The 144,179-nt window shown below is 38.2% G+C and overlaps 4 protein-coding genes across 4 annotated transcripts; 2 read left to right on the forward strand and 2 right to left on the reverse strand.

The window, feature by feature from the left end:
* Positions 1 to 6,963: 6,963 nt before the first annotated feature.
* Positions 6,964 to 22,486, reverse strand: OPN3 (opsin 3). Its single transcript, XM_054280354.1, has 4 exons — positions 22,135 to 22,486; positions 10,943 to 11,262; positions 9,740 to 9,991; positions 6,964 to 7,233 (listed from the first exon to the last, which is right to left on the reverse strand). Exons 1-4 carry the CDS (start codon positions 22,484 to 22,486, stop codon positions 6,964 to 6,966), a joined length of 1,194 nt encoding a protein of 397 aa, XP_054136329.1.
* A 7,720-nt stretch (positions 22,487 to 30,206) lies between these two features.
* On the forward strand, positions 30,207 to 89,354 carry WDR64 (WD repeat domain 64). The gene is made up of 28 exons (XM_054280296.1): positions 30,207 to 30,357; positions 31,038 to 31,168; positions 33,982 to 34,081; positions 34,644 to 34,747; positions 37,298 to 37,327; positions 39,574 to 39,681; positions 41,254 to 41,468; positions 41,992 to 42,126; positions 44,816 to 44,895; positions 51,046 to 51,185; positions 64,262 to 64,388; positions 66,406 to 66,554; positions 67,579 to 67,702; positions 69,004 to 69,173; positions 70,955 to 71,131; positions 72,662 to 72,792; positions 74,543 to 74,620; positions 76,272 to 76,362; positions 77,851 to 77,965; positions 79,251 to 79,381; positions 80,754 to 80,859; positions 82,488 to 82,549; positions 82,958 to 83,067; positions 83,863 to 84,048; positions 87,575 to 87,668; positions 88,260 to 88,334; positions 88,513 to 88,546; positions 89,263 to 89,354. Exons 1-28 carry the CDS (start codon positions 30,207 to 30,209, stop codon positions 89,352 to 89,354), a joined length of 3,246 nt encoding a protein of 1,081 aa, XP_054136271.1.
* Positions 89,355 to 98,136: 8,782 nt separating this feature from the next.
* Positions 98,137 to 115,281, forward strand: EXO1 (exonuclease 1). Its single transcript, XM_054280236.1, has 13 exons — positions 98,137 to 98,297; positions 100,610 to 100,729; positions 101,600 to 101,723; positions 102,475 to 102,612; positions 102,831 to 103,043; positions 104,399 to 104,586; positions 105,414 to 105,510; positions 106,095 to 106,311; positions 107,205 to 107,460; positions 109,004 to 109,469; positions 109,968 to 110,069; positions 113,112 to 113,305; positions 115,140 to 115,281. The coding sequence occupies exons 1-13, from the start codon at positions 98,137 to 98,139 to the stop codon at positions 115,279 to 115,281; spliced, it is 2,418 nt and encodes an 805-aa protein (XP_054136211.1).
* Positions 115,282 to 133,308: 18,027 nt separating this feature from the next.
* On the reverse strand, positions 133,309 to 135,216 carry MAP1LC3C (microtubule associated protein 1 light chain 3 gamma). The gene is made up of 4 exons (XM_054280193.1): positions 135,159 to 135,216; positions 135,016 to 135,071; positions 134,792 to 134,898; positions 133,309 to 133,833 (listed from the first exon to the last, which is right to left on the reverse strand). The coding sequence occupies exons 1-4, from the start codon at positions 135,214 to 135,216 to the stop codon at positions 133,623 to 133,625; spliced, it is 432 nt and encodes a 143-aa protein (XP_054136168.1). The 3' UTR covers positions 133,309 to 133,622.
* Positions 135,217 to 144,179: the final 8,963 nt, after the last annotated feature.

Below are 144,179 nucleotides of genomic sequence, written 5' to 3' on the forward strand. Positions count from 1 at the left end.
AGGTGGTGCTGCCTTTGTTTAAATGTTATTCAATACAAAAAGCCTGTGCCTACAAAACCTATTCTTACTATTTTTTATTCGTATTTATGTTTGTGTGACATTTCTTTTGTCATTAAACACTGCAAAAACCCAGCCTTTAATAGGGACAGCCCAAGTATGTGTCGTTATCTTCTGTTATATTTCATATTTCTAAAGTCCCATACTGTCGCAATCACATTTCCAAAGTCTCGTACCTTCTCAGTGATACTTCTTGGGGGCAGTTCTTCACAGCTCTGACTTCTTCTTCTGCTTGTTGCTGCTTCTTAGTCAGGGCTCCTTCCAGGTTCTCCCTGACTGGCCAAGCCCAGCCCCTGTTATCCCAGTTATCTTCACCAGCTACAGCTGCAGCCCATCAAGAACAACCAGGGCATATCAGGGCAAGGCCTATATACAGATATTCGAATACAATTACAGATATGTTACTAGGACTCCTACTATATTTCCCCCTTTTAGTTTACTTACGAGAACTGGTTTACATATTCTACTTATAATTATACAATACATATATTTTCCCCTTTTTTACAGAAACATATTTAGATGGACACAATACACTACATATATTCTACCACAGCTCTTGGCTGCACTCATAATTATACAATACATATATTTACCATGACTCGAAAGGCCATTTACAGCACACACAGCTCCTTGCTCAAAGGCCATATTCTCTCACACAGCTCCTTGAGATTCAACAGCCATGCTTCCCCACAGCTCTAGGCTGTCTTATCTTCTACAACTCTCAGGCGCCTAATCTCTTCCACAGTTCTTGGCTGTCCTATCTTCTATCATGTGGGGGTCACCAATTGTTGTTATCTTCTGTTATATTTCATATTTCTAAAGTCCCATACTGTCGCAATCACATTTCCAAAGTCTCGTACCTTCTCAGTGATACTTCTTGGGGGCAGTTCTTCACAGTTCTGACTTCTTCTCCTGCTTGTTGCTGCTTCTTAGTCAGGGTTCCTTCCAGGTTCTCCATGACTGGCCAAGCCCAGCACCTTTTATCCCAGTTATCTTCACTAGCTACAGCTGCAGCCCATCAAGAACAACCAGGGCATATCAGGGCAAGGCCTATATACAGATATTCGAATACAATTACTGATATTTTATAGTAGGAGTCCTAGTAAGTATGAGCTGATATATGACTGCCTCCAGAGATAGCTGCATCCCTGAGCTACTGACACCAGTGCAAATTTTCAACATGCATCTGTCAGAAAAAAAAAATCCAGACACAATAAAATCTTCAAGAAATGCACTGGCATATATTTTATCTGAAGTTATTTTGCCCATGATGTGTTTTTATAGCCATGTGTCCAAAAGAAATTTTGCCATATTGCCCTAAGAGTAAAATAAATCTGGGCTGTTCATTCCCATTTATATGATTAGCCATTGGCATTCAATAAAATTTAGTTGTTTAACCTTTCTGAAAATGAGGGAGCATTTTCTTATCATACCTGTCTGTGTGAACACAGTCTAAATATGCTGTATTTATTCCAAACTATATTCTATCACATACTTTCTAAGCTTTTCCCAAATCTGGCTTGCATTTTGGACAAAAAAAACAATTGTGAAAGTTATGAAAAAAGAAAACAAAACAAACATTCCTACTTCTTTTTTTTCTTTTTTTGGAGTATCTTTCGATATTTTTGGCAGGTTAGGGATAGTAGAATTAGGGTAGCTTCACTTTCAACAAGCATGCTGTTTTAACACTTTGTGATAGCCTTTTCATCAGAGAGAAAACAGTTCTGAGATTAGCAGAAAAAATAGAAGAATCAACAAAAATCTAAACATAATCTGTCTTCACTGTGTTATAAAGTAGTAAATTTTTTTTTCTTATTTTGTGTTCATAAAACCTTTATCTGTTGAGCTTTGAAAAAATGCTTTTTGAAAATGAGCAAGACTAAAGTGAATTTTTAATATGAAACACCCTTTTAGTAAAATGGTTCAAAACAGTAGAAATGTGAATTATCTTGTCATGGGACATTCTCTGGGAATTAGTTTTTGTCAAGTGATAACATTTGTGTAGTTCCTACAGTTCATAAAGTTTAGTGCATTGGGCTGTCTCTGTACATAACTATCACAAAAGAATTATTAAGCAAAAGGAAATGAAAGTAACTTCTACTACAAAGGCTGCCTTCTAGTTTAAATGTTCTCCTTTGATATAATTTTGGTTTTTCAGTTGCTTTGCCCACTGGTGTATCATAGTAAATGATGCAATTATGTTCTGAAGCTCAGAAGCTCATCGGGGCCAGACTCTTTACCCAAATAAATGGTTCTGCTGAACAGCTCATCCATTAAAGAGAGGCCACGAAGCCTTTTGTTTGCTGTAGATTTTAGCAGTATCGTTGTACAATCTTGTTGGCATAAAGGCAATCATTTGAGAGGGTATTCTTGGCCAGTCCAAATGATACTGTAATTTAAATGTAGCCTACTTTTTATACTAGGTTACAAATTCTGTAAATGCTTGCAAGTGCAGCCCAGATCACAAAGAGGTGTAGGTAAAACTCAAATTCCTGCCGTAAAAATAAGAGTCTTGTTTGGCTTGATAACACAATGGCTCCCTCTGCAGGGTGACACATCTCATCTGGATATAAAATGGTCTTTTATGTAACTGATCTATATCTCAGGCTGTTTCCAATTCAAATTCTCAGGATTGGTGAATCCCCTGTGTTCAGATACAACTGTGTGTTATGTGCAGAAAAAATGTATGATATATTAGATTGAAAGTAAGTGCTATCTCACTTGAACATCATTCTCTCAAAAATTTTTCTATGTATCAGTTCTGTTCCCTTTCACACCGCTAAATCCATGATGACCTCACAAACCTTCTTACAATAAGGCAGAGGTCTCAAAAATGTTATGCTTCCCTCTTAACCTATCAGAGTCCACACATCTGAGGCCTTCTTTTATAAAAGAAAAAAATATTGATGAAGGAATATAAAAACTAGTTAAAAATATACAGAGAAAAAATAAGAATAGGAAGGGACAACATTCAGAAAACCAGCAACGCTTAGTTACACTGAAAATTTTATTTCTAATAAAAATAAATATCTAGAAAAATAAAGGAAGGCATGGTTATCAAACTTTATGATACTTCAAAACTTCAACATGATTTCTCTTTCTGTTCATTGTCTTTCAGAGCTTCTTCCTTTCAAGAAAGGGAATGAAATCTTGAAGTCGGAGGACAGAGATGAACAAACACTCCAAAAAGGAGATATGGTCAATCAAAAATGAAATTGAAAAATCCCAAAAATTTGAAATGGAGTGACTACAACCAATTGTACTAAGATGAAATGTAGTACCGGGAAAAGGACCAAAACTTGCCCAAATTATTCCCTTTGAAATCCCTAAAATCGGGAAAGGGAAACAAAGAGGCAGAAGAGAAACAGAAGAATTGAAATTGCAAAACAAACCAAAAAAAAAAAGACATGACACAAGGTGAAAATAAGGAAAGTCAATGGGATGACATGAAGTGCAGGAATTTGGCCTCATTGTAATCTCAAGATATCTTTCCCTTTCCTGCTTCATGCCAAGTCTGGTGCTAATAACATGCCTTCTCATTTGTATCAAATATTAATTTTAATTTTGAGAGCAAGAAAAAGGGTTATGTTTGAGCTGGATAAATGGAATGCAGAGCCAGGTCAGAGCAGCAGGCAAGGCGGCCTTGGGCATCAGGCAAGTGGAACTCAGAGGCTGCAGTGCTTGCCTGTGGCAGAAGAGAACGGAGATCAGCTGTGCACTTCTCCCTCCTGCTTTTCTTCCCACTTTTACTGCCACAGAAGGAGGGACAGGGGCACGCACAAGTGCCAGGCAAACCCCAAGGGGGCACCTACTGCCAATCCTAAGTAGCAGCAGGAACAGGCATTCCCATCCTCTGGGACAGTTCCAGCCTCATCCTCATCCTTTTTTCCTTCATGAGAAACAACAACACTCCCTAACTGTGGTGACATAGACTGACAAAATACCTGACTGCAGATATTGTCAAACTGAGATGTTTGCATGTACATCAAATAAAATCTTCCACCAACATAGCCAGATTTTACTCATCTCTTACCTCTGGATATTAGACAAGCAAATTCTGTTCTTGAGCTGAAGGTTGCTTATATAAGCCAAGGATAAATGTATTCCTAAAAGCTGCTCTTTCTGGGTGGTTTAGCACAGTACAGTGGTTGCATATCCATTTCACTTAGCTGATGCAGTATTCTAGCAGGAAACAGCAGCAGGAGACCAATGTTATGCAGGGAACAAGCAAAAGGGGTATGCTTGTGAATACTGATCTCCTGACTGATGTAATCACTGTGATTAAAAAAAAAAATCTTAATAGTATAAGGCCCAACTCTTCTGCATGAAGTCAGATACATTCAGAACAAATCTAGTTTCTTCTTGGAGCTGAAAAAGGAGGAAGGTCACATGGTTGTGGAGCAGATCTGTTGCCATCCAACAGTTTCTTGCCTCCATGGGATCCAGCACAGCAACAGAAGCCCCAGGTAGGTCAGTGGGCACCACTTCAGGATTCATGGCAGTCTCAAAGCACAGGGTGAGAGGGGATCCCTTCCCCAGCATGAAGGAGATGCTGAAAGGCCTCCCAGCTGTCCTGACACACCAGGTGCTGGAAGGCAACAAGTAAACTGAGGCTTCTGCATTTGCAGATTAAAAATGGTATTTTAGCTAAATCATTATATGTATTTTTCTATTAATGCACAAAGTCAATGAAACACCTGTAAGAGAAATTATTTGGTTCTGAGGTTATCGTGGTACTCAACACACCTGTAATTTCCCTTTGCATGACAGGATCATGAATGCTCTTACCAACTAGTTTATTTAAAATCTTCATTAATTATATACCCTGCTTATCCCTTCTTATCCTTTCGTCCTTCCCATTTTCTCCTTCTCCTATATCCAAGTCTCCAGTTCTGTTACTCAATAAACAACCAATTGTTCAAATGCTAATTTTAATCATCCTTTGCCTGTAATGGGAAAGGTCCAGCATCAGTCTTTCTATCCACATTATAATAAATTTTTCTGTTGTGACAACAGCAGAATACACCAAAGATGGATTTTTAATTTTTTAAAAAGATGATGAAACTGTGAATAGCCTGATGCTACTCAAAGACTGATGGTTACAACACTTAAATTCTGTAGCAGGGTGTGATTTTTGAAGCAGTGCTGCAGTAAGTACAGGAAATAGTTATTTTTAAAAGATGAGCACATAGGACTGCAGCACACTAATTTCACAGAGCCACACTTACAAAGCCAGTGACAGGCTACAAGAAAAAGTTACCCCCAACAGTTCAAGAAAAGTAGTTTTAGGTTGTTAATTCAGCCTACAGCTCCAGGGACTCTGACACTCAAAAAGGCATTGCAAGGGCATCACGGTAGGGTGCCCGCATTGCCAGCTCCACACTTTCTAATCTCTTAATAAAAATTCTTCATTTCATGAAAGGAAATGAAATCTCACAGTTTCAAGGAGTCTCATTTCACAGTTTCAGTCATTCCATTCCATTCCATTCCATTGTTTTCACTTCATTTCAGAATTTCTTTTTTTTCACACTAACCTTTTAGCAATCTTGGGGCTGTAGCTGAGATGCCCATCCCCATTTATGGCCCTAATCTGCAAGGTGCAAAGGCAGAAATGTTGTGCCCCCACTATAATTATCTTGTTAAGCATTTTCCAGCCCCAGTGTCCCTGGAACTCTAGGTGTAACGGCATCTTGTCACTGGGCTGAGATTCTGATCACCATGGGAAGTCCAGACTAGAAAGTTGTAGGAGCAGCAAAGTTGGTGCCCTGTCAGGATTGCCTTGGCATGCCTTTTCAAGCCCCAGTTTTCCTGGAGCTGTACGCTCTGCAGCTCTCTGAACCCTAACCCAAAGCCTAATGGCAGCTTGTCACTGCTGCTGTGATCCCCATCACCGTGGCTGGCACAGATTCCAAAAGTGTAGAGTGATCAATCTCAGTACCCTGCTGTGATGAAATTTCTTCATTTCACAAAAGGAAATGAAATCTCACCATTTCAGTGAGTATCACTTCATGAAGTTTTGGTTCATTTCACTGTACTTCATTCCATTCCATTCCATAAATTTAAAATGAAAATTCTTAGGAGAAGTTATTTCAATTTCATTTCACTTCCTTATATTACCTTTCTTTGTCTTCTCCCTTAACTTCATTTGTTTACTTCTTGTTTCACTTCTTTTCATGAAAGGAAATGAAATCTCACTATTTCAAAGAAAATAATTTCATGAAGTTTCAGCTCATTTCACTGCACTTCAAACAGAGTACCTAAGATAAGAAATTTACCAAAACTTCTAGTGTTCCATTTTCATAAATTGTTACATGATTGTCAGTGTGGTAAATGTGTTGCACATCAACTAATAAAAAATCACACACTGTTATTGTTAATTACTCAAATTTTACTTCCATAAATATGAACACTGGGTAATTTTTCTTTACAAACTCTCTACTTGATCTTTAGAAAGGCCAACTGAAACACTGAAATACTATAGTTTTCTTAGGTCATAGTACTTCCCTTCAAGCTGTATCCAACAAGCTACAATACCAGATCATGTCCCAGTTGGTGGGGAAAAAATATTTCACTGAGAACAAAATTATATAAATAAGATCCATTTAATTATTCACTGAAGGCTCAATATTCAGAAAACATTAAAATACCAAAAGTTATGAATGGCAATCATAAAATATGCTTTAAGAAAATTCAGAGTAATGACATCCATCAACAATTTTAGCAGAGATTTCCGTACTGTGACCAAAAGTGAACTACTTGGAGAGCTTCAGACACTGAATCCCTTCAGTATTTCACAGCTTAAGAATGTGGTTTCCTTTGACAGCCCACAGACACTGCCCCTGAAACCAGCCTCCAGCCTCAACAGTCTAGTGGCTGAAATCCACCTCATTCCCATGTCTCTTCAGCTCATCCCTGCAATGGCTTTACTTGGATGACATTTACTTTTGTCTCATTGTGTTTACTGCTGTCATCTATTTGCTCGGTGTCATCACTGGTGATTATAAAAATGACAGAGGAAGAGCTGAAAGTCACTTTCTTCTTTGGCCTGTCCCCTGCCTTCTGAGACATAACTATGGGTCGTATTGGTTTGTCACTCCCTGTGGCTGGTGTCTCTTTCATTGTCCTCTGGAATCTCATCAGGCGGAAGCACAGGAGTTGCAAAAGGCAGCGTCGAAACTGCAAGAGAGAATAAACAGAATTATCTTCACCTCCCTAAGCATTCACTATCTACAAGGAAGTGAAGGACACAGCACAGTAAAAGACTCAAGATAAGAGACTTCTGCATATCTTCTGAGTTAGTTTCAGTAACAAAATATGCTGCCTTTGTAGTGGGTACTTTTTTTCTCTACATCTGAATAGGATCACTGAGCCAACAGAGGGCACTGAAATGCAACTGAATATTTTACCAGCTACAAGCAAAAGACAAGAGGACTAGGCTCCAAAGTGTGCTATAGGTTTGGTTTCCATATTCAAAAATCACACATTAAATCCAGCAGGGAAAGAATATTCTCACAAACACTTCACAGGAATATACAGTGGGAAGGAACAAGGGGAGGAAGGGGATACAAAGGGACATTTTCTTCCTTTGAAGTAACTCCAGGGTCTGGAATTTTAACTAAAGTATTTAATGTCACAGATGTAAAATGAAATTTCAATGGTTAGTAGCAAAGAAGTCAAATGTTCCCATTGAATATGGCTGGAACAGAAGTCTTTCAGATAACCAGCAGCTACATATGACACAGGAAGTCTGTTCTACTGTGTGACGAAATAATGTGAGGTATTCAGTGGAAGCTTTCACCAGCACACAGAATGGAAATTTGAGTAGTAGCACCGTATTAATTCTCTAATTATGGTCTCTCCTTCAACAAAACAAAGATCCAGGTATGAGAGTTAAAGATGCATTCATTCAGGAGCTCCATATCTGCACACATTTAAAGCATGATGCTTTGGGGAAGAACCCTGGTTCTACAAGCAACCAGAGGGCAGCTTCCCCTTTGTTTAATAACCTGTAACAAGAATTGCCTGGAAAGTATGAAGAAGACTTCAATCAATGAACCAAAATACCAAAAAAAACCCCAAAACAAAAGCAACAAAAATCCCAAACACAACAAACATCTGGGAGCAGGTGGGAAATAATATACATTTTCTCTGAAAAGGAGGTAGGACATCTCTTTTTAACAGCCTTCCATTTAGCTGTGTTAAGGATTACTCAGTATTATCCTGCATGGCCAGTGCCTCTGTTTTCCCAGATATCATGCAAGAAGCAATCTGACATGCCAAGTTAGAACAAGGTTTTGCTGTGGACAATTAATCCTACTCTGACACAGAGAAGCCAATAGGTCTGTCCTGTTGGGAAAGGAACGTAGCTAATCACAAGCTCTCATAGAAGGATCATCTCAGAGAAAGAATGGTCATGTGGAAGCCTTGACAACTTCAGAGGTCATGGTCTACCTCAGAGCAGCAGAGAAGTTGGAAAGTACAAGCATGTTAGAACAAGTTCAGATAAAGGAAGGTTATGATAGAGAACTTGTTTCATTATTCCTTCTGAGGGTAAAATAAAAAAAAAAAAACATTAAGCAAAAATACTATCATTTTTGTCCTAATCTGGAATTAGAGGCAAGAAAAAAAAAACTTCACAATGCATCTCCAATAAACACATTCAAATAATTGACACATATCCTGCCTGTGTCTTTACTGGCCTTGTACCTGGTACAAGTTCAATTTGCTGCTGGGTATCAGAACCCACAAAATGTTTTTCAGAAGAGATACTCAGCCTGACAACTAGGTACAAAGTCAGTGCCAGTGTATTTAAAAAGTCACTCTATTGAAAAAGCCTTTCTGAACGTGACTGTTGTTAGCTTCCCATATCCAGGATAACTCTGGTATTGTGCAGCCGTGTAACTGTGCATCAGCCTGCTGTGAAATGAGCTGTGGGGGAAGAACAAGGCCACATTGGAGGCCTCCTGCTTTTACTCAGGAAAGCATTTAAGCTGCCCCTTGCCCTGGGTCCTGACCTGAGCTGCTCTCAGCCTTTGCCTGGCTGCCCCTGTGGCCGACCAGACCCACTAGCTTGGCCTCCTTGTCCCTACAGGCTGCTGGCTGGCCCACGCTGCTGCCCAGCAACTGCAAGCCAGTGTCGGAAATCACAGAAAATTCCACCCCTATACTGGGTTTAAAGGGAAGGGAAACTCAGCAAAACCCCTCCAGCAATCACTCATGGTTTTTTACCCTTTGTCAAGGGATTCTATTAAACTCCAGATACCTTTATACAATTTTGATTTCAGAAGTTTACAATGTGCATGGTACACTCCCCGTATCAGTCCTTGTGTTGCTATAACACAGGAGTCAGAGGCAAGTTTTTTTATTCCTAAAAAATAAACACTGATTATTATAAACTTCCTCTGATGGAATTCTATTGTGGTAAGGGAGTGATTCAGATGAGGTCTTCTACCAGCAATCCATTTCACAGGTAAATTCTCAAAACTAGACATTCTGGCACTCTTTCCTGTCCCTTTTGTGATTTAAATGTTTGAATTAGCAAAGCAAATTAAATTTATGATCTGGTGGTATTTAAGCACCATCAGGGATTTTATTTCTTCTAGATTGCTACCATTCATCCTAGCTGTTGAAATTTTTAAAAAAAAATTCAGAATAAAGTATATCAGACCTTTAATGTACCTACCTTTCTACTCATGAAGATATAGATAACCGGATTATAAGCAGTGCTTGACTTGGCAAAGAAAGATGGGATGATAGCTACTGTTGGAGTTACAAGGTTGCTGTAGCCATATGTTATCAAGAGGGAGACCACTGCATAGGGCATCCAACAAATAAGGAACGTGGAGATCATCAGGAAACACATTTTAGCCACCTTCTTTTCATATCTTAGAAGTTTGATCACTTGAACTGTCTGGAAATCTTCTACACAGCGAAGCTGTAGAGAGAAAAAACATAGTAAAACAAAACAGCCTTATGTTTTACTTGAACCTGAATAGTTCTACATTTATTTATAAGAAACTGACTCACTCCCGTAGTTTAAGGCACAGACACCATACACCTTATCTTTTAAACCACAATTCTTCTGGAAGCTTACATCATGTTTCTCAGATTTTATTGCCTACATTAAGTGTAAAAATACAAGCTGAGAAAAAATAGAATAGCTAATTTACTAGAAAACAAATGCAGAGATGGAACAAAGCATGCTGCAGTTATAAGTACTTTAGAAAAATCACTTGCCCTCTGCTATTGCATAAGCAAATTCAGTTTACATTGGTGGTCCTTTGTCTGACTACTTAGATAGTCCTGTAAATTCGTGGAAAAAATCTCTAGAGAAAAATAATCATAAACAGATTTCTCTGTACTGCTTTGCCACATAGTATGTTACCCTACAATCATGAAATCTCTAAAGCAGAATACTAGGCAGCAGGTTCCCATGTTACCTGAGTCATGAAATACAGAAAAGATGGGACATGAACATACTTCACAAATTATGCATTCTGCCAGTACTGTTGACCATAAACTTGAGTGGGTCCAGACTAACCACCCACAGAATATGAATCATTAACACTTTCTCATACCAAGGATTTGGACTGAATTTTCAGGTGAGGATCTGATGTGATTAGTAAGCATTAGCCCTTCCCTACTTCCTCCCAGTAAAACCACACAACAAACAGACCTCAGTAGCTCTAGACTGGTTCTCTCCCAATCCTACAACCTATCTAGTGGTACCTGACATAGATGAACATCAAATTTTCAAAAGTTTAAAAGGGAAGTGAGAGTGCAAATTTGGCTTGGATCCAACATCATGACTGTAGGGTAACCTTCATATACAGCTTGAACATTTTTCACTGACCATATTACATTAAGGGAAGTCTTACTAACTTACCATTCTTACTGCATGCAGAATATGGCCATAGCAATAGGCCATGATCCCAACAGGTGCTACTAGACAGCCAAGGAAAAAAAGGAGCACAAAGGAGGTATCATTGGGGTCTTTTGACTTCCAGTCCACTGAGCAACCTAAGCCATGAATTTCCAGTGTGTATCTGTTCCAGCCCAAAAGAGGGGCTCCAGTCCAGGCCAGTGAGTACAGCCAGATGTACGTGATAGCCCGCCACGACCAGGAGAAGTCAATCACCTTCGCATGCACCACCCGAATGTAGCGCTCGTAGGCAAGAGCAGTGAGAGTCATAATGGAAACAATTCCTGTAAAAAAAATAAAGAAAATCAAGTAAATTATTCACAAATACTGCAAACAGGACTGCACTCTTCTTGATAAATGTTTCCTTTGCTAGTAGGTTGACTCAAAATTACCTAGCTCACATTATGAATCTAACACCAATAAGACTTTTTGTGCATTACTCACTAACCATTAAGCCAAACAGAATCACCAACTTCAAAACACTCACAGTAGGATGCTGACATCTGATCCAGGATGTACAATGGCTAAGAAGTGGGACAAGGGAAAAAGAGACTAAGCCAATGTAGCCATGATATTTTCTGAAAAATCCTTTCCTCAACATTTTTTCAGGAACAAAATGTAAACAATGGTTATCTGCTGCTGTGGAATGCAACAGGTGGATCTATGATTGGTCTCATGTGGTTGTTTCTAATTAATGGCCAATCACAGTCCAGCTGTCTGGACTGTCTCAGTCAGTCACAAGCCTTTGTTATCATTCTTTTTATATTCTTAGCTAGCCTTCTCTTCTTTTAGTATAGTTTTATTATAATATATATCATAAAAAAATAAATCAAGCCTTCTGAAACATGGAGTCAATAGTCTCATCTCTTCCCTCATCCTAAGACCCCTGTTAACACCATCACAAGCCAATACCTCTTCCTAAACATTACTTCATTCAGTGAAGTATCATGGTCCAAGGTTTGGGGTTTTTCCTGCTGGCAGTATATGTTCCTTTGGGGTTTGTGGTTTCCTTTGGCTGTTTAGGGCTTTTAAAAGAATAAGCTATCATATAAAACTGAGATAATCAGCAATTAAAAAAAATCTCTTAGAAACTTAGTGAACTGAGAGTTGAGACTGAAATTAAAAAAAGCCTTCAGCAACTAAAAGCAGAGATGTGCACCTTTAATGTGAATAAAATTACTAGAATAATTCCAATCTATTTCAAGATATCCTGGAAGTCTTTGTATTCCAAGAAGAACCAGGAAGGCAAAGCATTGCATTGCTAAAGGTGTCCCATCTGAAAGACATTCAGTTCTTTTGAGAGTCATTTCCTATCTTGCTGCTTTCATAAAAATGAATCCTTGTTTATTTGTGCACTGTCTTCCTTTTCTGTCCACCTCAAACCCAGTACATAATTATTAACATGTTATGACAGAAATCACACATCTTCAGCTCCCAGTACTACCCCATCCAGACACTTTTAAAATTTCATGAAGCTAAGGTATTTCTGTCTTGATTAGAATATAAGGATTTCTGTTTCAATGGTCTGTAACACTTGATGATCAAAAACCAAAATTGCCCATCAGACAACTGCCAAACACCTGAAATCTGTTATGATTCAGTCACCAAGTTCATAAACACAGGCTCCTAAACAACAAAAGAGTGTATTTCACAGCATTCTGTGAGATTATACAGATATCTGTGTCTAAATCTGTACAGATTTCATCTAATACAAAGCACAACTATTTTTTCATGAATATGCACAGCAGTTCATTTCTCCAAGTACATTCATATGTTCCATAAGCTCTAAGAAGGTTAATTGTGCAGATTTCACTACCAAAGAGAGAACAACCATTTTATACTCAGTGGGAATCTGATCTCACTTTGAAAAAGAATAAACATTTATTGAAGATAAATTAACAACAGCACAGAAGGACCAGCAACATGGATTTTAGGTAAACAACTGAGAATAACAAAATCTAGAGAAACACATAGCCTCTCCATATTCAACAGCAAAAGCAGTTTATTATTAATCAAGTATCTCACAGTAGAATATCCTTTAGGATTCTAAAAAAATTATTTTATGCTGTAGTTATTAAAAGATTCCCTTTTTATAACAGGTGAGTTAGAAAGTTTTCTTGATTAAGGGAATTTCCCAGTCTAAAAGAAAATGTGCCACACTGTTTCATATATCTCTTTAAAATGAAAAAATTTTTAATGTTTTTTTCTAGTTATCTTTAAACCTTCATCATGAAAAGACGTAGACATTGTTGGCAATGAAGTAACCTTTCCCATTTAGTTTTGTAGGGTTTTTTTCCTTGTATAAATCATTGCTGTAGAATTTCACTTTCATAGCTTGAAATTGGACTAGCAAATGTGGGCAAAAAGGTTTCCAAAGACCTGAGGTTGGGTTTGTTGGTGGGTTTTTTGGGTTTTTTTAAAATGAAGTTGAAAAGTCCATCATGCCTTTTTTGCGACCTAACATGCTGAAAATACATTGAGCAATGTCTACCTAAGCAAAATATTAGTAGGTATTAGAAAATAACTACAGGATTTTATAGGTACTTACACTGGCTAAGGTAAGTGCTTCATTCAATCAAATGCAGTCTATTTCTTGAACACAAGTTAAGGCAACAAGTTCCCCTTCCATTTCTCTTACCCAAAGATTAGGAATTTAAAAAGTTTACCTGACAGTTATGATAGTCATCTACAGACATGTTTATGGAGGAAAATCACATCACTCAGCTAAAGGTTCTGTTAGCTTATATAGTGCACTGCAGCTTTGTCTGAGCAGTGGAGAGAAAGAGCAGCTCCTCAGGATGATGAGTCAGAACACCTAAATTAACCTTTTGCTCCTTACCACCTTCCTTCACTGAATGGTATTCAATGACTAATGTCCCTGTGTGGTCTTAATACTTCCCCATCCCTTTTATGAGTGCTGAATTCTAGCCATGACAAAGTAATCAAAAGCTCACATGCTTGGCTGAAAGTACAGGTGTTCACAAGCAATAATTTCCTAAGTCCTTGACATTCTCAAGGAAGTCATTGAATGCTCAGTATCTCTAAAAATCAGTATGTGCACATTTGAACAATGTTCTATCAAGCCTCTTTCACTATAAAACCACTGCTCTTCAAAGACATACTCGAATTTTCCTCCCTGAACTGTAAATGGGACCTTGGACAGCCTGTTGGACAGTATGCACCAAAATACAAATCCCTGCTCTGTTGGTATTCAAGGAGCGTCTGGCAGCACGCAGACACTGAGGCAGGAAATGCAGGTCACAAGATATATATGCAGCACAAGATATATATGATTTATGCATGCTTATAGCTGCATTTTTTATGTTTCATTCAGTTTCTGTAGTCTAGTGCAGAGGAAAGCACTGAATGTTACTTCCCTCCCTGCCCCCACTCCTCTACAGGAGCTTTTCTGGAAATTATTCCATTTCATCCTGAGTTGCATATTTTAATATGATGAAATGTGTGCTGATTAAAAAAGCAAATCTGTTACAGAAAGCCATTATGGTTATTGTTTGGCTATTAGCCCCCTCTTAGCAAAAATACACATTTCAAACCAATTCTACCATTTCCACCTTTTATCTGAAACAAATTTTGTTTTGCATCTTGAAGTACTGGAGATCTACATATTTTGATGTGAGGCTAAGACCCAAGATTCAGAAAGACTCTACTGCCCAGTGTTTACAGAGACTGCATGTCTGATATACAGATTTTCATCTCAGACAATACCCCTATCTGATTATAAACATAAACATTCTTTAGGAATTGCTGCTAGTTTGAGCTCTGATTTAAGCCTGGGCAATTACCCTAGCACAAATGGGGTCATTCCCATTGAAGGGGCAGATAAATGTAGCAAAACTGAAGTGTCTTCTTGTTTAAGCCACTATTTTGCAATTTCTGTGTTGCAACTCCTCTTCTTCACCAGCAGCCAGCCATACACAATCAGGGAGCTACTGACTGTTATTTGGATAACAAGCTACTTCTTGTTATGTGGATGCTTATGAAGAAAATTCTCCTTTTTGCCATTTTGCATTTTTTCCCCACTGAAATACTGCATTTAGTGTAGATTTTATTATGTAACATATGTGCTAATCATCTCTTCCATATTCTGGGCTTTTTCAGGAGTCAGTTCGGGATACATCATTAAATACTTCAATCTGCATAGTGTAGGTCATCACAGAGAAGACTGTAAAACACAGCTGAGCTGCATTGTGTTATACCATACAATGTGTACATTCTGACTTTATAGTCCTTAATTAGAAGAAAAATATTGCAGTGCCTTCAGAACTGAAGTGTTAATTTCAACGAGTTTGAACAGTCACAACAGCTTCTGCCCTCTCCATGCAAGATACACCTTATTTTCATATTGAGCCCCTGCCCCGAGCATGGCCTATAATTTGGTCAGAGGTGATATCAAATATTCCTGAAGTCTGAGCATCTCTACAGAGCAACTGCAGCATAATGTAGCATATAAAATCTATTTCTGAGACAGACTATGCCTTCTGTCAAAGGGTGTGGAAGAGGTTTTACAGCAACTTCTGTGAGCCAGACAGAAGTTTGATAAGAGGATCCATGTTTACCCCTGAAAGAATTTTCTACCAAGGTTGTTGACATAGAAACCAAGAAAGAAAGAAGGATAAAAAAGAGAAACCTGCAACAGCTTATTCCAATAAGCACTTTCTTTCTCCTTCATGACCAATGAGTAAAGTGTAAACTTATGAGTTTTGTAAGACTGTATAAAAGCATGCATGCTATAATAAAAGCAGTTTGAAGCCTTCTGAAAATGGAATGTGCTGCTTTGTATTGTCTTCATTTCAACTACAACAAAAAGGCATATTATTTTCTATATCAATTAATCCTCTCCCTACATTCAAATGCTGAATGACTATTTTGCATACCTAATCACAGAAGAAAGCCATCCTTCTGCAACCCCTCCTCACCTCTTTTCACATCTGAAAAGCCAGACAGCAGAAATTGAGCAGAAGAAATTTCCTGTCCATGGCAAGAAAAGGTGTTATTGCACTCTCTAGTTTTGTACTACAAAATATATAACCAATCTATCTGAATTCAGCAATTAGGCATTGCAATAAGATTTAGGCACCAGCTATTTATCACTTTTAATTTTACAAATAATTTTAACATCTGCATTCAAATCTAGGGAGGTGAAAAATCCCTTCTCTTAGACATAACATACTTCAAGTATATTTTATATGTAGCTGTCCTATAAAATTATGGTGAAATAAATCACCTCTTCCAGATTCAATATTCCAAGTGATTAACTTACTCAGGGGAAAAAAAAAAGCTAAAGCTGAAAGCATGCTGATTGAGCCTCCAGCTATTTGTAACACAAGATCCTAAAACTATCTGCTGAGTAACAATTGAAAATGCTTTTAGTGAGATTAAATCAGTGCATATAACATACATGGGTAATGCAAGAGGGTGGCACAGGACATCACTGTCACTGTGCAGGGAAGAGCCTTAGATGAACAGGCTGTAACTGAAGCCAGGTCCACAGGACACTCTCAAGCAAATAATCCCTACTTCAGTATTTGGTGGGTGTGGTGGTATCACCTTGCCTTCAAACAAACAAATAAACCTCAGCTGTACACACATTAGCTTTTCACAGGAGAGCAGAGTCTGTAAAATTCTTACAGTTTTTCCCATCCTCTAGTTCACATTACTGGAATTGAGTATTCACCCAGATATCAACATTGATTTGGTAGCTCATTGAGATCTAGCTGCTGCATACCAATGGTAATTTGTCCAGGAGGGACATAATACTTTAAGTTAATTTTACATTAAAAGCTGGCAGTGTTTATTTTACCCTTACAAAACCAGCTTGCAGTTAGGAAAGACAGAGGTCTCTAATCACATTTCAGTAACAGTAGCCTTTCAAAGGAAGTTTAATGATACAAAGCCTACCCTAGAGTACAGCCTGACTATGGAATCTTCTGTCAAAAGACGGCCTCAGATAGAGTTTTGGTGCCTGTTCCTCAAGACCATTCCTATTATCAACCAGTTTTTCCACTCCTTTCTTCCACTGCACAACTTAAAAGGTGTTAAAACACCAGTACTGGCCAATGGTTTAGCTGCCATTACTTTTAGCTGCGATTTATGCTTGAGGAGTTATGTGTGTATGCTCCATGTGATAAGAGTAGCTTACCTCAAACCCCTCAGGGCCTATTTCAGTGTACAGGAGATATTAAAATAGACACTCACTGCCTGAGGGTGAGCAGCACACAAATTTCTCTTGTGCACATTAAGTTCTGACAGCCACTGTCATTCAAAAAAAACCCTTAAATATCTGTGAGAATCCAGCAGATACACACAAAGACCATGACATCCTGACCCTGTATTTCACAACTACCCTCTTATCTGAAGAAAGAAATTATCTATGTCTGCTAACCAAGACTTTTGGGTATGTTTAGCTGGCAGGCATCTTCTCTAGAAACCATAATCAAAAAGCTATGCCTTCAGTGATAGCACACCTCCCAGACATGAGTTGTGTTGCTAAATCAGATAAAGAGATTACACAGATCTCTACTACTTATGCCTTGGGTGACTATAGACAGGGAAAGAGTTAGAAGCATTTTACATTAAGAGAGAGTGGCAGGTGCAGTAGGGCCAGCATAGAGCTGACTGCACACCTCCATAGAAAGGTGACCCCCATGGTATAAATACAGCACTCAACTGATGTGCAACTATCATATCACACCAGGATGCACCATCTGTACCAAAATAAACACTGCAACTCACTAGAACAAAATTAAATGGGGATTAGTGTCTAAAACAGACAACTGCGTCAGGAAAGCTTACCCTAAGACTTTTCAGGTAATCATTTATGTCATTTTCCCTACACTAATATAAGAGGTGCTAGGAATGGCTTTCAAGTAGATAAAAAAAAGCCCTTCTTGGGGCCTCTGCTATGAAAACATGTACCTAAACTGTATCTTGACTTCAGACTCCAATGAGTAAAAGAAAATAGGGACTGTTATTTGCGTGATGAGGACAGATGCTCAGTAGTCTAAACAATCAGTTTTGCACTGTAGCAAGCAGGTCTCTGCAGCTTCTAAAGGCTCAATGAAAATCTTTCAAGTCACAGAAAACATAGGCAGTAGCACAAACATCAGGCTCTGAGCTGTGCAATGCAACTCAAGAGCAGACGTTACTACATGGGCTTGTCTCAAGAGAAAGTTATGATAATACAGAGAAGTAGACTATTGTAAGGAACATAAAAAACATTGTATGGTTTTTGTGTTCCATACAATAGTCTACTTCTGCACCATTTAACCTTTCTAAACCATTTAACCATTTCTTTAAAAGCCATTTATTCCTAGACAGATAATCTGTAGTTATGCTGCCATCTTCTTAACTTAAAAGTTTCAGACTGTGAGCGTCTGCTTACAGTGTCTAAGTTCCAGATCTCATCTCCAACTGGCTGACAAAATGAGAAGCACTCTTACAAAGAAAATGCTCAATTCTTCAATGCAAAATTACTGGAAGTGTAGAGAGTGCCCTCATACGTGTCAGGGGGTAAAGAAGTTGTCATCATTCTGTAATGAAGGCTTCTGAAAATATAGATGCTACCAGTTTATTTTAAGCACAAATGCCACCTATGTATTTAATCATGAAATCCTTAAGAGGAACACAGAAATACCTTGATCTCAGCTTTCAAAACAGTATGAGGAAAACCATTGTAACAACACCTGAAAATTTAACATAAAACTGCTGAATCATGATTTTCAACAGGATTCCTGATTAACTACAGTAATTAGGAAGAATCTGATTTTTAAAATTTGTTGAGAATTAGCTCTGAATTTAAAGTGAAAACCCATTAAAAAAATAAAATCAGATTTAATAATTTGCCCCAAATTTGTTTACTATCAGTGAAACCTCTCATATATAAGTCAACACATGCAGAGAACAACTTACAACATGTATTGGGTCTTAGGGGCTGTTCTTCTGATTAAAAAAGATGCATAAGGAGGGAAAGTAAGACTGAACAGCCTTCAGGCCTGAAGGGCTGGCACAGAAAGCTCACATAGCAATGTCCAAGTTCATGCCCAAGAATGAAATCACAAAGCTGTAAATAAAGAGGTTTTAGTCATCTCACCTAAATTTGAGCCAGACTGGGTCCAACCCCAGGACACAGCCACACCACTAAAGTAGCCTCACATAATTTGTTATGGTTTCATAGACTCCATATCCACGGTATCAGAGCTACCCCCACTTTATTCCAGGAACATCTTTATTATGTCATTGTGGCTTCGTGAGCAATTAACCCTGCACAGCTGTAAGTACTCTTCTTAGTTAATGAGAATTTCACTTTTGAAAGCTGTCAATTTTGTATGTCTTCTAATCAACAAATGTACTTCACATTCCCAAAAGTTCCTGAGGAGAGTGTTACACTTTCAGAAGCACTTGTAAGTAGTACACAAGTAAGACTTTACATTACTTTCCCTACCACCATCACCTCAAGATAACAGGTGACTTGGGCTGTTACATACAAGAGAAGTACATTTACAAATGCAATACCTGGTTGCTCTGAACGAAATCTTTAATCAGTGTCTTCACCACTACCAGGGGAAAAAAATAAAAAAAAAAAAAAAACAAAACCCAAAAACTCTACCCAAATAAAAACCAGGAAAAAAACACCAAGAAAAATCCCCCCTCCCTCCCAAAAAAAGTCCAACCAAAATATCTAACCCCAAACAACAACAACAAAACATTACCAAACAGGAACAAACAAACAACCTTCAAATTACTATTTTTTTCCATAAACACATTACAAAATGAAAATAGAAGCCATGCTAGCAAGAATCCTGATGGCTAACAGAGTAGGAAGCTACCTACAGGGGTAGGTATCATTTATAATTTTTTTTTCCTCATTGACATGCCCCTGTTTTCCTATGCAGGTGGGGAACCACTTATCTTCAAAAGCAGGAAGGAACAATTCTATAATTCTATTTCTAGATGAGAATATGAAAACAATACTGTGGAGGTTAAAATTAGACATCACTTTATCAGGTTATGATTTAGAATATTCAATTATGATAGCCAAGTTAAATATTTTCTATTGCTTTACATGGCAGCTGAAAAAAGTAAAATAAAGCATCATTCCTGAACATTTAGTTGTGAATTTACTATCCACTTGCATATGATCAACTGCACACAAACACACACTTTTCTAATATTAATAGTAATAAAAAATTCTTCCCAATGAAGCACATTTTGGAGGAGGAACATAGCATGAGTAACCACAGGAAGATGTAATTTTACAAACCATAGATTCTAACTTGACTGCTCTCTAGACAAGGCCCATGAATTTGCCTACATTTCTTTTGAAAAAAAAAATTCTTAAAGAGAGGGATGCAGGAAATCATCAATACTAAATATATTTATAGCAACAAATTATGTAGCATACCTCAAAATAAACAGAAATTGAAAGTCACATGTGATCAAGCAATTTCCTTGCCCATTTATATACCGCATTGTTTCTATTTCTACTATTTCAGAAGATTGTATGAGATTATTATAGTCTGTTTTTTTACCCTTACTACATATCTCATTTTTGAACCTTTATGGAAAATTCCTCCATCAAAAATAATAAGTATAATATAGAAGAGATATAGAACAGAATTGTACTTTACATCCCCCGTGTAAGGTTAACATTCAGTAGTCTGGCAGCATCTGTTTGGCAGACAAGTACTTGAGTTCCTCAAGAATTTGAACAGGCTGAGCGACGGAGACAACCTCATGCCAGCGAGGTGCTCTAGTACTTTTCCTGATCCCAACAGCTACACAAGCATCTGAGATCTGTGCACTGCACAAATTATTAACTATATCCTGCACCCACCATAACTTTCAAGACAAAATTTTTTGCTGCACTATGCAGGAGTCAAATCAAGCATGAGAAATCATGCACCTTCACACAGTAGCCCACAAAATGCTGACCATAGAGCCATGTGAAACAAAGATCGTGTATGCAGGAAAGCTACAAAGCTCATTGAAGACTTTAATGTATCACCTCAGAGTCAATTTCAGTGTATAGTGCACTGTGATCCACCTCTAACTTATAGATCTCTACCAGAAGATTTATCTAACATGATGAACTTCAGATTTCATTACAGGTTAGCCAAACATTTACTTTCACCCGTAGAAACACGAGTCTCTTCTTTTGCAGCATCCTTTACTCGTAAAGAAAAAGCAACATTCCTTTTGAGAGGCTGCATGTACATAGCTGAACTGCAACCTGTTCTTCTGTAGGCTTATGCAAAGGGTATGTACTCATTTCAGGAAGGAAAGCACTAAAGAGCTTATAGGTTTTGAAAATGGAAATAGTGTAAAAACTCCTCCTGCAATGGTAACATTTCACAGAAATCAGTGGTTTCCCAAAGCCCAACTGTGACACCATTATGACTGAAAGAAGGTACCCGAATTTCACATATGGATAAGGAAATTCAAGGCACTGCCACACACCTCATAGCCTTATAAACAGACAAGTCGCAGCACTGAGAAGGCTGCTGGGGAGCAGCTTTCCACCTGTTCCATGGAGACAGAGCTCTGCTGACCCTACATCCAGAGTCATACGTGCTCCTTATCCACAGACTGCAGCACTTCCTCCAAAACACGGCGCTTTATGCTCATGAATTCTGCGCGTCACTCGGACAACTAGAGACCTCTCCTAACAGCGCTGCTGCCCTTTTCCCTACACGTCCCATTACACCTTACACAGACAAAGGCGGGAGGTCGGAAAACTGATTCTGGAATAATTTCTTTTTTTGCTTCGGGTCGTTTTCTCCAGCAGTGTCGCTCTTTTTTATCAAAAAGCGCCGGCTCTCCTCGCCCCCACCCAGTCCCTCGCCAGGGCGGCGACTGAACCCCCTGCGCCGGACTGCCCCGCGGGAGCGGCCGGGATGCCGCGGCTGGGGCAGGGGGGATGGAGCGGCTGCGGCCGGCAGGGAGCGGTTGGGGCGGTTGGGAAGCGCGGACGGGGCGGTTGGGGCGGTTGGGAAGGGCAGGGATGGGGCTGTTAGGAAGCGGCAGGGATGGGGCGGTTGGGAAGCGGAGACAGGGCGCGGTACCGCCGGTACAAGCGGCCGAGGAAGGACCCAGCAGGACAGTGAGGGACAGGCGGCGCCCGCGGCCGCAGCACCCACCGAAGAGGCTGCTGCTGAAGCCGTCCCAGACGCAGCCGGCGGCGTCCCACACCCAGCGGCTCCTCAGGCAGGACATAAAGGTAAGGCTCACGCCGAAGACGGACACCAGCAGGTCGCTGAGGCTGATGTTGACGAGGAAGAGGTTGGTGGGCGTGCGGAGCCGCTTGAACTTGTAGTACAGCACCAGCACCAGCAAGTTGTTGCACAAGCCCAGCATGCCGATGGTGGCGACCAGCAGCGCCAGCAGCTCGTAGGTAGCGGCGCTGAAGAGGGGCCGCTCGCCCGGCACCTCCGGCTCGGGGGCCGCGGGCTCCGGGCGGCTGGAGGTGCCCGTGCCGTTCGCCGCGGGCATGGCTCCCGGCCGGAGCGGGGCTAAGGCTACCGGCTCGCTCCCAGCCCCATCGCACGCCGATGCTCCGGGCAGGAGGAGGAGGAGTCCCCGCGGCCTTCCCGCCCACGGAGGGCGCGCCCTCGAGTGGCTGCGCCCTCGCCTGCCCCGGGGCGTGCCCGGCCCGGGCATGGCTCCTTCTGAGCAAACCGGTCTTGTTTCCCTGTTGCCGCGGTGAGCGGCCCGGTTGTGGCCGGGATGTGGCTGTTGTTTCCTCTTTCTTAAAAATCCTCTGTGCGCTTTGGCTGGGCCACGGCTGCCGCCAGCAGCGCTTCCCTCACGGGGACCGCGTTCGGACAGACTGCTGCGCCGCCAGCTCCGGGAAGAGGTACAACCGATATCTAGGCTTCTTCCCCAGATGTCCTGCCAATGAAAACTCCTATTGTGGCAGTAGTGTCTGATCAGGAGATTCCCCGCAGTGCTCACAGCTTATCTCTAGGAGTTGGAGCCCACAAAGCGACCCGGCACCACCATGGCCCGTGCAAACCTGTGATGGGAGCGAGCACTGTGTCAGCCATGGGCAAGTAAGACACCCCAGTTTGCACCATGAAGGCGCCTGTTTTATACCTGTGTCTCCAGTGTGTGTTGTACAGGAATACAGTGGCTGCCTGTGTGCAGCTCTAGCTGCTGTTAGGCACGGTGTTCCCTGAGCCCCAGCTGCGTTAGGGTGTCTCCAAACCCAACCCACCCCGGCGTGTTTCACAGGGAATTTTGCTCACCATGGTTCTACACCCAAAACACCTTGCCAGACCAAGCATTGGCTTTCCTCACGGGAAGACCTCTAGTGTGTTTGCTTTAATATGTGTTGATATGTGACAGCCTTCTTAAGGCCAAAGAAAACTTTCAGTTTAGGTCTATTCTTACTCTAGTTTAAAAAAAAATCAGCTATGAAAGCAGCAGAATTTTAATGTTTTAGTGGATACATGTCTTGTCAAAAAATAGGTTTTTTCCTTCTCTTATACACAGTGGTATTAAATGGTCTAGATTAAGCATGAACTGAGACTGAAAACATGGATAGTTGAGGTAGGTTTGATGTCTTTCAAAACAAACCTATATACAAATTATGGGCTTCTCATGGCAGTAAATTTTATATGACAAATTACTGCTGTAATACAAGGCAGTAGGAATAAAGTCATAGGTCAGAAAAATTAAACACTTAGGTGTTACTTAGGTTAAAGTGCCTATTCTTATTGAAGTTAACTTTATTTATAATCCATGTTGTTAAATCTCGCATATACTGATGTAATCAGTAATTGAAAGTTACTTTATAAAGGTAGTTCAGTCTGTTTCTTCATCACCGGTCAACAGGGCTTTTCTCACTGCAAAAGAAGGAGCAGCTTCCTTTCTCAAAATCAATTATATGTTTTTACCATAAAAGCTGTATTTACAGAACACACGACCTTCCAAAATTTCTACCATAGTAACAGACCACGATACTTGAGCATCAGTTTTAGGGAAGACATAATTTTGTCTTTCCTCCTCCACAAAAGAAATTAACCTGTACGTGACAGACCATGTGCAAAATTATTATATCAGTGCACAGTTAAGGGTTTGTCACTGCATTCTAAAAGTCTAACAATGACATGACTGTATCAAATTAATGCTACACCTCATTGAGAACAAGACATCTCTATCTTCTGCCTCTTAAGGAAACTCTTAAATTGTGTATCTTTTTATCCCTGCAAAATGAAAGGAGAGAAAAGGTGGTAAGAAGAATGGGAAGAACTTCATGTAGAGATTAGTACATTCCAGATAACATAGTGTCCATTGACAGATTTCATTATACACTTAGGGTTTCTAAGAGGTATTTCACTAGAGCACCTGTCAGAAATACTCCCTCTAGATATCTGAATTTATGGAAGGCAAGAGAACCCATAACTTGCATTTTATAAAGCTCATATCTCAGAATGTCTGGTTTGGGCTTTTTTGTAGCAAAGCTAAATAGATCCATAGATGTGCAATCTCTCCAATGCTTTGTTTGCAAAGGTCACTGTATGAATACTGTCAGATTGCTAACGTTATTCAAGTGATCTTGGATATTTCATGAGCAGAGTTCCATTTGTTTTCCATGCAGTGTCACTACTCGTATGAGGCACAACAAAAAGAAATGTTGTTTTATTGTATCATCAGGTCAAAGGCAAAGCTGGAAACGGAACCTTGACTCCAATTCTAGTGTCGATTCTGTTTTACCTAGCCCACTCTAGAACCAATGCAGCTATGGTTTTAATAATCTACTTAATTCTTTAGTAAATCCTCTTCTGCTGCAAAAAAGGGTTTTACCTTTATCTTTACCATTGCATGAAAGGATAGACCAGAACCCTAAAAGTGTATATGTGTGTGACTTACTGGAAGTGCATCAAAGTGCTAAACATGTGTAGCTGAGCTCATGGGATACGTACAACAAGAAGCAGGAATAGAGCATCCCCAGTCCTGTACTACAAAAACAGTCTCTGAAACTCCCAAGGACTTCCTAGATCTCTTCTGGAACAATCCTTTAACATGCTATCTCTTATGCACAATTCACATGGGGTAGGGGAATGCATTGGCCGTAAATTTTCAGGTGGCCAACACATGCTTACATATGCACAAGACAAACTTTAAAACCCAGCCTTGGAACTAATAATTCACAAGTAGAAAGTTTGCAGATGTTTGGTACTGTCTGCAGAAGTTTATAGTATTTAGTAATTTGGAATGCTTCAGCACACAAGAGCATTGAGTGTCACATGTTAGAGCTGAAGGTTCTGAAGCACAATAAATAAACTTTCAAAGTCTCTGCTACTCTCTACGCTTGGGGAGAAATACAAACCGTGAATGTGACTCCCAGTTGTAACTGCACCATTAAAAATGTCCTGCCTTTTGCAGGGAGAACATTTTGGAGTGGAAAAAGAGTGCTTTAAGGCATTCAAGAGACCTGTTTCATTTTATGTTCACTGACTTATGTGTTGCTTTCACTCATTTTCTCTGTTCTCTGTCTTTTGCTAGTGTGCCTTTGAAGTCACATACTCTTTCCTATCTTTCCTGACAAGGAGAGAGTGAGCAGGAAAGTCAGGCTTTTGTCTGTATTAAATACATTTGTTCTAGGAGTCAGATAATACTGAGGTTTTCATGCCTGTTTTGAATTTTGTAAGCTTATTATTTCTAAGGTCATGGTATAGAGCCAGAATGCAGGCTGCTCAAAACCAAACCAAACCTAACCAAACCAAACCAAACCAAACCAAACCAAACCAAACCTTCCCAAAAACTCTGGCTAGCTAGCTTCAGATTTTTTTTGTTTTGCTTTGTTTTTTACAGTATTCTCCTGGCATATTTTTTTTCTCACATGTTGTTTTTGCTATTCTTTAGCCTTAGAGACAGATGAAAGCTGAGTGATTATTTACTGTACCTATATATAGCTGCAGGGTATGTCCACAGGGCAAGTGTAAGTGTGGACAGAAGAAATCTTTCATCTGTTGTCAACCTCTTGGCATTAAAATGAGGCTTTTAATATAGATCTACACTTGTTGATAATGCAGTTTTTTCAGTAAAAAAACCCCAAAATGCACAACCCTAATGGCAAAGGTTTAAAGCTAGGGCTTCATCTTGCAGAACTTGTAATCCTGCATGTATAATCTAGTCCATATTGGGATGTGAACTTTAAATCATAAAGCAGGTAAAGTGCTAATGTTGCAAGATTGTGAGAATAGTCTGGGCTGAGAGGAGTGCTTGGCTCAGACACAGCTCACAGAAGCCAGCACAGGTGTTTTCAGTGGGGGAAGGGATCCAAGCAGGCTGTCCTGGGAGGTGGTGGCGAGCAGTCAGAGCATCTGTGCTGCAGCTGGAAGTTGGCTGCAGCCTGTTCTGTGATGTGTGAGCTCTGGTATACCTGACATGTGTACAAAGAGCTGTACTAGCTGCAGCTGTGAGTCATCTCACCTAAATGATCAATTTGAAAGTTAAGTGTATAAGACCAGCAAGATGAATCACCCTCTGGAATTTTTTATTGACTGGCACATAAGATGACTTGAATAATTAACTTTTAGATGCCTAAGTTAGATGAGATGAACTTCATCTTGTCTAGAGAAACCTTTGTGGGACTGTGCTGTGTTTAGGAGGCAGATGCATATTGATGCCTCTGTGGCACTTGTTTCTTGCCGACTAGATTAAAAGAGGTCGTGACACATGCTTGTGCCTGCTGACATCATGATGTCCTTGGTTGTACAGACACAGCTCATAGGGCAGGCTGAACTCTAAACTAGCACAGTATAACCATTGTAAGACCAGCAACACCAGTGTTTGCAACAATAACACTTTTAAATTTATTTGTGATATAAACTTTTTTTCTAAGGAAAAACTACCTTGCATAGTAGTCCATTCTTATGCTGCAGCTTCTTGTTAGTGTGAGAAACATAAAGTGACAAACATAAAGTGTTTACAGCCTCACTGCCTTGTTGTCATTTTCCAGAGCCCAACATACAAATCAATATATAGTTCATAGGAAATACAGTTTTTAAAACTATCACTTGGTCATTTCAGCCACTGTTAGTGACAGAGAGGAATAGATGCACTTTATAGCAAGGAGCACTTGTGGGGTGTTAATATTGAAAGAAAAGTGAAAAATTGAGCCAGTAGAAAAAAAGAATAAGCTAATGTAAATGTCAACATAATAGCGCCCCTAAACACTGTTCCACAGAAGAAATTTAATTTTGACAGTGCTAACATTTATTACTTGCCCAGCCCCATACTGGTCAGAGAGTTCAGTCAGTCTGAACTGAAGCATCTCTATTCTGATTCAACTTAAACACAGCCAGATTTAACAGGATGTTTATAAAGAAGAGATAGCAAAGGATGGGTAAGTTATCCAAGAAATCATCTTCAGGGACTGATTTTTTTTTTCCCTTTTAAATGACTAGACTTGACAAAAATCAGAATCAGAAACAGTCTTTTATGTGCCGGACCCTCTTTAGAGACAACTATGGCCCATTTAGATCTGCTGTGTGATCGACTTCAGGCTGTTCTGAGCCATCATTTTACTTGGGGAGAATTTGCTTTTACATGAGACCACCAGGAAGAGTGACTGGCAGCCTGGTACAGGCAGGAAAAAAGATCTATCACCTTTGCTGTTTGTCTTCTTTAGTAGGTTTGGGTTATTTGTTATGAGACACTGAATTACATGGTCAGAATTTTAAAACTTGCATGGCATTTCATAGATTTCTGGTAGTTATTGAGATAAAGATTGAAAATTACTGATTTTTCAAATGAGGTGCCAGTCCTACAATGAACTTGCTGCAGCTGTTCTTTGCACACACACAGACATATTATTATCTTTGTATCTGAGAATTTCCAATAACTGAGACTAATACGATTATGTGGTAAGATGAGTTAAGAGAGTCAGCTCCTGAATACACATCAATTATATCATATTCCATATCCAGTGCTTTCGACACTATCAGTAAGAGAGACGGGGAAGGAAATGCTTTTCATTCAGTTAATGCTATGGTAGGGCTACTAATGCAAGGACTTCCTGACTCATCAATTAAATATTGAATTTGCCTTTTAGACTTTGCTTATCTTCTAATGCAATTCCTATCTTCTCTACTTTGTTTTTTCAGTCCACTCAGTCATCACATCTTATTTTTAAATTCTACTGTACTTTTTTTATTTTATTTTAAACATTGAAGACAACAGAATCAACTGGTACTGAAAGCAATGATTCCTCATTTGGGGTTTCTTCGTGTTTTCATTATGCTACATAACATGAAGTTTCCACATGGGTTTTTGCGAGATAACAAAACATAGATTTCTGTTCTTGTTTCTCTTTTCTGAGGGTGGATGCTAAATATACTTTATGAACCTTAAAGCACTGATATTGACTGAGAAATGAGACTATAACCTGATGTCATACAAGCTTAGATGAGAGAGGCTGGAAAAATTAATCAACACAAAGCACTGCATAACAAGAATTCAGCTGGAGGCAGTATGTCAAATACACAACTCTAACCAAGATATAGTATCTGACCATCCACTGAGTGCCTTGACACACAAAGGAAATATTTTCCTGGAGAATTACTGTTGGAACAGCAAAAATGTATGCTCAGGCTGTCCTTCCCTTTTCCAGGCATCATTGCTTCTTTTCTCTGCCAAGCTCTTTTCCTTATTCTAATCAATAGAAATGCTCATTGCAGTAGAGCAGAAGTACCCAGAAACTTTTGGGTTCTTCCCCTTGAAATGATAGAATTCCAGGCTGTTGGATTGCTTGTGTTAGGTAGCATATCATGAGACGCCACTTTCCCTGAAGAACTAGCTATTTCATGCAGAGATATTTCCATTATTTTTTGTAACTATTTAATACCAATTAGTTGCTTTCCCTGTATGTCTCAAAAATGTCATTTAGCTGATGTGCTGAGTTTGGGTGAAGACTACCGCCTTTATTTGTTTTGGTTTTTTGAAGGAATGACTGGAATATTCTTGAAACGTGCCTGATATCAATCCTCTAGATTGCCATGAGGATATATAAAATATAATTTCTCCTTTTCAACTACAGAGTCTCCACAGAGCTAGAACTCCACGCTCAGGAATCCAAGAAGGCCTTAGTCAGTAAACCTGGCATCAGCCTTGAGTGAAGTAAAAGCAAAGTGGATCTGGAGATCAGTAGCTAAAGAACAATACAAAGAAATTGATCAGTGTGGTCTACAGAAAAGTGAGTTTAACAGATAGTCCAAAATTCACCATTTGCCTATTCTGGTATAGCTCAGCAACATGGCATCAATATCCTGTAAAGATATTGAAAGTATGAAAAATGTGCATAAGAATCACAATTATATTGAAACCTAAAGGAATGGAGAAGTATTCCAGGTAAAAAGACTCCTAGTACGAGAATGTACCAACTAACTTAGTAAAGATATTACAAGAACTGCTGAAAGGAAGCATAAGCCACACAAATAGGCTTAAATTTTAACAGTTTGTGCAATTATACTTTGAAACAAACATGTTGGATTCTCCATATTTTTGTGTCTGAAGATCAACACTTGACACCTTACTAAAGTCGTACTTTAGAACAAAGTTTTGTACTCAGTGTAGTGATAAATGGCTGATATTTATTGATCTGTAAAATAAAGGAGGTGAAAGGAGAGCTAAAGGTCAGATTTATTTATGCAATTAATACATGCTCAATGCTCTCCACCTCTTCAGCTCTCTCCCCAAATAAACATTTGGAAAAATGTTACTAAAAGCCTGAGGGGAAATGCCTCTCTGGAGACACTAAAAAAACACCTGGATGTGTTCCTGTGTCACCTGCTCTAAGTGACCCTGCCTTGGCAGTGAGGTTGGTCTGTATGATTTCCAGAGGTCCCTTCCAACCCTAACTGTTCTGTGAAGAAAAGCATGAATTCTTTCTTTCACCAGTTACATGCGATAAAATGAAATAATCACACATGCCAGGTTACTTAGTGATCCTGGTTCATAACCTGGAGGCGCTCAGCGTGTAGGATTCTGTGATGTGATGGGATGTTGTGACATCCATAGTTCACTACACTGTTTGCCAGCTCGAGATGCTAAGCTGGGGTCTCCTCTTTTTTATTATGTAATGCTTGGTACGCCTGTCATGCAGCTGCATCTCACATGAACTCATGTGGGAGTTAAAGGAGCAAAGCAAGGCTTGGACATGGCTGTAAGAAGATCTCTCTCTCTTGTCTTCTGTTCATAAAGGATGTCTGGAAAGAAAGGTCGTGATAAGGAGGGTTGCTTTGCCCTTGAATCGATTGATTTCAAGAATGCTTTGGAGCAGTTCCAGAATCTAGTTGAAAAAATGATCATCCAGAAGACCAAGGAGAGTTCAGGCTTGTATACTAAAGATGATGGTAAGAGATACTACTTCGGATGGTAAAGTGTAATTTTCACATGGAAAGAACATATCATAGAGAAATGATAATTTCCTTCAAATTAGTGTTCTAACTCTAACTGTTTGATTTTTACAGGAAATAGAGAGATTGTGCTGTGAAAGTTCTTTTCTCCTTCTGTTAGGATTTCTGGACAAATTATAAGGCTATGGTGATCACTCAGTAAATATAATTAGTGGAGTTGCCACATATAGAAGTTAGCACGATGCTAACTTGTTTCTGTAAAAACACAAACTTGATAAATTATGTAATTACAGTTGCTAATTGTAAATAGTGAGGGTAAAATTTTGCTTTTCTCAATGCAAGTGGTTATTGCTGCTTAAAAGGATAAACTTTATCCCACACACTGTTCAGGTGCAAAAAAACAAGTCACAATTATGGTAAGTAAGGAAGAAAAAAGAATTTTTTATCTATTATTTAATTGTTTCCTGTCATGGATTGCAAATTAGGTAGTTTTGAAAAGAGCAAATATTAGGACTGATTTTTTTTCTCTTCAAATGCTTTAGTGAATGCAATGTGAGAAGCTGGAACTTCTGTGCTATTGGTATTGAAGGAGAAATAAAACCAGAGGTGGGGTGGATAAGAAAGTAATCTGTAGCTTGCCAGTTTTAAACCATGTGGACATTGTTCCTCCCATACAGATGAGATAAATTATGAAAAGTTCTATAAAACCACACGAACACTTTTTGGTTCAGCAGTCAAGGATCAGGATATTCAGGCCTTTTTCAGGAAGATTATAAGCAACCCTGATGAAAGGCCAGAATGGCTTGAGGTAAGGATTTCTAAAGTTTTCTTAAATATGAAAAACTAATTAGAATTTTAAATGATGGCAGTATTTGACTATTGATTGTGTCTTGTTCACAAGACTGTTGTTCATGAGCTCCCAGGCAGAATGAGGCACTCTCTTGTGACTTATCCTAGCTGCCTGAAGCCTGGCTGTGTTCAGTCTTCAGAACTACTTCAGTGTTGTGCATTGACCTCAGGCTTCTTGGCAAAATGCAAAATCTCTTATTATGACAGTGTGTCATTTGTGCTCTGAGGATAAGTCTGTCTTTAGCTAAACCTTCAGAAATGCTTCCTCTTTTTCTCCTTTCCTCTCTTTTCTCTTACCTCTGCTTCCTTGCCCTTCTCTTCCCCTGTTCACAGCATAAATCTGGCCCTTACTTTGAATATGAAGCATTAAAGATAGGGCAGCACGTCAGTAGAGTTTTTGAACTAGAGAATTATGCATATATTATTTAGTCCTGTAGATGAATGAGATGTTTGTGATCAATTTTTCAATTTTTCAGTCTCTAATATTGGTAAATAGCAAACCTTTGTAAGCAGCATGTAAGAATGAGGTAACTGTGAAAGAGTAGATCCGATTTACCCTCTTTGCATCTATCTGCACATATATTAAGGATTTCCTCTGCCTGAGTTGCAAATGCACTCTGTGTGCACTCCCTTCCTGGATTTTTAATCTATCCATTTGTAAGTTATTTCTGAATCCACCTGAGAAGATTATCTCCATAGCACCCAGTTTTTCACATTTTGTTAAAAAGTACTTTGTCGGAATTTTTTAAACATGGTGCTCTTTTTTATTTGCACATGTTTTGAGAAATGAACACTTGCTCTAGAAATGTGTCTTTTATTAAGGTATTTACCATGGATAGTGTTTCAGGTAACTGTTCTTTAAAACTACTGATTTTTAGATTGTTAGAACCAATCCTTATCAAGAGTACCCATCATCATATATTACTACAAGACTTTTTTGGTTGTTTCTTACCCGAAGACAGAATTGTGTAGAAGGGACATAACTCCCAGCACACACTTTCCTACAATAGCATGGGAGGCATGGTATATGTGGCAAAACCTTGCTGGACCTAAAGTGCAGCAGGGTATTAGCAAGTGACATGAACTATGAATTCATCAGCATATTTATATTTTATGTTACTCTGGAACATTGTGCTAATATTGGAACCTTGAAGATACCCAACCATCTGTTTCTTACATGTTATCAACCATTGCTATCAAGTGATTTCCTAATATCATCCTAAAAATGGTGTGTTCAGCCATTTCTATTTAACAAGGTTCTGTATGCGAGCATTTCTGGTTACTACCTTTCTTAACCATTGTTTTTACAGTGTCACATTAGTCACGGATTTTGCTCATGTCAGCCATTAAAGATTTCCTTCAAGGAGGGCTTGGGGCAAATCTGGAAAATAGCTGACAGTCTGGAGGACTGATTGTCCTTTGTTTAGGGTAGCAGAAGAGTAGCAAATTATGTTCAGACTCCTTAGTTTATAAGAGAAATAAGGAAAGCTCTGTATGTTTGCTGGAGTGTGGATCATTTACTCCAAAACCTTACTGAGTTTTTAATGCAGTCAGACTAGTTACCAAATTACATAATTACATAAATAATTTGGCTACATAATTACACAAGTAAGCACAGTATGGGGTGTAGTAAAAGAGGTGAAGCCTCTTTAGTTTCCTTTTGAAATCTGTGCATGATTTCCTTGGGATAAAATTCCCAAGGATTTTATGGGCATTTCTCAAATTCTACCAAGTGTGAGCTGACTGATGACAGTCTTTTAATATGGCTTGCCTATAAACTTTCTTGAAAAACTAGCTAATAATTGTGTGTATGGAAAGGAGGTAGCTGTGAAGTGAAAGATAGAGAGTAATGCTATGTGGGAATATTTTTTTGAAAGATGTACATCTGAATCTCTCAAAGAATCAAAATAGGAGTTCTATTGTATAAAATGGAAAATACTGAACTAGAATAAAATGCAACATTTTGTCTCCCATCCAAAGGGACATTGCTTTTAGAATTCAGGAATCAAAGTATATATAATGTCCATAATTTGAGAAAGGAGTTTAAAAAATCTGTACAGCTAAGTGGGACTAATTTATTAAAGAAATTACTAAACTGCTTTTGGGTACAGAGCATGAGATTTTTAGGGAATTTCAACTGAAAATTTCACACCCTGGAGCAGAAATAATGTGCATACATGATGATCCTGTGCAGAGATCTTCATCATGTTCAAATGGAACCTTGTCAGACTTAGGGAGATGTCCAAAAGAGGATTTTTTAAAAATTGGCTTTATATTACATTTCTTTTCAAGCACATGGGAATCTACATATCTTCATGGAAAAGCTCTTCTGTGTTGGCTAAACCACTATGCTGCATTGAATGTCTTTGTTTATAAATATGAAGTTGTCTGTTTTGTCTGCCTTTTGCTAGTTTTGGTTTGGGGTTTTTTTTCCCTAGTTGAGGTAGGTAGACCTGGAAAATGGAAATTGAATATGGTTATTTGCAAAGCAGAAATGTACTAACAACTTTAAAAAATAGATGGGCTGTATTCCTAGAAGCCCTGTGTAAGCTGACTTCTTTACAAATGTTGAAGAAAGATTGTGCCTGAGTATCAGATCTCAGCAGTCTGAAATCATATTAACAGCTAATGGTTAAAGGAAGTAATACTAAGGTAGTTACTCAAAGAATATTCAATTATGAAGTGTGAGATAACTATTTGACTTTATACATGTATCTTCAAGAAGTAGTTTTACAATAAATTACTTGTTTAGTTCTATTTTGTTTTGTTTAGATTTTTGGCTGTTTTAGCGGAGAAAGCGTTGGCAAGCCTTCCCCATCGAAAGAAAGCATGGTTTTGCTTGTATCTGAGAAACAGCAGATTTCTCATCCAGGTGACATACTTAATCTTACATCAAAAACTATATTTTTTCTAATGCAGTGTGCTGCTCACTTTCTTGGAAGTAGGGTAATAAGACCACATGTCTGTCTGGGCCCATTCATGCTTCTTCCTCTTCTTCTTCTTTTCCTTCTTCTTCTTCTGTGTTCCAGAATTCATGCATTTTTACTAAACATTGAACACTCCACTGCTGCATTTCCCAGTTCTCCATATTCCTAAATTATTTTGACATTATGATTTTTCTGAACCAGACTGTTTATTTATGCAGTTACACATTGTCTTTCTGTATTTTTTGAAAATATGGAGGAAGATGTGGCACATACAGAATTATTACATTCATGATATTTAAAATGCAACATGATTAATTAAACCAAGTATGGCATAATTTATTATATCTTGCACCATTGCCTTGCATGTGGCGTCAAAATGCGTTTCAGGAAGAGAAATTGCCCTTACTAATATAGTTCTATTTGTTTATGTTTTCCTTAATAATATTGTTCTATTTGTTTATGTGTTCAGTTTCCATAAGATGAAGAGTAATGTTTTGTCATTGACAGTTGTCAAGAGAAAAGATGTGCTCAAGGGTATATTGAAGGTGCCCCTTCTGCATCTCACAGTAACAGCCTCTCAGAAAGGATTGATAACTGTGTTCAGCGAAAAGGTAATTCTAAATCAAACTCTTTTATTATTCCATTAGCAGTACGTAGGAGAACTGAGTGGACTGTGATCTAGCATTCAAACTTTCCCATAAAAAAACCTACATGTCTTTCTTATCAAAGTTAAATTTTTCTATATTTTAAAGTACAGCAGGAAATATACATTGTTCTTTTCAATTATAAACCTACTAAACAGTGTGCACAAGTTAATAGAAGGTAGAGATGTCTAATAATAGACATTCTTCACAGAAATTAATTTAATAGAAAATAATCTGCATTTCTGTTTAGAAAAGGTTTCCCTAAATAAAAAAATATGCTAGTGGAATTAACTTTTAGATACAGCGTGGAAATTGGAGAATTAACTGTTTTCTACAGCTACTGAAAATATCTAGAATGGACAGAGACAGCTGTTTGCAAGTAAGATTTATTCAATACAGCAACATCTAGAAGCTTGAAAGTCATGAGTTTCACAACAATCTGAATGACACTGGCTCACCCTTAGTTCCCTCATCAGTAAAGTGTAAGGATATCTGTACCATTATAAGTAGAAATTTAGGTTTAAGATGCTGTTAAACTAAAGTTTGTACATTAATTTCCCAGATGATTATATTACTATTTAGTTGTATGCACCTGTAGAGGCTATGAGATAGAATGTGTCATACAGAAACCCAGATTATCGCACATCTATGCTCATTAGTGCTTTACATTTGTACAATTTTAATACAACCAGTTTCCTAAAATTTATTTCAGGCAATGCAGCAAAACTTTAAAGCAGCATGAATGCTTTCTAGGGGTTTTAGCTAATTGGTGCATAATGCTTATGACAGGAGCATTTAAACCAAGAAAGGACTCCTGTGGATGATTCAATAGCAAAGCAGTACTGCAGTTTTGGTAAATGCTGAAATAATTTATTTGAAAGTCTGTCCTCCAGAACATTATCCCTCTTATGTACCTATGAAAAACAATTTCCCAAAGTGTAAGATTAAAAACATCTCTCCTCCCTACCCCCTACCTGCCCCTGCTATTTTCAAGTTGAATTGCTGCCTCCTCATAGGCTGGCCTGATGTTATCTGACATCAGTGATTGCAGTGTAAATTATTTTACACCCAGCCACTTAACACAGTGAATTAGGGACCTCAACTCCCACTTAGAAATCTGTGTTCTGAAAATGACTAAGCCATTATGAAAGCCCCGTGGTGTGCCAGGAGAGGATCAGATTGGATGTTAGGAGTAGTTTCTGTTATACAAAGAGTTGTCAACCATTGGAACTGCCTAGGGGAATGGTTGAGTCGCTGGCCCTGGAGGTATTCAAAAGATGTATGGAAGTGGCTGTTGGGGGCATGATCTAGTGGTAGACTTGGCAATGTTAGTTTTACAGTTGGACTTAATAATCTTAAAGATCTTTTCCAGCCTTAATTATTCTATGATTCCATCTGTTTGAGGGCTAAGCAAGGCTTTCTGCAAGGAATGTGGGCCTAATATGACTCAACACCTGTATACAGCTGTATACAGCTTTATACCATCAACTGCTTCCAGGTTACTCCAGAAAATGAGATACTTACGTTGCTCAGGTTCTCAGACAGATACTGCCTTGACCAGTACATGAGACCTGTAGGAGTAGGCAGCCTTAAGGACATATTTACTTACTGTAGATAAAGCCAAGCCTGATGCAGTACATGGATATGCATCTCTTGGTTAACAATATTCTTAAACACTGTTGAAAGGCTGTCCATGATGACACCTAGAATCTCACTTCCATGGGAAGAAATACTTTGATCCTAGCTTCTTGGTTTATGAAATGCAGAATTGCTGGGATGGATACAAGGTGTTATTGAATAATTACTGATCAGGGTCAGGGGCAAGAGGAGGGGAAAAAATCATCTGTGGGTGTTTCAGGAGGGAAAAGGTTGAAACTGCTTTTGAAAACTTAGTAGTTTTGTTAAAGAACCTAGAAGATAACCGTGTCTCTGCTGGACAGTGGTGACACTTTAAACACTTCAGGTTTTCAGCCACGTGTTACGCTGTCTTCCAGTAGTTACCTTTGGTGGAAGGTGCTGTACCAATGTGGTTATTCCTGTTTGCAGCCTGAAGTGCTGCCTCTGCCAGGCATTTTGCTGGCACTAGTTGATGTGGCCTTGGGCCAGCGTTAGCTTGGGTTCCTATATGATAAACCCATATCAGCTCACAGGAGCTGATGCTGTTTTAGCTGTCAAAAACCATTAAAAGCACAATTCCATCAGAAGACCAGCTGATCTGTACTCTGTATGTTGTAAAAATGAGGAGTTTTTACTTATTTTCCTCACTTCAACATCTCAATGTAGAACCCAAACCAAACCAGAAACTATGAAACAATTGTGAGAGAAAGAGAAGTTTAAATTCCTCACAATATGAAGAGCAACAGACAGCAGGCAAGTTAAGGATATTTCTCAGATCTTAACTACCTGCTTTTTCAGTTAGCAATTATTGATCTGCCTGTGAAGAGAAGAGATGACTGTTTAGATTTTTAATTTGACAACTACCTTGTTATTGTGATCATATCTTTCTTGATTTTTCAGATGAAGGTTCTGACAAGCATCAATATTGAAGTAAGTTCTTTTTTGTCTCCTTCCTATTAAATAATTTTAAGTAAAAATATCAGCATGTACTAAATTGAAATAAGTAGAAACTGAGCATTATTCTAATGCCAATTCTAACTTTGAGACTTCTGCATAATTTTTCATAGAATACTGTAGGTCAAATAGTTTCAGTTTATTCCTTTCAGTTATTGAAACAATTGAGTAAATTGATTTCTTTCCTCTGATAAATGAAACCTCAGATAAATGCTTCTTTTTTTGCCAAATATCCTTTACCCATTTCCTTGCCAGAACTTTTTTTTCTAAAATCCAAAACTTCAATTGTCACTGTAAAATTTAAATAAGTACAATTTTAAGTTTGTTAATGAAAAACAGTTCTACATTTTGCTAGGTAGATGATTGGCTGCACAGTGTAAACATTAAAACCTTGTGTGTACCCTGGGAGCATCACTGCAGATTTTAGGTAATGAGCTCCTTTCAGATGATCTGTAGGTAAGAGACATCAGTCTAGCAAAGTGATGTGACCCCTTGTCCTATAAGTCAGTGTGGGTGTCTTGTGCCAGGAGGCAGTGCATTTTGTTAGTTCTCTCTTACATATTGTGGAAGCTCTAAAATGCAATAGAAGTACTCCACAACAGAGGCCCTACTACTCCAACTCAGAAAACAGCTCTGGGCCTCAGCTATGTTTAATTTATTGTACTGGCTAATCTGACTTGTGGAATCAGTGCAGACAGGTAACTGTGAGAAATATTCTTGAGAGCAATTGACTTTTGGAAACTTCTACTAGAATGAGAGCTTCTCCTACAGAAGTGCTACAGGAGTGCGTTTTAGTCATTCCTACTTTGCTTGTAGGAGCCACTTTCCCCAATTCAAATATGCAAAGGTAGGATTTCCCCCAGAGATGCCAAGGGAAAGAAGATGGAAGAAGCTGGAGTGCTGGCCTGATGCTGCAGTGGGCTGCAGTTTTTGAACACTAAGCTCTTGTCTTAAAATGATTCCTCAATGAATGTGAAGGGGTTTTTGCTGCAAAAGTAGGACAATATTTGGCAGCTGTGGCAGTGTTAGGACCATTGAAGGACATCTTTGCCATAAAATGTGTGAAAGAAAGGAGGAAAGATAAGAGCCCTTGAGTGACAGGATGGGTAAGAAAATAATGAAAAGGTTTTTCTGGTACAGCAGCCTAGTTTGTCTGTCAAGTATAGCAGCACTAACAAGAGAAATTCTTACAACCTTTCCTCTGAAGCTGAAACCTGTTACTTTGACTGCATCATCACCTGTTACTTTGACTGCATCATCACCACAAATTAGTGACAAATTAGTGACTACAAATGTAAAATCTTCTTTTTCAAGCCATTTAGTCATTGTTATCTGACACTATTATAAGGACCTCAAAAAGCCACAGTTACCAAACTCTTCATAAGAATTACCAAACAATCCACAGGGCCTCTGCAGGACTGACATTTTCCACATGTTTACTGTAGTAAAGGGCACAAAAAATCCTTGTAAATGTATTACCACCTGCCCACAGATCATTAGGAAGGAGAAAAGCTTTCTCCTGCAACAGAGCGTCAATATCCTCTGTCAGGATTTTGGACCCTTTACACTAAGAGCAAAATCAATATTGTGTACAACAATGGAAATAAAAGTAGAAGCATCAGGACTCTGATCTATAGTTTGCAAGAGAAATTGTTTTACATTAATACCTGTATAATAGGAGGTATACTTGAACAATTGCTTAATATGGGCATTGTATATATTTGTAAATAGTTGACCTACCTATTGGGAGAATTAAAATTATTTACTAAAGTTACTCATTTTCATAAACATTCATTTCAATTTTGTTTTTATAACTGAAATTTTGGACTGCCTTTAAATTTCTTTTGTTTCAAACCAAACTGTATCCAGGTAAAAGCTTAATCTGCTTTACTATGATGTTTTAGCTTAAGCTTTCGCTGCTCAGAGTGCTTTGTCAGAGTTCAGTTCAACTAACACTATATGTTTATTGTATCCTCTCCTGTTCAACATTTGTGCCTCTCAGGTGAGTCATTGATAACAGAGATTGAGCCTGGTGCCTCTGTAACTTCATGTATGAGTTATTCCTGGAGTTAGAACTCTCAATGGAACTAGACCTAGCATGTGCTAATGCAGAGTACATGTGATTTATGTGGAAATGGTTTAAAATATGTACTTACATGATAGAAAAGTTGGTAAATTTACAGAGAAAATCCTTTTCTAGCTACTCTTTTTATTTTCATCAGGATACTGCTTGGATCACTGGATGTGATTTCCTGCCTAATCTGAAATATATCGTGGCTGCAACTGAAAGCACAGTCATTCTCTGGGACTATAAATCAAAAGAGAGCGAGGTATTATGTTGGATCAGACAAATGCCAAAATGAAACCTGGAAGTTGATCAGTCTTTGCTTCCAATATACATTCACATCCCTTTGGTCTTACAGGATGAAGACTTTTCACTTTTGTTGTTGTAGGAACTCAGTGAAACAGTGGAATTCACACTAAAGGAGGGATACTCTCTACATGCCAAATGGGATTGTTAAAGTATATTAAAAGCTTGGAAGTAAAAGAAAAATTTTACTCTATGGTGCAAACAAACCCCCAAAGAATTTCTTTTCCATGTGTATCTAGTGCATATATGTGCACGTAAAATGTGTGCGTGGGCATATATATATCTCAGAATCTATTAGAAATCAAGGAAGAGGTTTTACAAGGAATATAACAAAGATTCTTTTGAGGTAACTTCCTGATTTAAGGAATATATTTCTTCATATCCTGTGTTTTGTTCAGGACTTTCCAAGATAAAAAACATTTTGATGTTAATAATGTATGTCCAAATTGTTAAAGTTTTCTTTACTGTCTTATGCATTTTTGCTGACATATATCTTAGCTTTTTCTTCCTGTTCCTGGAACTTCTCTTGGAAATTCTAAGTTAGCTGAGATGATGAGGAGAAGCAAAGCAATTATTTTTTAATATGATTTTTTAGGATTTTTTTCCCCATTATTAAAAGTTTTTGCTTCCCAAGCTCAGATAGGTCAATTTAAGTCTTTTTGTCAATCCAATTGGACTTCTTGGAGGAGGGCTCAAATATTTATTCTTCACCTATTATTCTCCAAGTTCCCTCATTACCTGCAGTGAGGGCTGCAGGGATCCTGTTGATGAATTGGTGCAGCTCTCTTTCAAGACCACAGAAATAATATATGGGCAGTCCTATCTCTGTTGCATCTCCAATGTTTCTGTGCTACGCAGACAGCATTGATGCAGTTCATTCCTATGGCATGTGAACAGTTCCAGTTTAGGTTGGCAAGGATGATTTAACCAAATAACAGATGGAGTTGGGCAATAGAAGCAATAAACAATGTAATGCAGGTGACCCTGAATCCCATTCCTGGGCCTTCTAGCAAAATACCACAGTGTCTTGCAACTGTATTCATTCCCACTATCTCTGTGCTTCAAAAATTGAATCACCTACCCATATTAGTACACTTTACACTCCCAGTCTGCATTATTAATTAGGACTCTGGTATAGATTCTTCCTGTGTATTACTGCTGTATTTTATGGTTTGAATTATTCTTTAATTTGGTTATTTCCAATTTTCTTGTAGAGATCATCTTAGTTTTGAAATAAACCATCCCACGCTATATGCAGAGATCCTTCCTAGAATTTGTAATTATTACTTTTTCACTGAAATACAAAAAGCTACCTCTGAAACAAAATCTTGCTTAAACCTCTAGGATTTGCTTTTAACTCCTCTTCGTGATGGTCTTCCATGAGTTTCTGATACCAGGAAGTAGCACAGGGGCAGCCTAAAGAAAAAACAGTGTCAAGCTTTGAATGCTGATGTAGGTAGATGAGCATGATAGATTCAATTTAAGGGCCCTCATGCAATGTCTAATAAACTCTCTATACCACATTCCACAGGGCAATGGCTTTGTCATCAAACCAATGAAAAACTGCCTGCTCTGTGTTTCTACGGTGACTATGGCAGATAACCTGGCTAGGGATACTATCTTACTGGGAGATGATAAGGGTTATGTTTATCTGCTTACTATCACCACTGATGACTTCATAATGAAACAAACTAAAGGTGGAAAAGTATCACAATTTAAAGTCATGGACGCTGAATCTTTTGACATGTAAGTTGCTTATGATAAAATATTGTTAGTCTTGCATTATGTTTTGTTTTTAATTTGGATTTTGTTTGCCCTAAGTGAAGGGTTAGCTTCTGTTTCTAAATTAAGCCCATGTAAGTAAAGAAAATAATTTTTCAAACTGCAGGAAGTATGATTTGCTTGTTGTTGCATGAAAGAAGTGCCATCATTTTCAGTAGAAGATTTTATAAGAGATCTTACAGCTGAGAGGATGCAGAATACAATTCAAGGGGAGAATTCACAATTGCTGTTATCCTGTTTGGCAAAGGAACAGCTTTATTGTGCCCGATGAGATGGAAGCGTGATTGTGACTAGAAAAGAGCATGGTTCAACCCCGACCTTCTCCCTGCTTGCTTTTGAGTTGGAAGAGTGGTTCTGTGTCTGCCCTGGATATTAGCTGTTAGCACTGGTTGTGTGTATAATCTCACTGGCAAAACCCCTGTCCACCTACAGACACATCACAGTAGTTGCTGCTGCAGCCTAATGACTTCTCCATTTATATCCCTAGGCCTAGACGCAAGCTGCATGATGACTGGGTTGGGAAGGTTAAGTATTTTCCTGCCCTAAAACGTTTTGGATCCTGCTCCACAGATGGTATTAATTCATTTGTTTTAGATGACATAAAGCGACTAGAGGACCACTTGTAAGTATCTGACATCCTCTAGAAAACCATAGATCTTCTCCTTTATAACTGCTGGAGATCAGTGCCTCATGAGATGTCATCTTGTTATATTGAATCTGCCTTTTCTATTAGCATTGCTAAAAAAAACAAAAAACAGTTGTTTAAATGCTTGGATATTTTTTGTGCTAGCTTTTGATGTAGGAGAGGACTGTCCATATATGTTCAATACTCAGAACCCTTAAAATATGTTGACAGTGTTGTCTCCTCCAATTTCTCCTCAGCAAGCAAACTTTAGTCAGAAAAATGATTGGTTTCTTGCATGTATATCATGTATCCATTCATTTAAAATTTATACCCAGTCAAAAATAAACCCTACTAAATTTCATTTACAGTTTTATTTTCACAAGTTTGAGTTATACAAGATTAAACCAAGAACACAATTTATTCTAAGGGCTGTGAAGTGGTTCTGCTGTGCAGCACAAAGAGGTTATGGTCTCCTTATTTGGGCCAAGTCCTAATTCATATGGCTCATCAGTGCTATTAGCTGATTTAACTGATTCCAAGCCTAATTAGTCTGTGAGTTTAGAGAATTTCATAGAACAACTAAATAATACAAATTCAGTTTGTTGTAAGAAGGACCTATAAATAATATATAAATAGAACTTTTCATTCAAATGTTTCAAAAGATTGTAAATATTAGATCAGCTTCTCAATTCCTCTGTGAGGTACATCCAGAGAGATTAATAGATTTTTTAAGGCTAGTAGCCACAGTTATTATAATCTGGTTTATTTCTTGTATAACACATGCCATAAATATTCTTGTTTTTATTCTTGAATGAATACAGTAACTTTGAGTTTTATGAGTATTGCAAGTCTGTTGAGGATGGGGAAAATTAACTATGAAACACTTTTGGATTGTCCAAGGTCACATACTGTGTCAATTGAAAAGCTGAGAAATCCTGTTTGCTTTTGTTGGGAGCTTTGGAAAAATAGAATTAGTTAGAGAGAAAGAAAACTAAGTCTGCAGAGTGAAAAGTCTAGTCAAAAGAGTAGATGCTACCTACCATCATGAACTTCAAAACAGAACATAAACTGCAACTATATTGGTAGTTCTTTTTCATTTCACGCTGGCTATAGTTGCATCTCAAAATGCAATAGATACATATCTGTAAGCAGTTTCTCACAGTAGATAGTTGAAATTATATTTAGACAACTGAAAAATTACACAGCTGTTAAAATGAAATTAATAGTCCTAAAAATATCTATAGATCAAATCACTTGGAAATGTCCATTTAATAACTAACTAGTTTAGAAATGTGATTTACTGGTTCTAACAAAAGAAATTTCCCCAATTAACTTTGTAGCAAGGAATTCTTTTATACTCCCAAGAAGGATGCAATGCATCTTCTCTCTTATAGGACTTAAGTTTCTTGACAATAACGGCTGATGAACAGCTACAATATCTTCTTGTAACGTATCTAAAAAAGAGAGGTATGGATATATCACAAGGTGCTTCTATTGCAAGGCCATGGCTTGAGCAGGACTTCACAGTGCCAGAATCCCTTATTCCTAATGATCTTGGAATAGTATCAAGACTGTCCATTAAAAAGCTTTATAGAAGTATAAAAGGTGAAAAATCCTTAGGAAATCTGTTAGTCATACATTTAAATAAATTAATTGTTATTTTGTCCTGTCAAGAGAATTAAGACTTCTCTGTTAGAGTTCTGGAAAGAAATATTTTTTCCCTCTAAATAATAGGAAGCAAACAGCCTTTTATTTACACCTGCCTAGTAATAACAAGCTCTTTCATTAATTCCTCAAAGTTTCCAGAGTCTTTTTGTCAGATTTACTGCCATCCCCATTTATGGTTTTCAATATCGATGACTGCTTTAGTCCAGAGTAGATGAACTAATACTTGTCTGAATTTCAAAGGAAAAAGTTAAAAGTATTCTCATTTGGTTCTGTACAGCCTATTTACAGTGGCAGTCATTGTTTCCTGGGAATGGCAGGTGTTAACCCTGCTATAGCTACATTCAAAATCAATAAAATATTCACTCATTAGTAGCAATGGATGAAGCTTGGAGAGACAAGCAGAAGTTGCTCAAAGGATGAGTTTAGAATCAGTCAAGTTCAGTCTGTGTTGGCTGTTTGAATTCCCATGATTTAGCAGTGAATGTAGCAGAATAACTGTTGAGCTTCAGATACTTGTGATCTCTTCATGTTGACGTGCAACACAAAATAGATCATGTAAGGACTATTCATTGTACAGTACATTGTAGAGAAGCAACAGAAAAGTAACTGCACTTACTTAATGTAACATTGACATCACAATAGACCTCCATGTCTGAAACAAGCAAAGACAATTTCTTTGGTAGTTTTCCTCAGTGATAAACTGCTTTAAGCACACAAGCTTGTGTGCAGCCTCCTTTGGCAACAGCTGTCATTTTAGGAGTCTCTTTGGAGTTTGCCTGTTAAAAGATTGAGGTGTGCAGATCAAATATTTATTTCTTTAATGGACAGTGCACTCTGTTCCTGTTTTGTTGATGCCACTATCACTCCAAGTCTCTAATGTAAATCAATTTGCTTTTAACATGAGATTGCATACATTACACAAACAGCTATTTTGTATAAAACAGAAAAATAAGGCAGAATGACTATAGACTATATTTTCCAATTATTTCTTACATGATTGTTTTATTAATGATTGCAGACCTGTAAAGGAATTTTCTGTCCCGAAAGGAGTAAATGCCTTCACATACTGTGGAAAGGCAAAAGTTATTGTCACTGGAGGTAAGTATTGGGTCTCTTCCAAGAGATTGTTCTTGGGGAAAAATTGTGAATTTTTTTATTCGCATTAAATAACATCAAATAAAGCTGAGTTAGCATCTTCAGAATTTCAGCAATGGCTTCTGCCTACAATTAGAGGAAACAGAGGCCTTGCTTTTGATTTCTCTCAGCCCTTGTCTGAAGATGTATACTTTCTAACAGGAATGTGTCAAGGGCTCCATCTGGGTTTGATTAAAGTATCATTTATGTAATAAATCAGAAGAAACAGTATGTTCAACTACTGTAAGGTATGTTTCCAAGTCACCATGGCCTCAACCAGGTTAAAGACATTATTCCTTGCAGTATCGGCAGAGCTCCCACCCTATTACTCTTCTGCCATCCTTTAATATCTTAAGCAGTCACATTGGCCCATCTTAATGCTTTCCATTGGTCTCTCTGGTCATGTTTCCCCAGAGTGTTACTGTTACTTCTTTCTCCCAAAGCAGACTGCAGAAATGGCACTCTTACATCCACTTCTTCCCTGTTAGCCAATAATTTTATGGGCCTGTCTACTGCTGTGGTCATGTTTGATGCTGCAGAAGTGCTGCTGGAGTATGGCAGCAACCTTGTTTATAAAGTCTATCTGATAGGGTGGTGCCCTTGAGTGACATTGATGCTGCTTTTCTTCAAGTCTTTATTGTTAAAACTTTGTTAAATATTGCAATAGCAAACATAATAATTCTTACATCTATATATTAAAAAAATTGAAAAATGGCCAAGACTCTGCTGTCCAGCCTTGATAATATAAATAGCAGTATATGTGACATAATGCACTTCATGTTGAATTGTAACCGTTTACCAAGAGGAAAAGATATCAAAATAAATATCAGGCAGTTCTATTTATTTTCTACACAGAAGATTTAAAGGAATAGCTGTAGAAGAGTTATTAGTGAAAATTTTGAAGTTTAGACCTGGAGGAGATACTGTTTACACTGATTACCTTGTTGCAAGAAAAAATAGTCTGAAGAAATTTATTGATGACATAAAGTAGGGATGTCCTATTCAACAAAAAGTGGTCACTATTTTCTACAGGTACAAGAGGAGGATTTTGCTGTAATAATAAAACCAGGGTAAAGTGTCTGAATAGGAAAGAATGTCACCGGAACTAGAAAAAATTTCTTTTACACACTGAAAATTCTTCTTCCAGAAATAGCAGAATAGAAAAATCTGGATAAACTTTATAGGAAAATTATAACAGCTGCATTAGGCCAGACCAAAGGTCTGCCTAATGCACTCAGCCCACCTAGTCAGTGACCAGCAGTAAACACTTGAGGCACAGAAAAGAAATAGAACAATCATGCAGCATGACTTGCCCTAGGTGCATGTGCTGGTTCTGTCTTGCTGATATGAACCACATTTGAGAAAGATTAGTTGAATACAGAAAAGTATATAGAATATAGAAAAAAAGGTGTGGGAAAGGACCCATAACAATCATCAGGTCCAACTCCTATATGAATGGCCCATAAAGTGATTGAGCTCACAATCTTGGTGTTTATAGCAGCAGGCTCTAACCAACTGACCTAAGTTCTAACTGCACCATTGTGCAGAGATTTAAAGTCTATTTTCTATAACTTAGAAAAAGTACAATTAACAAGGAATGCCACTGATGTCTATTAGAGCAAAAATTAGAGTGATGATATTCAGGAAGAGTCTTCTGAATAGTGGCAGCTGCAGAAAAATATTCTCAGTTTTAAATGGAGCTTGGATTTTTGAAAAAGTTAGATTGCATACTTGTTTGTGATGGTTGGAGGACAGACTTAGAATGCAGGTGCTCCTATCCCATCTAAACAGATCCCTAATCAGAATATTTTAGAAGCAGGTGAGTTTTCTCAGCACTGAATTTTTATTTGTTTTGACTTTGACTGCACAAAAGTACTGGAGTTGGAATCCTGTCTTGCTTGTTCACCCACCATACTTCATCTTATAATTGAAGGGCATCCTCATTCCCAAAGCTTAGCCCTGCTGCTCCCCTTGAACAGGAAAGGAAATTATTCCTGAGCTGTATTACTAAGAGTCCCAGAGCACAGTGGGAATGCCTGTCCAAAAGCAAAGACAGGGTAAGATCATCTCTTTCAATTTCACAGTGAAGTTAGATCAGTCAGGGCCTACTGTGATGCTGCACCCAGAATTTAGAATAATGCTACAGTTCTTGAGAGACCCTTCTACTAAAGCCTTCTAAAGCTGAGCTTCAGAGTTCTGTGCTCTGTTAGTGGAATACACTGCTCCCAATGGCACAGCATACCACCGGGCTGGAGCACACTGTGTTTGCCTCTGTATCTTAAAAGTCATCTCACTCTTTACTAATTGAGAAACACACGATGATGATCCAATTAATGACAGATTTAAATTATTTAAAATGAACATAATTAGGGAGTCTGCAATTTTACCCATAATATACCCTAGAAACAGGAGACCATAACAGGTAAATAACTCAGGAATCATAATATATAGATTTCTTGGTGACATGTTCAAACATTTGTAAAAGCTATGTTTATTTGTCTCATTTGGCAATTAACATAAAAGAAAAATCCAGCCTTTGATTGCAGGCTAGCTTCTAAAGTATTCAGCAGGGGTAAATCTGCTCAGCATTTTAGTAAGCCCTTCTTAATGTTATTTAGGCAGGTGTTTATAGCACAAATGGAATATTACATTCTGTGATGAATTATCACTGTGACTATTTAAAAAGTCATATTTTAACACATTCTTCCACCATTTATTTGTATTTGATTGTGCTCATGAGTTTGTCAGTACTGTGACACAACCTAATTTTGTCTTCTAGATATTTGAAATATATAAAAATGAATAAGATAAAAACAAACCTGGTACTGAGTTTGCTTTTCGTGCTTAAGGCTAGATTTCAATCAGTAAAATGATAAAAGCGTGATAGCAGCCTAAAATATGGAGCCCAGAGAAGTTTAAAATAACTTCTCTGTGTGGCATTTTGCATTAATATTACACTGAATGGTAAGTTTACATGGTTTTCTTCTTATTCTGTATTAATTTCAATTCCAGCTATGTCTTAATCATCACTTCAGGGAATGACTGCAGCTAAAATCAAATTAGGAATGCATATAAAAGCAGGAGATGATCAGTTTTAAATGATACATCAAATTCTATTAGTTCTTCAAGTTTGGCTGTTGTCCTGCAGGCAATGAAACAGAAGAAAAACTATTAGTAATTTCTAAATCTAACAGTAACAGATTAGGACTGATAAAAGGAGCTACTCTGTGCTTGTTCAGCTTCCTTTGTGAATTCCTGGAACAAGGGAAGCACATTTTCAGGAATTCCCAGGAATCCCAGTGATAGAAATCACCAGAAGTCCTCTAGCATTAGCTGTCAGAAGCATAGCAAACTCTTTTCTGTGATGCCATCTAAATTTAAGAAGAGCATACAAAGACAGACAAGGAAGCACAAAGAAAAAAAAATAAAACAGACATTTGTCAGTATGACAAACTAGTTCCCCAGATGTCTGACTGTTCTGAAGAGGTTTTGCAGACATTATAAGGCAAGATAATTCATAAGACATATTTGAAGGAAAGACAAGTTCTTTTAAAGGGTAAGGAGTTTTCTGTGTGGGTGTAGCAGCCTAGAAAGAAATCAGGAGGTATATTTTTTTTTTATTGTCTTTTGAGGATGCCAGGCTAAGCCTAGCAAATATATTAGTGTTCTCAAGTGGGTTTCAACACCACTGGAAGGCAGACATCTCAGCAGGCTTGTAATACCACACAAATTGCAAAACTGTGTCAGCAAGAGAGACAGACAAAGCTTTACATTTTCAAAGAAAGTATTTGAGTCCATAACATCTAGCTAGAATAGTGCTGTGGTTGTAGAATCTAACTTGTAAAAAAACCCTAAACATCTGGTTTTATAATTGTGTATCGTGAAAAGCTCCATACACAACTGAATCTGTTTTGATTCAAATGACGGATTTCACAAAATATTTTAAAATTGCTGTTGAATAGATCACCTTCTTCAAGCTTTTCTTGAATGTGCTTGGTACCCAGACTTTCTGTGTCAGGATTCTGAATCCTGGAGGCATATTTGGAGCATGGAGAGAACAAATGTTCCAGGAAATGTTCCAGGGTAGCAGTGAATCTTAGGGCCAATCTGGCATTAGTCCAGAAAGAGAGCAGAGAGCGCATCAACTATAATAAAATCTTCCATTATCTCCATATCAGTAAAATTAATCCACTATTTCCACATAAAAAGCAAACAGTATTTTTTAGTGTAGGGAAGGGTTTTCTTCCCAAATGTCACTTATCTTCCTGTTAATATCTGAAGTAGATTATATGTATTAGTGATTCTACTCTTAAAAGAAACTCTGCCAGAATTAAAGGGCACTATCCTCGCCTTCAATCACTGCTGTCACTTCAGGAATATAAAGAACAGAGCTGTTAGGAAGACAGAAAGGTTCTGTTCCTCAAAAGTGCAGTCAGCAGGTAGTCAAGTTGATCAGATATTGTCAACAGCTTCTTCTCAGTTCTCCATTGTCTTAAGACATGACAGTTCCTATCTGGGGCTGGTAAGGGATATATTGTTGAAGCAATGTCTATTCCCTCTGATATTAAAACCAATCTCACCAGTCTCACTGGAGGCTTCTGTCAACTGTATTTCATGTCCTTCTTCATGGGAGGTCTGCAAACTGAGTTTTACTCCCATGGACTTATTTCGCCCTAAACCCTGACCTGGTCACAAAGGTTCTGCTGGTTTGCAGGACATGTCTGGGACAGCCTAACATAAGAGTTTGAAGGAAGTGAGCAGGGATGTCGACCACGTTCTGAAGTTTCCGCATCCAAAAGGGCTTCATAAACCATCTGTGCAGTTATAACCCATTTAGGCTACTTCCTGCCATGCTTATAGCAAATACAGATTGCCTAGGGTAGTTTTGCCTAAAAAAGAATTACTTCCCCTTGAAGTTGCGAGACAGTCAGGTACCTACTCCTGGCCGTCCTTTCCTTTGCAGAAGTTCTCCCTCCATTGTGCTGGTACAGCTGTTTGCATAGTTGAATTCTCAGTCACCCTTGTGAAATAAGCTGGCATAAATCAAAATGGCTTTCTGTTGTAGCTATTTTAAGAGTAGATAATTCCTTCAGTGAGCCTCTCTCATTTAGAAAGAAGCCACATAAACAGCAGAATCAATTTAACTGAGAGAACAATATTATTGAATGGAGGAGAAGGGAGATGAGGTGCTCCTAAACAAATCACATCTTGCTGCATTAAGAAGAAAAGGAATAGATTTCTATAGAGAGAAATTGAGGGACTGACTAATGACAGTAGGTTGAACAAGCTTAAGGAAGATTATTAACATAATTGAGCTGGTTCTCATGGGACATATACATCCTAGTCGGTGGGTTTTTTTGCTTTTTGCTCTTCAATTTCAGCTGAGAGAAAATTAGAACTCAAGCAGAAGTTTAGACAAAATGTGGCTGTTTCATTTATTGTGTGTCAAAATAAACTGTTCAGCTAGATGCATACAATTCATACAATTGTAATATTTGCCAGAAATTGAAAGTTAAAATACATTTTCAACTTCCTTGTGTTTTGAAATATTTATGGAAACTATTAGCAAAATAGTACCAAGCATTCACCTATAACACAATCAAAGATTATTCCTTAAATTGTAGGCAAATTCAAAATCTGAACACACAAGTATTAAATACCTAATTCTTGTTTACTTTACTACAAACTCAATCATCAGCGGTCACTTTTTTCTGTCTGCCCTCAAATTTCATGCCCACTTCTTTCTGGATGTTCACCTTCATTCATAAAGGAGGTTATTCCTTTGTGTCCTGTTGTATTTTTGTTAAAGTAGTCTGCTCCTCTGGGACTTGTCCACATAGTCTCATTCACTGTCCCTGCCATTCCTCTAGCAAAATAAAATGGCATTGAAAAGCCAATCAGTTGTGCATTTTTAATATGTGGTTGTGGTTAAGCAGTGAAACATAAGCTGCAATCCAGCCCTTAGAATGAAAAATTCACATCCTTATGTGGGAGTAGTCTACCCAAATGAAAGGATGGACTTATGAACACTAAGCTTTCTCAATTACAAATCTTATTTGTAATACAAGTTACTATTCAATCTTTCTGACTATATATTAATTTATTTTCTTTCAGGTAATGACAGAATCCTTCGTTTGTGGAATCCTGTTGTTAATTTTAGTCCTACGGGGAAGCTGTTTGGACACAAACATGGTATTGTGGAAATTGTGACAAATGAGAAAGATCAACATGTCATCAGCCTCTCCTGTGCAAAGGTAAAACACTTTTCTGAGCCTCAAGGAAACAGGGCTCAAAGAAGGATCCAGAGAAGTCCAGGCCTGTCAGCCTAACCTCAGTGCCCCATAAAGCTATGGAACAGAAGATCTGGAGCAATCACACAGCATATACAGGAGAACAAAGGGATCAGGCCCAGCCAGCACAGGTTTAGGAAAGGCAGGTCCTCCCTGACTAACCTGGTCTCCATTTATGAGCAGGTGACCCACCTGGTGAGTGAGGGTAAGGCTGTGGTTGTTGTCTGCCTGGACTTCAGCAAAGTCTTTGGGACTGTCTCCCATGGCATTCTCCTGGAAAAGCTGTCAGCCCACAGCTTGCACAGGTGCACCTCTGCTGCATTAAGAACTGGTTGGATGGCCAGGCCCAGAGAGTGGTGGTGAACAGTGCCACATCCAGTTGGGGACCAGTCTCTATAGGTGACCCCAGGAATTAGTGTTGGGTCTAGACCTGTTCAATATCCCTATTGATGATGATATAGGATGAGGGGACCAAGTGCACCCTTAGCAAATTCACAGACATCACCAAGTTGGGGGAGTGTTGATCTGGTGGAGGGGAGGAGGGCTCTGCAGAGGGATCTGAAGAGACTGGATTATGGGCCAAGGCCAGCAGTATGAGGTTCAATAAGACCAAGTGTCAGGTCCTGCACTTCAGCCACAACAAACCCAGGCAGCATTACATGCTTGGGAATGAGTGGCTGAAAGCTACCCAGCACAAAAGGACCTGGGGTTACTGGTCAACAGCAGCTGGACTCAAGCTGGGAATGTGCTGACGTGGCCAAGAAGGCCAGTGGCATCCTGATCTGGATCAGCAAGGCCAGGGTAGTGATTGTCCCCCTGTACTCAGCACTGGTGAGGCCACACCTCAAATCCTGTGTTCAGAGTTGGGCCCCTCACTTTAGGAAGGGCATTGAGGTGTTGGAGCATGTCCAGAGAAGGGCAGTGGGGCTGGTGAAGGGTCTGGAGTGCAAGTCCTATGCGGAGCAGCTGAGAGTGCTGGGGGTGTTTAGCCTGGAATAAGAAGAAGGCTGAGGGGAGACCTTAGCACTCTCTACTGGTGCCTGAAAGGAGGCTGTAGCCAAGTGGGGATCAGTCAGCCTCTTCCAGGCAACTAGAAATAGGACAAGGGGAAGTGGCCTTACACTGTGCCAGGGGAGGTTTAGGTTTAATATCAGGAAGAATTATCCACAGAAAGGGTTGGTAAACATTGGAATGGGTTGCCCCAGGAGGTGGTGGAATCACCATCACTGGAAGTGGTAAGAAACAACTGGACACGGCACTTAATGCCATGATCTGATTGACAAGGCAGTGCTTGCTCAGAGGCTGGACTTGGTGATCTTGGAGGTCTTTCCAACCTAAATGACTCTGTAAAATCAATGTTATAAATTGAAGTAGGAATCTGGTTTTGAGTAAGTACTTCTGATAGTAATTAGTTATCACTTTATTTATTTTAATAAAAAAGGTTTAGCTTAAAATTTCCAAAATATTTTATGTTGAGGAACAAGACTAGAGTGCAACTATTTCACATATTATCTTCAAAAATGTGACAAAAGAATGCTTACAATAGTAGATATTAATTCTGATAATTTCTGTATTACTTTAGCAACTGGCAGATTTAAAACAGAACGTGTAATTAAGTGCTTCATTCAGTAGTGATCACCTGCAAAAATTTCCTGCAGTTCTTTTGCATTTCTCTCTTCCTCCCAGCCTCCTAAATCCATAGGTGGTGTTTTTCTGGTGACTCTATATATCATGTTGAACTATTGGTCTCTTTCTAACCAGTGTCTTTTACAAGGCTTACTGTTCCAAAGCAATGACCATAAACAGGAATGCTAATAAAATCAGTAATAGCACTTATTCCACCTAATATTGCAAGATTCTGCTGGTAAGAGATGGGTATACGAGAAGTGGTTGGTGGAATCCTTGTGTTGGTTATTTATATGATTTGTCAAAATGAGACTTCTCAGGAGAGAATAAAAACTGTATGTGCAAACATAAGAGAGAAGTCCCTGAAGGAGTAGTTTTGAATGGCTATAGAACTCTTTCAATGTGGTCCAGTGAAATATTTTCGATATTTAACACTATTCGATATCCTTATTAAAATCTACAAGGATGGAGTGGAGAGGATAGGTACTAAATTAACCAGTTATACCAGACTGGTTAAAGCTGCAGGCCTTGAGCAGAAGTAGTAGAGTTTAGAATGGTCATTAAAATTGAAGGTATGATTATGGAAAATAGCTCCTATAAATCAATGAGGACCTAATGTAATTAGTCTGCTGAGGTATCCTTCTATCTCAAAGGTTTCCAGATTTTTATTGAGTTATGTAGGAAATATTGCTGAACTATTTGTCCTGCCTGTGCCACTCCTCTGCTATAATTGCTTACTATTGCTCATTGTGGTGGCAGTAAATACCTCATTTTCACTTTTAAAATCTTATTCTTTAAAAACCCTGCTCATTTCTAAAATTAATACTAGCTGAAAATAAATTATCAAAATTTCCCATCTTCACATAATCCTGGAGCCATAAGCCTTCCCCCTTCCTCACTTCTATAAATCTATACTTGTGTGTTCTGTAGATACCTCTGTAGCTTTGCTACAGGAATGCATTACTGTGAATTAAGGAGGGTTTAGGCAGATAGCCTCAAGTTATACATGTAGGAAAAATGAAGTAAGATGTGAGACATGACTTAAGGGGAATGAATGAGCATTAAGATACTTATGAAAAAGCACCTGAGAATAAAGCCCCTGGGGTAGTAAATGTACAAGATCTTCTGAGGGCCCTTCAGGGCTTTTCTATTATTCAATATGATGATTTATGAGAAAGCAAAATCTATTTTAAAAGTCTATAAGTATGTGGACATGTGATCCTAACTAAATATAGCTGAGTAGTGCCAATGACATCAGTAAGACCACTTGTAGCTGCAAATGAATATATGAAAGTTCCTTTTAATTAAAAGCCATGTGTGTTTAAATAGTGCAGTGAGTTATAAGGCTACAATTACACTTCTCAAAAAAAATTAAAAAGAAATAGACATAAATTCCTAGACTTTCAAGTGTCAGATAAATCGTGTGGTCATAGTGAAAACTATATCAAAAAAGAAAGAATCCCTCACAGAGGAGTCTATATATTGACTATTAAATGAAGTGCTTATCACCCTGTACCTCAAACATGCACTCTAAAGAAGATATATGGTATACTAAATAGCAGAAGGGGGTCAGCTGTAACAGGATTGCTTCCAGCCTGCTTAGGGCACATTTGTGTTTCACAGAACCAGAAATTATATAAAGGTGTGCAGCTTGTCAGGGAACTTATAATGATACTTTAGAATTTAATTTGTTTCCACCTAAAAAACATTTAATTGCTTTTTAATCTGCCTAGCATAAAAAATCAAAATAGTTTTCTATGTTTTGTTTCCATCTTTCAGTGACTGTCATACAGGAAGCAAAGGAGAAGCAAAATAAGGACAGTCTATATATCTTTACTGAAAATAAGTTAGAGACATGTCAATGATCTCATAGAAGCATTGAATCCTAGCAAAACAAAATCTCTTTATATAGATTTTACAATAAATGTTTGACCAAATAGCAGAACTAGAGGAAAAGCTTAGGAAAATTAAATTAACATTTTTTCAAAACATTCCCAAAATTGAATTTAACCTAAACCATATCCATATTAAAATAAAAGGGTTTTTATTGTGCCACTTTCAACTGAAGTTGCAAAATAAGGTGAAAAGTAGGGACTAATTTTTTTAAATTAAGATCTGCAGTTGTTATGTATCTTACATAATTGTTACATTTGAAGATTCAGACTGATATTAAACTTATTACTATTTTTCTTGAACTGTATTGAAAAGTTCCTTGTCATTGTAAAGATATTTTTGTGCAATGTGAAATGTTCTCACAAGAATGTCTCTGCAGCCTGCATGCAACTGATTTATACTATGGGGTTCAAAGTAAGGGATCACATTGGCTTTGGTTTCAGATTTGTGCTGCAGCAATGCATTGCGATCTAAAGAAGTATTGGCTGAATTAAAGGCTCAAAACCTGCAGTGAACGGTTTAAAGATACCACAAATCTTATCACAGATCTATTGCAAGAGTACTGGGGGATGTATTTAGTGTTAATAACCCTAGCTTCATACTATAGAACACAAATATATATATTGTGGTTTATACAAAGATGTAAAAATTAACAAATCTGAAACTGGTTTCGGAGCACTAGTGAAAAAATTAGAGATCATAGGAGATTTGTATTATAGTGGAAGAGCTAGTTTAGAAGATTCTTAACTCTAACAGTCTGAACATACCAGAGCATGAAAAAGAGAGTAGATCCCAGGAGAAGGGAAGGGAGGCATCACTGTCTTAACTTTGTGAGGTAGATTCCAAAAGTACAGATCACTCAGCAGGCCTTGGCTCTGTGCAAGCCCAGCTCAGCAATAACAAAAATCTCTCTATATTATCAGCCTGTGTTCAGCACAGATCCAAAACACAGCCCCATACCAGCCACTGGGAAGAAAATTAACTCTACCCCAGTCAAAACTAGTACGCTTTACCAGATCAGTTCTGCTTTTGTCAGCAGAAGAAACATCTGAGCGGTGCTGTCTTCTTCTTGGAGCAGACTTCCTGATTTACTCTCTGGCATTTTCACCAATATGCAACACAGCTTTCTGGAGAGCATTAAAAAAACCTCTCTGATATTTAATCTAACTGAAAACAAGTTGTCCTGAGCCAGTAATAACAAAAAAAATTACCACAACAATTAAGGAACTATTTTAGAATTTGAATTCAAACCATCGTTCTATTTAAGAAAATTAAGATTTCTCTAACTATTCCAGCACATAAGCATTTTGTTTGCTCCAACATTATAAGGATTTCTTGATAGGACTAATTATTAGTAAAAAGTTGTCAGGCAGCTATTAAAAATTTTCAAATTCTCCTGTCACAAAAATTCTACTTAGTTTTTTGGGTTTATAACATAAGAATTAGGCAGAGGCATTGAATTGTATATAATTTCTGTATGACTTTAGTCATATAAATTAATATTTCCATAGTAGTGACATTGAGGAAGAGGAGAGGGCCGAGGCAAAAATTTTCATATTTCTGTGTTGCTGAACCTGCTTTGGAGTATAATATTCATGGAAACAAGTTTGTTCTGATCTTCCAGTTTGTGAATACCTTGGAGATAACAGTTTGCATAGGTACAGTTACAGCTGTAGTCCACAGGCATGACATTTTCTTCAGCAGTTCAGTTACATGAATTTACAAGAAGATCTGAAATACTGATCTGTGTGTTTCTAATCATAGGAACATTCTCTGAATCTTGTTTTGAGATTTCCCACGATCACAATTGTATGTTAAATTATATACCACAGACCAACATGAGCTACATTCATCGCAATTACGCTTAGAGTGTCTGTCTTGACTTACATTTTGGTTGAAAATATTTCCAAAAAATGATTACTTTTAAATTTGTCTGAAGATATTAACTCATCCCTTGTGTCATTGTACCAAAATATGGACTCAGGCTTGCATATATATATGGACTCTTTGCTAAAGTGTCGTCATGTTATAGGCATAGATTAGATTATTGGCATAAAAGTAAAAGCATATGTATATGACTGTAAATAGAAATGTATATAACTCTTTGATTGGAATTATTCTGCAGAAGCCACTTAAGCAGTTTTCAGGACTTATTTTTTCTGACATGACTGCCAAAGCCTATCTCTAGATTTATGGTTGTAATACCATTGGTATTTATCATTTGGGAGCTATATAAAGAGGAATGAGTGATTATTTCCTACTGTTAGAACTACTTTGCACATTTTCTTTGCAAAGTAAAATAATATGGCTTTTTCAAGCACTGAAGCAACATCTTTTTTATTCACAAAAAATGCTGGTAGAATACATTAAGTCCTTTAAAAAAGCCAGCTTTGGACTTGGAATCAGCTAAGTAGCATGCTCAGATGCTTCAAGATGCACTTGAAAGACAATGAATTATGACATCAGTTTGATGTTTCAAGCAGGCAAGGCAAGATTGTCCAGTATAAAGGTACTTGATCTGCCACTAATGCATTTTTCTACAACTACCAGTACTCTAAGTTAATAGAAATTGCTATAGTTGCTTGGGTTGGTTTTTTCCTGTTGGGCCCAATAAACAGAACAATTGCTTGGTAATGGTAATATGAGAACAGTCTGTGGGGTAAAGAAATGACGGAAAACTGACTTGATGCTTCAGCACAGATAGAAGAATATTGCATAGGAAATCTCTTCTGTGTTTGTTGTTTTCTGCTCCTTCAGATGACTCGGTCCTTCATTGCCCCTGTCTCTCTATAGTTTGCCCATTCTTTTTTTCATCCTGCATCAAGAAGCATTTATTACTTCATTTTTTTCATATTACAGAACTGATTGAATACATTCAGGCAGGAAGCATCAGGGGGGGAAAGAACACTCGTAGGCACAGGGGCTATTAAACCTGGAGATGTGGCAGGAAGCTGTTTATTATCTGAAGGATGATCTTACGCTCCGTGGAAACAAGGAGCTAAGGCTAATGGCAGGGACCAGACCTGACCAGCTGTTCCAGACTGACAAGAGTTATTCCAAGTGGAATAGCTCCTGTACTGAAAGGCTGTAAAGCAGTGACAGCCACTCTCTCTCAGTGCAGAGTGGGGATTCACAACTTGAACAGTGGAGGCTACAACTTCATGTCTTGCCTACTTGAGTTGTCAGTGGAAGTCAGAAAGCCAAAATTTACTTCACCTGGTGTCTCATTGACATTGTCTCTCAATATCTCCAGTGATGGGTTTGGTTGAATTAGACCACCTGAGTGAGTCAGAACAACATTGGAGACTCCAGGCTTCAATTCATAAAAACAAAGTTTTGTTTGATGACCAGTAGGGCTAATATAAGAACTATGTAGTCCCAGTCTTTAAACTGCTGTACAGTATCATTTGTAAGCACAAACCCCTTGTTTTAAACAAGTGTAGTCACTGTTCTTTTGTTTTTTTCTTTTTAAAAGTAATTTTGTTTTTGGTAGCTAAAGAGCAATGCACACATTTACACATGGCAGGAGAGTAGTGCAATAAGCAGGAATTTCTCATATCTTCATTCTGAGGCATAGGAGAGTTTCATTCCATTCATAATTTCTTCAAAATCTAATACAGCCAACGTGATGCAACCACATAAACATTTCCTTGCTAAAATTTGCCTATCCTAAAGTAACTCGGTTGTACATGTGTTAGCTTTACTCTTACAACCTAAGGGTAGATTTTTAGCATTTCAGAGAAGATAAAGGGCAGTAAGATATGTTATTAGTTTTTTCATTTTCTGACTTCTGCAAATTTACTCAAGCCTTGATGTTATCAGTCTCCTGTCCTCTGTCTCCTAATCTGCTTAATATCGGCTGGGCGGTATCCCTGTGGGAAGTCATAAGTGTCTTTGTCAGTCTGGAGCTGAGCAGGTGATTGTATCAGTGCCTGTTAGTGTGACTGTCTGTCTAAGCAGTTTTGAAAGCACATGATATTGTTATAAGGATATATTTATAGTACAGTCATTTGTCTTCCTGAAAAATGAGAGCAACTGGGCTGGAAACACACTGCTTAATTTATGTCAAACCATTGCTAATCACAGCGTTACTGGAACATACTGTATAACAGTATTAAATTTAATCTAGATAATTTGAAAAAGAGGCACTTGGGAAATCTGTTCCAGTCATCCTTCACAAAAATTGTGTGGCCATCTATATCAGACACAGTTTTTGTTTACAGCTTTGAAACCAAAGTTTTCTAATTGCTGTGCCTTTATTCTCTTTGGTTTGTTTGTTTCTCCCAGATATTAAGAATTTTATTCTTCTCTTATATTGCATAAACCTTCAATAGCACTGAATATTCTTCAGACTTTTCATGTAAGATACTCAATTTTCTGTAATTTCCTGTCCCATTTTCTAATATTCAAATCACTCTGTGCCTTAGATAGTCAAAAAAAACCAACCAACCAACCAACCAACCAAAAAACCACGACAAAACCCTACAGAAGTCTCAAGGGAGATCTCTTTCATGTAGATAAATACTGGAAGGGAGAGTGTAAAGAAGATGGCACCAGGATCTTTTCAGTGACTCCCAGTGACCAGAACAAAGACAATGAATACTTAAACAGGAGATTCTTTCTTCTAAAGAAAGAAATATTTCTTCACTGTGAGGGAGTCCAAGCACAGACACAGGATCCCCAGAGAGGTTGTGGAATCTCTCTCCTTGGAGATATTTCAAATCCCTTTGGACATGGCCCTGCTCTATGTGGCCTAAATGAACCATGGTATAAGACAAGGTGTTCTTCAAAAGTCCCTTCCAACCACAATTGTTGTTATTCCATGAAAAAGTAAAATTACTTCAAAAACTTTGTCTAAGGTGAGAGAATCATTCTAAGATTGGTTGAAGATTGACAGGAGGAACCTGACTAGTGTTTAACTCTTTTGATTCAGGTATCCTTGGGCAGCCACCTCTGTTCTATACCTCTAGTTTCATGTTTCTGACCCCCACACCATCTACGTATCCACTGAAGCTGTTCTCCAGAAGTGTTGAGTGTTATTTTGTCTTTGCAGCAGGGATCAAGAATGTCTATTGTCAGCACATCCTGCACACAGTACAGAGACAAGACATGCAGAGCATTTATACCCTCTCAACAGCAGCGCCCAGTAAATATCCTTCAGGCTCATTACTATGTAATTAGACTCACTAATGCATACAACAGTTTGATTTCTTTCCAGCAACCCTTCAGGTTTGGGAAAAGTAAGTAATTTTCTATACTACCCCATTAATGGTATTATCTGAGAAAGTGATTTGAAATCCTCATAATTTTGTACTTTGTCAAGTTGCTATCTCAGTAAGGCAGTAGATATCGTACTGGCTGCTGCGCCACATTGCATTAATGTGATTAGAACTAAATCCTCCTTGCCTTAACCTCACAAGTAATCCCATTGACATCCATTTTTTCCTAAGTCTTCTTACTGTGACAGGGAGTTGTAGCACCTTGCAGGATCACCTTCAGGGATCACAAGACACATATAGGCACTCTCTGCAGATAACTTAGGTAACGCAGTAAGCAGAACTACAGTTTGACATTCATGCCTGGTGACTTTTGTCTTTGAGGCCTCCAACGTTCTATATGAATTTGTGAAATGAATTATTTCATTTAGACCATGGAGCCTTAAATGACCCTCTCAAACAAGTGAACAGGGTAGAAAATAGGAGCCGATAAACTAAATGCTTCAACAAAAAATCCATCTCAATTGTTCCTCACTCTTCCTGTGTATGCCTACAGTGAATACTGTGGCTAGCACAACTTCTTTCTGCCCCACGAGTGGTTGGATTTTGGATTTTCCTGCATGAGTGTTTTTCATAAGTCTTTTTAAAGGCTTTCAGTATCACTATTCTGTAAAACAGAGGAAAGTTGACTTCTTCAAAAAAAAAAATATTCTTTAACTTTCAAAAAGTATCAGCAGAATGTGAGTTTGGAAGAACTAAAAGAAAGTTTCTGTTTTCTCTAGAGAGTTCTTGAGATATTTCCCATAGAACAGTGTTTTAAAGTCACTTATTCTTAACTAGCAGAAACTGGAAGGGATTATGTTTTGGTGGGGGAAGAGGGAGGGGCAAAAGCTGAACTTCTTTAGTCCTTATCTATCTCAGTTAATTGCAGACAGAAAGAAGAACAGGATTTGCTTCTTCCAAAGTCAAAGCATGTTTTCACAGTAGTGTCTTCATAGAAACCTGGCAAGACATAAGTGTTCCCAAGCCTGTACTTTATTGTACTGAGAATAAGTAAAAAATTTATTTACCAATTTTTCTGGCCTTATTTCTCATATTTTTTCTATTTCCCTCTGCTCTTCACATTTTAGTAGTTAAGAATTAATCTTTTGTCTTCTGTCTGTCTTTGAGTGTATTGACAAAAATAGAAGAGAGGCATGTTACTAGTTTTCCATGCTCATAAAACAAAGGCTTCAGAGCCAATGGAAAAGATTGCTCAGACTTTTTTCTGTGTTCTGAGTTTTAGGGCGTGAAGGAAGGTCGTGCTCAAGACGAAAATGTTTATGAGTGCAAATATAGGCATTTAAATTTTTCAGGGGTTGTCAGAAGGCTCAGAGTGGGTCTCAGTGGCAAGAAGTCCCACTGAATTCTGGGGCGATTTGGTTCCCACTTTTTTATCAGTGTCTGTGGAAATTCCATCTGTAACTATGTGATTTTGCCATTGGGTTGAAAAATGAATGACACAAGAAGAGCCCCTGAGAACAGAGGGAACTGTTCCATATCCTCTCAGTCCTGGAGAGGATAATAAAGTGGTTTTCTGGGGCTGTTGCAGCCAAGATAAAGAGATGCAGCGTGCATTCCTTGAATGCCCCTGTGTGCCAGATACCAACTGTGTGGAGATGGCTGGTCACAATGTGGGAGCACAGGCAAGTGTCCCTGCTCTGCTAGCTCTTAAAAAAGTGTGTTTGTGGATCAAAGCCAATTCTGCTGACAACTAACCAAGCAAAGTTTGGTTAATTAATGTAAGCTACTATTGTAGAAGTAATGTTGCTGGAATTACAGCTCAGCTTTCCCTATAAAGTTGAAACAGTGGGTTGTTTCCAATAGTATTTGAAGCACCTTCTTTCCACATTCCGTCTCCTCCCTAATATGTTTTGTTTGCTTGTATGTAGTCTGTATTTTGCATTTCAGAAAACACAGTCCAAAAGCACTTTGCCATCAAAAATATGCTCTCAGAGGTTTTCAGGGATTCCTGGTATTTCTCAGGCTGCTGTGGGAAATTCTTCAATGAATAAGTAGGACAGTAAAGTTAGTATTAACACAACACTCCTAAGGCAACTGCCCCTAGCCACTTGCTAATTTCTAAATAAGCATGCCTTTTGTTGCCTCTCTTCATGCATGGCTTCATGCACAGTCTGTGTGCTGATGCGGATGAGCAGCACTGATGTTGTGTCTCGCGGCCACGCTCGTGATGCCGTGTGTGGGAGTTACTCATGTGGAACTCATGTTTGTGTAATCTCCCCATCCCTGCCCACAGACTGGGAAAAGAAGGCAGCCATAAGGCAGGGAAGAGATTTATGAATGCTGCAATGTATCTAGGTTTTTTGCTGTCACTTTAAGTGACTGCATTTTCTTAATGTGCTACTGGCCTTAACAGCGGAACAAGCAGCAAGAAACAGCATAGGAAGCTCTTACTTATACGCTCTTGTGCTATAAAAACATCTTATCTTTTTATTGCCTTGAGATTATATCAAACCAATGTCTCACTTTTTGACCAAGTGAGCTTGAATATTCCATTACACTATTAATTGTCTTTCTTCATTTTTGTTTTGTGTAATTTCACTAACACTGTAACATATCTGGGTGATGCTTATGGGAAGGTTTATCTTTGTTCAGTGACTTATTATTTGCACCTGACGTAGTATCTCCACTTTTACTTAATTTTCAGATCTTACCCCTGTTTTACATGCTCTAGTTGTGAGTGTATCAAAATTGACCTTGGAGATCCACCTGTGGTATTGCCCTAACTTTCTCAATTCTCATCATCGATCCTTCTTTCCATTTTTGCTGGACTACTGTTCAGCTGGATAAAGGGCGTCATGATTTTTTCCTATTCAAATGGATTTCCTGTTTCAAGACTTCTCAATGACTGTTTTGCTCTTTGTAGGCTTTAGAAATTGTATGTCTGAGTAAACTCTGAAATGTAATCAGAAGTCAGTCAGAGGAATGTGATGGACATGGTTCTTTTGACTCAGTACTATCTCAGGGAAAATTTATTCTCAGTAAAAAGTTCTTTAGAGTCGTTTCTTTTTGAGTTTTCCTGAAAAAACCCCAAAATATTAAGGAGAAATTCTCTTCTACTTAACCTGAAACACTCGTGTATGAATTTCTCTCTGGTGCCAAAGGTGATTAAACACTGACTGATGTATCCATTCCTTTTCTTCTCTTCCTTTTCAGAATTCTGGTGTATCCACTGTAACATACTTTAAAATAAAATCAGGTTGCGACTTTTGTCAAGGCCCACAACACTCAGAGTATTGATGAGTGTTGATGTTGTACCAACATGTGTCTTTGTGTTAAAATCCCAATTAAAAGTGAAGCCATCAGAATAGCACAATTGAATGAATAAAATAACTTGCACAAATGCCTACATACAATTCACCAGTTATGGCAGCTGACTAAGTTGAATCGCAGGCATATGCAATGACAGAATAACTTTTGAGAGCAAAGTAAAATTATCTTGCAGAGAAATACACCACACTAAAGGCCATGGGATCTAAAGGCCATACTAAAGGGAATGAGAAATTAAATCATGATTTCTTGAAGTATAAAAAATAGTTGACATGGGATGGCAGTAAGTTCAACACAGCTTTTGATCAGGCAGGATGAAAAGCACTGCTAACATACAATTATTCTAGAGTTCAAAGCAAATGCTGTGCTTTCCGTTGAACCTGAAGGTAAGAACAAATACATGTAAATGCATCTAATGCTCCTTACAGGATGGTATCCTGACTGTGGTCAATGGCATTTCCTTATGGAGAGCACAAGAACTTTATATGCATAAAAAGAATACTTCTGCAGTGTGCTCTGATCCTGATTTGGTTCAACATTTGCTGTCAGTCAAAGGTTTCAGGAATTTCTTTATCCAGTGTCCCCTGAAATTTATCTTTGTACTGTTGCACATCATTTCATACTCCAGTTCAAATACAAATTTTTAAACCAGTGGCATTTATCTGTATGTTACAGAAAAGTATGGCACACAATGGAGACATTTTGTCATTAAGGAGTAGAATCAGTTTTTATGAGATATGGTTCTGCTGTGGACTTCTCAGGTGAAGACTACAAAATTCAGCCTTTCTGTGCATTTCATCCTTAGTAAAATGGGAATAAAGATACCTTTGCTATTTTTCTTGCTTATTTTGGGATGTACCATTTTTAACAATGTAATTTTCATTGGAGGCTATGATATCAATGTGCTAGAAACAAAAGAGTTGAAAATCCAGTCAGGATACAGCACTAGATTTTCTCATCTTTCTCCCCCTCTAGGTTTTTCGAGTGTGGGATATACAGACTCTTTCACCACTGCAGGTCTTCTATGAAGCTCACAGGACTCCAGAAGAGATGAATTCCTTTCCCATGGTATTTGACAATGACCATGGCCTGCTTTTCACAGGTATGTTATTGCAGTTGGTGTGCGAGAGCATGCCCCAACTTTTAGAATCCAATTTTCTTTATGATTAAATACAGCTGAAGTTGAGTACAGCAGTAAGGTATATGAGAATATACAGAATACTGGGAGACAAGGGAATTGCACATTAAGGCTGTCGTAAAGTGGGTTATATATTCAATTTCAATACTGAAAGTGGCATGAAAATATGCAGCATGGGAGTTACAGCAGGAACCAAAGGAAATGAGAAAGGCTTCTCTGAAGGCAAGGTGAGCTTCCCACAGCAAAATTAAACTACATAGATTGTTATGTAGACTTGTAATTTCTTGAAAGCTGTTAAGTTATGGATCTCCTCTGAACTATTCCTGTGGGACCTGCCTCCTGTTCGGAGATGAAAACAGCAGCATTCAATCTCTGTGGAGCCCTCCCAAGTATATTCAAACTCCTAATTTAATTCTGTGGCTAAAGACAGCCCTGCAACCTGAGATGTCAACAGACACACTGCCCAACTGATTAGGAATAAAATATTGTGGGAACTCAACCTAGGGTTTCTGGGCTCTGTTTCCTGACTTTGTAGCCAGGAATCTGACACCTCTGAGGGACCAGAGCTTTGCATTTGTCACTAAGGATGTTAGCTTTTTATATCTAAGGCAGAGACTCTTGAAATCAGCGCAGTTTGTCTGCCCCTGAGATGCAGCTTTGAAAAGACAGCTTTGAACATGTTCTGAGGCTTTAGAGACCTGACATGTACCAGGAAAATAAGGTAATTATCTTTGGAGACAGCTTTTTCTGTCCTTGGATTAGGAACAAGGCACAAAGCTTGCAAAGCTTGTCAGATCTGAGAAGACGAATGTGAAACATTTTGTTTTCAGTCACCTGATGGTGTCTACTGAATTTTTTAATTGCTAAAGGATACAGATACTGTCTTCATTTCAAATTTATGCTTGTGAGATTTTCAAGACTTAGCAATGTTGGGAATTTATACCGGTCACTCCTTGACAAAATGAGGTAATTTGCCCTTATAAACAATGGTTCTATAAGTGCCTAAATATTTGTAAAAGTCTGGTCCTAGACTGTGTTAATGATTTCATTAAAAGCCTAAGTCAATGTTTCCTTGCGCCTGAAGAGGGCAAAAGACTGGGGTTGTATATGAGTGAATTCATTCTCATTGCTATGTACCTGGCTTCACAGAGGAGATTTTCGCTTAGTAATTCACTGACATTCATAAATCACAGCTCCCCTTCATGCTTCATTTGAGTATTGCCATAGCTTTCCTTCTGTGCCTGTTTCTAAGCTGCTGACCTCTGGAGCTGGATTTATGCCAAGGATTAGGCAATTTCCTCCTTTGCTCTGGACTCACTGCTGCTCCTCTGCTGGTAGATCCACTGGGATCTACCAGCAGGGCAGGGGTACTGGAGCTGCAGTGGGAAACTGCATATGCACTCTGCCTTCAGAGCACTGTACAGACCTTGTCCTTTCTTTTGTCTTATTGTCCCTGTCTGCCTCTGCCTTTGCAACCCCTGATCTGAGAGCACTGAGAGGTGTTTGGAAAACACCATTCAGAACTGCAGTGCTGTATAGGGAAAGTACTGGAAAGACATCATCATTGCCTGCAGATAGAATTGCTTTATCTCTAAGAAAGCAGAAACCAGAATTTATTTGAGAGACAGATCTCCCAGTTAGAATTTTATGTATTTGGGTTCATTCCATTTCATGTCAACCAACTCTGCAACTGGAGGATTTATGGCTTCTACTAATTTGCAGTCAGGATGTCAATCTCATCGAAAGTGGGCAGAGGACTGTGTAAGACTGGAAAATACTTGGCTATTGTTTGACTGGTACTTTGTGGGGACAGTGTAAGAATGTTTTCTGCGTCAGAGAATGTGTTATCAAAAAACCAGACAATATTCTGTATCCTCTTCAGAAGAATTCGTGTGAACCCAATGGTTTACATGAATTCTTTTAATTTCCAGGAAAATTATGCTCAAAATGTATGTATTCTCACTTCTCTGACCTTGTGCAGGTTCAGATGTCGTTGATATTTATCCCCTAGCTAATGTGACACAAGATTCAAAAGAGTTGCCTCAGACACATGAGAAGAGCCTCAATGTTCTGCTTTACAACAGGACTTTTCACCAGATTCTCAGCATTTGCACTGAGTCAATACTAAAGGTGAGTGTAAGTTTTCACCCTTTATACTGAAAAATAGAAGTCTCAGCTTTTGTATTCAGAGTAAGTTATCAGGAAATTTGATAAGTTACTAATATTTTTTATTCAAAGTGCTGTTTTTGTGGCTATTTTTGGAGTCCAAATAAGTGGTAGTCATGGAGCCCATTTGGGTTCAGAAGATTCAACTTTTCATTTTCGCATAAATACAATAATATATAGTAATTGACAATAATCTACAATACATTTCTACAATAATCACAAGAGGTACTGAGTACATGTAGTTTTCATCAGCTGTTGGTACATTAGATGGCAAAATCTATAGGGAGAGGTGGAATCTTTTCATTGGATCAGTTGGTGATGCATGGCATTTCTGTGGAGAAAGGCTTGTGTAATGGTTTGTTCAGTTTATACTCTCTCCAAAGATTTATTTGTCACTGTAAACCCTGCCTTCCTCAGACCACGGTGGCTGCAACACTATTACAATTACAGGACAATTTGGAGCACTTGGTGCTACAGAAAATCAGATTCCAGTGCATATGAAATCAGTAGCTACTTGACAAATCCAGTTGCATCTGAGCCATCCCACTACAGTGACCAAATTTTGTACCGGCATTTCATTAAAAGGTGTTGCTTAAATTTCCAAAAGGATTCAATAATGATCAGAGATAGTTGTTTCAATGTTTTTGGACCAAATGTTTATGGAAAGCTTAATTTGTATATTCTGCACAGAAACTATAACTCAAACAATTCTTTCTAGTTAAATTTCTTTTCTTTCAAACTGTAAAAACACTTTATATTTAATATCAGTTTATCTGACTTAACAAGGATCTTTATCAGAGCATACATAAAAAATAGAGCCTCCCCCTGCCTGAATGGCTTGCCCAGAGAGAGGGACATTTTCAGGGAAAATACACTGGTGTTTCAGTAAAAAATTTTGCTATTTGCATAATTTCTCCTATTACAGTAGAACACATTGTGTGATCACTTTTAGAGGATGTATTAAAAATAACTAATATTATTTTTTTAGGTCTGGGACCTAGAAACAGGATCTCGAATATATCAAATAGAAGATGCACATGGGCTGAATACTGAGGTGACCTGTGCAGCCATTGAAAGAAATGGGGTCTATCTTGCTACTGGGGCATGTGATGGTAAAGCAATTAAATAATTACTACTTTTTTATCTTTACTACTTTTTATTACCTTTTTTTTTTTAATGGCATATTACATTAGCAGACAGAACTCTTTGCCTTGACTGTCTCAGTGACAGAATTAATTTTGATTGCACAGCTGTCAGTCTGTAGAAGGGCAGAGTGGATCTTGGTTGGGTTCTCTTTGATAGGTGGTTCACAGAAACATGACTTTGGTCTGCTTGGGCTCTGGTTCTATTTTAGCCTATTATTCTTTGAAAGACTGTCTTCAAAGCTCTTGGTCTGAAAAGTTGTTTCCTCGTAATACTTAGGACCTAGATGTATAACAAAATGGCTGCAGATGAAGAATGGTGGTTTTTAAATTTTCTAGTCTCTAGGATCAATTTTACAGTGTTGGAAGTCATTGAACACTAGAAGATTAGATAGATAGATAGATAGATAGATAGATAGATAGATAGACAGACAGATATAGATGTTTTCTATATTTTTCATGTCTTTTATTAGGGCACGTGAGTAGGTAATGTGACCACACCTCTCCAAAACACAAGTGCACATCGAATTGTGCAGGAAGCTTTAATAATTTTATAATCTGTTAACATGACAGAATAATTCTTCTTACATAAAAATGTTCAAGAAGACACACCTGAATTTCTAAAACATGTGACACTTATGAAAGCTACCTCACATGAAGACAAAATGATGGCCTTTCCCACACAACATATTGGCTAATATTTCTTGTTTCTACCTGGAAACAGAGACTACACCCTTTATGGATCTTAAGACTACTACAGAAGGTGAATGTTGTCAAGTCTTACAAAAGAAAAGTCACATGTAACTAATTGCTTTACTTAAGAAAACTTGTAGCTCCTTCTCCCCAGTAGCTCTCTGGGGTAAATCCATCAATCAGGTCCGTCTGCTCATTGCTGTCACTCAGAGCCCAAAGTCTTCTGCCAGATAGTCCACACTCTGCTCTCTGATAATGTTATTCAGAAACTATAAGAAGTAATATAAGCAGAGATCTTTTCTCCTGGGCTGCACAAAAAAATAGACATGGAATAAAAGATGGAAAAATTGAGAGGGTAGTGATGTTTTCTGTTAAGTTTGTTTGGCCCTACAGCTGCTTTGCTAAGAAACACGCAGTTACAATTTTTGAAAGACCAGTGACCTAGCTGTAGATATCAAATTGGATTTTCTCTTTCTTTCTCTTTTCCCTGTTTGGTCTTATTTAAGATTCTGGATTTGCAGCACAGTTTATTGCTTAAAGTTCATTCCCTTTTCTACATTTTTGTCATCTCTGTGTAGGAACAGTGAAAATATGGGAGTTTGAAAGCGGACAAGAAATTAAAGCCTTGCCTTTAACACAAGACAGTGATGAAGAGCATCGTGTGCTGAAGATAGTATATCTGAAGGCTGATGAGGGTCAACATGCAGTTATTGTTTTGGAACAGAGAGGGAAGATAAAAATCATTCAGGTTTTTGAAATATGCTTCCTTTTTCCCCACTAATTTCATTAGGTAGCCCCTCATTTCTGAGGTAAAATAGAACTTTTTTATTAATTAGTAGATAAACTTATAGAAACTGTCAAGGAACAATCTATTTTTTCAATGTAATCAACTTAGCTTTTTGCCCTTCTGTCTAGTGCTAAAATGTTTGTTAGTACATCACTGGTTTCCAGCATTCTCATAATTTTTTTCCTCGAGTTTGCTTTTTCATTTGTGATTGAGGTTTCAATAGTTACAGATCCTTTGAGGTGGTAGCTTTAAAATATTACTGTTGTTACTACAGATAGTGTTTAGTCTATTTAAAGAACTTCTTAAGATGATATTTTGATGAAAGTATACTTTTTTTTTTAATTAACAGATTAAGACACTGGATTCTTAGGAACTGATACCAAGAAACAAGGCAGTAATAAATCAGATTGGCTTGCTTGGCTTGATTTTGAGCATCTACTCTGTGTTCCTTTCAGCTAAAACTAACAGGATGCATTTGCAGCTTACAATAATTATGGCTTAACTTCTCGACAAACCTTATTTCTGTGGAATTACATTCCTCATATTGGAATTTTTAACTTGGAACAAAATTTTTCTGAAACTTTAAAGCAGCTGTGTGCAAGGTAGAAAATGTGGGTTTAGACAGCTGATATATTTGAGAGAAAAAAGAAATATACAGTCTCTCACCTCCGTAAATAATATATTCTTTCAAGCCTGCTAATGAAAAGCTGCTTTATTCAAGGTTTTCTTATCTTATTCTGACTGTTTTGAAATACTCCATCACACTACTTGCTCTGCTCCTCAGTGTTATTACCGAAATGATTTAACAATCCATTATGTGTAAATGATGTAAATGTATCCCTTGACAAACAGATTGGTGAGGAGTTGAATCTCCTCCAAGTCTTTACAAAGTTAAGTAGATTAATACTGTTTCACATACTTGCAGAACTACATTTTTCCACAAACATTTCTGTGATAATGAGAAATACAGGTTGTTTTATTATTATCTTTTTTAAAGGCTTTAAATATAGTAGTTAGCAAGGTAAATGTGAGTAGCAGCCTAAAACAGTTGATCCTTTGCAGGACTCTACTACAGATCTCTCAATTTTTAGTCCTTTCCTACAGGTATTTCTTGTTTGATTGACTCAATAGCATAAGATTTACTAAAATCTTAATTATTGCTTCATTCTGCAGTTCAAGACATCTATGAAAACAGTAGCAAACCTAAGGAGCTGATTTCAGTAACACTTCTTAAAATGGACAGAAATGTCAATGTTAGAGCAGGAACTAGATACTGGAGGGAATCCGTTATAGTTGGAAAAGTATCAATGCCTCAAGGCACGACGGGGAGGGATCAGAGACTCAGGGCTTTAGCTGAGCTGTAGCTTCTCTTCTCCAACAACTGCAACAACCATCACTTTTGCTGGATGTTTTGGTAGATATGAAATGGAGAGTAACAATGTTTGTGAAATAAGCACCTAAAACTAAGGAGACAACTTACTTTAAAGAGGTAGTTAAAATGAGTAAAATCAATAGCTCTGAATTCCACAGCTGCACAGCTTCTAATTTAACAGCAGGTAATTTAAGAGGAGCTGGAATATGTCTAGATGAAGCTTCAGTTTGCAGTTAAGGCATATGCTAGTTAATACCTGTAACAGTTTTTGTAATTTGTCAAAGAAAACAAGCTTTTCATACACACTTACTATAATTATGAATAGAGAAATTCTTTCCTTCCTCTTTCATTAAGTCGGTTATTTTAATAGGGTGACTCAGCTCAAAGAGATCTTTATGTCACATGGATGCTTCCTGAGATAATACCATTTCCACAAAGGAATCCAGTTGTGTATCTGTCACTGAAGCCTTCCCCCTTAGAAACACAATATTTTTTTCCAGACATTCGGCTTCTATGTAACACCAGTTCCATGAGAAATGATAAAGAGGTGAGAACCACTTCAAAGTTTCACAACATTTACAGAAGATTAGAAAGTAAAATGTTTACTGTGCTCACAAGTATTTCATGTTTTAGCCACAGGACAGCAACCAAATAATTATTCTTCACTGTGGTCCCTTACAACCTTACACGTTCTGTGATTCTGAGATTCCAAACTTTTCAGTATACTGAAATAAATGCGCAGAATAAATCATGTTTCTAAGGGCTATCTCTTCCTAGAAGTCAATTGCATGGTTATCACCATAATTAAGGAGTTTCTCTGGACATAAACTTCACATTCCTGTACAATATAGTAAGTTGAGGGTCTCACATAAACACCTCTAGAAATGACATGTCTTTCCTCCTATAGCTAGGCTGACCTTTAGTAGTAGTGGCACGGTCAGATCAAGCTGAGTGATTCCATTTTCTCCTCTTACTGCTTCAGTAAAATAAAATGGCAAATTTATGTTTCAATTTAACTTGAGTAGTCCACAAGACTTAAGTTCTGTCTTGTAAAATTTCACTAACTTTGTAACAGGTGTGGATGGTGTTCATGGAAAGGTCACTATATCTCTGTTCAATGACTTCTTCCTTTAACTTGATTAGAATATTATTGGAATAAGAATCCCAATATTATCAGATAGATGGTGCCTGGGCCAGTCTGACCCTCGCTGCTGGGCCAAAGGCAGCAACTGTGGTGTAAATCACCCCAGAGATACCTTGGCTTGCTGGTGGTTGCAGCAGGACACTGAACAAGTCCAGGCTTGTCAGGAACTCGTTTGCCTCAGGAGGAAGAGCTTCTGGCGATGGTGAAGAGAAAAAGGAGATGGATTCTGCTGGAGGGTTTAATCCATGGTTTATTCCATGGTTACAGAGGTCTGCACATGAGCAGTTGCTCCAACAGCATACCGAGCACATGGTCTGATCACCTTTTTAAGCTCCCGGGGCAGGGGGAGGGGAGGGGACAGATGAGCACCAACCAGGTGAAAGGGGCGGGGTCTCAAGGGACGAGGGACACCTAGACAGGCCAATGACCCCTGGGCATAGGGGAGCAGCCTCTGAACTTGACCAACCACACGACGCCTTGCTGGAATGTTAAGCCTGATGGACAGGACTTACTAAGCAAGGGGGCGAGGGGGAAGGGAGAGGCATATAGGCACACCTGGGAAAGGGACCCAGGAGTTTAAAACAGTTTACAACACACTGCAACAGAATATCTCCACAGATACCTACTCATTATTAATCTTCAGCCCTTACACTTGTTTTTAAATGTTCAAATTGCAACTGTGGTGTAAAAAGCAGGTCAGGTTGGAGGCCCCTGTCCTCTGCAGCAGGGAGTCTCCCAATACTTTCACTTCCTGTTTCCTCTGGTGCTTCTATATAGTTTAAATACAATAGTATTAAAATAGCATCCCATATGCAGTTGTTGTAGACACTGTCAATGTAGGCATTTTTTTCTATTACCAGTTAAAATATTTCACTGTCTATAGTGTCCTACTCTTACTCCTACTCATTTTTTTTCTTTTAATCTTCTTTGTAGACTTTTTTATCTTCTGTGGATATTAAGTGTTTTGATGTTTTACAAGTAGAAGGAGGCAGATCAATAGTTACAGGAAGTGCAAATGGTGAAATAAATTTGTGGGATTTTGAATCTGCCTCTGTGACATGCCTGTAAGTATTACTTTCATGCCTTTTGATCTCCAGTATGTCACACAAACTTTTCAATGGCATACTAGAAATTCCAATATGCCCAACTATAAAGGGTGATTTACAAGCAGGAATTAAAGTAGCAATTTATGTGGGCCCTCCTTCTTCCAACTTCAAATTACTTTGCTAGCTAGTCCTGACATTGCAGGTAGGAGAAGTGATCAGGAGGGTCACTGGGGAAAGGGATGATGTAACTAAAAATAATGTTTTAATGTAACTCAGCACTGCCACTGAAGGAAGCTCTCACTATGTAAATCACTCTAGTCATGGACTAGAGGCTGCTACTGACATCCTTACTTTGGAAGTTTTGTGTTTGGGAGGACATTTGGAACTAATGCTACTTCAGATGATAATTGCAGATGTTCTACATTATCAGTATCTCAATCACTGTCCATACCTACAAGACTAGAAGTCACATTCAATGAGGAGAAACCTGATGTGATTTTGGAGGTTTGAGAGTAAAGATCTTTCAGAGAAAGTTACAAAGAGTGATCACAGGATGGTTCCAGATATTCTTATCCCCATTAAGCTGCTACATCAGTAAGCTGAACAATGGCAATATGTCTAGTTAGACTGAGTGGAGCAGCATAGCAGTATTCCTGTGTTAGTGAAAGAATACGTCTTTTAGGACCATACAAAATTAATATTTAACTATCCTACTCAAGAGTTTCACTTCATCCTTCATAAGCAAAATTGGCAAGTTTGTGAGAAAGCGAGACAAGTTTTCTGTGGAGAGTGTGGTTCAAGTATGGCTTAAAGAAAGAGGCCATGAAGGCATACAGTTGAGGGAAAAGTAAAAGGTAGTTGTAAAGCAATTCCCAGGCTTGATTCTATAAATAATTAGGCTCTCTAAAGCACCACTTTATAAACAATAAGATTCTCAGACAGTCTTCCCATAGCAGGCAAAACACTCTGTCCTTGGGCTCTCTGGGAAAAGATAGCTACTCTGGGAACAGATATGGAGGTTTTGGGAACTTTTCATATCACAGTGAGAACGCTGTCCTGTTTTCAATAAACAAATCATAGGTATTGTAAAACAAAAGGAGGGGTTAGAGTTTTCTCTGTTAACCTATCGTGAGCTTGGATTTTGCAATATGCATGAAGTTAATTAACACTGTTATATAAAGTGGCTGATTGATCAATAAATCGGAGTTCGATGTTCATCAGTCGGATGGTCGTCTCCCTTCACTTCAATAGTTTTCTGTACCATGAAAAATAATCAAAACTTTACTGCAGTTCAGACAGTTCAGAAGTGGCTCTTTCTTTGTATTTGCTTCCCCAAATATGAGGCAGCCAATTCATATAAATGCATGGAAGACAGGAAGGTGAATGTTAGTAGAGTACTTTACCCAGGATTCACATCACTGTTTGAGTGCCAGGAAAAAGGTACATTGCTAACATTAACTTAGTTAAGTTACTTCACTTTCCTCTTAAATAGTAATCTTCAAGAAAATACTTGGCTGAATGAAATTTTCATCATTCCATCAGGTACCTGTTTTTCCTGTGACAGGCACGTTCTGTATGTCTTGCCCACTGACATTAAACCATCATAACTGATTAACTGATTCTGAAAAACTGTCAACAACTTTAGGTGGCATGCATTCTGGGAAATTAAAATTTTAATTTTATTTTAATTACAAGTTAAATGTGAAACATTTTCTGGGAAAATATACAACCTATCTGATATATCCTGTACAAATACCTTTGTTTTCAGGCGTATAACTGCTGAAGACAATGAGGGCTCTGGAGTCAATGCCATATTATTCCTTGTACGTAGTGTTTCCTCTTCCAGGTAACTGTGCATTTTATCTCCCTTGGCACAGTAATTTGGTATTTTGTTGTAGTAAAATGATGCAATGTTTCTCCAAAACAGATTATTTCAATTACGATTTTATTTGTAATTAATCAATTCAAGTCCATACTGTTAATTAATTTTCCAAGTCCTAAACTTTCATAATGCTTGTCAAAAAATATGATATGTTATTTTTTCCACTCAGCTCTTCCTTTTTTCTCTAAACGGTCTCATAAGTCTCAGTTATGTTGAAGAATTCAACAGAAGGTAGCTTTTGCCCAGTATCAATTTTCCAGTGTATCATAACTTCTTTTATCTCTATTTTGTGGCAGCAGACTTTTTCTTTATTTTAAACCTGATAAAATCCTCCTGCTTTTAGGCACTCTCAGCAAAGAGGCAAGCCCATCAAAGTGTGTAGCCACAAGATTCCTCTTAAAACAAGCTAGAAGCTTCCATAGATTGATAGTATTGAATAAAAAGAGAATTTTAGCTAAATATGCTCATTTTGAAAGAAAGGCATTGTACCTCACTTCAGAAACACTTGTCTTCCCATGGATATGCAAAGGCAGTGGTAGCCAAAAGGATTCAGTATGGTTTAAATATCTATGCAGCTTTAAGTTTTTAGCAATTTGACAGCTTTTTTGCTCTTGTGAACCATAAAGCTGCTTTATGGCCTTATGTTGCTTTAAAATCTTCAAGAAGCTTATGCAACTTGATATCAGTGCTACTTAATTGAACACAAATTCTCTTTTTGACATTATAACTTGATTAGGTTAAGAAATCCTAGCTAAATAAAAAAAAGGAGTGATTAAAATTCATAAATAGATTTTTTTATAAATGAAGATAAGCTTTTGCTGTTCTTAAACAGGAGAATCCTATAATGATTTGGAAAATCATAGTCTTAGGATGTTTTGTATTTACTGGGAAGATACAGGATAAATTTGTCTGTGATCATACACACACACACACACACACACACACAAAATGTTCAAGCATGATAGCGAATCTGTAAAATCAAACAATGAAAATTGCAAAGTTATGGCCACCTGACCAAATTTAAGTGGACTACCCCAGCTCCATAGTTTCTAACTCTGCCAGTTATTCAGATACTCTTGCCAAAAGCAGAGCAGCAGTGACACTAGTGTGTTATGTGGAAAGAACCACTTATTAACACAGTCAGAATTTTTCATGACTCAGAAACAAAACCATTGCAGATCGCATCCATTTTTTTTCATTATTTTCTTCCACAAAACTGCATTATTGAGAGTTTTCATAACACTTTTAAAATAAGTCTTTTGATTAATTGAAAACTATTTGCAGAGTAAGTACTGTGTAAAATGAAAGGGAAAAAGCCATTGGCAGGCAGTTAATTTTTCCCTTTTGTGCCCTAAGGATGAATACCAATGTTAGTTTTCAATTACTATGGATTCCATTAGCTCAAAACTCCTGCCAGGAGAGGCTGGCTGTGTAATATGCAAATATTGCCTAGTTACTTAGAAAAATATATAGAACCAATAACCCTTAGTCTAATTAGTCTAATCAGTTTAAGTACTATTTTATTATGCTTTTTAATGCTGGGTGATGTTGATTTCCAGGTATCAAATAGTATTTTCAAGAATATCAGTGATCTTCAATAATTTCTTTCACACAGGAAAAGAATTTCCATGTCCTCTGCTCATTCTGTGAGGAGTGATGCCAGTGCCATTGCAGAGCACAAGGAAAGTTCTTCAGACCTACATGAGGTAGGTATGCTGGTTTGATGGATTTGGTAGCATTCAAAACAAATTTCTGATTTCTTTTTGGTTTTGATTTTAAAATACTGCAAACTTAGTAAAATAACTCCCTAACACCATCCACAAAACTAAATATCAAGAATATTGAAGAATTTAGAATGATGAATTAGGAATGAGTTATGAAGAAATTAATAATTAAGAATTATGAATAATTATGAATAATTAACAAAGCTTTTTTAGTTTTGTAAACTGACTGTCACAGTGCATGCATTAAGAATCCTTTGTTAGTCAGCTGGCTTTGTAACACATGGAATAGCTAACTATCAAAGTGTTTGACAGATACTTATCACTAGCAATTCTGACTTTCAAATGGGGGTATACAAGGATTCAGGGGGGAAGGTAAAATAGACAAATCATGAAGTACTTGAATAATATTGAATAATAGCAGAACCACTTCAACATTGCAGCCACGCTTGCTTGGATACATTCTTTCAAATGAAAGTATCTCTTTTTTTTCTTTTTTTTTTTTTTTTTACCATCACTGTATCAGTGTCTCAATCTGCATATTTTTTATTTTTTTGCTAAGGATAGCGTTATGGGTTTTGTGACACTTTTTTGCCTTTCTATGCCAGAAGGACATGCCATACTTGCAGAGCAATAAAAATCAAGTAGGCAAAAAAAGGAAAATCCTGCTGCCTCTCAGATTCTTACCAGCATGTTGTTTCAGCAGAACATGGCACTTGGATAGATTCCCAAGCAAACTCTGACTTAATTGCCATCTACAAACCAAAGTATCCAGTACACTGTGCTGTGTCGTCATTGGAATAACAAATGGAAAGTGATTTTCAGTCTTTATAAAAATCCCTGAAAATCACATACATTAAGCCTTACACATAAATTCGTTGGATGAGATTTAAGTGACTTGTCCTCTTTCTGACATACCTCAAACACTCGAGGCCGCAGAGTTTTCCCTGCCTTATTTGACTTGGCAATTTCTGAGGTCAGTATGCTGATTGCTGTCAGCCTTGGAGATCCTCAGAAGCCTGTAGCAAGGCACAAATGAGGATTTCTGAAAATTCTCTTACTGAAAATGCAGACATGAGTAAATGTTTATATATGTATAAATGTATTTTTAAACTTTGTTAATTTTTGCTCAAGGCAGTAAGAAGACTATATGCATGTTCTGAATGACATTCTCAAAGAGATCTTGGTTACATTCACAATTGTGACTGATGTTGCTTGTCTTGAGAAATTAGGGCTATTGAGCCAAATTGACATTTAACATGCTCCTTAATTGCCATTCATTTTGGTTTTGATTTGTTCATCTGTTGATTCTCTTCAAAAAAGTGTTTCTTCTTTACACTCAGTGGAAATTGGAGAAATATTTGAATAATCAAACTAAAAAAATAAGTTCTTATAATAATTTCAACCAGTGAACTGTTCTGTAGTTATATCCAAATTCCACTTCCTAATTCTCTTATATTTTGTTTCTTTTAGAAAAATGCAGAAAGTGATGAAATTAATGCTGAAAAAAGTGATGAAATTAATACTGAAAAAAGTGATGAAATTAATACTGAAAAAAATGATGAAATTAATACTGAAATAAAAACAGGTACAGAAAGATGTTTTTCATTCTTTTTGATGTTGATCCATGAGTTCTGCCCAGATTATTATAGAAAACGAGTTTGTCAGTTTGTCTGGCAAACACTGTTTAGAGTAATTGGGATATTTTTGGTATGTGGATGATAGATCTCATAATCTTTTTCTCCCTCCTAACTTGCAATTATTTCCCAAAAGCCAGGCCAAGATGCAGGATATGCAAGACTTTAATTGCTTTTTTTCTCCAAATTGACATGATAACACATTCAGAATTTGGGAATGTCAACTACACACACTTTTCTTCTACATAAATATTCAAGCAATGAATTATTGAAATAATATAGCAAGAGCCAACTTGAGTCAAGCATCAATAAATGGGCCCACAAACAAAAGCTGTGAAACTAGGTGAAATTTTTGAAAGAAAATTCTTCATTATGGTGTCTGTCCTTAAAAAATCATAATCAAGAGAGAGCCTGAGTTAAAGCTGTAGAAATGAGTTGGTGAATTTGCAAGAAATAAATCCTCTAGATTCTTCTGAATCCCTTAGAAATCCTCTGCTGGAAAGCAGAATTTCCCAGTAATAAGAAATTTGATCATCTGCAATATGGACTTAAGATCAATTTATTTGGGGGGAAAAGCATGCCTTAAAACTAGAATATTCCTAAGCCTTGTTGCCCAGTTAAATAGACACTCATGCTACGTCTTGTGTCCACTGAATGTCTATGAAGGTCCTGCCAGCATCTCCAGCTCTGGAAAAGTCACAGCAGAAACTCAGAATGGGTCTCTGTGATCATCCCCTTGCATCTAGCAAAAGTTTTCAATTGGAGAAATAAGTGTAGAAATCTACGATTCCAGAAGTGTTAAGTGTCATGTCATTATTAAATTTTATTGCTGAATTCATTGTTGTCTCTAGAAGCCTCATGCAGAGGCTGCACATCTGCCTGGTAGCTGCCCTGATGACCACTGTCCTGATGTCCTGCACTCCTCCTCCACTCTCACTTGTGCTTGCAGTTCCTGTAAAATCTGTAAAATCCTTTAAAATGGCTCTCTTCTAATTAAGTTTCCCCTACATCACTGAGCAATAGTTCTGGCTGGTTTAGATAAGATAATGAAGATCGTTCCCATTTCTTTTCAGTTATCTTTATCTATGCCTCTAATGTTTTTAGAGTAATGCCATCTTGATGATGGGCTTTATTTTCAAATGTAATTATTTTTCTAGTGTTATGTAACTTCTGTGCATTGAAAAGCAATACTAAAACCTTTTGAGAAAATATAAGATCATTTGTGTTCCAAAGCAGAAGAAACAACTACCTGTAAGGACACCCAGGATCCGGAGGTGAATGAACAATTGTTGAAGGCTAAAGCAGGACTATCCCCTCTAATGGCTTCTGCTCATGAAAGTGGCTGTATCCGCCTGTGGAGTAGTCAGGTAGCCAACTGAATGTCTTTGGGAAGGGACTGGAGCACTGAGAAGATAATTGCAGTAATCTTTGGAAAATTGCCCCTTAACTAGCAATTGCAGCAGCAGATATTTATTGCATCTTTTGGTTATCAGTTTCTTCCATGGACACAAATTAGTTCTGCTTCAGTAACTGCAGCAGGGCTTAATGGCAAGCAGAAAACAAGGAAACATGACTTCAAGTAATTAAAACAATTTTTGTGAAAGTCTAGAATTTGATTATTCACCCATAACATTTACCTTCTAAGACAGGATGATAGGCAAGGCAGAGTGTCCTACTGTCAGGAAAGGCTAAATATGTCTGGAAAATAATGCCAGTTAGCACTAGTAGGGTAACAAACCAGGAGAGAATAGTGTCCTGGTTTGTTAGAATATAGTCCTAACACAGAACATCTCCAACTGTTATGGGCTTGAAAAGCCCATCATGCAACCAAATGGCAAAGGCTTATTTGTCATATCACCTCAGATCTAGAAGAATTTTCCAGGCATGTTACTCTAAATAAGATACACAAAGTAATATAGCAAGAAGGGAAAGTACCATGATATTATTGGTTGATTGGGAATATTGCTCTTTGTGACAGACAGTGGTCATAAAAAGTCAAGCTTTAACAGGAATCCCAGCTAAAGCAAGTCATGGGAAGAATTTTTTTCCGTGGGAAGAAAGATGGTGAAGGTAATCTTGCAGATGCTGTATGCAAAAATTATGGTAAATGTATCCAAGTATTGTAGTTGTGAGCTTTGCTGGGTTCTGTTTTCTTCACAGTTGATATATTAGTGTGCTTAGATTCTTACAGCAATCTCCAAATTCATATGCCAGTGGTGTCATCATTCGAATGATTGTCATCATCATTACATGGGTGACAAAATAAGAATCTCCTTATCAGCAAGACATTCTCCCTCACACCCTCCCAGTCCTGAAGAGGCAATAATGGAGGAAGTCTGCTGGTGCTAACTTAGAACAAGTTGGTGAAGGAGACATTATGGGCCCATTTGCAGCAAAAATCAGTATTTCAGTAGCAAATTAGGGGCATGCTAATGCTATTCCATAGCAAATGAGGGGTAAGTGGTGAAGTAGGGGTAGGTGCAACTAGACTGACTTGCCTGAAGAATTAAAGAGCTTGTCCTTTCAGTGTACAAGAGACAGCAATCCAGAATAATACACAGCTATTTTCATCACTCAGTAGATTTAGGAATTTACCTTCTTAGCAGCTTTCTGAATAGATATGAGCTCAGTAATTTTGAATAGATAAAATCAATGGCACTCAAATTCTGATGAATTAATTAATATGTAGGTATTATAAGATAAACATTGTTTGTTTGTTTGTTTGTTTGTTTGTTTTAGGGAAACTTGATGAAAGAACTTCTGCCCTTTGCAGGACGTCCCTCAGGTCCTCTGACAGCACTGTGTACAGACTTCTTCACTAAAATTCTTTTGACTGGCACTAAAGGTGAGTAAACATGTTAGTCATTTTGTTCAGGACAGTCAGTAGGACAAGAAAATATCATGGTGCAAATGTGCCAGAAATGTGGAAATGATGATTCAATTGCTGCCAGGTTTTCTCCATCAAAGCTATAAATAAATGATTGTAAGAAGTGTTTTATAAAAGGATAGTAGATTAAAGGTTAGTGTTGCAGTGTTATCAGTAGAATTGTTTTCATAAAAGACATTAAAATTTTCTTCATTCATATGCCCTGAATATACTTTCCATCTAAATTATGATATTGATCCCAAGGGCAAAGATTACTGCTAAGAACAAGCAAAAATTTCAACTCCGTGGTAGTAATGCTAAATAAAAAGTTGCATCTTGGGGTGTACCAAGAGCTGTGATTCAAACACTCATACAGAGTGCACAGTAATGGCTCCAGCAGTACACAGCCGTATAGGAAAAGCACTGGTCAATGCTAGCAGCTCATTGCTAAACCTTTAATTTCACATGAAATCTGACTTTCCTTTGGCAGAATGTTTATCTGCTGTCTGATTCTTCTTCAAACCTTTGGAATCACCCTGGCAATTTTCCATTTCTGTGTCCATCATAATGTGTCACTTTTCTTTTAAAATATGTATTAAAACTGTTTTCTGACAACTTCCTGCTCCTATGTGGTCAGATATTGGATGGAGCAAGGGATTTTTCCCCTTTTCTTTCAAAATTGAGCAATAATTTGACTTTTATACTGAAAATGATGAGGAGTTTCCACTCCTCTCTGATTCAAATGAGTAAATGAGTTCAGAAAGGCCGCATGCACTGAACAGGATTTCAATTAATTGTGGAAAAGTATCCACCCTACTACCTATTCATTTGATACTCTCCCTTTGCCTTTTTGTGTTTGTGTCACTGTGTATTTGCTTTTCATGCTTTCCACACTCTTCTCTTTTATCTGCAGTGCTGCTACCAATTTCCTTTCCCCTCTACAAATTCTTCCTTGTTATAAAAAGGTCAGCTTCTCTGCCTGCCTCCTCCCTTGCTTGCAAATGTACAGTCCTAGAAATCAAATGTGACTGGTATGAAAGTTGGAATTACAAAAAATATTCCTCTGTCTTGTAGTAGAAATGAGAAGTAGGAGGCAACTTCATCAGGAGAGGGGGAGTCTAGGCCAGTTGTGGGTAATAAGGAAAGTGGTTCTTTGATTCTAGTTTCACATGAGTGCCCTAAAAGGTTGTAAAACATTAAGCATTCATTATGTATACAATTAATTAAACTTTGTCCATTTTACCAGGATTGAAAACGAGTGTAATCCCCAGGAAGCTCTCATACCTCAGCTGTGCAATAGACAACTGTCATGATGAGATGACTTGTTTTTCACTCATAATTTAAAGATTTACCTTACTTCCATTTCAGACCTATCCAGTTCATGACAGATTGTTCACAACTTGCATATGTTTCTTTGCGTATTAATGAACGGTCCTTTATTTCTACTCTGAGCTTGACAATAAAATAGTTATATTCACTGTAAACTAACTGACCTGTGTTCTCTGCTTCATTCTGCCTAGTGTCTACTGAGAGTCAATGGCAGCAACAAGTGAAGGTGTAGCACTAAAGAAACTTACTGATGTTTTGCTTTCTCCTTTCTGCAACAGAGGGATATATTTTTCGCTGGAACATGGCCTCATTCTTAGAAGATTCACGAAATATAAAAAATGTAAGGAATTATCTTTCAGACCTTCTTAACTTGAACAGTATACCCAGACTAACAGAAAAAAATAATGCAGAGCTCTACAGGGATAAAAAAGTTTTCTGCATATAAAGATCATATTTTGTGCTTGAAATAATAATTTGATGCTGTGGAAAAGAAAAAAAAAGAAAAACATAAGTAAAATGGTGTTAGCATTATTTCAATATGCTCAAAGAAGGTATATTAAGAATGAATTTATCCATTTTCCCTGGGTAGTGTTTCTACCATATGCCATTTGCAGGCTGTTTCATGGAGGGATTATTTTTTCACCTCTTCTAATTTTCAGAAAGACATGCTGATAAATCCACTAAGATAGCAACCATGGTGGAGTACAGAACTGCCTCAAATGTGGTTATATTGCTTTTTTCCCCTCAGGCAATAAAGGAGGAGCTCTGCTGGAGGGCACATTCTTCTGAAGTGGTTGACTTATTTATTGACGAGGAGAAAAATGTGGTAGCGACAGCATCCGTTGATGGTTCAGTCAGGTATAAAATGACTGACACTTCTTACTGCTGTGGCAAATCAGTTGAGCTATCTTCAAAGTTCCTTTTCTTGCTGCACTTGCATGTAGGCTAGAACTTAAATAAAGTGCACTCCAATAAAATGCACTGGGTGCATTTTCTGTTCTGCACCCGAAAGAGCTGGTTTTAATGTAGCACTTCTCTAGAAGTCAGATCTTTTGCAGACTGTCATTTTCTTTCAGCCCTTGCTTTACTTTGAACACATAGGTAATGCCTACATCATTTTAAAAGTTGTCTCCTGTTCTAATCCTATGTTAGCTTTCAGTACTTGTTAAATTGACTTGGATCCTAAGCATGGCATCTAATCAATGTGTATGCAATTAGACCATGAAAGCTTGAAGATACTTGATAGACAACTATAATTCCTTCTCAGCTAAAAAATACATTTGAAGGGGTTTCTCTTGCTTTTCTGGAAGTATTAAATGAAGAAATTTTGTGTAGATCCTGCTCTGGTGGCAGCACTTTACTGCAGGAACAATTCAGGATTTTTGTACATTTACTCCTGATTTTCAGAAATACAAACATGAACTGGGGGTTTTTTCTGTCTTCTGCAACAACCTTCTGATTTTTTCTTCACTCTCAAATTATTTAAATTATAAAAACAATCTCATTGATGTTTTTTATGACTAGCACACAGAACTCTAGAACAGTGCTGCGGAATTCGATAATGTACACAAATATTATCTCACTTCTGTTCCACTTCTAAATATATCTATTTTTCTTTTCTGTCCTTTTGCACTGCTTCTACTATGTCTGTAGGCTTTGGCATGCCAGGACTGGATATTATTTTGGTTTCTTTGGACAAGCCAGGAAGTTTGACTTAACAGATACCAGTCGGTTGATTTTGCCTTCTGATGTTAGTGATTTTTCTGCTGTAATTAAAGAGGAGATCAAACATACGGAAAAGAAGAAGATTGTATATCCTCTCATTCTGGACAGAGACAAGTAAGATCTCATACATTTACATACATGTATGGTTGGGGGAACAGTTTTGAAATACGCTTTAAAAACACCTTTCATCTGAAGGTCAGAAAAAATAGTACTATTTGTTATTCAGAAAAATCTTTTCAAAGTTGGTTTTTGACCCAGTATGAATAAATTGTTTCTTTTTTATGGCTTGGTGACAGTCAGGATTAGGTGACGTTCAAGGTTTGAACTCAGTTATAGTGATGACTAGATACTTGTCTCAGCTTTTAGCCTAATTAGAGGTTGTATATTACATACGCTGCTCAGGTTAGCAGCCTGTTACCTGAACAGCTTAATGTGAATAGTTTTGAGCAAAACACAAATCCTTCTAGAAGAATAAACCAAATTTAATCTTTCAGTTTAAGAAATGGTCATCTTAAACTTGCTGGGATGCTATGGATACATTCACATACATGGATAGAGGATTCACAGATCGTGGCATTCTGAAACTGGCATAAATGTGTGTTCAATAGCAGTGTTGAGCTTTTCTTCTAGGTAGAGTTCTTAAGGGAGATGGTTAGTTACAAGTTCAGTCAGAGAGCCTTGGCCTGTTAGTTTAAGTATATATTTCTAGTCCTGGAACACTCTGGCTCATTAATTAGTGGATTAACCAAGTGAACAGAAATATTGAAAAGGGCATCTTCAGAGGAAATAAACACAGTGTCTTAAGTAACAAAGCAATCCAAATATGGAAAAAAATATTTAGGACTTAAAAAATCAGGCATTGTTTAGTGGTTAGTTTTCATATACCATGTCCATTCTTAGGCTGCCTTCCAACCAAAGCAATTTGGGACAATGGAAAATCTCTAGGGTCCTTTACTGTTACCCCATTTAATTTAGTATCCTGCTAGTAATTATTATTCCATGGAGTTCTTACTAATATAAGTAGTGTCACTGCAGTCAGAAAGTCAGAACAGTAACTCATCAATACAGAGAAGTGCTTGGCTGTGTTTGAAGGAGCCCTGTGGTTCCTCTGAATAGTCAGCAGCCAGTTTGAAACCTCTGGAACCAAAGATATAATTATTGAGTCAGCTAATCTGAAAGAAACTTTTCATAAATTACATGCCTGTGTCAAACTGTGACTATTTTGAGGATTCTTCAAATATTTCAGTAAAGGAGAATGGCTATCATACATTTTAAACACATTAACTAAACAGATAATGAGCAAGAAAATGAGAAATGCTTAACTATGTAGAGAACTGGGGAAAAAAGCAGCCACACTCCATGCAATAGAAAGTTTCAGTCTTATCATTCTACAAACTTTGAGTGCCGTCACCTCAAGAGTGACTTGGTTCCTCTGGATTAACTGTACCAAATATTGTAATGAAGATCTAGCCAACCATCATCCAAAAGGCTGTGTTACTACAGATGGTAGGCTTTGTACTTTGCAGGATGCAGACAATTGTCTTGGAGAAAGTCACTTATTTTGTGATGCTAGTATAATTCACTTATTGGATAACTCATACGATACTCATCACCAAGATAACGTTTTAGGATCTCAATTACAAATCATGTTATAAGTGTTATTAACAGATATATATTCATTGAATCATAAAATCATTAAGGTTGGAAAATATTTCTAAGATCATAGAGTCCAACATTAACCAAGGACCACCATATTCACTTCTAAACCATATCCCTCAAGTGCTACATCCAGATGCCTTTTGAACACTTTTGGGAACAGTGACTCCACCACCTCCCTGGGAAGCCAATTCCCATGCCTGACTACCCTTTCAGCAAACAAATGTTTCCTGATGTCTAATCTAAACCTCCCCTGGTGGAACTTGAGACCATTTGCACTTGTCCTCTTGTCATCTGGGAGAAGAGGCCAACCCCCACCTGGCTACAGCCTCCTTTCAGGCAGTTATAGAGATCAATAAGGTCTCCCCTGAGCTTCCTATTCTCAGGCCTCCTATTCAGCTCTTCCATCTGCTCCTCATAGGACTTACCCCCTCAGTCCTTCACCAGTTCTGTTGCCCTTCTCTGGACTCACTCCAGCACCTCAACATTCTTCCTGAATTGAGGGGCCCAGAACTGGACACAGCACTTAAAGTGTGCTCTTACAAGTGCTGAGTATAGGAGAACAATCACCCATAGTCCTGCTGGCCACACTATTTGTATATCATAGTTTGAATATCCCAGAATATTCTGAATTGGAAGGGACCCACAAGGATCATCGAGTCAAATTCTTAAGTGAATGACCTGTACAACTTTAGCATTATGAGCACCATGCTCTAGCCAGCTGAGCTAGTGACTATGAGCCATTCTCCTTGGCTACCTGGCCACAGCTGGCTCATGTTCAGCCACTGTGGATCAGCACATCCAGGCCCTTTTCCATGAGGCAGCTTTCCAGCCACTCTGCCTCCAGCCTGTAGTGCTGTCAGGGGTTGTTGTGACCCAGGGGCAGGACCTGGCACCTGGCCTTATTGAACTTCTTACCATTGGCCTTAGCCCATTGGTCCAGCCTGTCCAGGTCCCTCTTCAGAGGTTTCCCACTTTCCAGCAGATCAACATTCCCATCCAACTTGCTGTGATCTGCAAACTTACTGTGGGTGCACTCAGTCTCCTTGTCCAGATCATCAGTAAAGATATTAAACAGAACTGGGCCCATCAGTAAGCCCCGGGGAACACCACTGGTGACTGGGTGCCAGCTGGATTTAACTCCATTTATCACCACTCTCTGGGCCTGGCCATCCAAGTAATTTTTTACCCAGCAAACAGTGCACCCAGCCAAGCCATGACCAGCCAGCTTCTCCAGGAGAAAGGTGTGGGAAAATATTCCCCAAATGTGCACATACTTGAAGAGGCACAAACCCATCTGAGCAGCAGAGGTGCTTACAGTTTAAACAAGCATCTCAGGAGTTTGAAAAATGATTGAAAAATGCCAGCAAGTAGATGGAGTCACATAGAAGAATGGTCTCAGTTTCTCCCTGTAGATCCTTAGCTCGGGTGACCTGACTTATTGTTCTGATTATAAAGGCAACTGTTAATCTGCACTAACAGACACTCCACATAATTTCTTCTCATGACTAAATTTGCAAACCAGACATATCAGCAGGGGACACCTTTGTTATGAAAGTCACATTCAGGTGTTCTAGTCAGAACTTAAAGAAATGCTGAAAAGCCATTATCAGAGAGTTAGCACATGACTCTTGTGAATGGTGTTTATATTAAGATTTCCTGCCCTCTACAGGTGACAGCCATACCTGGATTGACAAAATATTAGTGAAGCATTCCATGACACCTATGAAGGTTCTAATATAAATTATATTTTGTAAATATACAAAATCACTTATATTTCAAAATAATTTAATTTTGTAGCATAGTTCAAAATAATTTAATTTTGAGTCATATATTTATATTGTCATAAATTTATATTTATATCCTATAATTTATATTGTCATATATTTATATTTATAGCCTATCATTTATATTGTCATATATTTATATTTATATCCTATCATTTTGATAGGAATTTCAGGATTTTTTTGTCTTGTACATACAGGTTGAAGTCACTGACCAGATCAGATGTAGAAAAGGATGGAGATGAGGAAGCAGTTCACAACTATAAGTTTTTCAGAGCTCTGGCTCCTGAAAAGGTAGCAAACATATATGATAAATTTATGTTCCATGCGACATATAGGAAATAAAATTGTATATTTCTCATTTAAAAATTATCCATAAATAATATCCATAAATCTTTTTCATTCAATGGACATAGAACAAAAATGTAAAAACAGAGGGATCTAAGAAATGTCTGTGGTTTTCATTCTCATTTTTCACGTTGTCAAATTTCAGTTAGAAGGCAGCACAAACTGATTCACTGGTTTAAACATGTAAAAGAAACCCTAGAATTTTCCTCCACTTCAACAGAAAACCTAAATATCCTAACTTTACTCTAAGGATGTGTGAAACTACTAGAATAACAGTGAATCCCTGGTTGCATACAATAGTTCTTTCAGTGTTCCTATGAAATCAGAAGCCAGGAGAGTTAGATTTCATTACTTTGTACATCATTCATATACTTTGTACAAATCTAATTGAGTATCAGTAGCACTCTTCCATCTTTACCTGGCTTTAACCTTAAAAGTCATGGGAATATAAATCTTTTCTTGGAGTTGTAGTAAGAATGTCTTCATTACCTGTTGTCTTGAGCTACTAATGCACTCACTTTGGCTTCCCTTGGTCAGGTAAAACCTATGGAAACTATTGAGTTTGAAAGCAAAGAGGCTGGTGCAGTATTTGGGTTTCTTCCTATATATGAGGTAAGCACAGGTGTTTTCTACCTGTGGTGGTGGTGTTTATAGCTCAGAAGCCATTAGCACTTGTACACTATTACAGTGACACACTGACATTCTGCTGTTAATTGTCTGCTTCTCAATTTAATTTTCTAACATGATTTGCATTACTACCTATCCAACTCCAATTCAACTTTGGTGGAAGCTTGAGACTCCAATTGAAGTGAGCATGCCAAACAGTGAGTATTGCAGATGTTTACTTCTCCTGTTCAACCTCATGTCATTAATGTTTTACTCGGACTGGATTCTTTTAACCAGCCCCAGCCTATTGATTCCCATCTGCCCAAAGCTTTGAGCATTGTAAGGGAGTACTATTTTATGGGTATTAATGATCTGATCTATTGCAAGCTGTCTAGCAAAGCTTCCTAGGTTTTTCTTCTATGGAGCAAGATCAGAGTTTTCCAAAGGCTTGTCTATCCCACATATCATAGGATGAAATGAATCACCCCTAGAAAAGGAGCTGATCCGTTTCTGTAGAGGGTATCTAGAGAACTAACTTGGATCACAGTTAGATGCTACATGGCTGTTTATGTGGGATTAATAGGATACTTTGCATTCCAGCTCTGCATTCCAATACATATGACCTAATCTTTGTACATACAGCATCACAGCATGTGAGAAAAAACTCAGGAGCAGTGTTCAGATAGTTGGCACACATGCTATTTTTTCTGACCATTCATGTACTTTGGAAATCTGTCTTTTGTTTTCTTCCTGAAAAAGAAAATAAAATACTCTGAAGCCAATGGCACTGCAATGGATTTACAACAAAATGAAATCAGACTTTTTCTGTAAGCTATGTGCACAAAAAGATATTTTTTCTCTTTGCTGTTACAAAATGCTGTCAGTCTGGTCTATTCACCTTAGTATGTTAATTAGTTCTCGAAATGTTTTAAAGGTCTTCATAGGATCAGAGCTGAGAAGTCCAGTCACAAGGGACGGGAAAAGGATCTAGAGTCCATTGAAAACTTGAGTCAAGACAATAAATAAAGTTTCATTTCTTCATTTAAGTGGATTAGCAGATTTCTTTTGTTATTTTTTCTCTATTTTTCTTTTCAATTATGTTTAAATCTATTTCATTATTAAGTAGAACATATAGAAAACAGATCTTCTATTCCAATCCTTCATGCAAGGAAGAAAGTCTAATAAAGCCAGTGTATGAGTATAACTAGATATTGAAAAGCCCATTTGACTTAATGTATATTTGCTGACAGTTACTCTCTATGTCAAAACTACTGATTTCCTCTTTGCTTCAATTTGTCCATTTTGAACTTCTGAATATTGCTTTTTTTCCTGCCAGATTAATCATAAAGTCAACAGAATTAATATGCTCTGCTGTCTCTGCCTGTTCGTTCCTTGCATATGCTTTCAAAGAGTGTGTTCACCCCTTAAGCCAGAAAAGTGCCTGCTGAACTCATATTCAATTAATTATCCATCATGATTCTGCAAATCTTCTCTTGCATTTCAGCATTCCAGGACAATGTCACAACATGACACAGAGCACAGAACACATTTTCATCCTTTGGCTAAGCATACAAATGGTGCCAAGTGTCTTACCTTAGTGAGAAACAAGGTAATTGCATATGCATATAAGTAGTGATAATGCATATAGCTAGTGATATTATTACCTACTATTTTGGGGGAAATAGCAGGTTTTCTATAATACTGGTATTGAATGATGTTTGATCTGCTGGCCTTCTTAAAAAGACATTCTTCTCATGAACTGGATATACAACGACTTCCAATTATTTACCTGCCTTCAACTTGTTTCAAGGCTATGATGGATTGAGGAGTAGCTGCAAAATATCTTGTGGGAATATATTTAAAATCCTTATGATCAGCTGTACCAGATCTGGCAGGGATTAATGTAATTTGCTCCATAGCAGCCTCTATGGTGCAGTGTCCTGGATTAGTAAATAAAAGTGTTGATAACACACCAGTGTTTTGGCTATTGCTGAGCAATGCCAGCACAACAAGAAGGTGCCTTTTTTTCCCACACCCAGTGAGTAAGCTGGGAAGGGACACACCTGGGACAGGTATGTACCTGTATTTGTATGTGCCTGTATATGTACCATATAACATCTTCATGGAATGGGGGAGGGAACCAAGATGTTCATGGTTATAGTGTTTGTCATCCCAAGTTGTCTCCCCATTATGTGTGCTGAGGCCCTGTTTCCCAGGAAGTGGCTAAACAAACATCTGTCTACTGGTGGTAAGCAGTGCTTGAATTACTTGTTTTGCTTTGCTTGCACATGCAGCTTTGTTTCACCTATTAAGCTGTCTTCATTGTCGCCCAAGAATTTTCTCCCTTCTGCTCTTCCACATCTCTTCTCCATCCCACTGGGAGAAGTAAGGAAGCAAGTAAGAAACTGTGCAGGTACTCGGTGTCTTCCAGGCCCACCACATTAGCCAACCTTTTGATCAAAACTAAAATCAGACTTGTCTGACAAACCAAGTGGCACCAAATAAAGTGTGATCTGCCAGTTACTACCTCTGTTCACTTCATCTGACCCATGATTTACCAGTTAGCTGTATGAAAGGTAACATTCTTGCAATTCTGAGTCCTGTATAATTTTGAAAGCTACAAAAATCTCTTTCAGTTACCTAAAAATTGCCTATTCTTCAAAGACTATTAAAAATGCCCAGTTAAGGTTCAGAGAGATCCTTACCCATTTATTTTGATGCTCATATGTGTTATGTTTTATCATTCGTAATGTAATATTTCTCTTTGGCATTGTCCCTAATAAACACCCTAAACTATTTTATTGTAGTTGCAAGATGGAGATATCCCACTTCTCTTCAGTTTATTAACTGACTATTTACTTCCTCAAAACTGACTATTTACTCAGTAATTTCTTTTTACCACACTTTGAGCAGTGCTAGGATTTCAGAGGTTCTTGATTTTCAAATTATACCCTTTTCAGTCTTGCTTCCTTCTCATTTCAGTTTTCTTTATTAATTGCCCATGTTTTCTAGGAGTTGACTTGTAGTCATGGCTATTCATGCCACTCTATTCTCCACTGTGCAGAAACTATCCACAATGCAGTACTATTGCCAGTAAAAATCAAGTGTTTAATCCTATAGTGAGTGAAATAATGGAGAAGCTGTCAGAAGAGAAAGGAGGGAATCATACTGTAAGGAAAACCATCCAAAATGCATTATGTGTGTGTGCTATCTTTATCAGCCTTCCACCCAGTCACTACCTTATTGTTATGCTATTTAAAGTGTGACAAAGTTAGAGTGCTATAAGGGCTATCAGATCTTTTTTTCATAATTCATTATATTAAAAAAACCTGGGGTAGATCAGACTGCACGTCACTGCTCAGCATTACTGTTTACTTCCAAACCCTAGGGCTTTATAAGCACCAAATGGAAACTGGTCCTGGCCCCAAACATTTTCTACAGTGATATTATCCAACTATCTTTCTTAAAGGTCAAAAGAAAAGCAGAGACATTTAATTTATTTGAACAGATAATCCACTAAGGCATTGCACAGAATTTATTAGAAGATCAGTTTTTTTATCATGAGACTGGAAAGAAATTAAGCACAGGCAAGTGATGCTTGCACCCACTTATCTTAGAGCAGTCATTTCAAGGCTGGGTCTAGTACAAAGGTGTGTGTTAATTTTTGGGTTGGATTTGTTGGTATTAACTGTGGATTTCCTCTATGTTGATGCATTCCTTTGCAGGATGGTTTCTTTCTACCAGCATCCACAATTATACTGCACTTCAGCGTTGCAGGTGAATGAGTTGTTTGATTGTTCCAGATCACTACTCTATTAAGGAAAGGCATCTTAACAGGACAGCCTCTTTCAGCATGTCAGAAGATTGTGTTTCTGCTGGCTACAGTAGTTAGCTTGCCAGAATTTCATTACAGCCCTTGCCAGGGCTTTACAAAATCTGTGACGCTCTTCAGCTGCCCTCACCCACTGGGGCAGCTCAAGCTGAATGGCATCAATGGTGCCAGAACTCCGGGAACCAAAAGTCTTTGTTATGTACCCACCACTATAATAGCTTCCATTATTTGGGCTAGGATTGGATGGAGAAGGCACACAGACATAACTCTTATTTTGTCCTTCAATATATTTACCCAAACTTCTGTTCCCTGCAACCAAAATCTCAGAAGACACATTGACCAGCTGACTGGCCAGATGGCTAATTGAGGAATCCGATGCAGAAAAGACACCCGAGTTAAGGGAAGTTTTTGAAAGTGTGTAACCTAGTTCTATCCACCTTTCAGGATGTGCTTGTCCATGGATATCCAGAATTAGGCCCCCTGACATCTGTGATTTTGCAGTGGTCAAAAATCCCATATAGTCCTCCCAGGCCTGTTCTGCTTGGGGAATTCCAAAGGAGGCTTCTTCCTTTTCCCTGTTAGCATCCATCTTGAACCTCTGTAGGTGATTTATGATGATATGTGGGAAGAAGCCACCAGTAATTTTGTTGATTTCTTCAGCAAGAGCCTGAGCCACCTCTATAGTATACCTGTCTTGGTTGGTAGACACTTTGCATTTCATAGCATTTTGAATACTTCCAGGAGGACAGTCATGAGAGAAAATACAAGAGGATGTCTTCTCATCCCAACAGGCAGCCTCTCGATCAGGGATGTCTTTAGGTTCCAGTGACCCACCATGTGGGACAGAGACAATGAGGTTCATGTTGCCCACTTGATATTCTGTGAAATTATTATAACCAAATATAACATCTTTGGTGCCAGTGACTTTCAAAAGTAAAGGTAAAATGGAAAGGAGGAATAAATACATATTTTTTATTTGCCTCTAGAAGACTCAGCAATATGGAATATATCAGTACCTATAAAAAAGCAAAAAACAGACTATAGATTACTTACAGCTGGGAAAACATGAGACAGTTCAGCTACTATTGGCATAATTAGTTAATGATTAACCTATTTTAGTTTTATTCTACGTAGCACAAAGAAGAACACCTGTATGAGAAACAGAAATTAACAGGGCACTTAGTATGGCTAGATGTAACAGATACAAGGGAAATGGTAGGCTACTGGACCTCCCCTATTTCCCCAGAAAGCACAAACAATATTTGATCACCCTATCTGATTCCAGAAAATCATCCCAGCAAAATATCTGATTTTTTTTTTTTTTGCATCAAAGCCTTTTTTTTTTTCCATCTCTAAAATGTAAGAAAATTCTAACAGAACTTGATAAAACATCTGTATGCCGTTGACCTGTGTGAAATATCTTTGCATTATCGATGTGGTTATACAAACTGGAGGCTATGCCAGTCCAGACCAGCACTTGTGTGACCAGGTTTGTGTGAAATAATGAGACTGATAAAAATTGATTGCTACCAAGCTCTGTCTCTAATCATGCTCCAGATGGAGTTACCTTAAGGCCTTTATAGATAGGTATTATTGAATGAATTAAGTAGTGACTCTTTTCTTTAGTTTCCAAGTCTCCATTCTCTTCAAGTGATCAAAGATATTTTAAAACCCTTGCCAATTATGCTGTTTTTTGGAAAGCTGGAATTTAACAAGATGCTGACAGGTCTCTCTGATTTGAAGAGGGCAAACTGCCACTGAGAGGGCATTGAGCACTGTGCAAGCACCTGCCCTCAGCTGCCTACTCTAAGAAAGGGAGTAGGCAACTTCACCCAAATAACGCAGCAAAATATTATATTCCTGTTATGAGGGAGGGAGTGAGTGCTGCTGGATTTTTAGAGACAATTTCTCCTGTCCACTGCACTGCACTCTGAGGAGCCTGTACCTCAGAGTGCATCTGAGGTAAAATAAAATGTTTATCTTCTGCTCTTTTTTCTGGGCTGAAAGTCCCATAAAAGTCTGTGAGCTGGAATCAGATCTCTGAGAATCTCAGATAGTTTTTCTGGTTTTGACAAAAGAATTTTTTTATTTCATTTTAAGCTTTCATTTAAAAGGTCCTTTTAGTTGAGCTACTGGCTTAAAACAAGATTTTATCCAAGGCCCTGTATGGTTCATGTTTCCATAGACTTCCCTGAAACACAGACATTCACCTGCTAGTTAACTGCGTGCTACCAGAAACACTGAGGAAAGGAACGCTGTCAAACATTATTCAAAATCCCTTTTCTCAGAAAAACAGACTACATATGCAGAGTGTGTAAGTCTAGGAATAGCTTACCTGATGTGCAGAGGGGTCCAGCACCAAGATAAATCTACAGCAACAATTCCCCAGAGGCTGCTCACCTGTCCCAGGAGGAGTCGAGTTTGTGCGTCTCAGGCTCTCTGTTAAACAGGATGGCACAGCTGCTCCTTTCCCACAGCATGCTGAGCTGTGTGTGGTTATCAGCAGCAGTTCACTTGTTGCAATTTCCTGTTAATTATTGCATCAAGCCGTTAATGCTGTTAATCCCACTGGATCATGCCTTAATGATCTATGGAGAGAGAGTTCTGGACAGGCTTGGAGAGTCTGGAGGCACCTGTGTTATTGTGAGGTAAAAAAACAAAGACAAAAAAAACCCCAAGAGTAATTTAAAGTGTAGTAATGACTGCATGACTAGTTTGAAGATTTACCTACAAATTAAGAGTTTTTCCTGCCTCTGCGCCTCCGAAAGCGAAACTGAAGTGCCCTTTGCACTCGGCTGCAGCTGAGGCTGTGTCCCAAGAAGCCTCTAGGGGCCAGGCTGAGCCATGCAGCACCCGCATGTGTGATTTCACAACGACAGATCACAAGGGAGAAATACACACTGGGATACCAGAGTTTAGCATGCTTTTGTTCTCTATACTGACATTACATGTCCAGAGATTAAAAAAAACTTGCCACAAGCAGCACAGCCACACTTAAGTTCAGAATAGCTGCTAAACTAACATAATCAGCAGATACCCATATCAAAACTATGTTACCCAGATAATCTAGGTTTTACTAACACTATTCATTTAATATTTTCCTGATAAATGAGGAGCTTTTAAAAACATTTCCTCTGCTACTAAATATGGTTTAAGGATGTCATCCTCTAAACTTCTCTCAATTGTTCATGAATTTGCTGGTGGTATTAAAGTCTGGCTTCTTCACTAAGCTAAAAAAAGCTGTGAAAATACATAGTCCAATAACAGAAATTTCAATAAAAGACAGATAAAGGGTGCAGTGAGTGTAATGCTGCCACCTATCAGAGAAATATCAAATCCTTTTCTAAGAAATTGATTACATAGTCCAACTAACTTCCAAACCAACTTTTTGAGATAAAAGTGATCAGCTTCGTAAGCAGTGAAAACAATATAGTCACAGTAATAAGAAATTCACTGAAATTTTGGAAAAATTAGTGTAAACCAGTCACCCAGTCTACTAATATCACCAAAGCTGATGGTCTGATTGTGAGCTTCAGCAAAGTGCTGGTTTTCATTTCAAGGATTTTAATTTTCTGCATGAAGACACTTCCAGCTGTGCCAGACACTGCATGGAAGGAAGTTTAGTAAAAATCTCTAAGATGTCCTTGCCCATTGTAGTGCACAGTGGGCACAAATTTAATTTTACTTTACTTGTCCGTGTAAAGGCTAGATGCTTACATCAGACAGTGATCCCATTTCCTCTCTTTAGGAGAGCTGTGTTGAGAAAGAAGCAGTTCTAGAGGTACTTCAGGTACTATCTTGGACACCTATCTCAAATTTCTATTAGGGGTCAACAGGGCTATACACACAATGGCTCTTCTTTTTTTATTACATGACAGAAAACAGTTGCAAAGAAAACAAAATGTTTCTGCTATACTTTCTACTTCAAGATCTCTTTAAAATGCATTCTGCCAGTCACTATTACAAAACTGCTAAGGAAAGAGAAAAACACACAGCAGAGATTTGGCATAGTAATTTCTAGTCTTACCAGTTCTCCTGATACAGGAGCTACTTGTGAAAGAATTCTCTATATTAATACAAGTCAACTAACCATGATGCAGTGCTGCTTCCCTGTTTCATCTGGTACCTATGGGAAATAAAACTGCAATAGTACAGTATTCTTCAAGGGAATAACTCACCAAAATGTTACCATCTGACTGCTTTCTTTCAAGAGACACTGTTGAACTTAAAGATCAATATCTTTAGCCAGTTTTAAGTCGAGATGGCTCTACTGAAATCAACAAAGCCTTTGACTCATAGTATCAAGCTTCTGTTATTTTATAGAAGTTATGAGATGTCATGAGGGTGGGTGACACTGGTTCATACATGGCTGAAGACATTTGTAATAAACTGAACGTTAAGGCATGTTGTGCTAACTCTTCAATTCCAAAGTATCCTTCCTTTCAGGTGACGGGATTGAAAAGGAAAATCAGAGCCGGGCAAGAGTTCTGTAGTGCTGGCTTCCTTCAAGACAAGTTCATTGGCTCCTGTGCTTCTGACTCTGAGGTTCACCTTAACTATTTTTAATTTACAGAAAATAGTCCAAAGTGTTTTTAATTGAATTGCATGCAAGATTTTGAATGATATTGGTACATTACATTGTCTACTCTGATTTCTGTTCTTCCCATGAGCACAGCAGTTTGACAGAAAAAGAAATGTCAAAAGTGATAGAAGAACATATTCTTAAGAGAAGCAAACCTAATCCAAATGGATTCTAACTGCAGTTGGATTTAAAACTTCTGTAGTGTGTCATGTGTAGCCAGAATCATGGAGTGAAAAAAGAATTGGCAAAGTAGAATTCAATCAATATTTTCAACATTAAAACATCTTATGCTATCACTGTGGCCTAGTTATTTCTATGCATTTCTTAGCAGAGAACTTGTAATTCAGATGTGCTCTTTCCAGAATGCACTGAATTTAAACTTTGCTGTCCACTGTCTGGAAACATTGTTTTCTACACTGCTGACTGTGTCATCCACCTCATTGAGCCAATCTCAGAACTGCACAGGCTTCCAAAAGGCATGTAGAAAAAGAAACTTATATCTGGTAGATATTGGCCTTCCAAAGGACATATAGAAAAAGAAACTTCTATTTGGTAGATACTGGCCTACATTTGCATCTTACTGCAATTTTTGTTATTATTTATGCAAGCAAACCCTTAGGATAACTAACAAGAAAAAGAACCTGTATCACATAATTGTAACTTCGACCGGTTCTTACACTAACCCCGGGGTTTCAGTGCAGTAACAACAATATCTGTCCTTCCCTTGATCCTCGGCAGGCAGAGACCCACGTCAGGCCCTCCCTGCCCCTCTCCTCTCACGGCGTTGGCTGCAGTCCACTGTCCTGTTAAAACTCTGGGAGACCTTTTGATTTCTGTGTATTTAACGTTTATAAATGTCACGTTCCTGTAGTTATCCACGAGCCGTGTCCCCCGCACGCCGGCCGTGAGGAATGCCGTGAGGCACGCCGTCACCAATGCGCTGCCCCCGCCGGCGCGGGGCACCATGGGGATCGTAGTTCCCGCGTGCAGGGCGGGGCCACGGCTCTCAGCGCGCGCTGCTTGAAAGCCCCGGGCGGCGGCCGCGCGCTGTGGCCGGGCTGAGCCGGGCCGGGCCGGAGGAGCCGCGGCTGCCCCGGGAGGTGCGGGCGAGTCAGGCCGGATCTCCGCCTCGCTCGCCTCTCTGTCCCTCTCTCGCCCCACTCTCCGGGCAGCACCGACCCGCAAAGAGGTACAGCCGCCACCGCCGCGTGGGGAGGCGGCCCGAGCCGGGATGCGCGGGGGCAGCCGCAGGAGCTGCTGGTGGCCCTGGCGGGGCCCAGCGCCCCGGCCGTGAGCTGAGCCGGCCCTTGAGCCGAGATCGAGAGCGAACATCGAGAGCTCAGAGCGCTCGGCTTTGCCTTGGCTCCTTGCTTTGTTTCCCGCTCTGCGGCAATATGGGCATCCAGGGCCTGCTCCAGTTTATCAAGGAGGCTGCCGAGCCTTCCCACGTGAAGAAATACAAAGGAATGGCCGTAGCTGTGGACACCTACTGCTGGCTGCACAAGGGCGCCTATGCTTGTGCCGAGAAGCTGGCCCGTGGGGAGCCCACGGATATGTAAGTTTTTCTTATGTTTCGCTCTCGGCCCTTTAGCAAACTAATGTTTTGTCAACTTGATGTTTCTTGAACTAAAAACTAATTTACAGAAGTTTCGCTTCTTGCTGTTGATTCTGAGTTCTGAGTTGAACTCTTTAGTTATGGAAATTTTTGGCGATAAAGAAACAGCTTTCCAGCTGTGCAAAATAAATTTTAAAAATGTATATGTTGGGGGAAAACTGAATTTTTTTTTGTTGGAATACCCAAGGCTATATCAGTTAGTTTTTTTTTCCTAGCATGAATTGCTCTCTACTATAATCGAATTTCTCTGATGAAATTCTGTAAGTGTAATTATTTTCATTTCAAATTTAATATTATTTTCAGACACCTTTTTTGTATAGAAAGAGACTTTGTAAATACTTCTGTGACAAAGGTTATTATGATATCAAGGAATTTTGAGAGATGTGTTGTGGTCTGAATAAGGTCTAAGATTTTTGCTGAACATACTATGCTCTTAGTTAAAGTAGCTTTTCTAAATCACGTTTACACGTTTTTAGGGAAGGAAATGCACAAAAATTGTGGTCATATTTCAAATTTACCTCCACACCTTAGATCAGGTTTGCATTTCTTGCCTATCTCTGGAAGCGTGGCTTGAACTTTTGTTTTAGATTGGATATAGGTAAGGCTGGAAGGGGCCACAGGATGTCATCTCATGCAGGTGCCCTTAGAGAACATTACTTGGGGTTGTGTCCAGGTGGCTTTTCAGTGTCTCCAGAGAAGGAAGAGACTCGAAAACCTCTCTGGCCAACCTGTTTCCGTGCTTGGTTACTTGCACAGCAAGGAGGTTCTGCTTATATTCTAGTGGAATTCTTGTGGTTTGGTTTCTGCCTGCTGCCTCTTGTCCTATTGCTTGGCACCACCCAGGGGCCCTTGGATCCATCAAATGTTTGATTGGAGGCAAGACAGAGTTGGTGCTTTGCAAATGGATTCAAATATTTGCTGCTGCCCATGTTAAGAACTGTGCAATTTCAATCCAACCCTGCCTTGAAGGTAGCGAAGGTTCCTCAGACTCCTGAGATAGGATACACTTCAGCTGAGGAAAAAATTCACTGTCAGAAGTAGTTGTAGGAAGCTTTGGAATGGTTGAATTTGAATACATAGGTACTTTATGGCCAAATCTTATTTCCATGCACATATGACCCTAGACTGGCACCTTAACTATAGTATAGAGTCCTTTCATACTTAAACATTCATCTGGATGAAAGTTTATATAGCTACAGTGCTATTTGCTCCTGTCTTTCAAAAATCAGTTATTTTTCTGTAGCTCTAAGTCTAGTTTCTTCAGTGCTTGTATCCTTGCATTCTAAATGCTTCCAAATCCCACTCTCCTTCTCCTCCCTTCCTCTGCTGATAGGGTTGCTCTTGCTGTTTTAAACAGTGTCCTTAAAATAAAAAAATTAGGTTTTTTTTTTCCTTTGGGCATTGGATCTGCAATGTGCTTGCTTAGTGTTTACAGCAGTTCTTAGATTCTAGTTCTGTGCTGCTGATAAAGTGATCTCATACGGATCTGTAGAAATAACAGGTAGGAAGATGAGAGGTCTGAGGGAATAAATAACATCCGGAACACCCAACAAATATTTTTTCAAGGGGTGGGTTTGAAGGCAGTGGCTGGTTGCTTCCTGAGCCGTATACTGTCTTCACAGTTTTTAAAGAAGGGAAACTTTTCTGACTTTTGGAATATTTTCAGTGCTGTGCCTGTATTTTTAGTGTGGGAAGATACATTTGTATGTCTTGTCCATAGGATATATCCATTATCTGGAGGGAAGAGTGGATAATTCTACAAGGAGAGATTAAATATAACCCCATCACTTCCAACTCTACCAAAGTGCATTTAGTCTGCATTTCTGGGCAAAGGCAGACTTTTGCTGGTCTGCTTCCTGTTTCCCTGGCCATTGTGAATTGGCTTGCTGAAAGTAAAAAGACAATCCATGTTTGAACTGGTCAAGTTTTTGTCACGATTGAATCCTAATGTAGCAAAATCAACTGAATTATACTCGAATTCTTACTTCATTTTGTCTGGGAGGGAGGAGCAGTAAGCCCAGTTCTGAATTGGGAAGTGGATTGTTTCTCTTGGTACAAAAATCAACCAAACTGCATTCAAGTGTTCTTAGTTTTTTGTGATGCTAGGGGAATGTACAGCCTGTTATGATTTTTGAATAGTAGTTAGTCCTAAACTTATAGTTCTCCTTTCCTGAAGCTGGAAAATTGTAATAGACTTGTGATTAACAATAAAGTTTATCTCTCTTTTCTTACTTTTGTTATTGTTGATACAGTTATGTAGCTTTCTGTATGAAACTTGTTCATATGCTCCTCTCATTTGGAATTAAACCAATTTTGGTATTTGATGGATGTACCCTACCCTCTAAGAAGGAAGTGGAAAAGGCACGACGAGAGTAAGTACCAAACTGTATTGATTTGCAAGCAAAGCAGTTTTATCACTACAATAAAAGACAAAAAACCCTCCAGCTAGGAAGTAAGTTCTGGTAAACCCCTCTGCAATGTAGTGTGATATTTTTTAATTTACCTGTAAATCATACAAACTTCTTAGAGGTTTTATTCCAAAAATAGAGATGCACTTCATAAATGAAAGCCATTTTATAAAGGAAGGAAGTAAGCCTTTGAGCAGTAGTTCCTGTCATATCAGAGGCTGTTGGTTTACCTACACTTGTGATCTCTGGACAAAAATATTTTTTCTCAATATAATTTTATTTCAATATAGTACCCCTGTCCTCATCTTTCTCTACAACTAACAAGATAGAAGTTGTTTCAAATTTGGATTCAGGTCCCTATAAATGGGACTTTTCACTGAAGCTATGAGAATTTTTCAGTATTGGTTGTTATTTATGAAGTCTCATGAGACACGTGCTTTCTTCAGCGTGAAATGAACAATTTCCGATTTATGAAATTAAGTAAATTAGGTTTTCTGTCCTCTAAATCAATAACTATCTAGTGTCAGATACTCCCATTAAATCTATTTTACTGCAAGCTGAATAGGGGCATTTCTTCTTTTACACTGCTGATTTCAGTTCCTATTTGTCCTTTTTTCTGAGAAAATATTATCAATTTCAACATTCAGATCTAGTTGTCCTTGTCATTGCAATGACAAAATTATTCTTTTGTTTTAAAAAATTATGCAGTAGCCCAGATTTGGAAGGTGTTATGATTTCTCCCCCTTTGTTTCCTGTCTCTCTTAGTCCCTTCTGCTGTTTGTTTTTTAAGTGAACAATAATCTGAGATTGATGATATTTTTATCTTTCTTTTAGGAGGCGTCAAGCCAGTCTTCTGAAGGGGAAACAATTGTTGCAGGAAGGGAGACTGTCAGAGGCTAGAGAATGTTTTGGGCGAAGTATAAATATTACCCATGCTATGGCTCATGAAGTTATTAAAGTGAGTTGTCAACATTATTGATAAAGCCAGTTAAAAAAAATCTCTGCAATAGGTAGCATATCCTACTCTTCATTTTTGTGGCTACATCATTGCTTATTCTATATAGGAAAGAAAAGTATTCCCACCTGCTCACTCTGTAATTGACTTGCATGTTATTGGATTGTGTTAGGCACAATTAACAAGCTTGAAGTTTATTATGCCCATTTGTATAAATAATGATGTGTCAAACAAAACACATCTCTTCCTATCATTATGAACTGAATTTGAACCTGTTTTACTTTTGCAGCACAAAAAAAACTAATTTTTTTTTTGCATTTTTTCCCTTGTCTAGTTTCTGAGCATAGACTACAAAAAAAAAATTGGCTCATTAAAAATTGTTCTGGTAGTTTTTTGCTATACTTTTGATGCAGTTATAGGGTCTTCATCAAAAATTATTAAGTTTGTTCTAGTACTCTTCTCCTTTGTCCAGAATATAACTTGCATGAGTTCAAAGCTGTCAGCTGTGGTCAGATGCAGTGGCAATAGTGTTATAGGAAAAGTTGTTTTTGTAAACCATATATAGACCTAAACTGCTTTAAAGTGGGTTTTTTTAATATGAAGTATTGGACTCTTACTGGGGGCAGGATGGGTGTGTGATTAAAAAGGTCATGGTTTTGGCTTTTTAATGTAGAGGTTTTTATGCTTTCAGATCTCTTAGGGTAATTACTGAAAATTAATGCAGGGTACTTGTATGCTTCTTGTTTATGTACAGGCTGCACGGGCCCAGGGAGTTGATTGCATTGTTGCTCCTTATGAAGCTGATGCTCAGCTGGCTTATCTTAATAAGATTGGCATGGTTCAAGCTATAATTACGGAAGACTCGGATCTTTTAGCTTTTGGATGTAAAAAGGTATGGAAGAAAATACTAATAACCTTTACCTCTTGCTGATATCTGAAAAGCAGGGTTTGAAGTTGCCAAATGTGTTTGATGTATGGTTTAACTCTTCTACAGCAAAAGTGGGAAACAGAAGAGATGAAAATGGAACTTTGCCTCTCTGTTTCCACCAAGTGCAGTGAACCACCTTATATGGGTGAAAATGATTGTTTTCACTTCCTCTTAATTTTCAGGTGTTTCTGAAAATCGACAAGTTTGGAAATGGACTAGAGATAGATCAAACTCGACTGGGAAACTGCAAGCAGCTTGGAAATGTATTTACAGAAGAGAAATTCCGCTACATGTGTATTCTTTCTGGTTGTGACTACCTTCCTTCAATTCATGGAATTGGGTTAGCTAAAGCATGCAAGTTACTAAAATTAGCCAACAATCCAGATATTATAAAGGTAAACTCAGTTTTGCTTTGTGTTTTGTTTTTTGGCAGCCTATATCAGTATATTTGAAATTTAACACTGAACTGAAAATATGAAGCGTTCTTGTCTTCCTCCATTTTGAGGAGAATACTAAAAAGTATTTTTAGTATTCTTAAAAAAGATGCTGGCCTAAACTTACTCAAGTGTTGAAGCTGATATATGTTTATAAGAAAAATACCAGAAGTAAACTTAGGTAAAGAATTGTTTTAATCCTTCAAGGGTATATTGTGTTTGAAGAGAAACTTCATTTTTGGTAAGACTTTCATATTTTTCATACACCGCCGCCTCCCCCCAAATTACTTCCTTCTTACTCAAGCAGCTTTCTTCTGCTTCTACAGATTTTTTATTTGACCTGCTCAATGAACTGGAGCTTCTGTATCAGTACAGATTTTTCTATGTGGGGGAGGGGCAGAGATTGGGAATCCTATTTCTTGGCATATGTATGGATATGGACATTTCCATGTTAAAAATGGTATGGAAGAAAATTGTGATTTGATGCAAAACAAATTAATTTGGGGTGGGTTTTTTTCTTGTATGAAGTTAAAATAAATCTTGTATGAGGAAATACAGAGGCTAAGAGGGTGGAAATAACTACTTCTGTATGGGTAATAAGGGAGTGGAGAGGTTAAGAGCTAATAAGAATAGCTCATGGGTCTGTCCTGAAGGCAGGTAAATCTAATCCATAAAATCATTTTAATATGCAGTTTAACTAACTTAGTGTGTTATCATTTTTCTTAAATAACTTGTTGTATTTTATCTTTTTCTTTCACAAACAAAGTACTATGATTTTTAATTTTAAAATGTTTTGTATCATATAGAGCAGACATCAAAGTAACTGGTTTTGCTTTTGAGGAAGTAAAAGGGGAACTTTGCACTTTTCCCATGCAAATCATTATTTGCTTTAATGTATCTCTGAGCAAAATCCCAGAGCTTATTCTGGTTAGTTTTGCTTTTTTTCCATTTTAAGAGCACCCACATATTGCTTATATGTCCTGATAATATCAATGATAAAAAAATTGATGTGCATTAGTTTAAGTAAATACACCTTAAGGAGATTGTTTTTCTGATCATATTTTGTATTGATTGATTTATTGAAGGAGGTATAAAAATTGAATTGTTATTTTTGTAATTGTAGACAATTTGAGTAGGAAAAGAATGTATGAAGTTCTAATTTCTTTCCTTCCCCTATTTAAGTTGAATCTGCTTGTTGCAGTAGGAGACTCGTTCTACATTTAATTACAAGCAAAGATGATTAATATTTGAAAAGTATTTAACCTTTCACTTAACCTGTTAAAATGACACAGTTGAATAATTTCTTTTTTTGACAGGTTATCAAGAAAATGGGGCAGTATTTGAAGATGAATATAACGGTACCAGAAGAATACATACAGGGTTTTATACGAGCTAATAATACATTCCTGTATCAGTTAGTTTTTGATCCTGTGCACAGAAAATTAGTTCCTCTGAATGCATATGAAGATGATATTGATCCAGAAACACTAACTTATGCAGGACGGTATCCTTTGCGTTGAAAGGGCAGAATGGGGAAATAAGGATGAGCTGATGTGGTATCTTACAATTTTCATTGCATCTGTGATGTACTTGGATTTTTTGTTGCATCCCTGCTTTGACTAAAGTGTCTTTTCTGCAATCTTAAACTTTTGTGGGGGTTTTCTTATTTTCTCCTTTGCTCTGATTTTAATTATTTTTTTTTAAGTGCAGGGGGTAACTAAATGACCTATTATTGATACAGGCAGAAGTTACTGATCTGGTTGTTTTCTTTAGAAATAAATTGTTTAATACAGTTTAAATATAAACTGACTGCCTTGTGGCTATCTTGAATTTCTGCCTGTGTTGTGTGTTATAATCTCTTCTAGTTTAATTCTTGCAGTTTGTGCTCAACTCAGTCTCTAATCTTAGCATTTCCTGTTATACCAGGTCCCACTTCCTATAGAAAAGGTAGCATTTTGCCACAACTATGCAGTATAAATTTCAACATGTAAGATGAGGAAAATGAAGGAAGAGAGGGAACTGTAAAGTAGTTACTAGCTTTGTATGGTCAAGGCCCCTGACCTCTGGCATCTGCAGAAATTAGGAAGGAGATAGTTACTGCCTTGCCTGCTGATAATTGAAGGATTTAGTATTGACTTGCATGATTTGCCAAAGGCTGCAGATGCTGTTACATCAGATTGAGCCAGGAGTAGTAGTATTAATTCTTTAGGTTAATATTCTAGCCATGCTTTTTAGCCAAAAAATGGGAAAGCGGCTGTTTTAACTTTCATGGCGCAGTTGTTGAAATATAATGTAACATTCAGATATTTTCCTTTACTGTGATGGGAACAGACATGTTGGTGATGATGCTGCTTTTCAAATTGCTATTGGCAATGTTGATATCAATACAATGGAACAAATTGATAATTATAACCCTGACACGGCACAGGTAATGTCTTTATTGTGAAGTTAGATATTAAGAACTTGATGTGGGTCTGAATGTTAGTGGGAAAATGTGATTGAGTGTTATCCACAAATGAATTGTCAGTGAAAGCTATTGTGGTATTATAGAAACTGTGTGCTCTCACACACATAATTCTTTTTTTTTAAGGTAAAATTTTATTTTTCATGGCATTTAATATCTGTTTTATTTTCAGACTTATTTGCTAAATCCTTAAATTTACTTACAGAAGTAACTGGTTTAAAGAGAAAATTCACAAAGAGTCTTGGCTTTCTTCCAAGAATAATCCTCAATTGTTTCCTGAATAGAAATAAATTTTAAACTTTAAATTTAGTCTGAGATGAGCAGTTAGTCACTTGTGCCATATTGAAATGAGGACATCATGGGAGAACAACAAAAAGTATGAAAAGCATGAGAATTGTGGGAACAAAAAAAATTGGGTTTTGTGGACTACATCACTAGATGTACAAATGTCAGCATTTCCTTCCTTGTATGCTGAGTCAAGAAATCAAATATAGAAGGCAAAATTATAAACCTGTGTCTGTGTCTTGGTTTTTAATTGTTTTTTGTAGCCTGTGCAGCAGAGAAGTTGTGGCTGGAATGACCGACGTGATAATCATGTCAATAGCATTTGGAGCAGAGAGTACAAGTTTGGCCCCACTGAAGATCCTGCTCCTCCCAAAATACACTTCCCAGAGAAACCATTAACCAAAGGCATGGAGAAAATAATTAGTGTTAAAGGACTAAAGCTTGCAGGCAAAGAGCTCTTGTCAAAAAGGCCAAGGAGTGGTATGTTTCTATTAAATAAGTGTATGAACAACAGTAGAAGGCGCTGTGAATAGAAAAGAATTTATCTTGTACTTTATGGTATGAGGCTTTAGAGGCTTAACTCTTGAATGTTATTGTCTGTATTCTGTTTTCAACAAGCTACAAGACTAACAGGCCATAATATTAAAGCCCATGTGATGATTAAGGGTGACAGCAAACTTTCAACAGGACTTGATCTTAATCTTTGGTTTGCTATAAAACTCTGGTGGTATCAAATTCAGGTTATATTTAATACAAGCTGTATTTTGATATAGTTTTGGTTTTAATTTCTATCTTGAAATGGCTTGTGAAGAAGTTAAAACAGCTTGTTTTCCTAGCATTGATATTAGGCCAGACTGAAAACCAAGAATGTTTTCTGTACTCAGACTATGCTCTTTACGCCAAATTTTTTGCTTTCTCTAGTGTATCTGTGTTATCTCATCTTCTATGCCACCTGAGTTATATGTGCTCAGATAAACTGTGGACTTGTAATAGAAGAAGCACTTTTTATTCCTATTGTGCTTTGTTGTTTTCCACTGCTTCCTTTGCTTTCTGATTATACTGCTGGAGTTTTCTTTTTTTCCTTTGATACTCCTGGTATCTTCCTATTCCCTCGCCTATCAAAGTCTGTTGGTAGTTTAGCAACCTGCCTCTAAATCAAATGTAGTTTCATTTCATTCCATCTATCTTTTCACTGAGTTATTTTTAAGGCAATGTACTAGAAAACAATGGCATTAAAGACAACTAAACTCTATTTCCTTACCAGACATTACTAATATTTTTAAGCCTGTGAGAGTAAATATGCAATGTTTTGTTATCTCATTACTGGTTAATTGTAGAATGTACTTTTACAGTGATGCTTAAATTGTCTTTAGATTCAGAAGAAGTCTCAGATGGAGATCTGTTGAAGCAATATTCATTTTCAAAAACAAAAAGAATCAAGAAGGAGGATGATAATGATGGTCAAGCACAAAAGAATGTGTCAGCAATACAAACCCTTGATTCTCCAGCAGTTTCCATCACTCAAGAAAACACCAACTCTCTACCCAGAGTTAGAAATAAATTTGCTTCATTTTTACAAAGGAAAAACAAAGAGAAGGATGGTGTAATTGTTCCAGGAACAAGAAGCAGGTATGCTTATGTCACATGTTTTCATAAGTAGCAAAATACTGTTTGCTAAATGGCCCTAATACTGAAAATAGGAAAAATGCTACCTCAAACTTTTTATGCAACTGTATTGCATCTCAGCCAAGATGGTGGATTCTTTGTGCTAGGCATGCTGTCTTTTGGAGGACAGATAATGTTGATTTTTTTTACTGCGAAGTGAAGACTGAGACTTGAATGGTTTGGTTTGGAGTGGACCTTAAAATCATCTCATTCCAAACCGCCTGACATTGTCAGGACACCTTTTTCTAGACCAAGCTGCTCAGAGATCCAACCAAACTGATCTTGAGCACTTCCAGGGATAGGCATCTGCAGCTTCTCTGGGCAACCTGTTCCAGTGCACCACCACACTCACATTCACCACCACCACCACACTTCACAAGGTGAAGAATTTCTTCCTAGTATCTGATTTCAGCCTCCTTCAACTTAAAATCATTTCCTCTTGTCCTGTCACTACATGCCCTTGTGAAAGGTCCCTCTCCAGCTCTCCTTTAGGCTCCCCTGTAGGTACTGCAAGGTGTTATTAAGGTCTTCTGGAACCTTTTCTTCTCTAGGCTGAACAGCCTAGAGAAGAAAAGCTTTCTCAGCTTTTCTTTCTAGGAGAGGTGCTCTGCCTCTGTGATCAATTTGGTGGCTCTCAAGAAAATATTAAATATCTCTGGGTATCAGAATTAATTAGGAATTGGCTGGGGTTTTTTCCCAGGTAGAAGACATGTGATATATCTCAAAAAAAACAAGGATAGCTACTTGTAGCAAATATATAAGCAGTTAATGAATTAATGGACTTAAGTTGATGGGGCTTTTGGTTTATTGCAGTAAAGCTAAACCTGGTCATACTCAATGACAAATATCTATTATTATCCCATCCCATTCAGCTGACACTAGTGATGTCTGCAGTATCACTTTGAGAACAGGGACTTTGTTAGGTTTGGGGTTCTTTTTTGTTTAGTCTCATTTGGTCTACTTGAATTTGTTTTACAAAGCATTATCACAATTAGGTCTATTATTGTGTAATTTTTATCTTAAATAATATGAATATTTTTGAGCAGTGCAATTTTGCAGAGCAGTCTTAATACCTTTGTTTTAAAGCACACCTTTCTGAGCTGAAAGTTTTGGAAAGCTTTTTTATTGCATGAAAAATTAAGAGTTGTCACTGCTGATAGGTTCTTCCCTCAATCTCTGCTCAGTATTCTGAGGAACTGCTGCTATAGCATAGAAAAAAGTAGTAAGGTTCTATTTTCTTTGTTAAGTGGTGCAGTAGTATTTCACTACTAGCTTTATCATCTTTAATTAATATATTCGGAAATTTTGTAGGCTTTCTGGATGTTTTTTTGTTGGTACTTTTTTGCTAAATGTCTCCCTGAGGGACTTTTCCTGTTGCCAAAATAATTTGTCTGCAAGTATACCTTGAAAATAAAATTGATGGATAAAAAAAATGATGCAAATGAGTATGTCATCATCAATAACTTTCTTCCCCCTTGCTTTCACCTTTTTTTTTCCCCTTTTTTAGGTTTTTCTGCAATGATGCAGATATGTTTGACAGTAGAGCAAAGAAGGAAGCTGGTGATCTAACTCAGGATGCTGAGCAGGACTGCCAGAAACGGGAAACAAAACATGTAGCTGAAGATGTTTCTAGGTTTTCAGAAACTGAAAAATCATCACAGACTGTCTTTACACCTCCTGGAGAAATGCAGAAAAGTTGTTCCCAGAGGTTTAGCAACCTCAAAAGTAACTCAGGAAATCTTGGTCTACCTCACACTGTATTTTCACAGCAGTTTCACCAACAGAGAAACAACTGCATTGTATCCCAGGAAGATCGGATTAATGCGGCAGTGTGTGATGAATCGGAGGAAGAGTCCTCCCCCTTAACAGAACTGGAACAGTCATCACAGTCTCATGGGTCTTGTGAGCCATCAGAATGCAGTTTGGAGTCTTCAGAAATCCTGCAAGTGTCCAACAATAGCTTAGGTGCAAAGGTAAGAAAAGTAGACATTGTTTCAGTATTTGTTTTCACTTTAAATTATAAAAGAAATTATTTAGTCAAGTCTCCTTTACAGAATGGTGCCCTACAGATGATGTAGCTTGTGCTAACAAAACTTATCTCTAAATAGAATCACAGGATGATCATATTCTTGTCAATGCTTAACATAATTGTACAGAATGGATTGACATACTAGCTTAAATAAAATCTGTTCTGTTTTTAGTTTGTTTTGAGTTTTCTGCTGCTATCACTGCAGTGTCTCATAAACACACCTGGTAGGCAGCCTTTTGTCCTCTGCTTTTAGTCCCTGAAGTGCTTTCAGAAGCATATGCATGCCTTTGTAATGTTGCTTGCTAAAAGCCAGGTTTTTGTATGAATTCTTAGAACTGCTGAGAACGTTGTAGCTTAAAGTATATACATGTAGCTATGAAAGCATATATTGTGTTTACAAAAAGAAAACCTGTTTTAAAACCAGATCAATTTTCTCTTGAAGGAATCTGATTCTAGTTCAAAACCAAATGATGATCAATGTTCTCTCTCTGTGCTATTTTCTGCTGTTCAAACTAACAAAAAAAATACAATCATAAAGACCAAGGTAAGAATTCTTTTAATTTTATGAGCTTTACTAAACTCTGAAAATCAGTTTCTACTAGTTCATTTTAGAACTTGTAATAAAAGACTTAAGCAATGTAAATGTTGACAAGACAAAGCTTTATTCTTGTTCATCTACCCTGGAGCTGGGGTGAAATATAACCACCTATAACTGATAACAGAGTTGCAACTTATTTGGGGATTTTAAACACTTCAGTGTAAAGTAAGCCAGGGTAAGGCAAGAAAATCCATTGCACGTTCTATGATGTAAATTGCAGTAGTGTTCAAAGTCCAGATATAGTCTCAAGATGCAACTGTAATTTGACTTCTCTGTGTTTGCTTGTATGTATGAGAATAAACTTGTGTTCCTTGTTTGTGGAACATTTCTAAGAGCTTAATATATTTCTCTAGTTGATAACTTCTAAGACTTTAACAGCTCTGACTCCTTAGGTGTTATCATTAGAATTGGCCAAAAGATTTAAGAGGCAGACTAAAAATCACAAGCTTCTCTGCCAGACAAGAATATTGTGTGTTTTGTAAAATAGTGACATCTTGTGGTTATTGTTAGGAACTTAATTGTTTAGGAGCAAGTTACATTTGTATTTTGGAACACTTACATTTTTCCTGCTTTTCCTCAACAAGACTGAGCAAGGAAATGGTCCTGGCATTCAGAATTTTTATTGCTTTGGTTTTTAAGGCTGTGTTTAATATGTTTTACATTATTTTGCTCACCTTAGAAGGTATATTGGGAGAATGAATATATTAAATATTGGAGGATCACATTATAGAAGTACTGATGTAATATAAGCAATACATAAAAACAGAATTTCAGCATCCTTGGAGCCCTTCAGGAAATGAAAGCTGCTGAAAATGTGTGAGGAAAATAGGGTTAGTTTAAAGCAAGTGGCTATGAGGAGGATTTCCACCACTTATTTCCATGGCCATGAATTCTCTCTTCTACTGTTATGTGCTGGCAATAATAATTACAAAGAATTACATCAGAAAACTGCTTGGCCAAAAAGTAACCTGACAACAACAACCAAAAGGTCAGTCATGTGCTAACTTGGGCCCACCTAGGCTCTTGGGCTCTGTGAGTTGTCACACCAGTAGGACCATGGGAGAGCAAGGCAGAGATAAGGAGCACCACCTTTGGCTCAGTTTTCTCTTAGAATTTATTAAAATCTTGTTAGGATGTTTATTAGGATCCTGCAAGTGTTAAAAAGGGAAATGCATGCGGGTGTTAAATACAGCAGAAGATACCAAAGGGGAAAATGAATTCCAGATTTAGGGAAGAAGCAGTTAATCACATAATGCATAATTTCTTCTGATTTTGGTAAATTCAATATCAGCTATGTAGATTTACTTAGGAAAATTTAATAACTGGGGAAGGCAATCTGAAAAGTTTGTCAGCTCTTACAGTGGTTCCAATCCAAAACAGGAAGTGCTACCTATTCAATTCTAATACCAAAACTAATAGAAGCTTTTTACTAAGAAATGTCTGTGATACAGAGCTCCCTAAGACCTCAAGTTTTTTCCTATGATACTATTTCAGCTGTGCTTTCTACTGCTAATTATTTTTCACAATTACTGTGAGCTCAGCAATGAGTCCAATACTAATAATAGAGAAGAGCATTCTGCTCTGGCTATAAATTTCTTAGCCTACTTTTGGGATAGCTAAATTAAGTTCTAACTCAGATGTAATTCAGAACTATAGGGATACGTAGGATTTAGGTGCTTTATTTTATTTTCCTAGTATTCATGTTCCAATTTTTAGCTCACATTCAAGAGACTTTTTTTCACTCCTTGGAATACCAAGATCTGCTTAATATATTTAGGTAGAAACAGTGCAATTTCAATAATAGAATCATTAAGGTTGAAAAAGACTTTTGCAGTCAGGTCTAGGTGTCAATCCAGCACTACCATGTTCACCATTGAACTGTATCCTGAAGCGCCATATCCACACAATTTTTGAACACTTCCAAGAATTGTGATCCTGCCACTTCTCTGGGCAGCCTGTTCCAATGCTTTACAACCCTTTGCAGGAATAAATTTTTTCTTAATATCCAATCTAAACCTGCCCTGGTGAAACTTGAGGCCATTTCCTCGTGTCCTATTAGTTGCCTGGAAGAAGAGGCCACCCCCCACCTGGCCACACCTTCCCTTCAGGCAGTTGTAGAGAGTGGTGAGGTTGCCCCTGAGCCTGCTTTTCTCCAGGCTGAACATTCCCATCTACCTCAGCTGCTCATCATCAGACTTGTGCTCCAGACCTTTCATCAGCTCTATTGCTTGTCTCTGGACTCATTCCAGTGCCTCAATGTCTTTCTTGTAGATAGAGACCAAAACTGAGCAGAGTATTTGAGATGCAAAAAAAGAGAAAAATATAACAAATGTGTGTAGTGGGGGGATGGCAAAATGCCATGATGTTTCAGAAGGAACTGAGCTATGAATTTCCTTGAAGAAAAGGTTGCTGAGATGTTCCAATTTAAGTCTGGTTGTATTTAAGAGAGAGATTCTGGCCAAGCACAGCTTTTCTGGGCTTCTGGTATAGAAATTGGATAAGAAAGTCCAGGTAGAGGTTTAATGATCCTTGGGGTCATCATACTGTTACCTGTGCTCTTGCTTATGGCTCCATCTTCATGAAATCCGAGTGAGACTCAAGGGAGCGATACCAGAGAGTTGATACTCTTAAAATTCTGAAAGGTGGCATCACATGAGAGCACAACAAATAGTCTTCAAACAGATTAAAAAGTAACTATTCATTTGGTTTTAAAAACTGAATTCAAAATAAATTAGTATTTACAACCTTTATATAAAGGCTTATAGAAGTGGGTTTGCCGGTTCTTATAGCTGCAGTATGTCATGTGTTTGAGATACCATTTTTTAGAATATAGACTATCTAAATATACATTGCTATGGCATTTCAGATTGCATTATCTCAACACAATGTAAAGCACTTTATTTTTTGATTATAAGCTTTGCAGCATGATATCAGTTGCTTGCAGGTTGTCATTTTAACCATGTGCACTGCAATATCAAAATCCCACAGGTTCCTGGATTACGTAAATCCAGTAATATAAAGTCACATATGGTAACAAAGCTCAAGCCATTGATACCTGCTAAAGTAAGTGGACTAAGCAGGAAACTGTCACCTGTGCAGAAGAAAAAGGACTGTGATACTGAAAATAAGCTGGGGCTGCAATCCACTCTTGGGGAACTCTGGAAAAGCTTCCAATTTAAAAGGTGAGTTGCTTTAATCCTTAGTACACTGCATGTTTTTTTTCTCAAAGAAACAATTTTCAAAGCAGACTCTATACATGTTCTCCATACAATTCAGTAAGGAAAACAGTGCAAGATTAGATATTTTCTACTTAGGATTTATAACTTTCTAAGATTGATGTAAACATGAAGCATCGTTTTTCATAAATATATTTTTATAATTAGTTTTTTCTTTCTAACCAGGAAAAACTCTAGCTGAAATTTAATGAATTTTATTGATAATTATATATAGTTTACCATAATTGATATGAAAATCATTGCCATTGTTTGGCATCAAACACCAAAAATCATTTATTGGCCTAAATGCAAAAGCTGCATTCAAGTTGCTAAATTTAATTGAGTTCAAGACTGCTTCTGTTTAACTCCATGTCACTCACATTTGGAGATGGCTGATTGTCAGAACTATTCTGCTTTCAAGATGACAGTGAACTGATGGAATATTTCTGTTAGCAAGAGTATCTGGTTACAAGAGGCATTCTTGCATGTTATAAAATTCTGTTGCTTTCCCTTGTGGAGATGACTTTTCTAACTTGAAGTTTCTGCAAATAGCCTCAGGGTTTGAATTTTAAGGGCAACTATTATTTTTTAAAAGTACAACAGAATCTGAAGTGTAGTTATTCTGACTTGCACTATCTCCATGGGCTCAGATTAAAAACTTCTGGTGGCAAAGTTTTCCCAGCTTTAAGTAGCAATCTCAACTTTGAATAAATAAGATTTATTTAAATGAAATTATTTTCACTAACTTGAAACCAAATGTGAGTAGGACAGATGTATTCTTTGCACTGAGTAGTAAATGTTGATATTAGTGAGCATGTGTTAATTCAGATGAATGTATTTTAGTAAGTTTGGGCCTTAGGGTAGGTTATTGTAAACATATAACTGTTTTCTGTTTAAAAAGTATGACTTAAGGTGTTTACACTTTTAGAAATCTTACTTTTTATTATCTTCCTTATGGGGTGTAAAAATGATCAACAGTTTCAAGGAGGAAATGAAACTGTTTTTGTATTAATTGCTTGGCCTCTATTTGGGAATGTCTGACCAGGGTTGCTCGCAAGGAGAAAATTCATAAATTTGGATTTATCAGAATACAGGCAGATAGACCAGTGTGAGCCTAGGTGGCACTCTATGCCGATGGTTGCAAGACTTGGCTCCCACCATGCACATTTTATCCATTCAGTTTTGGTTGGTTTGGTTTGATTGGTTGGTTTGTAACCTCTGGCTTTTTATACTGGGGATATATATTTTTCTATTACTTCTATGTAAGCAATAATTTCTTAGCTTTTAGGGGATTTTTTTTCTCAACATATTTCACAAATTGGGCTTTCTACTGCTAGAACTTGGTTAGTTCTTTTTTTTTTTCCAGATTTTAAGATGTTTCTAAATTAGCCTTGTGTTTTAACAACTTTTACCTTATGGCAAATACATCCTGTGGGACACTAACCTGTTCTGTCTCAATGTCAAGGCTCACAGGATATATATATATAAAACTACACTTATTCAGAAGACCTGAATGTTAAGGAAGCAGGTACAACCCCAAGCAGGATGGACTACATACAGTCTTGCATAAGTAAAGCTAACAGCTATCATTCTGTCACTTTCAGTGAAGTTGTTCAGTTGTACTAAAATTGAAATTAAAACTTTGCATCAGAAATTTTCATTTTTTACTTATTCATAAGTGTAGTGGGTAGTTAGGTGATGGGTCTTGCTTTGTTTTAACCTGTATATTCTTACAGGCCTGTGGTTAGAAACACAAAACAACATTCTTCAATTCTGTTTTGTCTTTGGTTTTTTTGTGCAGAGAGTATGAAAAACTTCCTTCTTGTAGAAAGTCAGATCCTTTGTCTCCAATCAAAGATAATATACAGCTCACTCCAGAAACAGAAGAAGAAATCTTTAATCGTCTGGAACATAGTCATGTTCAAAGAGCTATATTCCAATGAACTGCATGCTGTTCATGATGGGATGGATTTTTAATCATTGTCAAAATTTACCTTTTGGATATTTCATCAATATATAAAAGATGCTTTGAAAACCAGCAATGTACTTTAGTCTGACTAGTGATTTATCATCTCTTTTATAAAAGCATGAATTCAAAGGTACAGTTCTATACTGACTGGAATAAAATAATTCAGATTCCTCTGTTCTTTTATTCTAAGTCCCCATGATAAATTTTTCTCCAAATACTTAGTTGCCCCTGGGCATTTGCGTGTCTCACGTACAATCCAAGTTTCCACAAGAGCAGCAGAATAAGTTTGTGTCTTAATTTGTAATAATTAATATTTTTTGCCTCTTTCTTTTTTCCTCTTGAAGCTAATCTGGCTTCACTACAGATTTAAAGCTGCTGTTAAGTGTGCATGACAGTCTGCAGTATACTTCCAGCAGTCTGATAACTATTTCTTTTCCCGGTAAGGTAAGATCTGCTCTCTTGACAGTTGGCTTTCTGTTTGGTTCAGTCATGTTGGTGGTAGGAATAACTGGGAAAAGGAACTGCAGAAAGGAGTATCACAAATATTTGGTCCCCAAATTGTCACATTACTAGGATGCAATAAAAAAAAATATAATGTATTCTTCTGTTTAACATGTCTGTTTCACATTTATATTCTTCTCCAACTACAGACACCCAAAATGCCAGTCCTCAGAGGTAGGGTTACGAAATAGCATTGTCATCACAACAGGCCAAGCTTCAGTGTTCAATTAAAGGAAGAGAATGCAGGAGACTGGAGCCCTTGCTGTGTTTGACCATGAAATACCATGAAATAGTATGATGGGATTTCAGGTTTTTACCCTGCAAATCAGGATTTGAGTCACTGTTAAAGGTATGTTTGAAACTTTCCTATTTTTAGGAGTGGATAGTATTTCTGCAGCAGATGAAGGTACAAAAACATACCTTAACCTGTGAAATATATCGTTTCCATTCCTGAGATTAATGCTTTCCCTCAGCCTTTGAGCTTTTTGCAAGAGTTTCAAGTTTGAAATTACCTATGAGAGGCAGAGATTTTTAGGTTGCAATGTACTTTTTTTTCCTCTCCTAAGAGAATTTCCATCTATGAAACTGAAGTGACCACCTGAACTAGATTACAAAGAAGCTGCTTAAAAGAAAAATTTGATCCCCAAATTTGTGGCATCAGCCTTCTTATTTCTACATTTGTGTTGAAGGTATGGGATACAAGGAATTGAAGCAATGATGCTCTAGGACAGGCTTTCTCTCATATGTGCACCACCAGAAAGTCCTTACCACTGAAAAGCAGTATTTTAATGTTCATCTTCAGAGAGGACTATCTCAGGTATGATGTTACAAATGTAGGCCAGGGATAAATGTTTGTCTTTCCAGTCATAGAACTGTTGCCTGGGATGAATTTTTATGTGTTCCTACAAATATTATAAAAATGACAGAATGAGTCTTTGAAGGGAAAACCAAAAAATAGTCTATTTTCATCCATTGCTTATTTGTTGGTGTGGGAGTTGCAAGGTTTTTAGTACAATACATCCTTGCCTTTTTCCTGCCTCTTCAGAAAAAGGGCCACTTGTTCCTGCTTTAGTGGATCATCATAAGAGACAAACTACTTGTTTTTGTGCTAGCAAGGACAGGTGATTTTAAGGGATTATCTTATGTGCAAGGTACACTGTATGTTCTTAAAGCAGATTTCTTAAAAGTATTTTTGTCTAGTTCCTGATATGTGTTTTGGAGATCTTGGGTACTGACTTCACATTACAGAGGCTTCTTTTCAGGAATAGAGGCATCTGATACATTACATGTAAACACATGTAACATGTGTAAGCATATAATAGCATTTAAGTTTTATACTTCTAATGGGGAGTTTTGTGTTGGTGTTTGCTCTGTGGAAGGTACAATAACACAAATGTAAATGAATTGGTGCAAGACTTTATTCCTAAGTTTAATAAGGTAGGGTAATATTCCATAGTAAAAATTATTATGTATCAGAATAGGTGAAATTATTACAGGTTGTGATGGCCTAGGGAGGATAAAATAAAACACAATGAAAAGAAAAAGGAAAAAAAAATACAGAGGAAAGAGAGCTTGGTGATTTTAAAAAAGCAGGCATTTAAGAGTTGGGTAGTTGGAAAACAAGTGAGTAGAAGGAATTGAAAGCAAATGACAAACAAGGCATGACTGTGTGTTGCTTGCTTTATAATCTCATAAAATAGTAAATATACCTTTTTTATATTTCTGATTTTATCAGCAGGACTTGAGAGTATTTTTACAAAATTGATGGCATTGCTAAACTATATTAAAAGGGTAAATCTGGCCCAGAAAAACTGAATTTACTAATGGTGGTCTAATCAAGCTTCACTTTTGAAAGTGCTGGCTGGCCATTCCTTCATCAGAATTCTCATATAAATATGCAGCATCACAGAGAATTAATGTGAGAGTGTGATCATACAAATCCAGTCATGGTTTTGAAACTGTAGGTGACTTGTTTAAATTCAAATGAGTATTTCTGCTTAAATCTTTTTATTCCTTCTCACACAAATTAGTACAGTCATTTTTATGAATGCATGTGAATAAGGATGTTTTGAGGTCAATTAGCAGCTATTAGCATCATTTTTTTAACAATTAGCTAATTCTGTTAAATGAAAAACAATTGTAGATATTTCACCTCACCATTTTTTCTCCAATGAAGATGATTTTAAATTAGCTAATGCTAACTTTAGTGTATTAAAATTATTTTCATTAGCAAACACAATGACCTTCAATATTCACCTGAATTACAATGAACATTTTTATTTAAGTTTTAGGTAGAACTAAATAACATAAGTGTTGATTTTAAAAGAATTTCTAGTTTAAATATCGAGAACACTGACTTCTGAGATTATGGTTGCTAAATGCAAGAAACCATTGAACATTTTTGATAGGTTTTTGTAAGGAGATTTTTGTTGTCTTTTGGTTGTTTTGTTAATAAGGTAAATTGCTGAACAAAGTAGAGTTCAGTTAATGGTCTAAAATCTGATCAAACTTAAGCTGGATTGTCCTGTGTCCAATATTATATGTATGTTCACAGGCTTAAATAAGCTAATATTTGTGTTGGCTTAAAAGTCTGCTTCTTGGAGGTCAGTCACAATAAGAACATCCATCTTCTCACTAAACTATAAAAATGATACAGTTTTGGAGGCTTCTGTGGTTTGTCTTGTTTTTCTTGGTTTCCTGTGTCTGGCATGCACATTTTGCCAATGCCAGAATCCTGAAGTGTTATCAGTTGCACAAATTTCTGTCTGACAGTAAAGACCAAGAGACTGTCTGTTTTCTTCATGTTAATGTGGATTTTGCCCACTTTGATTTCACAACATTTAATAACTTTAGGCATGCAAGAACATTATGCTCCTATGTTCTGGTCAGTATTTTTAAGTCAAATTTCAGCTGGCTTTGAAGAAGAAAAAAAAAAGCATACCTACTGGCAGTGCTTAGCTGAATAAATACAAACTACATATAAATATCACCATATTTGTACTAAATGCATCTTTTGCATATCCTCAGGTTTCTTTTTTAAACAATTCTTTAAAACACATAAAAGCTTTGCATAACAGATGAGTTAGGGTAGTCAAAGTATAGTTTTGGGGTTGGGTTTTTTGGTTTGTGGTTTTTTTGGCTGCCATTATGCTATTTCCTCAGCAAAAACAACATGAAAGACTTCCCTTCTTTGCCCTAGCCCACATTTTGATTAATTCATATATTAAACCATCAAAATGCTTTCTTATCTGCTTTTTAAGCCAGCAGTGGCAAGTGGAGAAAAGGAATTTTGTGAATTTTCTGGAAAAGTTACAATAGCCTGCAGTAGCAATTTCCCCAAAACTAGTGATTGTTTGGTCTGTCTTCAAAACAGTCCACTGAAGATTTCTGTAATTTCCCAGGTTATAGATTATTATTCTAATCTTATTTACTCAACCTTGAAGTTGGTTCACTGATGTCATTTCTTGTCTTCAAGGGAACACTGACTACTGAGCTTTACAGCTAAGAATTTGTTTTCATTCCCTCTTTCAGGTTTTAGACTTGTTTCATAATGATGGCATGAAACTGGAACAGTAATTTAAAATATACTTAATCTACCTCTCCTCCTCTACAGCAAAGAACAATATTTGATATGCAGCCCCACTTTCATTTTCCCATGCAAAGTTATACAACTATAATTAAGCACTAAGAGACTGTGAGACTAGATGCCTGAGAAAGTTCTATTTTACCTGAGACTCACTGACTTCTGTGGATCAACACAGGTGTTTAAAAAAGCCAGCCAAACTTGCTGAATTTGTTTCATGTTTGCCCAGTACCAAGTGTAATAGACCACTGACCTCTGGTGAGTATTTGAAAAACAAAATCCTTCAAATTCTGCTACGAAATCTCATTAAGATCTGTTCCAAATCCTCTTAATAAAATACAGTACAATTTAAGGCAATACTGCAAAGTAAGAGTAGGGGAGGTGTTGCCAATTATTAGAATTAATATTTGGACTACACTGGTCTAGAGCATTAACTAAGACTATTTTCATAACCAAATATAAATAGTAAATAACACATTGCTATATTAAAGTTTTAGAGCCACTTGTGAAATCCAATTAACAGATGTTCAATTGCTTTTCATGAAACAGTGTTTCAGCCTAAAAGTACAGAGCACTTTATATTGCATGGTAAATGAGAGCTTACTCCTCATTTGCTGGCATGCCTTGTAATAAAGGAAAGGACATGTTAGGAAACAAATCTGTTCCTGAACCCAGCTTTCACAAGACAAGACTCTGAACATACATCTTCAGTTAAACTGCTCAAAAAGCTGCCACCAACTATCACCAATTTTAAGCCAAATAAAGCAGTTCTGGAATACAAGCATTTTATGCAGAGTGTGTAAAGTGCTTCTTCCACTCTCCAGTAGCAGGAGTACTGTTTTGGGCACCGAACTTGAAAGAAAATGTAGACACCCTGGAGACAGTCCAAAGAGAAGTAAAAAGAATGAGCAACAGTCTAGAAGGCAGTATGAGGGAGGGTGGAAGGAATTGGCATTGTTTAGTCTAGAGAGGGGAGAACTAAGGAAAGATGGGATGTCAGCCCATAAACAATGAACACTGTTTCTGCAAAACAGAAAATATCAACTACAGATTGGGAGCCAAGCAATGAAAAGTACACAGCAGGGGACCTTCAATCTTGTGGCTAGAGTAATTTCCTTAAATAAATTGGTAAAACGCTTAACAAAGTTTTCTGGCTACATTTCACTTTCAGTTTAAAAATTAAGTACTGGTATCTGCAAAGATGTAAAGCACAAGTACACTCTGTATATGAGCTCTAACTTCTAGGCCAATTCAGAAGCCTTAACAATAAGCTTTCTAGGATGTCTGGAAGATTGTATTTTATTTAACTAGTGCCTGCAGTGAGTCATGCCCACTTAGCAAGACAGGATGCTAGTTGCTGAATGCAACTGAGTTGTACATAATTAGTGCAAAGTTTATAAGTAGCAGGACTCTGTTTTCATTTGGGTTTTTATTTCATTTTCCAGACCAGCAAGAACTGGTCCCCTGGGGTGGAAGTGGTTCCATCCCAATTTTTAATAGAATTCTTTTCTTCTTGTGGACCACTGAACAGAGGTGTTAATTTTGCTCACAGTTGGTGTAGTTAATTTTGTGTAAGATCTGACCCTCTTTCTATTCTGAATCTATAATGTTTCCAGAATTGAAAAGTGGCTTTAGAAACTTCTAAACCAGCTGTTATGAATCTTTTCATGGTCAATGAGGAAAATGGTTTTCCCTTTTGTATCAATCTTTAGTTCTGAATGTTTTGGACCTGAGTGTTCAGCCCTGTCTTCTTGCTTCATTCCTACTCCTTTCTAGGGATCTAAATAATAAGTTCACTAAGTATAAGTAAACCAGAACGTTACATCTAGATATGTACATTGAAAAATCATAAAATTAAAGGATATTTTAGGCTCATATCCTTCTGAACTGAAACATGGAACTTTATACTTCTTGTGCAGGGAGGAGTATTTATATCACTCACATTTCTTTTATTTGTGGTTCTAAAGACTTAGTAACTTGGAAGAGACCATTTACCAGTGATTTGCAAATGCATCTAGTCAGAAAAGAGGATCAACCTGGGCTCCCCTTCCCAGAGGCTACTAGAAATCATCAGATATGGCAGGTAGAGGAAGTTACTTCATCACAATTGTATTTTACCTAATGTGTTATATTGTGCCATACCTTCATAACTCCTTAAGGATAAAAGTTTTCTGAAGTACTTACCTGCTTGATAGAATACATAAACATACAGCTGTCACATACAACTGTAGTGAGAGTAAATTGTGAGTTGCAGTCATTTAGCTTTTATAGGTCTCAATAACAGATCTCAAAGCAGTGGAGGTCAACAGTACTGTCCTCATTTTTTTTTTTTTTTATAGAAACTCTCTTTGGACTGGCTTGGAGGATTAGCCACTGTTTTCCTCTCAAACAGTGAGAGAGTAGAAAATAGCACATAGATACTTTGAATCACAGTTCTGCACTGTAACAGGGTGGCGTCATTCCTGAAATCACCTGAAAGCACCTTGAAAAGTACATCAACAGTGAAGCTTGATTATAAGACTACTATTGTAAACTGCAGGGGTCACAGATGGTCAGAAAGGAATAGTATAAACATACAAGCCCAGAAATGTCAAGTCATAAGATTGACTGTAAACTTAAAATCAGCCTTTAGGAGATCTAGGAACACCACTGCCTCTTGATCTATTTTAGGTTCTGCACCAGAAAAGCTAAGCAAGAGGAGTTAAATAATAGGTATGTGTAAAAAAGAAGAGGAGCAATGTCCAGCCAATTAGAACTTGCCTCTAATTCCAAGAAAAAACATTCATCTCATTACCCTTAGCAACTGGCCCTGCTTGCATATAAACAGGTGATAAAACAATATTCTTTGAGAGCAGTTACATTTCAGCTGGAGAGCAAAGATGCACGTTTGTTCTGTACAATACTAAATGAACAGACAGCCCAAGAATGCATCAGTGCAGTGAGTTATACCTCTAAGCCTCCATTGTCTGGAGTATAACTTATAAAGCTGCTTCTGCACTTGAGACATGTGCCTAATATAGCTGTGGGTGAGAGTGTCTGAACATTCCTCAGCTGTGCCTGCAGCAGGAGGAGTGCAAAAATGTTGAATCTCCCACATTGCTGGCATGCTCTAGCAATCAGCATTAATACTCGAGTTTGTTTTGTGGATTTCTTATTTAAATTACACTAATTTAAGTTTGAAGAACTTAAATCTCCTATTTGTGATGTGGATTTAGATGTGAGCATGCTTGTGTCTGTGTGAATGTTGGAGATTAAGAAGTTGAACTAGGATATTTCAACTCTTAAATACCTGTGAGTCAACCTTTAAATATTGCACATGTGTAATTAACTTCTCTATTTAATATATTTATTATATGCTGCCTTCCTGGGCAGCTGCAGGCTGTACAAATGTAGGTTATATGTAGGTACAAAAACAGATGGTATACACTGGTTTCTGTAAGGCCACTGAATTCACACATTCCTAAGTTTAATCATCAAGATAAACCTTATAACTTAATAAAAATGAAAGAAAAATTACTTCTGAAGTGAGGCACTGCAGTGTATTTTCATGTATGTGATAAACTCTTTCAAAGAAATCACTAGCCAGTGAAATCACTGAATTGGCTCCATTTGTCCTTTTACAAAAATAGATTTGGTGTTGTGCACTGAGAAGTCTATTCCAGTTGTGCTGCATGAGAATCCATTATTTATAATGGACTTTTAGGGGGAGGTTTTTTCCAGGACAGATTAAATATTTGGACTCCAGGACTGTGGGAAACCACACTTGAGTTACAATGACCGTCTGTTGTTTAATTCAGGTATTGGCCTGTGTCCTGGGGAGCTGCAGCACTTGAGGACTTTGAAAGTCATTCAAACCTACCTTAGTTCTACCCATCAGTCTTTCCTAGACCCTGACTTGACTGGATCAGACATTCTGGCTCACAGAGTGTCTGCAGCTTGTGGGAGGCAAAATAATCCCTGGAAAGCATGGCAGAAAAGATAATTGGTGGGGTCTTATTTGTATCTATACATGTGGCCCACTAAAGGTGATCTCTGTTTGCTCGAAAATGGTAAAATCTGGCAGATTTGTTTTCAGTCAGAAATTTTATTATTCTTATTTTTCTTTGTGACTGAATTTTTTTCAAACAAAACCTTACTGTTTTCAATTGTAAAGTGTTTGAAATTTGCAAGAAATTTTGCTTTGAACAAGTCACAATAAAGCTGGATATTTCAGAAAATATTTAGGAAAGGTGATTTATATTGGGTAACAAGGGAGGGTAAATGCTCCAACTAATGCGTTCTATCAATGTTATTTAGCACTCCTATGGAGGAGAACTCTAGAAAATGACCTTTTGCCTCAGCTTGACCAGATTGTAAAGGTCTGGCCTCGTTAATCCAGAATGCTAGGTTAGCCTTTGTTCTAAACTCGCTCTGATCCATAAGAAGATATCCTAGGCCATTGTTATGTGGTTGCTTTAATCTCCCAGATGTCGGCACTGCTGCCAGAAAAGATTTGCCTTGTTTTTTCTTCTCTCCAGTAACCCATTGCCTTTTGCCTGCTGGTTTCCATGTCCTACCTCTAGTGTGCACCTAGCTGCCTTTTGAATCAGGCCAAAGAACATTATCTGTTTGAAAACTAGTATCAAGGAAACAAAAAAATTCAGTGTACTGACACACAAAGGTCATGCATTCATCTGCTGGACTGAAGAACCCATTATCAATTCTTCATGCAGAAACTATTAAGGAGAGAAAATTATTTTAAAAGAGTAGTTTAGCCATCTCTTATCCATAGGTAAAGTGGGTGGGTTTTTTTCCCAATGCCTGAATCATTCTCTTGACAATTCTTTGAACTTTCTCCAAGTTGCAACATTAATCCTGAAGTGTGCTCGCTAGACTTGAGCGTAGCAGCAGTCATCCCATTGCCAGATGCAGAAGTAAAGTTAAAATTCTCCTTGTACACATATCAAAAGGATTGTATTAGCCTTTTTTTTATGACTGGCAACACATGGTGGCTACTGTATGAGTATTCTCATATTCTTCAACAAGACAAGGCCCAGCAGCATCTCCTGTAGTTACAGCTGTAGCTGGATTTTATACATGACTGCTCTGTTACAACTGTATGTGCTCACCTTCACAGCACCCAGCAGCAGTGATCTCACCTTCACTTTTTATCACTGTCTGTCTTGCCCTGTAAAATATTTACAGTGAGATACTTCTCAGTCATTGTTACTCTAATTGTAATTGTGCCATTGTGCTTCTTTTGAACACATAGAATCCAGCTAGAGAGCTTCCATGTTTCAAATGAAGAACAATATGGGAAGGTGGGGCAGGGCCTAAAAATCTCCTTTCCAATACATAAGTAATCCATGGCACATGGGCATTGACATTCTTCCCCTTCCTTTTCAAAGAGCCTTTCATCTGTGAGGAATATCATCTCTTTCTGACCATTTTCTTCTTGAGCTAAACCACCTCAGTGTATGCAACTTATGTCATTCTAAATTTCTCCTCATCATCAATAATCTTTGAATTCTCAAGTGGTTCACATTCTTCTTGGGGTGCAGTGCCTAAACTATACACAGTATTTCAGATGAAGCCCTGCTGTTGTTGAGTACAGCACAGAACAGGCTCATGTCACTCATCTTGCAGGCTCTACTCTCGGTTAGAAATCTCAGTACTGTGTTTGCTTTTCTCACAACAGCATGATACTCTCGACTTCTGCTTAGTTTGTGATTCAGTGCATCCCATGGGGTCTTTTAAGAAGAAATGCCACCAGCCACTTGTTTTCCACCCTATATTTATGCAGCTGATTATTCTTGTCCTAATGTGGGGTTTTACATTTATCCCTCTTGAATAGTACCCAGGCAGTGATGACAGCCCTCTTCATCTCTTCATTCTTCCTGTAAGATCTTTGCCAACATTTTTGTGTTTCTTATTGCAAAACCCACAAGATACACAGCAGTAGCTATTCTGTGGAGTTTTTTTTGCCTTTGGATTCATATCTTTATTTGTTTAGAAGGCATAGTGAGTAAGGGTGTTAGATAAGCACCAGCTCTATTAGCAAGTACTTTGTATGTGGACAAGGAGACAAGAGAAGAAACTTCTCAATTTGTGAGGTAAACTCCATAAATTCTGATTTGTTTAGCCAGAGAGTAAATGCAGATGTGAAGCAAACAGCATTAAGAAGAAAAAGGCAGGAGCTGACATTGGTTAAACCTTTGTAAAATTCCATGACGTCAAGCAGATGATTAGAATTTCAGTCAGGAGAAAGACCTCCAGCATGTATGGATTTCCTTTGTGTTCCCTTGCAGTGCAATCATGACTTCTCGTGCAAAGTCACCAAGGAATTAGATATAAAGAAAGCATCTCTTCTCAGTACTTTATTGAAATAGGTCTTTATACAGTGTTTAGCTCACATTTAATAAGCAGAAATAACTCTTCAGCAATTTATGCTGGAGCCAAAACTGGTTTTGAGCACTCCTGAGAATATGGCAGAAATAAGAAAATGTGTGTATCATTCAAGGTGAGTCTAAGCACTGTTTTTATATCACAAATACTTTTACTGGTAAATCTATTTGGGTTTAGTAGCTGATTAAATTTAGCATATTTGCTTCAAAATACAAAAAGCTCCCGGATTTGTTTTGACCTCACTTCTACAGTTTTGGAATCACTGTTCAACCAATCTTTATTTAAATTTAGTAAAACCAAAACTGGGACAAAATGGGAAAGACACTTGTGTTTTGAGCACTGAAATGGGTCTGAGCTTTGACTTTTGGCCTGCTCTAGAGGCCAGGGTTTTGTTAATCTCTAATTCATTTCCTCCAGTAACCCAGAAGCAAACCAAGAATAGCTTTGAAGCCCCTATTTTATTATTGTTTGTATAATGTACCATTGCTCAGAAAATCATAGTTATTGATTAAGGTTGTGTAGCAGACTTCAGTGTGGCATTGACTTTGATAATCACAGAAATATAAGAAACACTATTCATGGGCCTAGTCACAGGGTCAGAAAATACAAGTATAGAGAAAAATTCTGTCCTATTCAAAGGATTTTATTTTCAAATTTCCTGATACTCACCCTGCAATCTAGACTCCCTATAGCATTAATCTCATAAAAACTGAGGGTTTGTTAACAGATTTCAAGAAATGTAGGCCCTACATCAAAGGGAGAAGATACACACACAGTTCTGAAGGATTAGGTTTGCCGTATGACTGTCTTTTTGAAATTCATTTTGACTGTAACATCCTCCAAAGAGTTTGCCAGCAATAACCTACTGAGCTTCACAGTCCATGGATAATCAGGTGGTGTACTCTTGCCCTTCTGTTTGCTGACATACTGAAGGCAGCCTTGATTTAGTGTTTTCTTGCATCAGTAAGATCATAAAACATAGTCCAACCAGAAGTGTGTGTATCTCATTTATATGTAACCAAAATACATCCAAAAACCCCACAAAACACAAAAAATTCTGTGCTGAGAATTAGGAGAAAGTTCCACCTGATTTTAAAATGAGATGTCCAAAATCGAATAACCCCTCTTTTGGCTTTTCAGTGTTATCTGAGTGCATCTTGGAACACATTTTGCAAATTTTTATGGCAGTTACACAGGTGTAATTAATAGTCAAAAAGATTTTTTTTAATTCATCTTTTCTCCCATATAATATAAATTGAGATTTGGGTTTTTCCTTTTTGACAAACCAGCTTAAGTAAAATTATTTGATGGAGAAAAAATAGTTTAGTTTGAATCAGGAAACAAGATACTTGGCAAAACTATTTTGAAGAAAAACTTTCCAGAAATTTAAACATAAAATCTTTCATGTCTGCTAGAGTGCTTGACCTTTCCTTCTCTCCACTTGCTGTGGATAAATGCTTCCTCCCATGAATTGCAACATGGTAGCTTTAGCTCTGCAGCCTTTATGGCTCCAGCCACTAATTTCAGTGCCTGTCCCAGCTTCAGCTGGAATTGCTTCATTTATTTTATAGGGTTTTGCCTAAATTTTCCACTAGTAAAACTGCAGCCTCTCACAGATGCTGCAGTTGCATAGTTTATTTTCAGAAACAGAAGGTAGGCTGGGTGTTTACTTTGGGAGCTGGGTTCAAGCCCCTTAGCCACACACCTCTGCTGTCACTCTGGGCTTTACCCTAGCTTCTGGCAGCAGAAGATAATTTGCTGTGCTGGGTCCAGGGAGACAGGAGCTGCTGGGGGCCCACAGTGTGGAGTTTATGGCTCAGCATCTTCAGGGAGAAAAAGGAATTCTAGGAGGGTCTCCCCAGTTCTTTATCCACTGAGTTATAAGGACGCTTCTCTGTGAAGCACATGGCAATAATCTTGCCACATTGCTCAAGTCCAGCTGCCTTGGATGTCAGAAACAAAGGAAACCTTTCTGAAAGGCAGGTTATTTGTGTAAGAAGTCCTGACATAGGCTAGCCTGCAGACCCATATAATCTTCAAGGTCTACCTATACTAGCAGCAGTTCCACCCCTCAGTTTCTTGTGACAACCCTCCTCTGCACCAAACTCCTCCTGAAAATTGTCACCTCTCACCAGCCTGCACTGCATGGCATCCTGCTTCTTTGCCAAAATCATCTGGATGAGCTGGGACATGAAATTAAGCTGCAACATTAACCTATCTTGTACCTCTAGCAGAAATGCTTCCCATTGCTGAGCAAGGCTAACCCACACAGCTGTTCTTCACCTGATTCAAGAAATTTTGTCTCAACAGAATTCACTGGAAGGGGGGGTGACCCAAATAGCAGTAACGGCTGCAGCCATCTCATTGAAACTGCTGCTCCAGCTCTGACAGAGGCTTGGAGAGCTGAGTGACTGAGGCACAGCCAAATTTTGTGGATTCAACGTAGACTGAATTACAATAGCAGAGCAGCTATGAATTATCAGGCAAGTTTGTTACATGGCAACTAAGGTCATATTATTTATAATTTTCAGCAATCTTGGAACCTATACCCAGGTTCTGCTAGCGCAGAAGGCCTGGTCCCTTTCCAAAGAAAGAATGGGAACAAAGTCAGTGTGCCAGAGGATGGTTGAAAGAACTGAGGTTTAAACCAAAGCCAGCTGCCTCCTAGGAAAATGCTGTTTCTCCTGAAGGCTCTCGACAATTTTGACAGGTTTATAGCAGAGCCAATATAATTTCCAACAGCAAAATTATCTTCATAACCCCTGCAATGCCTGGGTTACCCTGACAGTCTAGACAGCACAGATGTGTCTGCACTAAGCTGGTGATTCTGCCCTCACCTGCAGCACAGCAGCTGTTTTCTCTATTGATGGCTCTTTTATTCTGTAGGTGACTAAGGCATCAAGCTGCTGGAAAAGGAGTTAATCTTCCTCAGCCAGTCAGCATTCAAATATGCAGCTCACATCTCAATCTGATTTTTAATTCTTAAGCACAGATGCAGTATTTCTGGAGAGGAGGGTCAGACAGAGACCATACTACTATCCATCACTTGACATGAAGTTTTTAAGTTCTCAAAGTAAGAGCCAAGCTGCCTTGTGAAGTAGTGCCAGGACTAAGAATAGCGTTTCTTTATTTGCCATGTCTGCCTTTCAGCACTGTTCTGTGTGGTTTTTTCCATAGACAGAACTCATGTTTTGTTCAGGAAAAGGCTATAGCCACCCTCCATCTGTGAGCACGTGTTTCTTTCTCATAAGTTCTCTTTGTAAGCTAATGGGTGTAATAGTCACCTTAGTGAGTTCACACTGAGGCTCAGGCTTTCCAGGCAGTCACAGGGAGGCTTGTGAAGAGTATATGGTTGCAGCTGCTTTGGGTGGGAGCACTGATATGCATGCTTAACCCCCTGGCTCACTCCTTCCCCTTTCCTCACCCACTGGTTAGCTGACCTAAAAATTTCCCTGGAAATCCATTTTTCAGGCTGTAAAGTCTTGGCTCTGTTTTTGAGAATGAGAAATAAATTTTAGGTCTACTTAGGCATGTCTTAGTCAACAGGATCAAGGACCATGCAATCAATAGCATTTCTGACATAAAACAGGTTTGAGCTGAAGGTCTGATTAAGATCCAGACCCTGCTGTTATATACAGAAAGAAAGTAAAGGCAGCGTTTTGAAATATTTGCAAAGATAAACACCAGCAGCCAAGCCCACCCTGCAACAAATCATAGGCAGCCTCATAAAGGCCCTTCACAGTCCCTGACAGACATGATGTAAGTGCTGAGTGGCCCAAGCAGCCCCTCCTCAGTCCCTGCCTGCCTGCCCTGGAAGCTCCATGTGTAGCCAGGCAGGCACACTCCCTCCCTACAAGGGTCTGCCACTGCAGGGGAAAGGACAGTGCTGCTTTTTGAACTCTGGCATTGAGACTGGCCCTGGGTTCTTCAAAACCCACCTGGACTGCACTGCTCCAGTTGTGTGCCATAGGTACATTGCAGTCACAAGAGAGGCACCACGTGAAAAACAGGAGGCAGGGAGTGATAGGACTTTCTGGGGACAAGCTTTAAGGGCATTACTAATTTCACTCATGTCCCTCTGAACTAGGGCCAGACTGTTATTTATTGTAGGACCTAACTGCCCTTGCATGTTGTGGACTGTACAGGAACAAGTAGTAGCTAACTTAAACCCTAAGAGGCAATCTGAAATCATCAGGAGAGAGAACTGGGTAGAGCTAATGCTATAAAGCAACAAAGCACCTAAGGAAAGCTAAAGAAACTAAGCACATACGTATAGGGAGAAGTCTGAGTTTGGGTTTGTTGCCTTTTTTTTTTTTTGTTTTTATTGGACTTTTTTTTTTCTCTTGTGGGTTGATTCAAAACTATGAAAAAAGGGGCTATTTTAAGATTCAGGAGATGTGTCTCAAATAATTTCTGGAACAGTGGTTCTTGAGGGAAGTATGTATGCCATTACTAGTTTTGTATATTGGCACTGTGACATATGAAATCACATTTCTTAACCTCCCTCAAGGAAGGTTTTCCATGGAAACCCTTCCACTCTCCCCTGTTCTACTTCATAGTGCATAGGTTAAAACGTATGTTTTCAAAAATGTTTCTGTTCTACTTAGGTCTTTTTGTTTTCTCCCTATAACTTCTCTTCAGGTTTCCTTGAAAGAATACAGCAGGGCAATTTGATGCTGAAAGTAAAATATTCTGTCCTGTTATCTCATTTCACCTTCTTAATTTACTGTATTTCACCTAAACAAAGAAACTTACTTGCAGCAGAGGATACCATCTGTCACTTAGTGTGTGTAAAATATTAAAATATTTTTATCCTGAAACTACTACCATCTGGAAATAGTTAGCATGGGAAAACAGTAAAAAGCCCATCTAAGTTCACAAATATTATTGCCTTGAACAAGAAGATTAGTGTTCCTATTCATTTATTTATTCTACCAAAACATAACATTAAGTCATTTTTAAATCCAAACAGTTTGGAAAGCTCCTGATGTTGCTTATATGTGCTAAAGCCCAGGCTGAGGTTATCATGTTTGCCTTGTAGCACCAAATGTCAATTTGCACTCCATAAAGCATTATGCACAGGTTGTAGGGGGCTACAGGACATACTTCTCTCAAGGACCACTGTTCCAGCAAGGCTCTCATACCACTCTAATATTCCATATCCTGCAGGTTGATTTGGTTTATATTTGAAGCCAGAGCACTGAGCATCTTCTGGGATTGAGCTGGTAGTCTATGGAAGAAACAGAAGTATCCTCAGAATGTTTTCTGTTCTCTGGTGGATATCTTTGATATTAATGAACACAAGTCCATATCATGAAGATAAAACTTTTAAAAATAAATGGCATCTCTGCAGTCTCTTTTTACATTAGTGGCACACTGGAAAGAAGCATAAAAATCTGCTTAACACAGCATTGTGTCCTGCATTGAAAAAAAAAAAACAAATACCTGTTTCTAATCAGTATTTGCTTCAGTAAATATTAGCTCTCCAAACAGCAGCTACATGGGAAGTAGCTGCAGCTATCTCAGTCGCACATGTCAGTCAGAGAAAAGTTTTTCTGTTTGCTTATTTTCTAATCCTTGTTCTTTGCACTTCAAGAGAGAATAGGTTAAATTCAAACCTTCTAATCACACCAAGGCAATTCCACAAGCAGGACAACAGAATTATTTGGGCATGTAACTCCTAGTTTATTCTTTTAAGACTTCATGAAAACTGTCTGATAGTTAATATCCTAACTTCTTCAACATCTGATAGAAAAGTAAGTCTATTGCTATTACCCAATGATGCTTTCCCAATTCACAGGACTTCTTTCTAGGTTCATCAGGCCAGTTTAAACAAGTTTATAATGATGCTCTTTGCCTGCAACTGACCTCCTTGTGCAACTTTTTTGGCTGGATCTGTGACTCAGCCTGTAGACACCATAGCCTAATGTTATTAAATGCTGGAGGGATCAACACTTACACCTCAGCCACTACATTACAAACCAAAGAAAGTTGGCTGTCAGACAAAATTATTCCAGCCAAGAAACTGTAGTGCTTGTCTCTTCATGCACCAAGCATCACAGAGGACAGGAAGACAGAAGAGCCATTGAAGCAAAATATTAGCCCAACTCTAGACTGGCAAGAGAGCTTGAACACAGAAAGTCTCCCCTTGCTCCTCCCACCCCAAGGTTCCCACAGCTGCTCAGCATTTCTGTGTGGTGCTGCTGCCAAGCAGGTGTCTCTGCTTCCCTGAAGGGCTGGTGACAAATGACTATTCAATTTCTGCAATGGAAACTGTTTCATTAAAAGTGTAAGTGAAATATATCCAAGAACTGATGCTGGGATCCCAAAGCCCACATGTTTTTATAACCTATACCATCACAGCCTTATCCTTTCCACAGGTCAGTTCAATGATTTCTTTGTTCCTCAGCTCATGAAACATGAGTTGGCAAACATCACCTCCACGACAGCAGGCACTCCTCTAAAACCCCTGGTTTAGAGGCTCAAACCCAGGTCCGCTCAGAACTTCATGTTCAAGAGGTAATTAATGCAAGAGAACCACTGCAAAAAGCTTACACACACATTCCTTCCTTATGCATAACTTAAATACTGTCAACACTTCTTTCTTTGCAGTCTAGTTATTCCTACATTAGTAAATCTGCAGTTTAGTACTGAAGAATTGCATCATATTGTAACAATTTGACCAATCCTAAACTGAGGCTGCCAGAGGTTGATTAATAAACTGCAAACTGTGACAGATTTTTTAATTACCTGGTGTTTTTAGTTGATCATATATGATCAGAGCATTTCCAGCTTTCCAACACATCCCTCACATACAGAGAGGTCAGCTTCAGCTGCACTTCAGAAAAAGGCTCAAGTGTTCCTTTAATACATGTTTATAGGAACCAAGCCTGTATATTAAGATAAATCCACATTTTACTACATGGTATTTTTGATATTTTCAACATTATCCAGAAACACTGGACTATCTCTTAATCACAAGGCCCATGTCTTGGCTCTGTTGTTGAGAGAAGGCTCACTGAAGTGCTTCAGGGTACCTGACAAGCAGGTGCCTGTAGGGGATGGACATGACAGTATCTAGAGTAACCATGCTAGCAAAATTCAGCAGCAAGAAAACTCTTGAAACTTGATTACCCTTCAAATCCTGCTATCTGCATTTCAGTTAATGCTGACTAGCAATCGGGTTGCTTATTTAAACAAATACTTATCTATACCACAGACAGTGTTTTCTGTAACAGCTGAGTTTATTCAGGTGTTGAACTTAACACTGCTGTGGCACTCCTATTTAATCTCACAGCCCAGATACCTACCTTAATGAAACTTTCATAGCTATGGTTTTGCTCATGGGTGACACAATTTAAACTTTGATATTTCATTGAAAAATTCAGAGTAGCTATGCAAGCAGTGTTTATTTAAAAGGCATTATGCTCAAATTCCCAGAATTATTATAGGATCTTCTCCTAGACAAATTTTTAGTCTTTCCCCAGATTAAAAGTAACAGTCAACTCAATACTTAAAAGGTTCTTTATTTTTCTCTGAGACTTAGGGCTTTCAGGAAACCTTAAAAATCAGTTTCACAATAAAGACTGATATTGCAAAGCAGTGGGGGTGCAGTTCAAAAGACAAAAAAACCTAACCCATAGTGTCTTCAAATATAAAAATATATATCCAAATTATTACCTAGGGAAAGTGTACCACCATTTCTGTCTTAAGCTGGTCCTGCCAGCTTTTGGGTCATAACTCCCACTACAGAGCTCAAGAGCTCACACTCGAAGGAGCATCTCCGAGGTTCGTGTCACAGGCATGGTTCAGAGCCAACTGCTTTGCTGCACCATATGAACCCAATCTTAGATTTTCTGAAAGCATTCCACAGTTTTCCCTTGGGCAGTGGGTAACAAGCATCCAAACATCTCCTGGGAAGCATAGGTCATATACACAAAGCCATCTTCATCTTTGTAGTCCCTGTACACTTCTGCCATTGTCAAGGACATGCTGGCTAGGCTTTTGTTGTTCACCAGCAGGTAGAAAGCTTGTGTAGCTGTCAGAGCCATCCTGCTTCTAATTGAGAAAGAGAGGAGAAAAAGAGGATTAAACATTAGCAAGTTGAATGTGGTTTCAACTTCAGTCCGTGACATACATTAAGCAGAGCAGTTGCATGAAGTAGGGACAAAAAATGCTGTGTAAAGTTACTATGTGGTTTATTGTCTCCATCAGCAGGAAGTTAACTGGAAGCTCAAAGGCCTGTGCACTGAGGTAAGGCTTACATGGCAACACCAAAGGTGCTAGGCATGGGCTTGGAGTTCCCAGTTACCAGGGAAAAGTGTGAATAGAAACCAAAAGCTTCCATAGTGCAGATTTTGTAAAGGATTCCAGCTCCAGTCTGTTACACTTACTGTAAAGTCTATCTTCAAAAAACAAGTCCTTTTCAGAGACATCACATGCAAGGATTACAATCTAAGTTGTCCAAGAGCCAAAAGCATCTTTTACAGAAGTTACAATCTAGAAAGATCTTTTTCTATACTTTAAAAACTGTACTGAAAAACATAGCTTTAACATTTTGTCAGAAAACACCACTGAATATTTTTGGTGATTTCTTTGCTGTAATGTTTCATAAAGAATAGTTTGGCAACATATTTCATTTCATTCCCATTCAAGAGCTGCTTTGAACTAGAGCAAATTCAGCTAGGTGCAGTAAGAGAGCAAGGCAGTGACAGTCATACACAGAACACAGAGCCCCAATACCCATTCCATGAGGCAGGGAGAGAGCAGAACAAGAATATTATATAGTCTTTTTTCACTACAGCTAGAGAGAAGGGAGAGGACTGTGAACCCAAAAAAGACCCTATTTTTCCCAATAGCACACCTGTCTTCGAACCCTTGCAAGAGAGGGAAGCCATTACATTACTATCACCTTTATCCTCCTACCCACCGAAGGAAGCAGCACTAGGAAACGCCTTCTTGGGCACCAGCAGCCAAGCCCAGCTGCAGCTCCAGCCCACCAGTATCCACCACCCACCTGATGATGGTTATGAACTGCGCCATGGTCAGCTCCTCGGGAACCAGAAACTTGGTTTTGTCCAAGACAGGAAGGTATTTCTCTTTATGGTATCTCTCAACAATTACCTGTTTTAATTAGAGTCATACTTAGCAATACCTAAAATATCCAGGTCCCTTTCCCTCCCCTCACACGCTTCTTTCCTTAAACAGCGGCAACAACCTCCAATAACAAACCAGACTTACCGGGATTTTTGTCGGGAACTTGGCTCGGATCCCTGCTACTTCTTCCCGCCGGGTGGCTGCGGGGCAGAGGAGAGAAGAGACGCGTTACGTGTGCGCGCAGCCCCTCCGACCCGCGAAGCGCTGCGCGCCCCCGCCGCCCCTACCGAGACTCTTCCGGAGCTTGAAGGGCCGATCCGGCTGCGCCCCGGGTGCCGCCCGCATCCTCCCGCCTCGGGGCCGCCGCTGCGCCCGCGCCTCACACGGACCGGTCCTGCCCTGCCCCTCCCGGCAGCGGCGCCGCAGCCAACGGGAGAAGCGCGGCGGCTGATCCCGCCTCTCCCGGCTGTCCCACAGCACCGTGCTGCGCCCTGCCGCCGTGTGGCTGCCGGCGCCCCGAGGGGCTCTACGGGCAGGACAGCGCGGTGCTTCGTGAGGGGCCTTTGACTGCCCCGCCCACTTGCTCAGGGGTGCGGCTCAAGGCTGGAGTGCCCCCGGCTGTCTTCCCTTTGCACATGGCCAGCCTTCGTCGTACCGACAAACGGGTTTGGAGCAGTTCATTTGGTTTAAACAGAGAACGAGACAACCTACCTCACACACACAAAAAACTCCAAATACCAAAACAACCCACCCCCATTCAAAAAACCAACCACCCACCCCAGTCATATTTCATCTCCTCAGGTGTTGCTATCGTATTGCAGGGGTTCCACACTGTTGTCACCTATCACAGAAGTTTCATACCTTTTTGGTGTTTTCTCATGGGCATCTCTCAGAGCACTGACTCTCCACAAAGCATCCAACTGACTCCAGTTCCCTTCTCAGCCAGCCACCCCACTCTTTTATAGCACTCTTCTTCTCACTGGTTACAGCTGTGGCCTGTTAAAGTCAGGCCTGTTCCTAATCTTTGATAATTGGCCCAGCTGCAACTCCTTAGGTGTAAGATTATTTTCTATACTATCTTTATTTTCTTATATTCTATCCCCCTACACTCAGGCTAGTAGACTGCTTATTTTCTGAATGACTTGAGAGCTGAGTTTTAGCTCTGGTTTTGTCTCTGAGGCACAGCTTCGATTTTAAGAGGTTTTAAGCAGACTTCAAGTCCATCTATTTGGTAAATATGATTGGACAAGTTCCTTGCCTTTTGGATTGCTGGTTCACCTGCATTTGCTTCAGCTGACAAGATGGCTTTGCCGACGAACATGGCTCAGCAAGGGGTAAAGTTGACTCCAGTCTGGGGGTTGTGTTTATAAATCATCTCAGTGGGGGTCTGGAACTGATCCTTATTACTTGTTTGCTTATCCCTTTAAAATACAGGAATTTTTGTTTTATTTGATCTATCATTCTGATGATGATCTAGTTGATGTGGCATGGTTAGGGACATGGTTTAGTGGTGGATTTGACAATGCTAGTTAATGGATGGACTCGGGGATCTTACAGGTCTTTTCCAATTTAAATTCTATTATTTTACCAGGCTAAGGGCAACTGGAATTTGCAAATTTTTATGAGTTACAGTTTATAAGCTATGGCCAAGTCAATGACTGTCAAGATAATTTTGAAAAGGAACATCGTTATTAAAGAGTGTGTGCACTATCTATGCATGTGTCAGGTTTTCAGCCAGCCTCTCCAGAACAGAATTTCCGGTAGCTGCAGTCCTTAGCGCTGCTGAGCTGTCCCTTTCTCTTGATCTGGGAGCAATGAGCATTAGCCACAGCACAAGCTCCCCCACGTGGCAGCACAAATTTTATTTTGCAGAGTAGACACTTGAGTTTGAGGGACTCATAAGAAAGAGATCTGAACTTTGAGAAAGGCCTTGAGCCTATTCTGGAATGGTTTGGGTACAGCTCATCCCTATGATTTGATCTTTGCATGAGGGCAGTTAAGCACAGGGTTTGGCTTGAGTAGCTGGGTCTAGCTTAAGGTCTTTTGAGTAGAGGTGAGGTGACAGACTGAGGAAGCCTGAGGGAAGGAGGACGTGTGCCACAGAATTGACACAGTGCGATAACTCAGTATGGTGAGTTGTATTTAAGAAGATGAAGAAAAAGAGGAATAATTTGAAGGGTAAAGAAACAGCACAGGAACAAAGCCTGTAGGAGACAGGAGGATGTGTGGAGACCACAGAGCATTTCTTTGGAACTGTGGTCAGGCGTGGGGCTTTCTAAAGCTGTTCAGGAAGTGTATCAGTTCTTCCACACCCTTGTTCTGGTTTCTGCCCAGTAGATTCAGTAGAACGATCCGTGATCCACTTTGTGTAGAGAAGAGGGAACCTGCTACCCCAGTGCTCTGCTTCCTGTGTCACCTCTCACTGCAGGTGAAGTACAAAAGTGTGGCTCCACCCAGGTATCAGCAGCCTTGCTCGCAGGGAGAGGCGCTTTCTCTTCATGTTCATAAACTCCTATGGCAGCATCTAGAGAGGAAAGTGAATACCTGATAAGAAGGTGAGCCAAAGAAGACAAATTCCCAGCAAGCCTGGTGATCAGTTATGGCTGTAATGTCTGTGAGAGCAAAGAGTGAGCAAAAACCCAGGCTTTTTTGTGCCATGTGCTAATGAATAATGTAAATGTGTCACATTTTCTGGAGGTAGAGGGAATGGGATGTCTAATGTGTCTGCATAGCACTTACACTTGCTACTGCAGTGAAATACCCAATTTCAGACTTAAATGTGGAATCTATTCCTTCTTACATCCTTTCCCTTGGAAGTTTTTCTTAAGTGCACATAATTAATTAACTGATAGAACAATTTTGTGTAGAGAATGGAATACTCAGAGGTTCCTATTGATACAGAAATGGAAGGACAAAAGGGAATTATTATTCTATTTCTACCTGCTTGAATGTCCAAAGCCAACACTTTCAGGCATCCTCTAAGTGCCTGAACATTAAAGCACAAATTCAGAGTTCTGTATCTTATCTAGTACAGTTTCATTGCCACATTCACAGCCTCTTCCAAAACCCAAGGTCTACAGGTATGTTGATGAATTCTCATGTGTCCACTGTCTCCATATGGAAGTGATCTGCTCTGCAAGTGCTCTCAAACAGTCCAATGTGTCCCAGGGACTCAACATCTTAGCCAAAAGCAGGAATGTACTTTTCAAAAGTGCTGTGAGACTTCCACTGCTTGCATCTGGATCTGTGAGCTACTGTGGAGGTAAGGGTCAAGTTATCTGTAGACTAACAATATAAATATGAATGATACAGTGCTAGACAGACTGAGATTTATTTATTTATTTATTTAAGCAACCTAACTGAATGGGAAGAGAAGCTGCAGCATGATGTTCCTAGGGGGAAAATGTGACTTGGCAAAATGAGGGTTTATTTGTCGCACTGCGAAAGCCTGTGGAGTTCTACAGTACTATGCATGCTCATCTTAAATACTTGCTTCCATAAGGGTTGTAAGTGAGCCATGAGGCTGTAAGTGAAAATAGGAGCTTTTGAAGAGCCCTCAAGCAGTCAGGCTCAGCCAACCAATTTAATGGGTTTAAAAAGAGACATTGTAAATATCCACACACTTCCTGAGCACAGGTGGTTACAGATGGGGAATGCTTTGCTTCCTTCTTCTCTTCTGCAACTCTAAATCTGTCTATATCTCTTCCTGTGACACAGAAACAAGCCCCCTCTTGTGGATAAGCCTGATGTAATTGTGTGCTAGTAACTACATTTCTGAATTCATAAGTCTTTATATCAAAAAGCTAGCTGGAGTATTATTATGTTTAAGGGGATGCTTAGTACTGTATCTCTGTTTTTGGTCCAAACTCACCCACTAATAAGACTCAGATTATAAACATGTCTCAAAATGCTGAGGTAAGTTCAAAGGTCAGCACTGGTATTTCTCAGCTGATTGGTGTATAAGGGTTTATATGTACTTTTGGCTCTTTGTCTCTGGATTTTTTAACCTTATATTGAACCTCGGTCATAACTCTGATGATTTTTTTTGTGTAGTCACAAGGATTAGAAATTATTTATGTTACTTTTAAACCAGAGATGACATTACTGTTTTGTACCAGAGTTTGAGATTTTGGTTTTAAAATGTCTCTTCTGCAAAAGAAACTTTTCGTTAGACTCAATAATTCTCTCTTTACCTGTATGCCTGGTGTTCAGCTCATGGTGATGGAATAATTTCTTTAAGCTAGTATTTGGATTCAAGTGCACCAGTTGTACTTTTCTTGAGTGCTCTGTCTTTCATTTCAGGATTTTTAAAATCACTCTCAATATTAATTAAATAAATTTTCAACCATATTGAAAGAGCTGAGCTCTAGTTGGGCATCCTCAGTAGTATTTAAGTTCTTTCACCTGTAAGTGCTCCTGGTTTAGCATTTTAAATTTTACAAGAATTTGAGACCTAAATTCTCAGTATTTTTCATTGCTCAAATTGGTGATTCTGACTAGACATAAAGCCAAAAATAAATCAGTGACTCTTTTTGAGAAAAGCTGGTGTGAGCTGGCAACCTGTTGGTCAAGGTCCTCTCAGGTACATCTCTGACTTTCTGTTTCCTGCTGTACCAGTGGTTCACTGGCTTAATGCCCTACAGGGGCTGAACTCAAGGTCTAGGCAAATGTTAAAAAGAGAAAAACATTATTGGATCTTCCTTTCCTATCATCTGCTCTCTTGTTATCATTAATAAGATGCAATGTTTTATGCTTTCTGTCTACAGAAAAAACCAGAATTGACGTTGTTGTTACTGGGTTGATGTTTCCTTGATCATCTCCTTGAGAAACTACAGCAGTGTTGTTCTTGTGGACTGAAATTATGGGACACAATATCTTTCTTCTCTTGTTGTGTCTGCTGTTTGATGTAGAACATTTTCACTCTGGTTTGCTGGTTTTAGTAATGCTCCTACTATGAGTACAGATCTTGGTGCTGGTGCCTTGGTGAGAAGTAACAGCATCATTGCTCTGCAAATATGGATATAAAACTTACTCTTTGTCCAAATATGATCATAATGTTGTTTGAAGTGGTTTTTCTTCCACATAGGGCTTTAAAGTATTTTGTCCAGGGTAGTTCAGTTCTTTTCAGAACTTTGGCTTAATGTCCAGACTTTTCCTGGCCTCCTTGTTGAGGCTCCCAAGAATGTGTCAGACAATACTAAAAGTATCCATTGGGTTTTGGTTTGTAGATACTGGAAACTGGTTTCTATTTTAGCCTCCAAAAAGGGTGTCATAACTGACAGGCAGTAGAGGGGTTTTAAAAATAGCTTCAACATGTCACTGTGAAGCTGGCAGCTTTGTTGTTTGATCCTTCTGACAGAAGGGTCAGGAGAGTCAAGCTCTCTGTCAAGGTTGAAAGCCTCATCAGGAGAACAGTGCCAGAGTTTCCAGGAGTGACTGGGACTCCTTGGATACCTCTTTTCTCAGGTAGATATGTAAGAGGCCTGATCCCTTCTGGGAAATTGTTCTATCCTTAAGGAAAATCTGCACTCTTAAGGTACCCCCATTTAGGTACTCAGAAACTGTGGCTCTCAGGACTTGAAGTCCCTTTTAAATTACTTCAGCAGAAATGTCTAAGGCTTAGACCTTTCCAAATCCAAATACTGTCAGAAAAAAAGTCTAAGTATAAAGGAAAGATTAGATTCCTTCTCTACAGTGTCAAGACCGTTACTTTGTTTCAGAAATCTGTTTTTAGGGAATTTTTTAAGTTGTTAGGAAAAATGCCAAGGTTCATGTATGTAAAAGAGAGGGATGTTGCTCAGCTATTTTCAAAGAGGGACCCCCAGATTACTATTTTTGGTGGCTCTACTGAGCCACCTACTCTACTTCTGTGATCTTGAACAAGTCCTGGGAGGCTGGCCAAGCCCCTGAGCCATATCACGCACTTGGCTGCAAATGCATTGCAGAGCTCAACTCATACTCATGTGCTATGAACGAGGCTCTGGAGAAATGGGAACAATTTATTGGATATAAAAATGCTGACAAGTGCTATGGACTGTCCAAATCATAGCCCAAACGTGTACATTAGCAGATACTCAAAATTGTCTGCTTCAGGAGTCTAATTGGGGATGATGAGGTCCAGAGCCCTGTGTTCTTAGGTGCTGTGTATGGCCAGTGGAGAGAGGGAGAGAGAAGCTCTTGCATTTGGAAAGCAGGTGACTTTCACTACCTGTATGCTTTCAGGTTCCCTATCCTCTTTCAAACAGTATCTTGAGAAGCAATGCAGTGCCAGTTTCACAGTGCAGCTGACAAGAGCCGAGGTCAGGAATAGATCTGCAATTGTTACTGTTGGTGGTTCTGGCCATACAGTGGCTGCCAGCACCAGAGAATGGCCTTTGCCCTGACACCTCAAAAGGGAGACTCTCAGAACAATAAGAATCCTGCATGAGAAATGCTGCTAAAGAGAATTTTTTCCCATGTTTTAAATTAAAGATTAGGTAAAGCAGATCTGAGATCTGATGAAGGTCTCATCCTATAAAAAGATGTAGATAGGGTAGATGTGGTGGCTGGCAGTTGTGGAATATTGAATGGCTTCTGTTAGTAACCTCAGGGAGCCCATACAGAAGGATCAAATGGCCCAGAGTATTGGTATCTGGATCACTCAGTGCTAGGTTTCTGATATGGATCCTTCATGCTGTCAATATCTCAGTTTGTCTGTGATGAAGACCTTTGGAGCAAATCCATGGGATAGTGTCACTTTGGTTTCTACAGTGCCCAAATAGCATCATTTTTAATAGAGGACAAGCATCAAGTGTAAATTTTCCTCTAGTTTTAAAGAGGACCTCTCAAACACAAGGTTGAACCACACATTATTTTATAATGGTGAACCACACCATTATAAAATAATGGTCCAGAAGGAGCCACTGAAGTTGCCCACAAGTGGTTGTGGACAAATATTAGGTTCATGGACCCTCCTGAAAAATGCAAATCCTTTCCCCTCACATGCACACTTGGCTGTTTGCACCAGCATGATGGATCTTTTATGCTGCTACCTAAGTCTCTCAGGCTCAGCAGTAAGATGTGTTCATTTCTGAAACTGTCTCTGTTTGCAGGCTGGGGGTTTTCATTCAAACTGAACAACTCCAAGATGGCTGTGATCAGACTGCAGAAGGATACATTAAGCTTTTAGACAGCAAATCTAGAGTTGCCTCCATTACTCTGTCTCAATAAATCCTTAAATATTTAATCAGGTGCTTTTCTGGGTTTATAGTATCCTCTCATTCAAAGAGCTTTTCCTTTTTTCATTAGTTCTTCATATACTGTCTTTCTTACATCTATCTGTGAGAACAGTGTCTTGCTACACTGAATTATGTTGAATATTATCCTGAAATATAAATACTGCCGTGTATTTCCATGTATCACTAAGAGCTTATTGGGAAACCAAGTTAGCTTTGCAACAGCTGAGGCACTTTTTACTGAGGAAAATCAAACCAAATTACTCAGACTGACTCTTGTCCCCATCCCTTATGTAGCATTGACTCCATGCAACTGTTAAGTGCAAAATCTGAAAATAAATGTTTTATTAACATAAGAACTCTTCTTGCCCTTTAAATTTCAGTATCCCCGGTGACCTGAGTTAATTCTGTTCTTGTGATTAGACCTTCTTATTTTACAATAAAGAAAATACATCAGACATTGCAGATTTTTGGTGTGCATACTTGTATATGTAAATATGTATTATTATACATAATTCTAAGAACATACTTATACACACAGATAGATAGACAGACAGACAGACATATAGGTATATATATCTATATATGTGTGTGTTATTTCTTCTTCTTCACTGACAATATGAAGTCAGATACACACAGTGGATTAAATAAGTTGCTTTGGAAGTAAATGATACTAAATGATTAAACAGCCCAGCTGTCTGTGGTCAAATGCAGCGTCTCACCAAACACTTCTCCAAACTTAAAATTCTTCTAAGGCATGATTTATCATTTAGACCCATAAAAAGGTTTCCTGGATAGCATTTTTTTCCCATGTGTAATGTGGTTTTAAATCTACTTTCTGATCCAACTTTCTGCAGTTGTCTCTGAAATGGGCTTGGTGACAGATGGTGGCAAACTGCCTAAAGATGAGTAGATATTTTGACTCTCTAACACTCATGTCCAGAGTGGTGAGTTAGTGTCTAGCATGGTAATGTCACAAAGAGGAAGTGGGCTGAGAGAATTGCTAATCAAGAATTACTTGTGCTGGACTCACAGGAGAAAAGCTAGGCAGCCAAGTGCTCAGACTGATTCCTCTTATTCCATGAAGATTTAAATCTCTTTTTAGGAGAGATTGTGAACAGGAGCAGGATCCATGTCCTATGCACATTAAGTCCCACTGGTGAGGATACCGATACGTGAAACTGCTTCCCTCTCTCGGGCCAACACAACCTCCAGTGCAGTGCAGTTTGGTAACTGGTGGAGATATTCTTACCACTAAACTCCATTGACCTGGCCATCTTGCCACTTTTGCCACTTTTGTATGGCTCTTTTCTTTTTTTAACTTTCCCATAACTGCAAGTACAGGAGACTAACCTGGGCCAGTTCCAGCCCACTGTGAGCTGGCATTCTGGCACCAGGCAGAGATCCTGAGAAAAAGATACTTTAGTCTACCAGTGAAGAATTGGCACAAGAAGGGTTTGCCTTATGTGAAAACTGAACTCTGAGACTGGATTAACTTCCTAGCTGTGTCACAGTCAACCTGGGTGCCTTTGGAGCCTCTTTCACTTCTGATGGGATTTTCAACAATATCTATAAGAAAGAGGTGCCAAATTTCTCATTGGTACTTAGTGCAGTGATTAGCACAACATTACTTTGTCCTCATTTGGAATACACTTAATGTCTTGAAATCCAAAGAAGTGGATATTATTATTTACTATGCTCAGAATTGTGGATATCCTATGAATATTCTGTCTAGAAGAATGATCTTGAGAAGTTAATTTCTCCATTAAAAGATACAGCTGCGTGTTATGACTTGTGCATGTACTTTCACATTATAGACAAGGTAATTTTGGCTGATCGTTTGAATAATGAATAAATTCAAAGATACTGAATTCAGATACCTAGTAATGATGGAAGAGCAAAATTCATCAAGATAAAAGTTTACCATGAGTTATTTTCTGTTTCTGAGAACTGTGTAAACTGCACACACCAGTGAGCTGCCTGGCTGACCTACAGCCCCTTCCATGCAGATGCCATGTTGGTGTCTCTCTCCCTCTGCCTCAGGTCTCTTGCTGGTGGCAGCAGTGATCTCCATGCAGCATCGCCGACATCTCA

Source organism: Melozone crissalis, unplaced genomic scaffold (genome assembly GCF_028551555.1).
Source record: "Melozone crissalis strain CALT ecotype California unplaced genomic scaffold, PUWL_Pcris_2 ptg000027l_1, whole genome shotgun sequence".
NCBI classification, from domain to species: domain Eukaryota; kingdom Metazoa; phylum Chordata; class Aves; order Passeriformes; family Passerellidae; genus Melozone; species Melozone crissalis.

What these genes read in the sequence shown, in the direction of transcription:
- OPN3 (XM_054280354.1), bottom strand. Translation starts at nt 22,486, where the DNA reads ATGCCCGCGGCGAACGGCACGGGCACCTCCAGCCGCCCGGAGCCCGCG. An exon ending in CTTCAGCAGCAGCCTCTTCG is followed by an intron (nt 11,263 to 22,134) that starts GTGGGTGCTGCG and finishes TTTTTTTTACAG; the next exon opens with GAATTGTTTCCATTATGACT. An exon ending in TTCTGCATGCAGTAAGAATG is followed by an intron (nt 9,992 to 10,942) that starts GTAAGTTAGTAA and finishes TTCTCTCTACAG; the next exon opens with CTTCGCTGTGTAGAAGATTT.
- WDR64 (XM_054280296.1), top strand. Translation starts at nt 30,207, where the DNA reads ATGTCTGGAAAGAAAGGTCGTGATAAGGAGGGTTGCTTTGCCCTTGAA. An exon ending in TAACTGTGTTCAGCGAAAAG is followed by an intron (nt 34,748 to 37,297) that starts GTAATTCTAAAT and finishes TTGATTTTTCAG; the next exon opens with ATGAAGGTTCTGACAAGCAT. An exon ending in AAAAGTTATTGTCACTGGAG is followed by an intron (nt 44,896 to 51,045) that starts GTAAGTATTGGG and finishes ATTTTCTTTCAG; the next exon opens with GTAATGACAGAATCCTTCGT.
- EXO1 (XM_054280236.1), top strand. Translation starts at nt 98,137, where the DNA reads ATGGGCATCCAGGGCCTGCTCCAGTTTATCAAGGAGGCTGCCGAGCCT. An exon ending in ATAACCCTGACACGGCACAG is followed by an intron (nt 105,511 to 106,094) that starts GTAATGTCTTTA and finishes TGTTTTTTGTAG; the next exon opens with CCTGTGCAGCAGAGAAGTTG. An exon ending in GTTCCAGGAACAAGAAGCAG is followed by an intron (nt 107,461 to 109,003) that starts GTATGCTTATGT and finishes CCCCTTTTTTAG; the next exon opens with GTTTTTCTGCAATGATGCAG.
- MAP1LC3C (XM_054280193.1), bottom strand. Translation starts at nt 135,216, where the DNA reads ATGCGGGCGGCACCCGGGGCGCAGCCGGATCGGCCCTTCAAGCTCCGG. An exon ending in CAAGCTCCGGAAGAGTCTCG is followed by an intron (nt 135,072 to 135,158) that starts GTAGGGGCGGCG and finishes TCTGCCCCGCAG; the next exon opens with CCACCCGGCGGGAAGAAGTA. An exon ending in CAGTTCATAACCATCATCAG is followed by an intron (nt 133,834 to 134,791) that starts GTGGGTGGTGGA and finishes TTTCTCAATTAG; the next exon opens with AAGCAGGATGGCTCTGACAG.